General features: G+C 42.7%; 1 protein-coding gene across 2 annotated transcripts; it reads left to right on the top strand.

Annotated features, from left to right (window-relative positions):
- The first annotated feature begins 31,607 nt into the window (after window positions 1-31,607).
- On the top strand, window positions 31,608-104,103 carry LOC115094420 (Krueppel-like factor 5). 2 transcript variants are annotated; one of them, XM_029607455.1, is made up of 5 exons: window positions 31,609-31,966; window positions 65,699-65,743; window positions 70,352-71,240; window positions 71,600-71,659; window positions 97,937-104,103. In XM_029607455.1, the coding sequence occupies exons 1-5, from the start codon at window positions 31,802-31,804 to the stop codon at window positions 98,113-98,115; spliced, it is 1,338 nt and encodes a 445-aa protein (XP_029463315.1). In that variant the 5' UTR covers window positions 31,609-31,801; the 3' UTR covers window positions 98,116-104,103. The 2 variants fall into 2 exon arrangements, with proteins under 2 accessions (XP_029463316.1, XP_029463315.1); XM_029607456.1 differs by lacking the exon at window positions 65,699-65,743 and having other exon boundaries at window positions 31,608-31,966.
- Window positions 104,104-144,179: the final 40,076 nt, after the last annotated feature.

Raw genomic sequence — 144,179 nt, 5'->3', positions numbered from 1 at the left:
TCCCCAATTCCTACTGTTTACTTTATAAATGCATCTGTTTAATGCATCCCTTTACCATGTATTATAGCCTCTTGTAAATTGTTTTGCTATTTTGTGCATGATACCCTGCAATATATCTCCTCACATTAATATTTAGTTAGTTCTCTTGTAGCTGTTTTTGATACTCCATTATATAGTCCCTGTTATTTTATACATACTTATCCCATGTATCTATGTTTCATTTTTTGCTATTGTTCTATGTAAGGGCCATGCCCAACAGTTCTTAGTTGTATGTAAACCGATACGATGTGCAAACGGCTATCAGTATAGAAGAAACTCCAAATAAATACAATAAATAAATAAATAGGTAAGGAACATAGATCCTAAGAAAAGAAGATTACTATTCCTCCCACCCGTGGCATCTGATGTAAAAAAAAAAAAAAAGGACCCATCCGAACACCACCTCCCAATCCCCAAGTGAAATTCCATTGAGCCTTTGATTCTCCCTTCCAACCCCTCACTCAGTGTTATAAAGCAACCCTCTCAAGCCTTAATGCCTTTTTAAACCTTATGCAGTATCTTATGTAAAAGCGAATGCCATCTAAGCCTTCAGTTCCCCTAACTCCAACAGCAGTGATCCCCACCCTCCACTCCCCCTCACTCACATCCTAACTCCAACAGCAGTGATCCCCCACCCTCCACTCCCCCCCTCACTGACATCCTAACTCCAACAGCAGTGATCCCCACCCTCCACTCCCCCTCACTCACATCCTAACTCCAACAGCAGTGATCCCCACCCTCCACTCCCCCTCACTGACATCCTCTCCAACAGCAGTGATCCCCACCCTCCTCTCCCCCTCACTGACATCCTAACTCCAACAGCAGTGATCCCCACCCTCCACTCCCCCTCACTCACATCCTAACTCCAACAGCAGTGATCCCCACCCTCCTCTCCCCCTCACTGACATCCTAACTCCAACAGCAGTGATCTCCACCCTCCACTCCCCTCACTGACATCCTAACTCCAACAGCAGTGATCCCCACCCTCCACTCCCCTCACTCACATCCTAACTCCAACAGCAGTGATCCCCACCCTCCACTCCCCCTCACTCACATCCTAACTCCAACAGCAGTGATCCCCACCCTCCACTCCCCCCTCACTCACATCCTAACTCCAACAGCAGTGATCCCCACCCTCCACTCCCCTCACTCACATCCTAACTCCAACAGCAGTGATCCCCACCCTCCACTCCCCCTCACTGACATCCTAACTCCAACAGCAGTGATCCCCACCCTCCACTCCCCCTCACTCACATCCTAACTCCAACAGCAGTGATCCCCACCCTCCACTCCCCCTCACTGACATCCTAACTCCAACAGCAGTGATCCCCACCCTCCACTCCCCCTTACTGACATCCTAACTCCAACAGCAGTGATCCCCACCCTCCACTCCCCCTCACTGACATCCTAACTCCAACAGCAGTGATCCCCACCCTCCACTCCCCCTCACTCACATCCTAACTCCAACAGCAGTGATCCCCACCCTCCACTCCCCCCTCACTCACATCCTAACTCCAACAGCAGTGATCCCCACCCTCCACTCCCCCTCACTGACATCCTAACTCCAACAGCAGTGATCCCCACCCTCCACTCCCCCTCACTCACATCCTAACTCCAACAGCAGTGATCCCCACCCTCCACTCCCCCTCACTCACATCCTAACTCCAACAGCAGTGATCCCCACCCTCCACTCCCCCTTACTGACATCCTAACTCCAACAGCAGTGATCCCCACCCTCCACTCCCCCTCACTGACATCCTAACTCCAACAGCAGTGATCCCCACCCTCCACTCCCCCTCACTGACATCCTAACTCCAACAGCAGTGATCCCCACCCTCCACTCCCCCTCACTGACATCCTAACTCCAACAGCAGTGATCCCCACCCTCCACTCCCCCTCAATGACATCCTAACTCCAACAGCAGTGATCCCCACCCTCCACTCCCCCTCACTCACATCCTAACTCCAACAGCAGTGATCCCCACCCTCCACTCCCCCACTACCCCTGTAGAATCTGAACTTTCAGTTCCAGAGGATCTCTGTCTTCAGCGGTAGAAGGGACACCAAATCTCTCCTTTCAGCAGAAGATGAAAAGGTGTTTGAGTCGGGGAGTCAGGAGTGGGGATTGGAGGCTTGAGAGAGGGGCGTTCTTTTTTCTTATATTAGGTGCCATTTGGGCAGATGAGAAGGAGGGAATGGAGGCTCGGGGGCTTTCTATTTTACATCGGGTAACACTTGATGGATCAGCAGAGAGTACTGGAGCTTAGGGTTGTTCTTTTTTTACACACTGACTGCCACTGGTGGTGGTGGTGGTGGTGGTGATGGGGTGTGTGTGTTTGTCAGGGTTTGGGAGTGATTCGTTGTTTCTGGATGCACACATAACAACTAGATTTATACTAGCTATCCCTGCATCTAGACTTGACCCACTAACTTTCCTCTCTTAGCCTACACCCACCAGAATCTGAGCAGCTAAACTTTGCCACCTTGTGCCAGTACATTTTTTAAGACTTTAATCTAATCACCCAAGTCAAGCAGCTAAATGTCTTTGAAAATATACTCCATAAATATTAGGAAAAGACCAAAGATGTATGCATTCTGAAGAGAAAACAGAAGAGAACCTATGCAACTATCACACGGGCCGATACAGTAAAAATCGCGGGAGAGCGGGCGAGCGCCCGCTCTCCCGGCACGCGCACAGGACACTCACCTGTGTGCGCGACACAGTAAATTAATTTATTTAAATTAGGGTCCACGGCAAAAAGAGGCACTAGGGACACTAGCGCATCCCTAGCGCCTTTTTTTGGACAGGAGCGGCAGCTGTCAGCGGGTTTGACAGCCGACGCTCAATTTTTGCCGGCATCTGTTCTCAAACCCGCTGACAGCCACGGGTTCGGAAACCGGATGCCGGCAAAATTGAGCGTCCAGTATTCAACCCACGAGCCACGGGCCGATTTCAAATTTTTATTTTTTTTTTACTTTTTTTAACTTTTGGGGCCTCTGACTTAATATCGCCATGATATTAAGTCGGAGGGTGCACAGAAAAGCAGTTTTTACTGCTTTTCTGTGCTCCCCGGTGCTGGCAGAAATTAATGCCTACCTTTCGGAAGGCGCTAATTTAAAGTAAAATGTGCGGCTTGGCTGCACATTTTACTTACTGTATTGCGCGGGAATACCTAATAGGGCCATCAACATGCATTTCCATGTTGATGGCCCTATTAGGTTGGGGGGGGGGGGGGGGTTGGACGCGTGTTTTTACCCCTTAGTGCCATGCTCCTGATGTTTCAACTTGGGAGTTTTGCTACCACATTGCCTATCTGCCATGCCCTTTATATATCATCTTGGGGATCTTTCTGCCTTTCTGTCTTCTTGCTCCGCCGGAGCGCACTGTACTGTATTGGCCTGTTAGGTAAGGAGGCCAACAAGCCTTTTCTGTGTTATCGGCATAGTATATACATCTTTCACATGTGATTTGCCTGGTGACTGGCAGTGCCACTGCAGTGCTAATGGTTTGTTATCTCTGTAACTATATATATATATATATGTGTAACTCCGCAGTGGTGAACCACTGTTTTAATGGTTCCTCTGGGATACGTGGTAGTCTGAGGCTGGCAACCACCCACATGCACCTTCCCCACAGGTATTTCAACACAACACGCGTTTGTAATTACACAACCTGGAGCAACACAACCTCAGAGTATTCTTGGTTTTACTATATTTATTTTCTCTGCTAGACCTACTAGAGACAGCGACTCTTTTCTGTAATAGTATTTATGTTCTAGCCTGGTGTTCATCTCAGGGACCCGTGTCCAGTTCTTATAGCATATAATATATAGATCATAGCTGCTTCTCAGGATAGTTGTGAAACTGTACACAGGATGTTCAAAAGGTATGGCCAATGAGACTTAATTTGCCCTCTTTGCCCTTAATTTGCCCTCTTTGCAATCAAGGGGAAACCCTGAAAGCAGTTTCAGTAACAAGTAACTGATAAGGGCGTGCATGGAAAACATTTCTGTTTGTTTCATTCATTTGGTTTGTTTGGCTCAGTGATTCATTTCATTTGGTTCTGGGTCAAAATATATATTCGTTTTTTTGTGTCATTCAGTTATTTGTTTCCCATTAAAGTAAATAGGGGAAGCAGTGCATAATATTTTGAGCTCATAAATTGGGGTTTAGTGAAATTTGTAGGTAGATATCAACATTAGTTCAGTGCAAACCACAATTGTTACAGAGGAAGTAGAACTGTGTGTTTTTTGTTTTTTTTTTTAAGGAAAATGCAAACCTGTTATTGAACAATTAGGAACTGCGCTAATGAATTCTAAAAGACTGCACTATAGACTGCAACTGCTACAAATTAATTAGAACTGTGCTTTCTTTCGTGGGAACTCACGCTTGTAGAAATGAGCCTACTGACTTCTACATGACTGCATGGTTGCCAGTCCTTTTGTTCTTAACCACTGGAAGCTGTTACAAGGCAACCAGAACTAGGAGTTTCTTTTTTTTTTTTTTTTTGGCAGGGGTTAAAGAAGTAAAGGAATAAGCCTTAATGAGACTTGTGCACATACATATCAAGGAGGCTAAAGAATAGAGGAAAACTGGCAGGGATTAAATACCAGTAATGCACCATAACTCTAAAGAATTGAAGCTGTATGAAAGTTCACCTAAAGGAAGAATCTTGTCTATACAGAATTAAGATGAACCCAAACTAGTTAAAGCTCCGTATGCTTGAATTCTGTCAACATCTAAGTCTGAACTAAGCTCTTAGGTTTATAGACTGAAAACCTTGCTATGAGGAAAAAGCTGGGGTTGGTTTTTTTTTTTTTTTTGGTCTATTTTGCTTTGCAAATTGTTGTAATAATAGAAGAAACCAAGTTTGCTTCATCCAAAGTGTGACTGAAAGTATATAGGAGAGAATACTGGATGGACTGTGAATTCTGACTTTAAATAATAAAGGAAAGTTCATGTAAAGGATACTATGACTCTGCCTCAATGTTTTGTTATGCCAAGATATGAGTTCTAATCCTGCCCATGAGGAGGCTCAATCCCCATTGTTTAATTTGATCTAGATGAAAAATAGTTCTTAAAGCCTGTTGTGTCCGTCACTGCTCGACGCTCTCACTCCGCCCTCCTTACCACTGTGGCGACTCCCCCCGGGCCTGATGGACGGCTTGCTGCTGCGGCGCCTTCTTGCCGTCTTCCTCCGGCGTCCCCAGAGTGGCACGATGCTGTGGATTTGCCATGTTCCTGATGATGTAGGGTGCATGTGCTCCGAATGATGTACCAGCAAGGGCGCGAACCTCGGGGGCGTCCCCCTGAACTGACGTCATCCGCTTCCAATATAAAAGGTCTCAGAAATTGATAAGAGATTGAGTTAGCAAGGATTCGTCCATGCCTCCTCGCACTTACCAGGGGCACCCGCTCCTCGGGGGCCTCACTCTTTCTCTATTTCAGATTGCAGATAGGAACCTGTACTCGCTCCTTGAGGGCCCATGTTCCTGAATGAAGATTCTCTACTGCCTGGATGCTATCATAGATACAGACAATTGTGAGTTACCATCGCTCTCTCAGAGCTTTCCATGGAACCAGGTACTCGCTCCTCGAGGGCCTAACATTTTCCAGCTGCTGAGCCTTCTAAAGACCTTATGTGAGATCTGTCATCCAGCTCTGGCTATGAACACAGTATACCTGTCTACTCACTATCTATAGTTTCTCTACAGCTCAGCTACCCTGGGATTGTGGTTCCAGTACCTGAGGGACTTCAGCCCTGCCAGGCGTAGCAGCTCACTACTGCCACCTCTGGTGGTTCTACTACCTGTCTAATAAAATAATTCTGTGTCTGTCTCCGTACCCAAGCCTAGCCGGTGGCCCTCTCAGGATATCCTCCTGGAGGCGCAGTCATCTGCCATTGGCCCAAGGATTCACCTATCTACATTCCTCTACAGCTGAGTGTCCTCTCCAAGCACTCCGCTGGTAACAGATAGCTACTTCTTTCCTACCAGGGGTCTTCAGCAACAGATTCATACAGCTTGCTAACTCCACCTCCTTCTGGAGCTAGTACACAACAGATTGCTACTCTTAGCTCTAAAACAGAGCTTTCGTACAAGATTGCTAACTTCTCCCCTTCATAGGCGTTCAACCATAACAGAGTGCTAGCTCCCCCCTCCAGAGGAGCTCGCACATATCAAGAATGCTAACTCCCTAGCAGATCCTCAACAGATTGCTAACTCCTCCCTCTTGAGGTGTCATTCACTACCAGCTTGCTAGCTCCTCCCTCCAGAGGAGCTTGCTCCTAACAGATTGCTAACGCCTATCTGATGTCTAAGCCCATCCGGCATCAGATCTATAACAAAACCTTAAGCCTCAAGCCTCATGCACAAGAAAGAAGGCTACAGCAGCCATATGCCCTCCTGTACTGGTGATTGCGGGATCCATTGAAAAGTGCTGCAAGAGGCTACAGATGCCAGGGATAGGATGACTAGGGAAGTACCTTAATCCTGAGCACTGGAGGTACTGGAGGTATTCTGCCAGAAAGTTCTCCATGCAAGCCCAGGTGAGACTGGGTGTGCCCTGCAACATGAAAGATAGCCTTTATCTACCTGTTTGTACTTCTACAGGGTCAGGTTGACTTTAAATTGGTGAAAGTAATGCTATCAACAGACCCACACATGCACCCTTTGTCCTTGCGTATATCACAGGCAGCAAGACACCGAAGGTGTAAAGACTAGAGGATGGCAGCAAGGCTGAGTGGTGAGAAAGACCCCCAAGATAGAGTCTGAGGAATGGCAGCCATGCAGAGTGGCAGCAAGATCCCCCAAAGTGGTTCCTCAGGAGAATGGCAAGAAGACAGAAAGGCAGAAAGATCCCCAAGATGATATATAAAGGGCATGGCAGATAGGCAATGTGGTAGCAAAACTCCCAAGTTGAAACATCAGGAGCATGGCTGAAAGACAGTAGCAGCAAGAGCCCAAGTGTATAGTCTGAGATGTGGCAGCAATGCAGAGAGGCAGCAAGAACCCTAAGGTATAGAATGCAGGGAATCGCAAACAGCACAAAGGCGTGAAATCCTCCAAGGCATAGAGTACATTCAATTGCAAACAACACAAAGCTTTGAAACCCCCCAAGAGTTGAACCTGCTTCTTGCAAGGAGCCCACAAACTGCAACATCTCTGCTTGCATATCCTCTTGCTCATGACTTTTCCTTCAGAATATTTACTAAAGTGATGACCCTGCCCAGGGTGGTGCTTCTGGAACCCAGATCCTCTTTGTCCTCCTTGAAGAGATTCAGGATTTATATTAACTGCCTCATCACTACCCAATCATTATTCCCCAAGCCACAATCATTACCCATTTCTGTTTCTAGACATAGATCATGAAGGAGTTACGGATCCACTAAACTCTGAGGCATCCTAAAGGTTGAATTCCAGTGGGTGCCAACATCTTAAATCAGATGCTTATGAAGCATACCACATTCTTCCTGCTTCTCATGGAAATGTTGCCCCTCCATGCTTCATTGGAAATTGCCTTCTATTTTCCCACTCCACTCTATCAAGGCCTTAGCCCCCAATCCCAGGGCATTCCTTACTGCCAGGTGCAGCAAGTGTGCAAAGCAACAGATCCCATGGAAGCCTCCATCTTCCATTGCCTCTGTCATATTTGCCTTTAGAGTCCTGTTCTGCTGTCTAGCTGCCAATCCTCCAGCATCTTTCTTAGGGCAGCTGGCATATTGAATGTGGTATGATGGCTATCCATCATGTGGGTGTGCAGTACAGTCCACTTGTACCCTGATGCTCCATTTCCGCTAGAGCTGCTGTCTGTCCCTGTCATGGCTAGGTCCCACTAGTGTGCCATTAGGGAGATGAAATAGTGCGTAGCATTTGCAATGGTCCAGATATCACTGATGAAATGCATGCTAGTCCCCCCTCTGCCTTAACCAGTTGCACCTGCATGCGACTAGGGCACTGGTTGTACAGGGTGAGATAATCTACCTTCTAAATGTAGTCCTGGAGGACACGTTGTAATTTGGGGATAAAACATGCAGCAGCCCACATTTTCTACTATCTGCACTATCTGCAGGGTTTGATCATCCAGGGCAATCATTTCCCTGATGGAACTCATTACTACTTTTGATGCTGCCTGCCTCTTGGCCAGGAACGTGATACAGAGCACCACCCCATTCCCTCTATGGTGGGTTGCCACTGCAGATACATGGCAGGGGGGCTGCTGGCCTGCAACCTGACTGGTGGAGGAGGCCATGAGAACAGCTTGTGGAAAAATATTTTCCTTTTCAACCCCTTTCCTATGGCTTTTACTTGGAGTGGCAGAAGGGGGTCCCAGGTTTAGTTCTGGTACCCTCCCCTGATGCCACTGCTAGCGGGTGCTGCTTTCGCAGGTGATGCTGCATACCAGCATTTGTCAGATGCCCAACCTGCTTCCCGATGCAGCCCCTCCCTTCCCAGGTGGCATGCAGGAAACAAAATGGGGAGGAGTGTGTGCGTGTGAGTCTGAGCGCAGAGAGCAAAGGGAGATCATTTTGGTAAGATTGCAGGGGCTGAATGGGAATCATTGGGGGTGAGAAGAGAGTCTGAGGAATGAGAGGGGATCAGATTGGGGGAAGGGGGGGGGAGTGTTTGTGTGTGTGTGTAAGAGAGAGAGAAGAGGCTGATGCTGCAGTGTGTGTGTGTGTGCCAGCTTTAGAGGATAGAGAGGAGTGGAAAGGGGGAGCAGGCCAGAACACAAGAGGGATACCCCCCTCCCCCACCCACTGCAGTTCAGGTTCTCAGATTCTATCGCCTGGATCCTGAAACCTCCCTTCTTTCCACTCCCTGCTCTCCAGATCCTGGAACACAACCCCAACATCCCCTACACCCTTTCCCCATCCCAGAATCTCCCTCCTCCTCCCTCTTTTCCTCCCAGCCCAGATTCCTGATTTGTTTTCCCCTTTCCTCGATCTTCCCCATCTCACCTCCCCCCAACTCCAGTCCTTTCTACTTCTCCTCCCGCCCTCCTCAGTCCTCTTTCCTTCTCCCTCCTATCCCTAGTCCTTTCACCTTCTCCTCACCCCATTCCTAGTCCTCTTCCTTTCCTCTCCCCATCCCTGGTCCTCTCACCCTCCCCTCTTCTGCCCATCCCTGAGATCTCTTTCCTGTACTGATACTTAAGGTCCCTTTTCTTCACCCAATAAAAATATTAAATTATACAGACACAAGCAAGGTTGCAAAATAACTTAATTTTTAATAATGTGAAGGATGGAAATGTTTACAATGAGGATGTTGGGGAGATACCAGTTCCGGAGATGGTTTTCAGGGGTGATGAGTCAGACGAACTGAATGAAATCACTGTGAACCTGGAAGATGTAGTAGGCCAGATTGACAAACTAAAGAGTAGCAAATCACCTGGACCGGATGGTATGCATCCTAGGGTTCTGAAGGAACTCAAAAATGAAATTTCTGATCTATTAGTTAAAATTTGTAACCTATCATTAAAATTATCCATTGTACCTGAAGACTGGAGGGTGGCCAATGTAACCCCAATATTTAAAAAAGGCTCCAGGGGCGATCCAGGTAACTATAGACCAGTGAGCCTGACTTCAGTGCCAGGAAAAATAGTGGAAACTATTCTCAAGAACAAAATTGTAAAGTATATAGAAAGACATGATTTAATGGAACATAGTCAACATGGATTTACCCAAGGGAAGTCTGCTTCATTTTTTTGAAGGGGTTAATAAACATGTGGATAAAGGTGAACCGGTAGATGTAGTGTATTTGGATTTTCAGAAAGCGTTTGACAAAGTCCCTCATGAGAGGCTTCTACGAAAACTAAAAGGTCATGGGATAGGAGGCGATGTCCTTTCGTGGATTAGAAGCTGGTTAAAAAACAGGAAACAGAGTAGGATTAAATGGTCAATTTTCTCAGTGGAAAAGGGTAAACAGTGGAGTGCCTCAGGGATCTGTACTTGGACCGGTGCTTTTCAATATATATATAAATGATCTGGAAAGGAATACGACGAGTGAGGTTATCAAATTTGCAGATGATACAAAATTATTCAGAGTAGTTACATCACAAGCAGACTGTGATACATTGCAGGAGGACCTTGCAAGACTTGAAGATTGGACATCCAAATGGCAGATGAAATTTAATGTGGACAAGTGCAAGGTGTTGCATTTAGTGTTCTGCTTCGGGGTGTGAACCCTTGATCCAGCGAAGAACTTACGTCCGGTCGCTGGAAGGCGAGGCCACGTCTGGAACTCTCTTGAGATGGAAGAACCGGAAATCTGGATGCAGGCACCTCCTGCAGGTCATGGGGTCCAGATAGCTGACGCCTCCTGCCGGTCGTAGGATATGAGACGTCTCCTGACGGGTTGTGGAAGATAAAGCTGAGCTGGCGCCTCCAGCAGGTCGTGAGATCCGAAACGTCTTTAATGAGGCGTGGAAGGTAAAGGTGAGCTGGCGCCTCCAGCAGGTCGTGAAATCAGAAAAGAATAGTCCAGGCAAAACAGAGCCTGAAGAGCTCCAAAGCCGGTCCTGAGTTCGAAAGCCAAGAATCCTTCACAGCCGGTCCAGGGGTCGAGAGCCAGAGGATACATTGCAGCCGGTCCAGGGGTCAAGAGCCAGAGGGTATACCAGAGCCGGTCCAGGGGTCGAGAGCCAGAGAGTATACCAGAGCCGGTCCAGGAGTCGCGAGCCAAAGAACACACCGTAGCCAGTCAGGGATCGAAAACCAGAAGACACACAGCAGCCAGTCAGGAGTCAGCACTGAGGATCAGACACAGGAACCAAATCAGGAACAAATCAGGAGCCAAGAAGTCAAGGCAAGGTCTGAGGTGCAGGCCTTGCCTTTAAATAGTTCCCACCAGCTGGCACACCAGGGGAGAGCCAATCCCGGCGCGGGAAGGACTCCTGCAGCGAATCCACTGCTGCCACGTAAGCCCCTGGAGGGGGCGGAGCCAGCGACCCGGGAGGGAGATGACACCGCGGCCATGTTGTGCAGTGTGAACTGCGGCCCCGAGCCCTCGTCCCAGCACCCCATTATTGGGAACGCGGCGGTCTGCCGCGCAGGTAAGGAGCGGCTTCAGATCGCGGCTTGCCGCTACCGCGATTCATAACATATAGGGAAAAATAACCGTTGCTGTAGTTACACGATGTTAGGTTCCATATTAGGAGCTACCACCCAGGAAAAAGATCTAGGCATCATAGTGGATAATACTTTAAAATCGTCAGCTCAGTGTGCTGCAGCAGTCAAAAAAGCAAATAGAATGTTAGGAATTATTAGGAAGGGAATGGTTAATAGAACGGAAAATGTCATAATGCCTCTATATCGCTCCATGGTGAGACCACACCTTGAATACTGTGTACAATTCTGGTTGCCGCATCTCAAAAAAGATATAGTTGCAATGGAGAAGGTACAGAGAAGGGCAACCAAAATGATAAAGGGGATGGAACAGCTTCCCTATGAGGAAAGGCTGAAGAGATTAGGGCTGTTCAGCTTGGAGAAGAGACGGCTGAGAGGGGATATGATAGAGGTCTTTAAGATCATGAGAGGTCTTGAACGAGTAGATGTGACTCGGTTATTTTCACTTTCGAATAATAGAAGGACTAGGGGGCATTCCATGAAGTTAGCAAGTAGCACATTTAAGACTAATCGAAGAAAATTCTTTTTCACTCAACGCACAATAAAGCTCTGGAATTTGTTGCCAGAAGATGTGGTTAGTGCAGTTAGTGTAGCTGGGTTCAAAAAAGGTTTGGATAAGTTCTTGGAAAAGTCCATTAATGGCTATTAATCAATTTTACTTAGGGAATAGCCACTGCTATTAATTGCATCAGTAGCATGGGATCTTCTTAGTGTTTGGGTAATTGCCAGGTTCTTGTGGCCTGGTTTTGGCCTCTGTTGGAAACAGGATGCTGGGCTTGATGGACCCTTGGTCTGACCCAGCATGGCAATTTCTTATGTTCACCAAATCAAGCACTGCAGTAAGGTTCAGAAGAAGAAGCAGAGAAGGCTCTTTTTGGCCTAAACTTAAGAGAACCACAATGGCAATATACAAAACAGAAGGCAAAACAGGGACCGGAACCAATCAGATTCCGGTTCCGATTCACATCTCTATAATTGATTAATAGCCATTAATGGACTTCTCCTCCAAGAACTTATCCAAACCTTTTTTGAACCCAGCTACACTAACTGCACTAACCACCTCCTCTGGCAACAAATTCCAGAGCTTAATTGTGCATTGAGTGAAAAAGAATTTTCTCCGATTAGTCTTAAATGTGTTACTTGCTAACTTCATGTAATGCCCCCTAGTCCTTCTATTATTTGAAAGTGTAAATAACTGAGTCACATCTACTCGTTCAAGACCTCTCATGATCTTAAAGACCTCTATCATATCCCCCCTCAGCCGTGTTGATTATGTTCCATTATTTATTTATTTATTTATTTATTGTTTTTGTTATACCGAGTTTCATGATAGGCATCACATCAACCCGGTTTACAAATAACAAGGAGTGTAAAGCATAACGTAACGTAAAAAACAATATTTTCAATAAGAACCTTGAACTTTAAATACGGTGAATCAGAAAAAGGGAGAGGGAAAGTTACAAAAAACAAGGAAAATAAACTTGGGATGGAAGGGGAGAAATTGAACAGCACAATATTTACATTTCAGCCTATTGATACATTAGAATAGCAAGTGAAAAATGAAACGGTACATAGGTAATCAAATGAATAAATATGACAGTTGTGAATGGTAATAGTATGATAAATATTCAGCAGGAATTAGTGAGAGAGGGTTTGAGGTTGGTTGATTCGTGTTTACATTCCATTATTGCATACGAGTTAGTGCTAGTGAGAGGAGGTTTTATTCAAGGCTTGGAAATGCTTTTTTGAAAAGCCAAGTTTTTAGTCTTTTCCTAAATGTTAAAGAGCATGGCTCTTGTCTCAAATCAGGTGGGATCGAGTTCCAGAGAGCTGGACCTGCTGATGAGACATTAAATCATGTCTTTTTATATGCTCTATGATTTTGATCTTGAGAATAGTTTCCATTATTTTTCCCGGCACTGAAGTCAGGCTCACTGGTCTATAGTTACCCGGATCGCCCCTGGAGCCTTTTTTAAATATTGGGGTTACATTGGCCACCCTCCAGTCTTCAGGTACAATGGATGATTTTAATGATAGGTTACAAATTTTAACTAATAGATCAGAAATTTCATTTTTGAGTTCCTTCAGAACCGTAGGATGCATACCATCCGGTCCAGGTGATTTGCTACTCTTTTGTTTATCAATCTGCCCTACTACATCTTCCAGGTTCACAGTGATTTCGTTCAGTTTGTCTGACTCATCACCCCTGAAAACCATCTCCGGAACTGGTATTTCTCCAACATTCTCATTAGTAAACACGGAGGCAAAGAATTAATTTAGTCTTTCTGCAATGGCCTTATCTTCCCTAAGAGCCCCTTTAACCCCTCTGTCATCTAATGGTCCAACCGACTCCCTCACAGGTTTCTTGCTTTGGATATATTTAAAAATGTTTTTATTATGAGTTTTTGCCTTTGTGGCCAATTTCATTTCAAATTCTCTCTTCGCCTGTCTTATCAATGTTTTACACTTAGCTTGGCAATGCTTATGTTTTATCCTATTTTCTTCAGATGGATCCTTCTTCCAATTTTTGAAGGATGTGTTTTTGGCTAAAATAGCTTCTTTCACCTCACCTTTTAACCATGATGGTAATTGTTTTGCTTTCCTTCCACCTTTCTTAATGCGTGGAATACATATGGATTGCACCTCTAGGATTGTATTTTTAAACAATGTCCATGCCTGTTGAACACTTTTAACCTTTGCAGCTGCACCTTTCAGTTTTTTTCTAACTATTTTCCTCATTTTATCAAAGTTTCCCTTTTTAAAATTTAGTGTTAGAGCTGCAGATTTACTTATTGTCCCCCTTCCAGTTATTAGTTTAAATTTGATCACGTTATGATCATTGTTGCCAAGTGGCCCCACCACCGTTACTTCTCTCACCAAATCTTGCATTCCACTAAGAATTAAATCTAAAATAGCTCCCTCTCTTGTTGGTTCCTGAACCAATTGCTCCATGAAGCAATCATTTATTACATCCAGGAACTTTATGTGTCTAGCAAGTCCTGATGTTACATTTACCCAGTCAATATTGAGGTAATTGAAATCTTCTATTATTATTGCACTGCCCAATTGGTTTGCTTCCCTTATTTCTCTTAGAATTTCATCATCTGTCTGACCATTTTGTCCAGGTGGATGGTAGTATACTCCTATCACTATACTCTTACCCAACACACATGGGATTTCTACCCATATAGATTCTACTGAGCATTTAGTCTCTTGTATGATCTTTATCATGTTGGACTCTATACCCGCCCGGACATAAAGTGCCACACCTCCACCAAGTTGATCCTCCCTATCATTGCAATATAATTTGTACCCTGATATAGCACTGTCCCATTGGTTATCCTCCTTCCACCAAGTCTCTGTGATGCCAATTATGTCAATCTCATCATTTGCTGCTATACACTCTGACTCTCCCATCTTACTTCTTAGACTTCTGGCATTGGCATACAGACATTTCAAAGTGTGGTTTTTGCTTGTTTTGACAACCTGCTTTTCAGTTGTTTGGGATAATTCGGAACTCATTAGCTTTGGTGATTTTTTACATATATGCATATGAACTATGTTTGCATTTAATGGAACCTCTCTATTGGGATGCCCTAACTCTCCTGTTTCATTAGTATCCTTCAAAGATACATTTCTCCGAACCATGCACTGCTGAGTGACTGTCGGCTTTCCCCCTTGTTCTAGTTTAAAAGCTGTTCTATCTCCTTTTTGAAAGTTAGTGCCAGCAGCTTGGGTCCACTCTGGTTAAGGTGGAGCCCATCCTTTCAGAAAAGTCTCCCCTTTCCCCAAAAGTTTCCCCAGTTCCTTACAAAGCTGAATCCCTCTTCCCTGCACCATCGTCTCATCCACGCATTGAAACTCTGGAGCTTTGCCTGCCTCTGGGGACCTGCACGTAGAACAGGAAGCATTTCTGAGAATGCTACCCTGGAGGTTCTGGATTTCAGCTTCCTACCTAAAATCCTAAATTTGGCTTCCAGAACCTCTCTCCCACATTTTCCTATGTCGTTGGTACCCACATGTACCACGACAGCCGGCTCTTCCCCAGCACTGTCTATAATCCTGTCTAGGTGACGCGTGAGGTCTGCCACCTTTGCACCAGGCAGGCAAGTTACCAGGCGGTCTTCACGTCCACCAGCCACCCAGCTATCTACATTTCTAATAATCGAATCACCAACTATGATGGCCGGCCTAACCCTTCCCTCCTGGGCAGTAGCCCTGGGAGATTTGTCCTCAGTGCGAGAGGAAAATACATCACCTGGAGAGCAGGTCCTTGCTACAGGAACACTTCCTGCTACACCAGGGTGATATTCTCCTATTGGGAGACCTTTCTGATCCAAGGCAGAACTGGACCCGGCGATTTGTGCATTTTTAAATCTTTAATCACCATGGCAACTTCAAAATCTACAAAAGGTTTATTTAGACCATCTATTTGTTCTGGGGTCAGTTTGAGCAAATTCAGACTATAAAGAAAGGCATCCTGATTTGCCTTATTAGAATTTTCTGAACTGTATAGGGATTGTTAATAGCCTCTGAAAACTTCACCTACGTTGCGATTTAGTTAAATTTGCCAGTAACTGACCAGGCTTGTTTCCATATAAGAATAATTTATGATGAAACATGAAAATTGAATTTTTTGCCTTTTGGTGTAGTAGGTCATTCAGAATGCACTGTCGACAAAAATTTATCTCTCCATAAAACTGATTGAACAGAATTCCATTGTTCTTTATAGAACGTTAATTGATTCCCTAAAGTAAGAATAGCTTTAGCTCTAAGTCTGTTATGTTTTGTAGGGTTTGGGTGGACCCTTGGACACTATGGCAGCTGACCACGCCCACGGGAGGAAGTCCCATGAGGGGCCACAGGTCAGGCTCAGATCTGGACACACAAACACAGATTATATCTTTTATTAGACAGTTTGTGAAGCCACCAGAGGTGGCTGTAGTGAGTAGGGATGTGAATCGTTTTAGGACGATTAAAATTATCGTCCGATAATTTTAATATCGTCTTAAACCGTTATGGAACACAATACAATACAGATTCTAACGATTTATCGTTATAAATCGTTAGAATCGTGAGCCGGCACACTAAAACCCCCTAAAACCCACCCCGACCCTTTAAATTAAATCCCCCACCCTCCCGAACCCCCCCCAAATAACTTAAATAACCTGCGGGTCCAGCGGCGGTCCGGAACGGCAGCGGTCCGGAACGGGCTCCTGCTCCTGAATCTTGTCGTCTTCAGCCGGCGCCATTTTCCAAAATGGCGCCGAAAAATGGCGGCGGCCATAGACGAAAAAGATTGGACGGCAGGAGGTCCTTCCGGACCCCCGCTGGACTTTTGGCAAGTCTCGTGGGGGTCAGGAGGCCCCCCACAAGCTGGCCAAAAGTTCCTGGAGGTCCAGCGGGGGTCAGGGAGCGATTTCCCGCCGCGAATCGTTTTCGTACGGAAAATGGCGCCGGCAGGAGATCGACTGCAGGAGGTCGTTCAGCGAGGCGCCGGAACCCTCGCTGAACGACCTCCTGCAGTCGATCTCCTGCCGGCGCCATTTTCCGTACGAAAACGATTCGCGGCGGGAAATCGCTCCCTGACCCCCGCTGGACCTCCAGGAACTTTTGGCCAGCTTGTGGGGGGCCTCCTGACCCCCACGAGACTTGCCAAAAGTCCAGCGGGGGTCCGGAAGGACCTCCTGCCGTCCAATCTTTTTCGTCTATGGCCGCCGCCATTTTTCGGCGCCATTTTGGAAAATGGCGCCGGCTGAAGACGACAAGATTCAGGAGCAGGAGCCCGTTCCGGACCGCTGCCGTTCCGGACCGCCGCTGGACCCGCAGGTTATTTAAGTTATTTGGGTGGGGGATTTAATTTAAAGGGTCGGGGGTGGGTTTTAGGGGGTTTTAATGTGCCGGTTTTTCGATTTTTTGATTTTTAACGATTTTTAACGATTTTTCACGATATTTTACCCCCCCAAACGGCAACAATACGATTCCCTCCCCCTCCCAGCCGAAATCGATCGTTAAGACGATCGAGGACACGATTCACATCCCTAGTAGTGAGTAGAAGATGGAGCCCGGCTGGGCTAGTATTCCTCAGGGCGCTGGAACAGCGGCTTCTCCGGTAGCAGTGCTGTAGGAAGAAGAACTGAGAAAATGAGTACAATAGAACATTCACAGAGTCCCCAGTATGGAGAAGCCCCAAGATAGGGAGAGCTGGCCCTCGAGGAGCGAGTACCATATCCCTGGGCACAGAGATTCATTGGCAAGAATTTACGCAGCAGTTCTCCGTAGAAGATGGCATTGGTGCTGGAATGGAGGCAGGCCCTCGAGGAGCGAGTACCTGGTTCCAGGGATACAGCTCTGAGGAATAGATGGTAGTAATACTCACAGATGGTGTCTGTAGCAAAATCTTCCAAGTAGAAGAGGAGATGGACACAGGCAGCGAGTCAAGGAACATGGGCCCTCCAGGAGCGAGTACCGGTTCCTGATAGCAGGTACCTTGTTAACAGCAAAGAGTCCAAACAGAAGTTGGAGGCAGAGTAGCTGGGTACGGAGAGCGACTCCGATCCATAGGAAATCCCTTGCTAACTCAAAGGCTAGCAATAAACAACAGGCTTAAATATCCAGGCAGCGTGACGTCATCTCAGGGGGGACGCCCTTGAGGGTCGCACCATAGAGGAAATAAGAATGAGGGCCACGCAGCACGCGTGCCCTAAGGTACCTGAGGAGCATGGCGGGAGGCAGCGCTCAAGCCAGTCCGGGGACACCGGAGAGGATGGCGGGCAGACGTCGCGGCAGCCAGACGTCCACAGGGAGCAGGAGGAGTCGCAGAAAAAGAAAGGTAGGCGGAGAGAAGCCGTCGGGTTGTAACAAAGTCTCCGCTTGTGGGTGACATAACTTATCTCCCCCTCATTACAGCTTTTGCTGTTTCCCAATACAGGCTAAGATTTGTACAATGTATTTTGTTAAACTCTTCAGAATCTTGCTATTTCTTTTTCAGAAAATCATGGAATTCCTGATCTAGACTAAGCCACTCTGGCATATGCCATTGAGACAAGCCTGACGGGTCACCCATGACTATCAAGTTACACAATATTGGACAGTAGTCTGAGATGATCAGTTGTTCAATCTCAACAGAGGATATTTTTGAGAAAAGGGACTCTGAGGAAGGAAAGTAATCAATCCTTGATTTCATTGGGTGGACCTTTGCATAATGTTTATAGGCCAGTTCACCCAGGTGTAAAGCTCTCCAGGTGTGTACCACTGAAAGATTCTTACACAGAAATTGAATCCCTTTATCTTTTCCCAATTTAGAGATCTTGGTAGAGGAGTAACGGTCCAAATCAGGATCCACAACACAATTAAGATCTCCTCCCAAAAGCACCACTCCTCCTCCCAAGGAAACCCAACTCTTTACGATACTAGTGAAAAAAGAATGATCATATGGATTCGGGGCATAAGCGGATATTAGAATGACTTCCTGTCCAAACAGGGAGCCCTTAACCATAATTCTTCCGCTGGCATCTTTCCATGCCTTTAAATGCTGAAATGGGATCTGAAAGTGAATCAAAATTGCCACACCCTTATTCGTAGTAGATCCTGAAGAAAATACTACTTTGGAAAACCCACCCCTGCGCAACTTTTCATGTTCATGTTTCTTGGAGAAAAATGATATCCCTCTTAGACCTTTGCAAATGGTCATAAATCGGAGAGGCCTAGCCATTACCAAAGTATGGAAGATTATAATATGAAAAACCCACATAATAATATACTAGCCTAACAAAGAGAACTCCCCCTTTCCACCCGTTCCCTACCACCCCAACCTCAAATACCATATTTGGTATATTGCAGCTCTTCAATAGAAGAGCCCGGGTCATTCTTGTGTGTGTTTAGGTCTCTTGCCCCTAGAATAAAGAAAATCAACTTTGCTGACCATTGTTACCAGGAGGGCATACGCACTAACCATGCATTAAAGTAAGTCCATTTCACACATTTTTAACGTATAAACAAGAAAATACTTTGAGTGTGGTTACCACAAAAGCACAGCACAACTCTATACAGTTGAATGTGTACCCACAGCAAAAATCACCTTCATAACCCCATTTACTCAGGGGGACCGGTACAATGGCTTCACTGCTTAACAAATGTCCACGCAAAGCTAACAAAGCACTGACTGAAAGCTGGTTGTAATTTTCATCGCTGCTCGCTGCTTCAATGAGTTGACAAGGCCTCCACAAATTGCGATGCCGCGGCAGAAGAGTCAAATAGATGAACTTGATTCTCATGCCACATCCGAAGTTTGGCTGGAAATTGTAGAGAAAAACACAGTTGTTTGTTTGCTAACATGGAACAAACCAGCACAAATTATTTCCGTTTTGCTGCAGTGGTAGGTGAGAAATCTTGAAATATCTTGACAGGAGAATTGCCGTATACTAGCTGAGCTTGACGTCGTGAAGCAGCCCAAATGAGCTGCCTATGCTCAAAATTCAAAAAACGAGCAATGATAATTTTGGGTCGTTTCTTGGTACTGCTCTAGGCTCCCAGTCTGTGTGCTCATTCTACTGCCAAACTGGAGACAAGAGCAGATAAATTTAAGGCCCTCTGGCAGCCATGATGCCAAGATTTTGCCTAGTTCAGAGTCACTCACATCTTCAGGTATTCATACAAAGCGCAGATTGTTTCTACACGATCTATTCTCCAGATCGTCAAATTTCTCTGCGTGTGAAGACACTTGTTTCTTCAGTTGCTCGAGCTGCTGGGTATTCTCCAGTGCGTCAACCTCTATCGAAGATACTTGTCTTTTGAGTTGATCTATTTGGGGGCTGATCACACGCAAAGCAGTTTGGACTTCAGATAGTTGCCCCCAAATCACATCCAGCTTGCATGGAAGGCCCACTGCTACTGCCTGTGTCAATGCAGCGAGCACTGTCTCTTTGATCGAGTTTTGGGGGATGGTTCTGCAGCGGCAGCCATTTTGGCTGCACTAGGCTTCAGCTTCTCTGTTTCTCTCTTCATGGGTTTCGCTGGCATGCCCATCGGTGATTTAGGGGGTCATTTTCAAAAGCGATCGCACGCGAAAACCTTTTCACGTACGATCACTAAATGGGGACAGAGTCGGGGTGGAGTTGGCCCCAGAAGAGGAGGAGTCGGGGCGGCACTGGGGTCGACGCTGCGGACACATTGCTGGCGGCAAAAGGTAAGGACCCTTATCGCCGCCAGTTTCATACCTAATAACTACGCCTTTTATGGTGTAGTTATTCAGTGCGAAAGCCGGCAGCCAGCATACCACAGTGGTGTGATGGTTGCTGGCTTTCGCAGACCCGCCCCCCCTACTCCGCCCCCCCACCCTCCGTTACCGCAGAATTCTCTAAGGTCTGTGACCTTAGAGAATCCAGGCCTTAGTCATATATATGTTGATGCTCATGTGTTCAGAGGCTTACCAATGCTTTCAAGTTGAAACAATGTGGTGGTCAGCAGGATTAACCAAGATTAGGGCAAGAAGGCCCAGAACCGGCAAGAAACACATCCTCACTGGATCATCACAACATGTGACCCCTCACTTGTTAATATTTACTTACTACCTCTGAATGAGGCTGTTAAGATGTTAACATTTGTGCTAACATTTTGCAGTTGTTTTTTTCATCTAACTCAGGGGTGAACAACCTGTGGCTCAGGGGCCACATTTGGCTCTTTTACAAAATCTGGCTCTTGTCCTCCTTGCTACATGCTAACTGAGCAGCACTGTAGGGGACAGGAATGGTGGAACTGGAGTAGGAAGCACACGCAATAGAACAAACAGAGAAGAGTCATTCTGTTCCCTGCTCCAGCCCCTCCCCTCCTGACCACGCAGTACTGCTGGTTTCTTCAGAGAAAGAAGGGAGGGACAGTAGTAGGGATCATAAGCTTTTATCCCTGCTCTATTCCTCCTCCCCTGCCATTCTGCAACCAGCAGCAATGGAGAACAGTAGGAAAGGGGTGAGGCTGGAGCTGACAGGACAGCAATGAAGAGCCAATCAGCTCCCTGCTCAAACTCTCCCCATCTTGTCCAGCCCCCCCAGATCTCCTGCTGCTTGGATTAGAGGGCTCTTATCTGGTCTGCTATTTTATTTATTTATTTAATAATTTTTATATATCAATATTCGTTTTCACATCATATCGGTTTACATTACAACAATTGGAAATAGAAAGGAAGTTACATCTGAACTATATTCTCAAAAAAGCAAGTTGATCGGTATAACAAAGCCGATGAGAAGGAAGGGTGGAGGGGGGAGGAGGGAGGAGAATGCAGTAAGCGTGAACATAGTATAGATAATTCAAACAGGTATAGCATAAAATTATAATAAGAATTACGAGATAATTAATTAAGTTAAGGTAAAATTTAAAATTAATAAAGTATGTTTAAGATTGAAATTATACAATATACATGTATATACAAGGGAGATTGTAGAGGTGAGAGCAATATATACAATAATAGGCAAGTTAAATGACCATCGTGTAGAGGGGGTACAGGATAAACTTATAAGACAAGAACTGTGTACCGGAATGAGAGTGTAGAGAGGGTGTAGGGAAAGTTGATGTGGATTTGCTGAAGGAGAGAGGAGAGGAGTTAGTTGAAGGCCTGTTTGAAGAGCCAAGTTTTTAATTTTTTTTTTTGAATTTATGAGTGCATGATTCTGTGCGGAGGTCAGGGGGCATGGTGTTCCACATAGAGGGACCTGCATTGGAGAATGCTCTGTCCCTTGTGGAGGAGAGGTGTGTGAGTTTAGGAGATGGTATATGTAGGGTTCCTTGATTAGCTGATCTGGTGGGTCTGTTAGATGTATGAAGGCGGAGAGAATTGTATAGCTATTGTGTACTATCGTTGACTTATGTATGAGGGATAGGGTTTTGTATTGAATTCTCGAGGCAATTGGGAGCCAATGGAGATCTTTTAAGATTGGGGTAATGTGGTCTTTCTTGCATGTATTGGTGAGAATTCTGGCAGTGGCATTTTGTAATAGTTGTAGAGGTTTGATGGAAGAAGTAGGGAGTCCAAGCAGGAGTGAGCTACAATAGTCTATTTTAGAAAAAAATGACGGTTTGAAGTACAGTTCGAAAGTCAGAGGTATGAAGGAGTGGTCTCATTTTCTTTAAACCATGTAGTTTGAAATAGCATTCTTTTAGGGTGGATTTGATGAAAGGTTTTAAGTTTAATTGATTGTCAATAGTGACACCAAGGTTTCAAGTGTGTAAGGAGAAGGGTTTGAGGGGGGGGGGGGTTGAGGGGTTTGTAGTAGGTGTGGAGGTGTGATGAGGTGTGAGTAGGTGTGGAGGTGTGATGAGGTGTGGAGGTGTGAGTAGGTGTGGAGATGTGATGAGGAGTTCAATTTTGGCAGGGTTAAGCGCTAGGTTCATGTTTGTGAGAAGATGGTTAATGGAGGACAGGCAGTTGTCCCAAATCTTTAGTGCCTTTGGTAGTGAGTCAGTAAAGGGGATGAGAATTTGGACATCGTCCGCGTATATGTAGTGGGAGATATTTAGGTTGGTTATTTGAAGGGGAGGGGCTGGAGTGTACACTGTCCCAGGCACAGGAACTCACTGCTCCCAAAACTTGGAGTTTAATGACAGCAGATGGGCGTCATTCAGAACTCTAGTCAGGCCAGAATGATTTATAGCAAGGGAAAGAAGGTGAATGCTGCAAGAGGGTGAGGGGAGAAGGGGTGAATGTAGTTGTACAGTGCATGAAGTGAATGCACTGCCCTCCCGGAGGAGGAGGTGATGAGGGGTGTAAATGCTTGAAGGAGGAGCAGTGCAAGAGGGGGGCGAATGCTTCTGGGGGCAGTGATGTGAAAAGGTGAGAATGCTGTGAGAGTTGGGTAGGAGGGAACAGCTCAAGGAAGAGCTTATGCTGTGGGGGATATGAGGAAGGGATGGATATTGTTTCCCTCTCCATCACCCTGAAGATAGCAATGCAAATTAGACAGTCTAGCCCTTTATTCTTCCCAAAGTCAACTTATTCTGCCACAGTAGTGAGGGGACCAGAGCTTGGGTAACTAGACTTGATTATTGTAATGCTGTATATATGGGACTTACTGTAAAGTTTCTTCATAAAGCTGCAATTAGTGAAAGATTTGGCAGCCCATTTATTGGCATGCATAAACTTCCAAAATCATATTTCGCCAGTTTTAAAGAAGTTACACGAAGTTCCTACTGAGTTTTGTATTCAGTTCAAAGGTCTGTTATTGTCTTTTGAGGCATTGCAAGACTTGGCCCTTCTTACCTAATCAGGCTTTTTAGCTAATATTTGGGGAATTCTTTATTGAGTATTCTTATGCAGAATATTTTCATCTTGGTCAAGGGATGATTGGTGTTAATTCAATTTTAACTTAGTTTAACTCGCTTTCATCTGATGTTATATTTAGGGTATGTTAAATTTGGTTTAGCTTTTGGCCTTGTTTATACTGAGTTTTATTTGATTGTAATTATTATTATATGTTATGATGTATTGTTTTTATTTTGATTGTGTGTTTGTTTTATACTGGACTTCACATTGTTATTTTTTTTTTAAAAGAAAGGTAAATAAATATAATACATTTGATTTGATTTGATTTGAATGTGAAGAACCTTTAAAATAATGATGTTTCCATTAAAGCAACAGTGACAAAGAGTTGCTTGGATTCAACAAACTCTGAGGCTTGTTGTGACTAAGTAATGCAACCCAAAGCTTCATCCTTACATGCTTCAGTGAAATAAAAATAAGATAAACTGATTTACACTGTTGTCATTGTTGCCTAATTATGAGTAATACTCTTTATACATTTGATTGGTGAACCATGAGATTTGTGAAGCTTCTTTCACAACACTCTTACATAATACAGTATGCGACAATGCTGACAGCATATTTTCTTAATATAAATTGCTTTCAAATGTAATATTTGTACTTTTTAAAAAATAGCAAATTAGTTAGGGTTTTTTTTTTTAACAAAAAAGAATGTCATGGACAAAGTGATGTCATAAAAAGACCATTTGGCCTACCTAGCCTGCCCATTCACCCATCTAATTTAGCTTTATAATTTTCATCACTTCCTCAGAGATCCCCCTGTGTTTATCCCATGATTTATTGAATTCATATACGTAACGTTATGTCTTCACCACCTCCACTGGGAGACTGTTCCATGCAACCAGTATCCTTTCTGTAAAGAAATATTTCCTTAGACTACTACTTAGTCTACCCCCTTTTCACCTTCATTCCATGACCCCCTCATTCTAGAACCTCCTTTCCATTGAAAGGGCTCACCTCCTGTGTAAGGCCTTTCCTGAGCCTTTATCCTTGGTTGGAAAAGAATACCACCTGCATCTATTTGTTTTACCCTCTCTTGCAGAGCTTTGAAGTCACTTTTGATATGATCTTTTTGGTACCTAGCAGTATCATTCATGCCAGAATGGATGACAAGCATCAGATAATAGTCAATAGGCTTGAAGATTTTTGGCAATCTCTCTGTAATCTGTTAGATTTTGGCTCACAGCAGACAGCACACATCCCGGGACAACATGTCTGGTTGGCAGATGGGTGCCTCCATTCCCCACAGAAGTGAGTCACCAACCACCACTAGCTTCTGTCTGCTAGGTGCACTGGTTGTTGGCCTTTGGGGTTTTCATGTTTCAGTTCCTCCTCATCCTGAGATGGATTCACCTCCTCCGCTTCCAGAGTTGCAGATCAGTTCTTCAGCTCGAGCTAAATCTGAATTATTATGTAGGGTCTTGTAGCTGTAGTAATCTGGGTCTAGCCATCATCTCATGGTTCAGTTTCACCTTCCCCTCTGCTTGAGTTCTCTATCTTTGTTGCCTCCAGGTATTTCATCAATGTAGTCCTCGTTCTCCCAAATGCATCTCAATCTTGCCATCTCCTCTTTGAGTTCTGCCACCTATGTCTTGAGGGAGTCGATCTGAAGATATCTTTTACAATGAACCTGTCCCTCACTGTTGCCACTTTTACCTCATCTACTGCTGTTTGGGTAGCAGTAGAAGTGCTAAGAGCAGCAACACCTTTGGTGATTTGATGTTCCCTGGCCATCCTTTTCTCTACCTCCACAATTTTCCCAGCACCATTATCCCCCAAATGTCATCTCTCTTTACCCTCAGCCTACATAATGTGGAAGGGTGTGAGGGGAAAGGGGTGCCAGCATGACGGCACCTCTTATGCATGGTGCCTAGTGCCACTTCATAGGTTGCACACCCCAAACCTTGGCTCTAAACCCCTTGGAGTGCCTCTTTTTAACCCAGCTAAACTTGTGTATGCTGTGAAATAGTTTTCATTGTTCTGAGGGAAGCAATTTTCAAACATAGTAATCAACTAAGTGATTTCCATTGAAAATTGTCATTTACAGTTTTGGAGATAGGCTATATGACAGCTGCCAAAGGGTGGGGACGGGGTCATTCCATCTTGAGTAAAGTATTGTAACTTTCATGTTAATCCTACTGGATGTGTAGAAGCAAAGGCCAAAAAACAAGCTTTAGATCAGTGGTTCTCAACCTTTTTTAGGCTGGGACACACCCAACAGATGGTTCTCACATGCGTGAAACACTGAACATGTGACCATTAGGGGAATACATATTAATATACACTCTGTATCCATAGGAACCCCCTCGACCCCAAACAATGCAGAACTAGGGCATTACCCCGTACAACTCACCATACAAAAAAGATATTCTGGTTCTAGTGACATCTCTGTAAAGCAAAACACACTCCCTTTAATACCAGGCACAATAGCCCTAATTATGAAAAGCCAGTAATTTACCACTAATGCATATCATATTGAGAAAACACAACAAATAAGATTGAACAAATACCTACATGCTAGTAAAATACCTCACCTTGGTCACAGACACAGAACAGACCATCACTAAGGATACAATGATCACAAATTATAAATATGGTGACAAACTGAAAAGGAAACCCAAAAAAAGCAATTGTGCATGTGGTACAAACATGGAGAAATGGAAAGAGAAATATAATATCAAACATAGTCCCAGGATCTGCAATAATGCACACAAACTAATCCGTACAATTACACCTGCATTATGGAACACTCTCAAACAGTAACAACCCTATCTATGAAAAGGCAACACTACAAATATTAAACCAGGCCCTAAACCAGGGGTCGGGAACCCATGGCTCGCGAGCCAGATATGGCTCTTTTGAGGGCTGCATCTGGCTCGCAGACAAGTGTCGCCATACTTCGCGGTTCCCCGCTGACCCAGCTGCTCCCCGGTCCTCCGCCGCCCGGGCTTAAAATGCTGTCAGCCCGGGCGGAACGCGGCAGGACAGCTGGAGTCAGCGGCACCGGCGTGCTCTCTTCTCCTCCCCCCCCCCCCCCCCGCGGCCCGGAAGAGGAAGTGGAGAGCATCGGGTGCCTGCGCGGGAAGAAGAGACCACACTAGCGTGGTCTCTTCTTCCGCGCAGGCACCCGATGCTCACCACTTCCTCTTCCGGGCCGCAGGGGGGAGGAGAAGAGAGCATGCCGACTGGAGTCATCCGGGTGCCTGCACGGGAGTCATCGGGTGTCAGCCGGGTGCCAGCGCTGGAGTCATCGGGTGCCTGCGCGGGAAGACCCGCGCAGGCACGCTAGTGTCCGACGGGAAGAAGACTGCAGCGCGGCTCGGAGGAAAATGAAAATCTTCAACCACGGCCGATGGGACTCCGCCTTCGCGAGGGCTGAAAATGAAGGAGGTTAGCGTTGGGAGGTGGCTGCTGCTGCCGCGAGTTCCCGGGGGGGGGGGGGGGGGAGAGAGAGAGTGAATGAGCGAGCAAGCATGTGTGTTTGAGATCCTGTGTGTGTGAGTGAGAGATTGCATGTATGTGAATGATTGAGAGCCTGTATATGTGAAAGAGAGTATGTCTGTGATTGAGATCCTGCCTGTGAGAGAGAGAGCATGAATGTAAGTTTACCATTGGGAACCTGTATGTGTAAGTTTGTAATTGAAAACCTGTTTGTTTGAAAGAGTATGTGTGTATGATTGAGATCCTTTGTGTGTGAGAGAGATCATGTGTATGTATGATTAAGAGCCTGTGTGTATAAGTAAGAGAGAGATCATGTGTGTCTGTGTCTGATTGACAGCTGGTTTAGGTGATGGAGCATGTGAGTATGTGATTGAGAGCCTGTGTTTAAATGAGAGAGAGAGACCATGTGTATCTGTGTGTGATTGAGAGCTGATTTAGGTGAGGGAGCATGTGAGTATGTGATTGAGAGCCTGTGTGTAAATGAGAGAAAGAGAGGACATGTTTGTAAGCATGTGAATGAGAGTCTGTGTGTGAGAGAAAAAGACAGCATGTATTTATGTGATTGAAAGCCTGTGTGTGTGTAAGCGTGAAAAGATAGACAGCATGTGTGTAAATGTGTAATTAAGAGCCTATATAAGTGAGAGAGAAAAAACATTTGTATATGTGAGTGACTGAGAGCATGTGTGTATAGGTGTGTCATTGAGAGCCAGTGTGAGAGAGAGCGCTGGTATGTGACTGAGAGAGGAGAAAGTTCCAAGCAAACCACCCCACCTCCTGCTAATTCAGAACAATCTCAGGACACCTGGATATCAAACGTTCCCAGGTATGCAGAGCAAAAAATTTTTGTATCCTTATTATTTTTCATTACTGGATCTTTGTGTCTGCTATTTTGAAATATTTTGTTGGTATCTGGAAATGTTTTATATGAGTTTTTAATTATTGGATATTCCACTCATCAGCTGTTTCGAAATATGTTCTTTTTGTTAGTACAGTTTTACTGCTGATGATTTTATATTTCTTGATTTGTTTTATAAGGATGTGTGATGTTTCTTTTTTCCTTTGTTACACTGCATACAGAGACTCTGGCTTGTTGCAGTTTCCAATTCAGTTTTTGTCTGCATGCTTCTTGTTATGCGTTTTGGTCTCTTTATTCTATGTTAGGTGAGGGACAGCACGTGATTCAGGTGAGGTTTTCTGCTGGCGTGTAGTTTCTGTGTAGGACTCTATAGCAGCCTGACTTGGTCCGTTTTCCTAATAGGAGATGTATTGGTGTCTTAAGGCCTGGTGTAATATTTTCAGAGACTTATTGTACTTTAAAAGTGTGATCTTACATAAAATGCACACATTTACTTGTATTTAGTTTTAAACATATTGTATGGCTCTCATGGAATTACATTTTAAAATATGTGGCGTTTATGGCTCTCTCAGCCAAAAAGGTTCCTGACCCCTGCCCTAAACACTAATACGCATCCTATTAGGAGAACAGAACAAACCAAGCTGCTATAGATCCCCACTGAAAAATAACTATAAAGCTATAGTAATAAATAGAATAAATGTTTCAAAACAGCTATGAACAGAATAATATCCAACAATTAAAAACTCATAAAAATTATTAAAAATTTTCCAAACACCAATAAAATATTTCAAAACAGCAGACACATCATATAATACCCAATAATTAAAATGACAGTCAATCAAGAAAATGAACTTAAAAAGCCACCTTTACTTACACTCTCCAGCAACTCTCCTATTCCTTTCTCTTGCAGGCCAAAAACACACACCAGAAGCAGCAATCACTGCTGAAGCTCTGTCCTCGTGGTCTTCTTCCTTAGGGCCCACAACCAGTTACTCACCCACATATATATACACAGACACAGACACATACACAGACCCCAATTAGACCTCATGACCAGTCTCTGACTCACACACACCAGTAACCTCCCTGACCAGTCTCTCTTCCTCACACATTCCAGTCACCTCCCTGACCAATCTGTCTCTCACACACACAGACACCAGTCACCTCCCTGACCAATCTCTCTCACACATACCAGTCATTTCCATGACTGTCTCTAACACACACACACACACACACACACACACCAGTCACCTCCCTGACCAGTCTCTCACACATACCAGTCACCTACCTGACCCATCTCTGTCTCTCACTCACACACCAGTTGTTTCCCTGACAGTCTCTCTCTCGCACAGAAACACATCACTTCCCTGACCAGTCCCTGTCTCTCACACATACTAGTCATCTTCCTGACCAGTCTCTCTCTCACAGAAACCATCACTTCCCTGACTAGTGTCTCTCTCTCTCACAAAACACATCACCTCCCTGATCAGTCTCTCTCTGTCTCTCACAGAAACACATTACCTCCAACCAGTCTCTCTCGCACACATGCTCTCAATCACAAACATACTCACTTACATACAAGCTCTCAGTCACACACACAAATGCTCTCACTCCCATTCTACCACACATCAGCTCTCACTCATGCACCCAGGGACCCATTCTACCACACACACAAACTCTTGCTCACACACCCAGGCACCCATTCTGCCCCCCCCCCCCCACACACACATACACACACAAGCTCTCACTCACCCAGGCACCCATTCTACCACACAAACACATAAGCTCTCACTCATACACTCAGGCACCCATTCTACCACACATACTAGCTCTCACACATGCACCTACGCACCCATTCTACCACACATGCAATCTGTCACTCACTGACCCAGGAACCCATTCATACATATACAAACAACCACACCCAGGTTCCTATTCACACACATACACAGATACCCACACCCAGGCTCCCATTCTCACACACACAAACACACTCAGGGTCCCATTCTTACTTATAAATAAACACCCAGGCTCCCATTCTCATGCACAAACACCTACACTCAGGCTCCCATTCTCACATGCATGCACCGGGCCTCACCACCAAACATCTTCTTCCTTCGCCGCAGGGATAGGCTCCAGTTCTGCTGTGGCTTTATTCTGGCAAGCCTTCTTTTTCACCAGCATGGGGATGGCCTCCTGTGGTGGCCTTGCTTCAGAGGGGTCAGGTTTCCTCTTTGCTGCCAAGGGATGAACTCCAGTGGTAGCCTTGCTTCGGTGGGGTCAGGCTTTTTAATTGCTGCCACGGGGATGAGCTCCCATGATGGCCTTGCTTCGCTGAGGTCAGGCTTCCTCTTTGCCACCATGGGGATGAGCTCCCATGACAGCCTTGCTTCGGTGGGGTCAGACTTCTTGTTTTATTTATTTATTTATTTATTAAGTTTTCTATACCGTCACTAAGAAATATCATCGTAACGGTTTACAATACATAAAATTTGAGTAACAATAGATATAATCAGACACAATTTTTAAATAAATAACAACATATTAAAAAAGCTAAAATTTAAAACAAACAGTTCCTAATATATCTCAGTATATTCAGGTAAAATTGGAAAAAACCGGTAACTTAAATACAAAATAGAGACTAATGCTGCACTTGTGCGTGTACTGGGGTTTATGTGCGAGGGTGGGCCCGTTATATAAGGCACGCTGTGCGCGCAAGGCCCAGCCACGCACATAAATCACGGTTTTTACACGCATAGACCTTTCAAAATTTGGCCTTAAATATATTAAATTATGTCAATGAAATGTAGGGATGTGCTATCATTTTAAAATGATATTAAAACATCAATGGTATTTCTTACCTTGGTTTTGTTGTTTCTGTAATTAGAAAATGTGTGCTAAAGTGTTTTAACATGCACCAAAATATTTTAGAGCGTGTTCTATGGAAAACAACACGTTATAATATATTGTGTGTCTTGCCAAAAACAATTCAAATATAACCAGATCACTAGTATGGGTTCAACTTGAAACTTTCAATAATACACACTGTAAACCTAAAATACATCTTTTTTTTTTTTTTTTTTAATTTCACTGCCGTGATCACTTATAATGTTTCTGTATTAAATATTCTAACAAATATTTGAAAAAACAATGGCACACGCTTAAAATGAAACAAATGAAACAAACAAACCAAATGAAATAGATGGAAAAACATAACAAAAGAATAGAAATTCAAATTAAAAACAAAATTACATTTTTCCCATGCATACTGTCTAATAAAAAAGGCATCACTTATAACTTATTTGTTTACCTTTTGTTTCTACAAAGAAGAGAGAAGGAACTGTGTTACTAATATCATTCCTTCACTGCCCATTATAGCTGAGACACATAACAGCATGCAAAAGAAAATACATAACACATAAAAACTGGAGCTTCTGTCCTGGCCTCTTAAAGCAGTTTGCCCTATGCCCCTGTAATATGGAAAGGGCTATACTACCCTAGCAGCAGTCCTGTAACTTCCTGCTATGAAGCGCAGGATAGCAAGTATCAGAATGCACTGCAGTGTGCAGTTCGCAATGTAGATTCAGAGAAAAGCTCTGTTATAGAGCCAGAAGCTTTTCATTCTGTTTCTCTCTGTTTTCACAGACAGACCTGCCTCAGGTACTGTAACATGGCTGATGATGGGTACAAACACAGCAGTAGCAGCCCTCCTCTGCCTTCACTTATCTCTTTCAAGGGCTCAGACAAGATGTGCATTGGCTGATTAGCCAGAGATATTCTACCCTGGCTCTGATTGGCCGTGAACATCTGTCAAAGAAGCTTGTTAGGTTAGTGTGCCGCCTACTTCAGGACAGGTACGGCTTTCCTCCAGCAGATCAGACTTCCTAAGGCTACAGTGCACCTGGATTCCTAAGGATTAGCAACTGGATACTTATGGACCTTGCATTACTTGCAACTTTGTAGAAACTTTTCCTGTTCCCCATTTCTTGAAGAGAAGGTGGGGACGGGGGGAGGGGGGGTCTGGTAAAGTGATGAGCAGCAGTCTAGCTTTGTGTACCCCGACAACAGAAAGCAGTGCTGTTCTCGCACAGTTAAAGCCTGTCACAATGTCAGGGGAGTCCGCCGAAGACACCTTGGTGTTTGAGGACATCAAGCCAACTATAAGGATCCTGGAAAATCAAGAGGACCTCACCCAGGTAAGAAAGAGATCAAAAACCCCCACCCCTATAAACAATGTAGACCATATAACAGTACAGCTATATTTTTGTTCAGTTGATTCAAAGCCAGTGACCTATTTTATTAAATCATATCTAAACAATATTGATATTAAGTTCCTAAAATGTTAAACTTCAAAATAGATTTAGCTGATTGAATTTCTTTGCAATAGAAATAAAGAATGCTAAAGTTCGTATCCAATAATGGGTATCTGCTTACTGTATCTCATCAGAGAGTATTAAAGTTTCAAGGCAGATCTTGGTATTAAAAGCACATTGTTGATCATTACAGGTTTTTTAAGTCTTTAGAACAGTCTGGTTTTTTTTTTTTCCCAGGAGAGCTGAAGGTGTTAGACCAAAACATTTACCTGTAAAGTTGTGTTAACTGTGAGAGGCTCAGAAATGTTCCTTAAAAAAAAAGCTGAAAATGCTGCTGTCTGTGGAAGAATAGCGCGCTTCCTCAGCATGTGTGTGCCTGTGAGCATGCACCACGCTTCAGAAACATGCCAGGAATGTGCGGGGTGCTATCGCTCCAACTTTTAATGCACTTGAGGTCTGTAATGCGAGCGAACAGAGAATGGAATTCTCCTTCAAGCAGTCAGACCTTTCCCTTCGTTTCAGGAGCTGAGGGAAGGTGAGATAAAGAGAGCAACCATGGTAGAAAGGTGGGGGGGGGGGGGGGGGGGGGGGGGGGGGAAGGCTAAACTGTGCGATTGCTGAACCTCTACACCTTCTGGTACTGAGCTGAACTATTTGTGCAATTGCATATCACTCCAAGAGCTCGACTGCATTCTCTGGGGCTGGCCGAGTAGGTCAAATTGGAAGGAACGGTTCATCCATTTCCAGCAAAGGTGCCGAGAAGTGTGGCCAGTATGCTGCTACACAAATTGCACAACTGGTCTCCATGGGGCTCCTTTTTTTTAAAGAAGAAACAGTAATTCCTATTTTAAGGCATTTAAAAAGAAAAAAAAACAACAACATTGTTTGACAAAAGGCACCCCTCCCCCACGCAAATCTCTAGTAAAGACTGTTTCTTCTTCTTAACTCCCTTGTGTGGAGAGGATTAGACCACTTAGCGCCAGGTAAAATGCTTGATGCAGAGGCCTGTAGTTAGAATACCTGAGGGGACCTCACAACAGGAAGGCTTTCTCATGCAGTGTCTGGGAACTATGAAGCAGGAGTTACGATAAGTAGACTACCCTTGCATCGGAGGACTTTTAGAAGAATAACATTGGTAAGAATAATGTTTTTAGAACAGGCACTCATAAGCAGAATGATATTTAATCATGAGTTCCTACAGGCAGAATGTTCTTATTACAGGAGTTGTGATAAGCAGCTCAGAGAATTAGGCCTCACTTTACGGCACAGACAGAGCAGGGAAAAGGTTCTGTAGTGGCACAAGGTGCTGGGTTTTTGATGATGCATCCTACTCTTTAAGCATTGGTCAGAATTCTACTTCCTTAATAATCTCACTTTCTCCCCCCGAGCAGATTTTATTGTATGTTCCTGTAGGCAAAATATCTGGTTTAGATATTTTGCAGGTCATTATAATTTGGTCAAATGTTTTTGTCCACAGAGCACACAAACAACAAACAAGTTCTGAAATTTTAAAACGTTCAAGCGAATGTTTCTAATGAAGACAGAAAAAATGGGATTAAGGTGTGACGGGTGCAAAGTTTAGTATCTCTCCATGATTGGGTGAAATGCAGCCAAGGCCTATAGTGCGCTAAGCAAACGTTTCCACGAGACACAGCCCATATTAGCAAGAATCCCCATCACACCTGCCAATCCCGACCTATCACTCTACTGGAAATCCTCAAGTAGAGAGTCCAAGGATTGGATGGGGAGGGAAAAAGGAACACTTTGTGATGGGTAGACTTGTACCTTCCAAAACAGCAGAAGATAAGGCGCTGTTACGGCCCACACAATATTGTCTATTTGCTCTTTGAATAGATGGAGTTCTTTCTTTTCCAAGTATTGTTAACCTGGCAGCAGGAAGGACATGGAATAGGGACACATAAAAGCAACAGCAGTACAAAAGAATTGTCCTCACAAATAATGGAGTACACGCATGACAGTTTGTTACCATTGAACCAGTAGAGTTAAGGCAAAAAGACCCAGTATCAGAATTCAAGAAAGCATGAGATGAACAGAGAGGATTAGTAGGGAAGTGAGAGTACAGGCAGACATTGGGTGCGGTCTGCAGAGCTGTTTGTAGTAGGAGGCTAAATCAAGCAGACCAGAGATGTGTGGTCATTACTTGCTGTCATATTTTTTGGGTCTAGGGGCTTTATTCAATAAAGAATTTCTGATATGTACAGAAAGGGAGCATGTGCTTTTGGAATAAGGCCCTTGCCTATGTTTTTTTGTTTGGCTGGACACTACCTGGTGGAATTTGGACTTTAAATTGCAGTTTTAAAGTTGATAAGTTTTGTTCCAACCTCCTTTTTGTTCTTCTATCTATTCACTCAATTACCGAACCCACATATTGTCCCTATGCACGAAGTAAGCCTTCAAGGGCTAACTCTTTAAGCCATCTATTATCAATCAGCTAATGATTAAACCCATCTGCCTTGTAAAACTGTTTCTATACAGTCCATAAACAGGAATATGCCTTTATGTACACAACGTGCTAAACTTACAGGTGAAAGGGATGGAAACTGATAGCCATCCATGGCTTTGGTGTTTTCATTTTTTTGCGTTGTGTAAAATACAGTAGACTTCTTCCTCATCAACCTGATCTTTTTGACATGCTGCTAGGATAGGTAGGGGAGAAATTAAAATGACTTAGTTGTTAATCAGTTGTGAAATGTCATATTTGCCGAACTGGACCCATAAGTGCAGGGGAAGTTTGCCAGGCTGCTGTCTTCCCCTGCGCCTGAAGCTCTATGCTGGAGCAGAGTGTGAAGGATGCTTGAGCTGCCTCTGCAGTGGTGGGACTGCGTGTGCCTAGCTGTGGGGAGAAGCCTGCACTGTTTCTGCTTCTGTTGTAGCTTTGTGGTGGAGGGGGGTACGTGTGTGAGTGAGTGAATGAGTGAGTGAAGCTTATACTGCTGCCGACTATGCTGTACCTGTTCTCTGATCAAGGGAAAGACGTTAGTTTTCAAAACCATCAGTCTGAAAACGTTGCTCCACATTTAGTTGCCCAGTGACTAGTTATAAAAGCAGGGGAGGGGAAATTCTAGCAATGTTTTGGGCTCGGCGGGCCCTTAACATGGCTCATGGAAACTACGTGAGGATTCAAGGCCGATCAAGGGACTACTGGAACAGTTAATAAAGATGGGAGGGAAGGAGACTGAGAGAAGAGGAATGGAGAGAATTGACAGAGAGAGAGAGAGGAAAGGAGGAGAATAAGAAACATTGGAGAGTGATAGAAGAGAAGGGAGAAGTAAACAGAGAAGTGGGCCGTGGCAGACGAGCGAGAGCGTTGGCAAACTGAGGAAAACAGGTCAGGAAAGAAAAGAATGAAATGAGCAGAAGGGAGAGGTAGGGGAGTAGTGAGCCATGAGAAGAAGAGGGGGGATGAAAATGGAAACTGAGAGGGGAATGGAAATTGATAATGAATGGTGGAAAGATTGGTGGGAGGGAGGAGCAAATTAGTCGCAAAAGAAACAAAGACTAAAAAATGTAAGTACATTGTCAGACTCCAGTGTGTTTCAATTGAGTGTCATTAAAAAGTTACAGTTTTGTACAGAAATATAATACAGATATATTTGATCCTAAAAGAAGGAATAAAGAATCATTTAAGGAATAAAGGAATAAAGAATCATTTAAGGAATAAAGAATCATTTAAATAAAATTTATGTTGGGTATCATAATGGGATCTTGTCATTCAAATCAATCAAAATCATGCAGATGGTATTATTGTGCAAACCTAGAATTTCTGCTTGAAATAATGTCTACATTTTGATGCTATTTTAAAATTTGTAAAAAAAAAAAAATGGCATCCAAGATTTGGTGATTTGTTTATTTTGAAAGGATTTAGATTCTTTTTTTCTGCTGGGTTAACCCCGATATGCCTGCTTTATAAAATGCTTGCTTGCACACCTCAGGGGTGAAAAAAAAAAGCACAAATATTCTCTGCAATGAATGAAGGCAGCAGTAAAGCAAGAGGTAGAACATGCCTGGCATTGGAAATAGCCACAGAAAAAGGTTTTGGGGCATTCGAGATGGTCATGATTATTTCAGTTAATCCGATCTTTTTTAAACTGAGGTTCTTATTGGATTAATATGAAATAGACTTGATCTGGAGCTGCAAACACAAGTCACAGGCAGGTTCAATTTACATTCCCTGGAGTCGGAAGGGAAACCTATTGCTGCCCAGCAGGAGAGAGCAGGCCTCGTTCCATGCAGGCTGGGGGAAGGATTACTTGGGATCATGGATTCTCCAATCTCCCCCCCAGGGAATCCCTTTCAGAGACCTCCTGCCCACAAGGGCAGGTAGGAGCTGATGAAGAGCAGCCCTGGCAATACAATTCATATCCTTCTATCCCAACTCAAAGTCATAGGAGCAGGATCTGAATGCAGAACAGCTGCTTGGCAATACAAAGTGTTGCCGCTGAAGCACTGGCGATATTTATCTTTGCCAAGTTACAGTTAGGTAAACAGCCACGGGACAGAGAGGGGCACAGTCAATGGCAAAACAAGGAGTAGAATTCAACAGTCCCTTCTGCACTCTTTTTGTTACGTGAACTTTACAACCAAACTTTATTGTCTTTCAGCTCTTCCCTTCCCCCAAGCTCTGCTAATGCACCACAGTCCATACCTGCAGCGCCTGTTTTTCCAGTACTGCTTTTTCAGACCCCACACAGTTCTGCTAAATGCCCTTCAGTCTTGAGCTGCAGCATTTCGATTGCCTTAGCCCTATCGTCCGGGCCTCACCATAATACACTGCCTTGTGGGGTGGTCCCGTAGTACTGACAAAGGCCTACTAAAGATGCGGTTGGTTGTAATGACTGTAGTAAGACTACGAAATTCATTTCACGTGATTTGAACTCAAGTGCCTATAGAATTCTAGCGATTAAAATGAAGTTAGTTTGACAATTAGACCTGTTATTTTCAGAGTAATTAAATGTTCCATAGCTTAAAATTACTGGTCTATTCATATAGTATCTCTCAGTCATGTTGTCCCGCTAAATTATATTTTTGTGGTATGTATAGATCACAATAAAGCTAAGGCCATCTAACGCATTTCATTTGTAGTGCAATGGTCCTAACCCAGCAATAAATGGGTGCCCCCCCATCCCCCCCAGCATGGATGTGCAGGTGCCACAAATAACCGGGCACCCAAAGCACCCATGTGGGTGACTGCCCCCACCCTGTCGCAGCTCACTTAGCTAGGGCATGGTGGGTCTGTCTCCATGATGGCACCAGCATCATGCGGGTCGTGCACTCCAGGGGGTGGGGGTGGGAAGTAATTTCCGACGTGGTCATTGGTGAACACTGATGCCTTCATCCTGGCTGGTCCTGTGTCGGGCGTAGTGACATCATCATAACGCGCCCCGGCACTGGACCACCTGATTGGACCGGAGGAGCGGCACGCTGATGTGGTCAGAAGGGTAGGCCGGCGGGGAATTTAAACTTGCCGGCTTTGGTTGTTCATCCTCTTCCTCCTTGGCCCGATGCAGTGCAATTCCCACCCAACCCACTCTTTCATTAGCTAGAATAAAGTGTTAGTCAGCATGTTATTGTTCATTTATTATTCTGCCATGGCAGGGGCGACTGAGTCCAGGAGAGGCGATTGAAAAAACAGGAGGAAATAAAAGGGATTGGGGAGGTGCCAGTAAAAGAAGAGAGGGGGCCTGGGGCCAGCTCATACCTGTTGGCTGGCGAATGCCAGGCCCGGGGATTGGGGTTTATGGGTCGACGGCCGGATGTGTTTGGAAGGGGCTCTGGTGGGGCCTGCTGCATGGCGGCCTGCCCGGGAGCCCTCCGGGGATGGCAGGCATGATGCCTGATGGGGCTCCCGGGAACGAGACCCCCTTAGTTTCTGCTTGGGCGGAGGAAAATTGGGTTATCGGCACCTGCTCGGTTGTTGAAAGCAGGGAGTGGTGACAAGACTCGGCGCCTAAATTAGACTCCCCTGTTAAGGTCCTCTAATAATAAATGACTGCAGCCATTTCATCCAAAGTTATAGTATCATGTTTTCCTTGTGTGTGTAATGTTTGGTGCATCTAGCCGGGATGGTGGGAGTGGGAGAAGAACCATGGTGTCCGGGCTGCCCCAGTTATGCAAGCAGTTCTAGAATGGCTAGGCCTTAATTATTCTCATGGGAGATAAAAACACTCAACAATTCTGCTGTTTTACAGAAGGGAGAAGTTGATTTTTGTCAGCATTCTTCTTCGCACTCCTATAGTTGCCTAGTTGCTCTTAAGTTTTCATGGTTTGCTTGTTTAGCTGTTTTAGAAGAAAGAAAAACTAAAGCCAGTCTTTTTGTTGAGCTTCTTCTGTGATGTAAATAGAGCGGTTTAATGTTACAGAAGGCTCTGCTTATGGACTGATGTACAGAGTTGCAGTATGCCAGGGCTGGGGCTTGAACTAGTATCGAAGTTTGCCAGTGCTGTGTTGGAACCAGTGACATGATGCAAGAGGAAGTCGAGGGAGGTGAAAGTCTGCTAGTATAGGGAGCTCATTACAGTTTTACTAACAGATGATACCATTTTTCTGTGGAGTCCTTTTACTGCTAATGCAACATTCCCATGGATGGAACACTTCTTGGGAGCTCATTCTACCCAACACCCTGAATTTAAAGAGTGAATAAGTCCTTCTAAGCTTAGTTTCTGACAAAGGCTTTTCTCTTTTATCCATCTCCTTCCTTTAATCAGATAAAACTTTTATAGATATCATTTCATTGCTTCATAGTCCTTTGTAAATCCAGATAACTGAAGTTCATGCACCTGGGACACTTACTAGAGCACGTTTCTCGCCTATGTTGGCATTAATCTTTGTGCTCCAGTACTCGAAGAAGAGAGTTTAATTCTGCAGAACAATGTTGCATCAGAGAAGTAGTCAAAGTGCTCAAAGGGATTTCTTAAATTCCTGTTTTGCAGAGCAAAGCTCACAGAAATAAAGTTCCACACAGTAAATACAGTAGATGACAGGTACTATCAATCCATAGAAAGACAGGTTTGACTTGAATGAAACCCTATGGGTATGTTAAACTACTCTGACAGTGGGGTAGTTACCAAATGTCTTAGGGATGGGCTGACTGCTTTAGATTTAGTTTTCAGTGCTTACAAACTTGAAGTGTAGGGTATGATGTGGTTCAGATTATCTAACTTGCACAAAAATTGGCTAACACATTAACCGCCATGTACTATTTTATCTAAAAAGGAGTGAAGTGCCAATCATTTTTATCAAGTAATCCAAATCAATTCAAATCAATAATCTGATGTAACATAAATACAAATTAATTATTTACACTTTATCTCCTGTTATCCAAGACATAGCTCCTTTTACCCTGCTGCACTTCAGATTAAACTGATGTTGGCTTTTTCTAAGATAGAAATAGTTCTTGCCAGCATTAACAATGAACTCCCTGAACTAACACACTTTTGGGCACTCCAGCATATTTTTCCCAGCTGTTTGTTTTATGAATATGTTGAACTAGCTGTGTTTGCAAACTGCAATTCAAATACTGGCATATATTGAAAGCTATCAAGCTACCAGGACTTCGGTCTTGGATATGCATAACAACAAGAATGGAGGGTCAATTTTAAAAGGAGCATGCATGTGTCCGTGTGCGATTTTATAACATGCGTGTTGCAGGGGGGCAGATTTTAAAAAGCAACACGTGGTGATGCGAGTAGGGCTTCCCCAGTTCCCTCCCAGTACACTCCAATTAAGGAGCAGACCAGGAGGGAACTTCCCTATACCCCTGCCTAACCTTCCCTAAACCCCTACCTAACCGGCTAATGGCTCTGTCCTGGCCCGCCCCAACCCCACCTCTTCCCACCCAGACACCGCTCCCTGGCCCGCCCCTTTGTACAGGTCCGGCACTTTTGCACGTATTGGGGGATACGCGCGTAGCCAGGCCCTTTAGAAAATGTGCGCGGTGGGCTCAGGGCCCAGCCACACGCATAACCCCTGACTTTTACATGTGCAGGGCTTTTAGAATTGGCCCGTGAGTGTTTAGAATCTATGTTGAAGAGTCCTGAAAATCCAACCTTGTGCATATTTATTACTGTGGGAAATAAATTAGCATTACAACTAAATCAAGTAAGCAAGTAGTTTCATGTTGTCAGTGAAATGTCGTTTTGAAATTCGCTGACAATGGTGGATTGGCGGAATATAAATTGTTGAAATAAATAACTCACAAGGACATGCCATCCCTGGAAATTTGATCATGTGAGTGTTATCTGTTTTGACTTATAATGTGCTGCACCTGGAGATAAATCCATGGAGATCGATATTCAAAAGCCATTTAGACGGTTAACTGAAAAGTCATCCATCTAAATAGCTACCCAACTATATTGAAAGCCATATGTGGCTAAATTCTAACCCCATAATGGCTAGAATTTAGCCACATAAGTCGGGGACGTTCCGGGAGTGGGCAGGAGGCGTTTCTAGGTGGAGCAGAATTAGCCGCACAATTTATATGGCTAACTCCGATATTTGCTTAACTTATGCAGCGAACTCCGATCACTCGGTAGGGCTTTCCTACAGTTGGCTGGATGTACTTATCCGGCTAACTTTAAGATGGCAGGGGATATTCAGCAGTGCAGCCGGATAGCAATATCTAGCTAACTTCTCTAGCCGCTCCGCCGTGCTATTTCTAAGGCTCAGTTTGGAGGTTTGCATGTAAGAGAAAGATGGCATGCAGTTAACAACAAAAGTGCCCCCTATTTGCCCTATCTTCTGCACTCTCTTTCTATCTCAGCTCCCCCTTTACACATCTCCTTCCTTCCTTCTCTCTTTCTTTTATCTAGAATCTTACCTTGTCCCCTTTCCCTGGTACCATCTCCTCCCTTTCCCCACCAGGCACTCCTCCTTAGCCACTGGGTCACTGACGACTTCTCTTTCTTCTTGTAATTGATAGAATGAGTCACAAACTGTGATGTCATGTATCAGTAATGTTAGCTTTAGCCATTAAAAAGTAAGCCCAAGAATTTCTCTTTGAAAAGCACAAAAGGGAGTAGTGGGCTAGCCTGCCAAAAATAAAATTAGTTAAAAGAAATCCAACAAAGTAGCTGGCTAGAGATAATACATTTATGAGGCTAGAAAAAGTTTGGAATTGTAAGCTTCTTGAGGCAGCCAAAAGCTTGCATCTTAGAACATTTGTTAACTTTATATAGGTGTTATCTCTATCCACTTGCTTTGATGGTTTTCTTTCTAACAGCATTAAAAAAGGACAGTAACGTTTGTTTCTGGTTTTATTTCACTGAAACTCGGTGAAGATTAACAAAAAGAACTGCTGCCATCTCCTAGTGCTATGGTGTGTGTCACAGAAAAATAATTTGGTAATAGGAAATCATTTCCATTTCGTTGTTCTACTTTTCTAAAACTCTGAAGTACTACTTAGGAACGAACCATTTTGCTTGACAGTGATGTCAAATGGCATATCTTCTTCATTAGCGTAAGCCTGTCAAAACAGTAGTATTTTATTAGCTTGTGTTATGTTATTCATATCTGTAATGGATTTATTTACATTTCAAAGAAAGCAACGAGCAAGAATAAAAATGGATGTTTGCAGGACTGAAATATATTGCTTGTCATTGATGATATCGCTGTTAAACACAATCTGACTTTTCATATAAGCAGAGTTATATACTAATAGGTTAGATGCAATCTCACAGACAAATGTGAGGTTGCATAGCAATGTGGCTGTTGCCGTCTACAACCCGAATGATTATGATCCGTACTGAAGACGTCCCTTCTTTAAGGGTTTTCTTTCTTGTAATAAATCACTGTTTTCTAGATGCAACAAAACAGTCTTGGACATTCTGGGAGTGGGGGAACTGCTTTTCCAATTGTCTGCACTGGGACAAGATCCTCACATAGATTTTACCTGGGGGCTTTGCATTAATTCACAAAACAAAAGTGTGCGCATACTTCTGCATTCAGACTTGCTGTGAGTACAGAGGTGCATGGCCCCTTGCAACTGCTTGTTCTATGTGTAGAAATTTGCTGGAAAAGTGTGTACAAAGATTTTAAAATGCAATCTGCATGGGCCAGTTTTCCTTCCCTGAAGGAAACACGTCCCCCTGGAATGCTTCCTTTCAATATGGCTAACAGTTCAGAGGCAAACTTTTAACCATGCAGAGGAACGGTAATTCTACCTTATCATGCTGTAATAGAGAGGAAAGTTACCCCCACCTGTATTGCTGGTATGCAAATGAGCGTCCCTGATCTCCGCCCCCCTGAGAAGTTCTCCGCACCTGGATCACTGTCATTAGTGAATGAGCTCCTCTGCTCTCTGCTTACTGAAACATGCCCCACCCCTGAATTGCTATGATTGACAGCAGGAGAGAGAAGAACAATCCTGGGAGCTGGGATTGAAAAGAGGCCACAGTGCTGGCAGGGACACCACCCATTGCCGACAGAAGAAAGACAGACATCCATGACGGTGGTTGGTGATGGAGAGGCCGGAGTGCCGGCGAAGTCACCACCCCTGGCAGTGAAGATGTGAAAGAAACCTGCAGAGGCACTGGAGAGGATGGTATGATGGTGGGATTCCCCCCACCACTTCAGTGGCAGAGGAAAGCGAGAAACCCCTGATGTGGGGGCTCCCACCCCCTGCCTGCGGAGGATGGAGAGACACCAGCAGTGGTGCTGCAGAGGCCAGAGCGATGATGGGCCACCCTCTCCGCCGGCAGAGGATGGAGATACACTCATGGCAACAATGGGGAAACCAGAGTGTTGGTAGGGCCTCCCCGCAGCTGCTGGAGAGAGAACCACCAGGTATGGGGAGGGAAGAAGAGGAAGGTGACAGGAAATTGTAGGGAAGTGGAGGTGACAGAAAAAAAAAGGAGGGTAAGATAGCCCAGACTGCCCTGCTCTTGGATGAGCTTTAATATTAGTAAAGCATAAGTTACTACAGTAAGGTCTTACTGTACATTCTGTCAAATGAGTTTTTTACTGTTGATCAGAGGCTTCAGTAAAGTACAGGAGGGTTACATTTTCTATAGAAGAATCATCTTGGAGTCATGGGGCCTTTTGAATGAGTTAGGCTGGGAGGAAGTGTGAGTAAATTCTACTTTATTCAAATGGAAGACCTGGAATAGCCTAACAGTAAAGGCGCTGGCAATCAAAACAGTAACATAATTCAAGAATGCTTGGGGCAGGTTAAGACGGCCTTGATAAGGGCAAGGGAGGGAGATGACCAGATCCAATGGGTCTTGTGGTGTCATGCTAGGAATGGTCATACAAGAGAGTGTACAGAGTCTTCTGGTTGAGGATTATATGGGAAGTGACAATTACTGTCTATTCCACTCATGCAAAAATAGGTTTTGCTTTTGTCTAATTTTGACTGCTTCACATTCTAGCAGTCCTTTCATAATAAGAGTAAACGAAATACCACCTTGTGAATTTACTGGCATTATTGCAGATCCTCACTGCTTGAAGGCACGCGAGGCCGTGTAGCAGAAGCATGCACTAATCCCCAAATATATGTACTGTCACAAAGCATTTTTTGGAGATGTGAGCCTCTGATCTTAAGAAAAAGTAATCTAACGCTTTCCTTTGATGTTAGAGCTGCAAGGCAAAACTGACCGGTTTTGATATCAAAAGAGGGTGAACGATCCCACTTTCATTGAAATAATGCGAATCTGTGAGATCCTTTGAGATTTTTGACTGAAGGGATAAAATGGTAAAAGCTGGTCAAGCACAGGACTCTAAATCACAGGGTTATGTGTATGACAGTTGTGTGTCTAATTAGTCACACACACAGAGCTTGTTTTCAGGGGTACCTGAGTACCAGCACCTTTTTCTTCCACCTGCTAGATTTTGCCCTGTGGGTCCCTCAAAAAAAACCCCCAAAAACCCCCAAAACCATGCAACCTGCATATGAGTACCAGAATTTTTTTCCCCCTGAAAGTAAGCACCATACACATTTATTTATTTATTTATTTATTTATTTAACATTTTTCTATACCGAACTTCATGACAAGCTTCATATCAGGCCGGTTTACATCAAACTTGGGGGTTAACTTAACAAGTTAACATGATCTACTGAAATTAACATGACTTAACATGTTAACAAGTTAACATGATCTACTGAAATAAATAGCAGTAGTTGCACAATAACAATACCCTACACTCTTGTATGATGTGAATGCCCTTAGGAGTACCAAGTAAGTGCTCTTGTAAGTCCTTAGGAGTGATCTGAACACATCAGGCACTCTACCATTAGCCACTGAATAGAGGGCCAGAGCTGTTGACTGATTAAGCTATCAGTTTGTACAGACATGCCAGACATTGTGCTAAATGCACTCAGACGAGTTTCTGCTTTTTAATAGGTATTCTTATAGCACCACCAGTGCACCAGACATGGCATTGTAGATGACAGCTCATGCTGTTTCAGGGGTCTTGCTGTGCAAAACTTACAGTCCTAAGTCTGAGTACAGGGGACATCAGCACCTTGCCTAAGGTCACACAGTGGGCAGTAGAACCAGGGGCTACTCATTCTCAGCTGCCTGCTCTAACCTAACCACTGTGCCCCATTTGCACACTGCTGGTCCAGCAATTGCACTGTTCTCTTTGGATGAGAGCATTTCTAGGTATTCTGACCAGGAGGAAGAGAGGAGAGGAGCTGGAGGTGAATTCTAGCCCCAATCAGTGCCTGGCCAGGAGTGCTCTTCCTCCAGTGAAGTACCGCCTGGAGCAATTCCTGCACAATTATAAGGTGTTAAAAGTCCATGCTAGCTTGTGAGACAAGGCTAGGTAAACACTGTAATTTGTACATTTGTTTACCCAGATGAGTAGAGAACCATTTGTGTGGCTGCGTATTAAGAAAGCTAGAGGTTCTGAAACACATAAGCTGCAGAAAAGATGAAAACAGGCTTTTGAAAGGATGTGTGCCACCCAATAGCAGCAAAGCTTTAACAGTGTTAAACTGAAGTGGGGGAGGACGCAGGATTCGCTGAGCAACATTACAATTTTTATGTGCTCTTCTCCTTAAGCCAAACTGTGTGATAGATAAAACAGCTGCATTTGTGTGCCTCCCGTGGCGTGCCCAGATTTCTGCAGTAACGCCTGGTTTTTTCCCCCACCTGCACTTTGGTGAAAGTAGCCTGCATTGCGTTGAATTTCTTGGGAATGCAGTTGAGTAGAGGTGGAGTCTTGGACTTCTTTTTTTCTAACTGAGTCGACTGCGATGGGGGCGGTCGCAGGAAAGAGGTTGGGGGAGCAGGAAGCCTAGACCCTCAGCCCATTAGACCACCAAGGTTATTTTTAAATCAGGCCTCGGGGGGGGAATGGGGGAACGAGGACTGCTCAGCCCCTTTGAAGGCTGAACCCTAGGAGCATCAGTACACATGTTTTAACAGACAGCGTTATTTGATTTGCATAAGTCCTCCTAGTTATGAGCTGATTTGCATGCAAATGAGCTCATTTTAATACCCACTTTGTGCCATGTATTTTGGCAGTAGATAACATATGTTTACTGTGCAGAAAAACCCTAACAGAGCTCAGTAAATGGCTCCATATATTTGTACATTGGGGTATTGCAGAGGTTAGCACAAAGTGCCGCAGACTGACCATTGTTATATATTTTTTTCATAAACTTTGGTCATATTGCTAGGGAAAATGATTATGCAGCTGTGAAGCACTATTGAATTGTTTTGGTCTGTGCTGCTTTACAAGCTGGTCTCTGTGATAGATAATTTTGATTTCTAGATCACAGTTTATTTGTCTGTAAGAGGGTCCCAAAACAGCCTCTTACTAGAGTACATCAGTTTCTCAGCAGATGGTACATAATAGATGCATGTTGAATAGAAAAGGAGCGTTAGAAGAAGTTTGACACTCCGCAGTGGGAGGTGCCAGGCGTCTAACAAAACTTCTCAGCCCTCACATTTCAGGGCACTCGGAGGTAGCTCTCTGGCTGAGAGTTACTGGAGCGTGTTGAGAGATCCTGGAGCCCAAGATCAGGGTGGCCAGGTCTTCAGGACCTAGGAAGTTGCGTCTCCAGTGGGCTACGAACCAGGAGACCAGGGCTCATGTCCCACTGTCGCTGTTTGTGACCTTGGGCAAGTCACTTTACTCTCCATTGCCTCAGGTACAAACTTAGACTCTAAGCCCTCTGGGGATAGGGAAATGCCTACAGTTCCTGAATGTAATCCGCTTTGAAGCGCTGAAAAAAAAGTGTGAAAAGAGGAATAAAAAAATAAAATAAAAAAATAAAAGCAAGAGTGAATTCCTGAGAGATTCTGACTATTCAATAAGGAGGATTGTAATAAGAGAAGAGTTAAGCTCCAAGCTCCCTTTCCTGTCAAATAGAGATTTCAAAGAGACTGGAGAAAAAGGATCGTCCTTTTGTGGAAGTCAAAAAGAAAGCTGTAGAGGAAGCTCTCAAGAGTTGCTAACTGAGAAAAGAAAGCAGCGAGGGAGTGGCTCATCTTCTTTGGAGCATAGGAAGAGAATGAGAAACGTACAGAGAGAAGGAGAGCTGTGTCCAGAGGAGCAGTTACCAATGGAAGTGCCCAGGGAGATTGTGCCTGACCCAGAGCGCCTAAGCCAGGATGCGCCAGGATTCGCTGTTCCTGTGTATTTGTGTTAACGGACTTTATTTTTTCAGTACTTATTGGAGCACAAAGACTTAAGGGGGGGATTTTCAAAGCCCGGTGCACGCCAATAACGGCAGATCCGCGTGTGGTCGGGCTGCGAGCTCATTTTCATAGCGGCCCGGCCATGCGCGCATCCGCCGGTACACGCAGCAGTGCCGGGTTGTGGAAAAGGGGCGGGGCGGGGCGGGGGGTGGGGTTTGAGCAGGGGCCAGCTGGGACAGCGCCATTTTGCTCAAAGGAGCAGGTAATTTTGAAACAAATAAAATAGGCGAGGTAGGGTGGGTTTAGGGGTCGGGGTGGAGAGGGGTGGAGAGAGGAAAAGGGAGGAAGGTGAGTTGAGGGGGGGGATAGGGAACTGGGCAAAGGCCCGATCGCGTCACCGTGTGCTTGAGTTTAAAAATTCCGCCCCACCCCCCCCCCCCCCCCCCGTGCGTGCCAATACAAAATCTGGTGTGCAGGTGCGTGCGGGTATCGTATTTTATAACATGCGCGTGGCAACGCACACATGTTATAAAATCAATGCGACTATGTGCGCGTGCCGGGAACTGCCTTTAAAATTTTACCCCTTTATAATTTTCCATCTCTGCTGTTGGAGTCTCCTTTTGCGGATGTTTTTAAGAACAGGAAAAGTAACCTTTTATCCAGGACATCTCTAATGTGGAATCGCTTAGCATTTCTGCAGCTTGCATTATTTCTTCGTGGGGGAGGAAGAGAAGGAATGCAGACATCAGAGTACATGGAAGGTTTCTGTTTTCTTTATGTTCTGACTGTCAACTCTTTTATGACCCAGGCGGACTCCACTAATTATCCCTGCAAGGGTTATTTTTACATTTGCCAGGATAGATGTACCATTTCTACATTTTCTGTTTCTCTAAAACCCTTACTACTTCTGCACAAATGTGTTTACTAAACAAATTAGTGATATCGATTTCTGAAAACCTGCACAGTCTTCGGTAAATAAATATGTTTTGGGTAGAGAAGAAAAACCACATTCCTGAGGGATCACCATTTCACTGGAGGGCTAGAAACAAGTTCACTTCTCTGTGGGCTCCATGGAGGAAGTGGGGATATACAGCAGATGCGTTTTGTAAGCCCGTTTTGGTAAGGGGGCAACAGCAGGTGTTGATGTATAGGAGGGATACCTACACTAGCAAGATGCCATTGTTGCAAAATAGAATACAGTAAAGTATATCATCAACTTCTTTTTCAGATGCCCTTAGCTTTTATTTAAAGAACTACTCTGTCTACCCATTTTCATATTTTTCATTTCTTCCTCAGAGGTCTTGGGTTTAATTTCTTTCTAAAAAAAAGCCAAATGTACTACAGGAGTTGTTCCATTTTATGTCTTTGGGAGAAATGTGTAGTCTATAGGCCCCTAAATACAAGTCCAGAAGTTTGGGCTGACAAATATTACATGCAAATTAAGGTTTTTAAAATGTAATTTTAATTTATGAAGTGTAAACCTCAGGCTGAATGAGGCACACATTGAGACTCGTGACCCTCTGTCAAGGGGTGCAGCAAGAGATGAGGTGGCTCCCAATTTCAGGTTGATTTGAAAAGATTTACATTCAGGTTTTAATAGGCTTAACAACACCAGCTCTAAAATGTTTCTTTGGTGCGCGCAGGTTATAAAATCTGGGGTCAGCCCATGCAAGGGGGGTGCACATTAGTGCAACTTGCGTGCACCAACGCCCGCGGCCTTCCCCTATTCCCTTCCAGTCTGCACCAATTTAGGAGCGGCCTGGGAGAGAACTTCCCTATCACCTAGCCTGACCTTCCTACCCCTTCCCCTAACCTTCCCACCCCCTAGCCCTATCCTAACCCTCCCCCCAAACCCTTGTTCTAACTTTTGCACCTGCCTCGCGGCAAGCGCAAGTAGCACGCTCCGGCACCCTGCCAGCACACAAGATCCCCCGGCACAGCAGCAAATGGCCGCTGTGCTGGGGCCTCTAGCCCCACCCATTTTCTTCGGCCCTGGGACTTACGCGCGTCCCGGGGATTTACATGCGTGACCGGACCTTTGAAAATTGGCCCGGCGCGCATACGGACCGGTCACGCGCGTAAACCTTTTAAAATCTGGGCCGTAATCCCTGGGTAACACCATCATCTTCAGTGGAATGGCAGTTGGACCATTCCATTGCAGGCTAGAGGGGAATATTTACTTATTGCATTATTAATAAATTAATAAAATCAGCTTGTTTTAAAATACCTGTGAATTTGAATGAAAAAATATGACATGCTCAGGGCGGTGCTGCTTTTTTTTTTTTTTTCTTTCAATACCTTGCACTTTAAACTGCCGACAATCTGAGGCAACCCAAAGTATATTCCAGCAAACCACAACCGGTGCCCATGAAGATAAGGGTGCCACAGCATGTCTACAGAAAAACTGTAGGATTGCCAGTATCTTCCGGCGTCAGGCACTGTACATGGGAATGCCTATAAGAGTCTTGAAATCCTCTCAGCCAATAGAAACTCTGAACAAGAGTGTGTAATCTTCCCCTGTGACATTTCTTTTAAAGAGTATGATCACGTCTTCTATGCCGCTCATGATCTCCTCACATTCTTGTTATCATTGGCTATGACATAACGCGGTCTGTCCAGCTGAAAAATCAAAACAGCAGCCCTGGCCAAGGGTACAAGAGACAATGACATCAGAAGAAGAACAGAGAACAAAAACAGAACATCTTTTGTAACAGAAAAAAAAAAAGAGAAATATCTTTTTTTAGCTGGCAAGTTACCAACTAAAGAAGAAACAGTGGTTCACTGCTATTTTTTTTTTTTAATTTTTAAAAATGTCATTGTGAAATAAAATGATATGTCTAGGCTGACTGTCCCCTTCTTGTGTTCAGAGACATTTTACAACAATTTCTGGGACACCTTCCAGCTTTCCTCCTTACACTGTTTCTCCTCTGGTTCTAAGAACAGAGAGGCCGATGCAATGAAGTGCACCCAGCCTAGCACTCAGGTTTTGGGTGCACTAGACCAGCACCCGACGCAATAAGGAGATTAGAGCATCCCAAACACGTGCCCAAACAAATGCGTAGCGATAGCGCTCCTCACATGTAAATTCCATGTAGATGAGGCTATTACGCCCCCAATGCAGAAAATCACTGGGCACCCAATGCACACTTTTTAACGCGGCAAATTTAACTCCAGCCTCAGAGGTGGCATAAGGTCAATCCGTGAGTCAAGGAGTCATGACAAATTAAAAAATAGAGTCCTCTGTGGTTCCTCCTACTTAGTATCTTTGTGACACTTAAATGTATAGCTTGTAGTGTTGAAAAAAAATGTGTGTATTGGCTTGATCTAAAAAAAAATAATTCTTCTGGATGCACAATTTAGACACCCGTAGCAAGGGGTGCTTAGCTCTGGGCGTTTTCAGCAACCTTAACAAAATCGGCCAGAAGCAGGATGATACAAATGAATGCTCCTATTGAGCGCCTATTGCAATTGTGGGCATCCGATGCATTTGAGCGCCAGGGGCACACAATTCTCTTCTAGTGCGTCCTTTTTTACACAGCCCCTCATTTAAATACTGCATTGGGCGCCCAGGGGATGTGGCTGCATGCGCATTAGGAAAGCAGGCGCTCAATCCGAGCGTCCGTTTTAACATGCGTCTTATTGCATCAGCCTGAGAGTTTGCATACAGTAGCTGGGATTCCCATTCCCTGTCCGCCATGCTGTCTACAATTTCCAGATTTCACTGTCCATCAAACTACACTTAGCAACATCAGAAGAGATTTATTTTCTGAAGTATATCTGGTGATAATATAAACAACTTTGATCTTACAAAAGGAATGTATCAAGATTCAAGAAAAAAAAAATAGAGGACACAAAACTGGAATGGCTTTGTCTCCATTTTATTGCTGACCAATAGGTAAACATACAGGGGGAAGTAAACAAAAGCATATTTCATAAGCAGCCCCCAGACCTCTCTGTCTGATACCTCTTTGCAAAAGGAGAAGTCAAAGCACCATTTTCAGCAGAAGTTCTCCAAGTATTGTACTCTGTTGCGGTCCTTTTTGGCCGGAGCTGGTGTTGTTAGAGTCAGACATTTGTGAGATTGAAGAAGGCTAGAAAGCACCTGCATGCCCTCAGGACAGGACCAAATGCCAGTCTGATAAGCAGACAGCTACAAAAGCTTCTTGACTGGTTGTCCGCCAAGTATTTTTATGTTTCGCTCTGTTACAGCGCTGTAAACTAAAAGAACCTGTGAAGAATAGAGGAACTTACTACAATAATATCTCAATACAAAGGAGTCTTCAACTTTACAAGGGACTTTGAAATGTGTTCCAGTGGAGTTTGTGCATCTGAGTAAATACATTGGAGACTGAAAAGGAGGGGTGAATTTTCAAAGGAGTTACGCACGTAAAATTAGCGTACGTGCACATTAGCAGCTTGTACATAGGTACATGCTATTTTAGAAACATCATGAGTAGGCAACATATTTTCAGTTTTGCGTGCTTATCTACTTGTGCAAAAAAAGGAGCAGACAAGGGGTGTTTTGAGGTGGGGCCATGAGGAACATCTGTAGGTTGCTGTTTTATAAGAGATTTTTACAAATGCATTAGGGAACTTCTCCTGCTAATTAGCGCAATTGACAAGACTCATCTGCTATTGTTCTTAGGTAGTTGTTCTGGGTGAACTTGGGGGGGGTGGGGTAGTGGGGGGAGTTCATGGTGAAGAACTAGGAAGGTCTCGAAGCCTTTACCTGCACAAACTGGGAATGAATTGGGGAAACTGGTAATTGTTTTGGCGCGAGTATTGAATAAAATCCCCCCACTTACATGGTAGAGCCTTCATTTGCGTGCACAGGCACACATACATACATGCGTGAATACAGCCAATTTTATAATCATATAGCACGCATATGCTATAAAATGGCCGCTGCCATGCGCGCAAGCCGCCATATGCGAGTACATGTGTGCCCATGCGTAACTGAAGTATAGTTAACTGAGGATTGTTCTGGTTGTGTACAAGAGAACCATAAATAAAACAAAATATGATTTTAGAGGCTACTCATATGAGTTGAGTCAGAAAAATAAATTATTATCAAAGCATGACTGGGACCATTCTATTGTTCTCAACCTAAGGTTAGCATACAGCTTCATGTGTATAGATTCCGACTCAAACTGTTTTTTTTACCCATTGCATGCATGGACTTGTAGTTCCTATTTCTTAAGACATGCAGATCCATACTCAAGGGAGCAGGGAGGGGGGAAGGAACACATGATGTCATCCAATGCCATTTTTACCACTTGAGTAAATGGGCCAGGAATTGGTAGGGATTTCTCCTGCTCTCATCTATTCTATATTCTCGGATGGGGTATTCAGGGTTGGAGGAGACCCTTCAGGTGCTCCATTTTGGTGAGGTGGGAAACAACACACTGGGATGTTGAAGTCACTGTAATAATCATGTTGGGAGTAGAGGTTGGGAGGGGGTCATTGCAGCACTTTTAACATTCATATGGGGTTGGGGGTGTGTGAAATAACACTTTAGCATTGATGTCAGGATCTGCTCTGGTACTTTGCGGGGATGTTTGCCATGTGTATATGGTGGGGAGGAGGTGTCAAAGCCCCCATTGAAGCTAGCTTAATTACTGCCAGTAATATATACACATTACTGGCTGCCAAAAAATCAACTATCAATACCAGAATTACTGAAGGCTTTACACTCTTTAGTAAACTGGGTGTTAAATCAGCAAATATTGCCCACATTAAAATCAGTCGTTAATACGTGATAATGAACAATTTTAACACCCTTTGGTAAATAGGCCCCCCCCGTGATTTTCACTTGAGAGAAAACCAAGCAAAATAAAGCATCAGAAAGCACTCTACTCAGATAAGGGAAGCTGCAAGTAGCAGGCATTACTGTCTTTACGAAATGTTTTATTAGGGATGGCAAAAATAACCTTTTTCCAGTAAATTTATTATGCAAGATCAAAATGAGAGGAAATTTGCCCCTTCTCATGGAAATGATGAGTCAGGCTTCAATAAGAATGAAAAGCTGCATGCACCCTCAGCCTCTAGCACAGCTGAGTTTCTGGAAAGCACTGCCAAGACTCCGAAAAACTGGGGGGGGAAAAAGGCAGCAAATGCTGCAATGCTCACAGCCTGCAGACTCACAGAACATTGTATGTTTTCAAAGAATAGTCAATGGAGACATTCACTCTGTTTTCCCGTGATGCTGATCTTCTATTTAGTGACATATACGATAGCATTCTCCACGCAACTGACAAACGTTTTCCAAGGACTTTGCACACTCTTTATTAAGTTTCATATTATACTCTCTGGAAAATACAGTATTTGCTGAATTTTCCAATTTATCCTCAGCTGTTCTAATGAATAGTTCATTGCCAGACAAAAACTGAAAACGTCCCAAAGAGCATATCTGTGGGCATGGAGAGTGGACCCTTGGCCTGTTGCAGGATTGGTAGGCCCTCCGGTCGGGCCCTGAGGGCGCAACAATCTGTAGTTGATGGCTTTTGTCTTTTATCCTGAGTGAGATTTCTCTATTTTTCTCAGATCTATATTTCTCAAAACATGGGTTTTGATGATCTATACCAGGGTGCCGTAAATTCCTGAGCAATTTTCAAAGATATCTCCCTGGCTACAATGTTCCAATTACTAACTGCTCTCCTGAAATGCAGGTAAAAGTATATGCAGGCTCCATATCCGTTGGGAAAAGAGATGTCCCCGTGGCTCTGTTTAGATTGGGAGAGGTAAACAGCAGGTGTACGTTCAACTTTCAAATGTACACACACCCTTTTGGCCCCTCTCCATCACTCATGCAATTGCAGGTGCAAAGCCCCTGGATGCTTTCAGCACAGGCGCTTTCTCTTTGAAAGCTTTTCCTGAAGCACGAATGTTAAAAGCATGACAACTACCAGAGCTATTTAAAAATTGCACCCCCCCGACCCGAATGAACTTATTTGCAAAGCAATGAAAAAGGGCATTATTGGGGAAGAAGGAAGGTTCTCTTAACCTGCGAGTGTAAAAGTAAGGCAAGAGAAGGGAAAGAAAGGACAAGTCGCAACAGAACAGTATTGGGGGAGTCAGCTGTTACAGACCCCCTAATGTCCATCAGGACTTCAAAGGCGTCTCTTCCAATGTTAATGATTAAAGATGTCTGAAAGGTCTGAAGCATGTGTGTATGTACTAGTATGGAAGAGTCCTAGCTAGCTGAGCAGGTACAGTATTGTACTGTCACCAACTGATATCGTAATACTAGAGAGCCATGTTTATTCAGGAAGTGACGGATTTCATACAATAAGCTTCAACGTTTGACCCAGATTCCAACAATAACATGGCAGGGAATCTCTTGAGGGCACAGCTGTAAGGATGTCAATGGACAACTGCAGTGCAGTCAAATCTTTGATAGTACGTGCAGAGCTGACTTCCCCAATCATCAAGAGATGCTCTATGCATGAGGAAAGAATTTCTCATAAAGCCGGCGTCTATGTACAATCTTTTTAATAACATTACTCCCTTCAGTTTATAACTTTGGAACATAAGCACCCCTATGGTTTAATTTTTATCTTGTTCATATTCTACTGTATATTCCCAAATCCTTATCCTTGATGTTATGTACTGAATTGGTTGCTAGTCTTGTATGCCTATATCTGGTATCCATAAGTATGAGACAAAACTAGTAGCAAGTGTATTCATTCATCAGGAAAACTATTAGTAGCATGTGATACTGTTTCAAATCAGTAGCTTTGCATCCATAACTAATGCCACGCTACCGTTTAAAGTCACTCATGCGTAAAATCTCACACCCCTACAACAGCGAAGCTGTTAGACAGTTCCGGTTCCACTACACAGCCTGCCTGCAGATCCGTGAAGCATTAAAGTTTAAACATGTTGCGATCATGCATGGGTATGAGCTGTACAAATTATTATTATTAATATGATATAAAGAAGCTTATCATGTCTGCAGTATTTAATATTTCATACCATTCTTCATAGACTGTCTTTAGCAGAACATCTTTGTCATGAGTATTGTAAGGACTTGCTGGAATGATTTCATAAAAAATGTTTCCAAGATTTTGTTCTTAACCAACAAAATGATTCTTTAAATTCTAGAATGCAAAGTCAAATTTCCTTCCTGATTAACATGTCTAAAAGTCATGGTCTCAGGTGTATTTTGAACCTAGCTGTCTGGTAAATTCAAACAACTAGGGCTCTAGCCTGCAGCTATAAACTTGTTCTATGACAGGTGCTATTGTTTGCAACATACCTTAATTTGTAATTAACAAAATTCCTCATCTCTCTACTTCCCATCTCTTCCGTACATTGAATTCCATTAGAGATATTCCGTTAAAATCTAGTACTGGTGCAATACAATGCCCTACTTTGCATCTTAGAAAACTCTCTAAGGTTTTGAATTTTCAAATTTCTTGACAACAGCTAAAAAAAAAAAAAAAACAATAGAAATAATAAAGAAAAAATCCCATTTGCTCCAGATACATATATTTCTAAAAGCCTGCTGCATAAAGTATGATGGCCTACAAAGACTGAAAGACCATATAGGTTGCCTATTGTAATACTGCTGACCCTTCTTGATTTCTGATATTTCCTCCTTTCCTCTCAACTAAGGGTCCTCTGTGTTTGTCCCGTGCTTCCCTGAATGTTGATACTGTTTTGCCTCTATCACCTGCATTAGGAGGCTGCTCCATGTACCTACCATGCTATGTGTGAAGAAATATTTCCTTATATTACTCCTGAATCTACCTCTCTCAGTCTCATATCATGACCCCCTTGCTCTAGAATCCTCTTTCCACTGAAAATAATATTTGCTACTTCAGCATTATTTAGACCTTTGAGGTAACTGAATGCTAGAGTTCGACAGTTCATAGGATTTAGGAGCTGCTCATTTGATTAGAGTACATGCTGCAGGATCACCTAAAAGGTTGTTAAGAACCATTCTTGGGGTAATCCTGGGTCTTTAGAGAACTGTTTTGTCTAAAGCACTTTAGTGGATTTTAGTAGCAGTGTACTGTGGGCCAGGAATTACCATGCTCCATTGTTTTGATTCTAAAGAATTCAGTCTTGAGAATGGATCAGGGTAGTTCAACACTCTCAAATTTTTGCACTGATCAGAAGAGACAAAACGGTTGATTGCTGTGATACAGCAAGAAGAGCTTCTAAAAGAAGTTATTTTACCATGGAAATTAAACAGGTTTTTGAAAGGTAATGTTTCCCAACCCTCTCCTGGAGGTATCCCTAACTAGTTGGTTTTTCAGGATATCCATAATGAATATGCATGAGATGATTTGCATATGTTGGACACTTGGGGGGGGGGGGGGGGAATATTCAGCAGCTGAGAAGCTTGGATTGTTGGCTGGATAAACCCGGCTTTCTTAATTAGCCAGATATATTTATCTGGCTAACTTTAGGGCAGGTCAGTGGCACGACTAGAGTTAGCTACATAAGTTAACTGACTAACTCCGAGTATTAGAGTTAAATGGTTAACTTATGCAGCTAACTCTGCTCTTCCCCGGAATGCCCCCGACATAGCTGGCTAAATTCTAGCCCGATAACTGCTATCCGGTTAGGCCGTTTAGAATTTAGCCGGATAAGTCTTAAAGGCCTAATTCATTATTCTGCTATATTTATAACAGAATAATAGCCCGTGAACAAAAAAGGGGTGGGCGGGTGGTGGTGATAGTTATCAGTCGGCCGCATCATGGCAGTTCGGCAGCGCCGCACACTATTGCCACCATAGCACCACGGGAAAAGATGTAGTTATTTCCCGTGGTGCTGCTGGCGATAATGTGAAAAACATTATCTCCCACAGCTCTGCCAGGACAAAACACCCAAACCCTGCCCACACTCCTCCCCTTCCCTTAATTTGAATCGCACCGCTACAATGCAGCCGGTATCGCGTGCCTGATGAATGACCTGGGAAATTTGCTGATTTAGCCATTTAGACGGATAACCTTTCACTTATCCTTCTATATGGCTTCTGAATATTGACCTCTTGGTGTATACAAATCTATCTCAGGCACATTCATTGTAGTAATCCTGAAAGACCAAATAGTTAGGTGTGCCTCCAGGAGAGGGTTGGGGAAACACTGGTTTAGGAGCAGGGTAATGTCTTTCTTCAGCTATTTATGAAAGATTTAGGAACAAATTATTGCTCTAAGGGCTCAAATGATCTATACTTTACCTGAAGTAGTAGAAGAGTGCAACAGCTTAGCTTAGAAAAAGAGTTTGTTGCCTGATTTAAACTAGTGGCAAAAAGAAGAGGCGGAAGAAGCAAGCTGCTGTAGTGTGACATAGTGAGCCTTTCAGTTGGAAGAAAAATAAGTAGGGTGTCCTCCCCCATTATTTCCAGTATGGCCAAATGGATTCATCCATGTATGGGGACATGTCCCGCATGGTGACGACTTAGGGGAATTACAAGGCTGCTGCTTAAAGAAATTCAAAATGAATAGCATTGCAAAATGTTCTCTTTTTTTTTTTTTATGTGGCGTGTGTGTTAGCAGTTACCTTGCAAAATCTTGAATACCTGCCCAAAATTGCATCTCGTCTTAAAGAAGACCAGAACAGGCTGTGATGAAGCAATCCCTGATTGCCCTCAGGGAGGCTTAAAGCACGTAAGAACTTAAGCCAGAGTTATGCAAAGGAAAATAACCTTTGCAGGCAGCTTGTAAAACTGGTTAGGGTATCCCTGTTCTTGTACTAAAGAACAACAAAATAAATACATGACTGCTTGTGGAAAAGGTCAGCGTAAAACCTTTTTTTTTCGTTTGAATTCCTGACACGATTGTGCCTTGAAATGAGCTTCTAATTTGATTTGTGAATAATAATGAAGGAAGTACTAATTATCCCATGGAGATATGAAGAATTCATCACAGTTCGACTGGGGAGCCTAAATTCTAATGTTCCTGATGAAATTAGACAGAGGGCTGGGAGAGCAGTAAGGTGTCTGGGGTTTAATGAAACCTACAACAGTTTTGAAAATGTTTAGCTGATTTAGGGAACATTTTGGGTTTCATAAAATGGCGTTTTAAAGATTTTCTGTCTCCTTGGAATGACCATCTTGGCTTGTATACTCTGAACAGATCTCAAGAGCAGTGTCAGACAAAGAGTGGACCACAGGTCACCCAAGTTAGACATTGTGCTAGAGGCTGGTAACCTGTTCACATAAAACTCATAAACTTCAAAATGGAAGCTGGAATGGGCATTGTTGCCTAATCTGTGGCAGAAGAAGATGATGATGATGTGGAGTGTATACACACGCTCATAAAAATGGTTGCATTGCCCATTTACATCCAACAGAACATGGAGGCACTGTAGAGATAAAATGCATAGCACCAGAAATGGAAGATTAGAGCTCCTTGCTGGCAGTTAATTGAGGATACTACAAATACCGAGGAGGCTGTACTTTCACTGTCAGCACCCATCTCAAAGAAGAACTTGTGGGATGAATCCAATAATTGTCACGTGGGCCTTCTTACATTCCCTCGTTCTATCTATGCCTGTAACTGATGTTGCGCTTACTAGGGATATCGTCAGCCAACCAAAAGATATGACAGACAGCAAAAGCAACTAGGAAAGTACATGGTAGCTGAGGCACCTTTTCTTTTTAGTAGAGCTGATGACAGAATTGGGCATAGAGCAAACAGAAAAGCTCACCTTTTGGTGCTCTGACAGACAACATGGTGAATTAGACTGCTTTTCTCTTGGTCAGAAGTGATAGTAGGTGGCAGATAGCAGCTGAAAGTGCTATCTGCCACCTTGTTTTGCCCATCGGCCTGCAATATTTACATAGAAGACAATGGAACACAAGCATGTTTTGTTTTGCTAAATAGAAATAAAAATGTCTAGTCTAGTCTAATTTTACATTTGACAAAATGAATTCACCCATTCCTAATCTGTAACCCCTGAACACTGAGTTATTTGTTACTACCAGAGTGCAGTAAATGATAATTAAGTAATAGTACTTTATGACTCTCCATGAATGGTTGATGAGGTTGACGTTAAGAGGGCAACTCCCATTCCTACAGATTCCCCTGAACGAGGAGGAGGATATTGTTATTGATAATACATAAGCATATCATGCAAGTAATACAGCTGGTATCTACTAAGAAATACATGGTATAAATTCCTTCCTGAATGATGTGCAAGATGCCAAGCGATAATGAGGAAATGAAGAGAGTTCTCGTGAAAAATACTGCATGCATTTGATTCCCATTTCTTGCAGAATCTCTCTACAGTTTCTTTGGGCAGGGGCCTGCAGAGATGGGACTTAGCCTGTTCCATTAACTACTTATCATAAGGGAGAAGAAAAAGCCTGCAGCCCACACAAGTACGAATGGTATTGCACAGACCTGCCAAAGACAATAAAATTACAGTAAAAAGTCTGCAAATGAGCACAGTTCATAAAAAAAAAAAAAAACAGTAGAAAATTTCAGAAAAGCTTAGCCATTGCAGAATTTGCAAATTATTGCAGCTGCAACATTACAGCTGCCCTTCCCTCCTCCCCCCTACCTGGTGATAATACAGCATTGCCACAGAAAGAAGACACTAATGATCCCAAAACTAAAATGTTATAAAGACTCTCCAAGCTGTTGTAAACAAAATAAGCCCAAACATATTTTGACGAGGATGTCATGCATATCACAAAGAACTTAACTGAAAACGGCTGTGCATGCAAGCTAATAATTATGTAGCGCCAGCCAGTTCTTTGGTGCAAGCTGCTACAGTATAGTAAAAAAAAAAAAAAAAAACCACCTTGAAAGTGCTTTCAAAAAGTCTCCAGTTCTTAAAAAGCGTTTCTGACACAGACTGGTTTTATCATATAGTGGGCTTTTTTTTTTTCTTAGGGGTTTATTGAGATGTTTATTTCCAACTAATTAGGAGCTCTTTTAGAATCCAAAAAAATCAGTGTTTATCAGTTTTTCGTGGCTTAGGTGCTATTGCTGGGTGCTTTTTCGAATTGAATTAAATACAACTGAAACATCAGCAGCAGGAAATGGCACAAAACAGAGTGGAAGATTGAAAGCAGGCAAGGGGAGGAGTAAGAAAATACTAGAGAAGCTGGTACTTTTTGGGAGGTTTATCCACTAAAAACCTGCTTTATTTTTTTTTTTTTGTCTTGAGAGTTTTTTGTCGGTGTTTATCAATTAAAAGACCTAAAATCATATCCAATGGCTGTCTCAAGGGATACTCTGCACCATTGCAAATGCCATTCAAGTCCCAACCAGGAGGAATCTTTGCTTCAAATACAGTGGTCTCTAAAAACACTTCTAATTTATTATGTCTGTGATAATATAACGTTCTCATAAAGGGGTTGATTTTAAAACCCACGTGCACATGGATGCGCCGGTTTTATAACATGCGCGCGTGTTATAAAATCCGATGCCCGTGCACACTTGAGAGCCCAATTTTGTATCAACGTTTACATGTGTGAGCGGGTGCCCCGTTCATGTGCGCAGGGGGGGATTTTTTCAATTACGCGTGGCGATGCGATTGGACCCCGCCCTGCCCAGACCCTGTCCCCAGTCCGTCCCTTTTTGATCTGTTGGCACTTCTGCCCATATCAGGAGATACGCCTGTGGCTGGGCCATTTTTTTTAAACTGCGTTTGACGCGAGTTCGGCCCGGCCACAAGCGTATCTGCCGGGATTTGCACGCACCGATGTTTGAAAATTCGGGCGTATGTTTAATAAAATGACTTAAGAAAAGAAGCAGCTCAGAAGAGTGAACTGTAGAAAGTTTGTATGATATGACCACCATATCATTCCAATTAAATAAACATTCTTCAACGACAACCTTGGTTATGGTTTTGCCCATTTTTTTTTATTAGATTGGCAGACAAATTGGAACTAATTCTATAACAGTATTCATTTGGGCTAATGACAGGCATCGCTGATGATCTCTGAATCAGTGGTGTGGTAAATAATGCCATAAAAATTATAGCCAAGGTCTAGCCCAGTGGCTCACTGGCAGCATTCATAGAACTTATGGGGAAAGAGTCCTAGCTGAAATTCAATAATACTTACTGGCTACAATGGGGGTAAATGCATGCCAGATTCCAAAAGGGACTATGGTTTGTAACCCCTGGCTGACGATAGTTACGGTGATAGCTGACCTAAAATAGGAGCTAAAAAAAGGAGAAAATGAACCGATAATTGTACATGAAGGCTCCTAACATCATACGCTCAATGGGCCGGATTTTAAAAGGGTTACGCCCATAAGGTACGCGTGTAACCATTTTAAAACGCCCTTGCGCACGTTGAGCCTATATTGCATAGGCTTCCGGCACGCGCAAAGCCCCGGGATGCACGTAAGTCCCGGGGATTTCTTGGGGTGGGCGTGTCGGGGGCATGATGCGGTCGACGCGTCATCGGGGGGCGTGTTGGGGGCGTGACGTGGTCGGCGCATCATCTGGGGGTGGTGCTGCGGGCGTGGTTTCAGCCCGGGGGTGTTCCAGGGTGTGGCCGCGTCCTCCGGACCAGTCCCCGGACCGGAACATGGCACGCGGCAGCCGGCCTGGCGCGCGCAAAGGCGTAACTTGTGCGACAGAGGTAGGGGGGATTTAGATAGGGCCGGGGGGATGGGTTAGGTAGGGGAAGGGAGGGGAAGGTGGGGGGAGGCGGAAGGAAAGTTCCCTCCGAGGCCGCTCCGATTTCAGAGCGGCCTCGGAGGGAACGGGCAGCGCGCGCAGGGCTCGGCGCGTGCAAGTTGCACAAATGTGCACTCCCTTGCGCGCGCCGACCCCAGATTTTATAAGATACGCTCGGCTATGCACGTATCTTATAAAATCCGGCATACTTTTGTTCGCACCTGGTGAGCGAACAAAAGTACGTATGTGCACTATGTTTTAAAATGTACCCCAGTGTGTACCAGTTCTGAGTTAACTGGTGGTAAAAGGAGCCAGGAAGAAACTGCTGGATCCCACCACATAATACATGTATCTGTTTCTAATTTTGGCACAGATAACTGAATTCATATCTATCTGGAGATTTGGAAATCAACTATAATCTGAATTCACCCTGGCACCTGTCTGGCTATAAACTAATAGAAAATTGATGTCCAATCAGCTTTCTGCTTTGATTTAAAACTCCTCTTGCTTTCTGGGCACACCGAGACACATGTGACTCATATTGCAATGCTCATTTGCAAGCGTTATATTCTAATTAAAAACTTAGGCCACATGTAATAGAAGTTTTTCTCATTTTGTGTTTATGGAAAACTGCTTTGTAAATCTAGCCCCCAAAAACCAGATATGATCAGATGTTATCTCTTGAATGCTAAAATTGTATTTTCTAAAGATTCTAAAATATACTGTACAACTCGCCCATGGTTCACACTCCTAAATGCTCCAGAATATGAAGTACCAACTCTAACATGAACAAAGATACCTCAGCTGACCATAAAAATCTACAGGGAAGGAAAATGACTTGGCACTAGGTTATTCAAAAGCTAAAAGTTGGCATCAGGTACTAGCCTAGGCCTAGAATAAAAAGTAAATAAATAAAAAGAAGCAAAAAAAAAATCAAAAGAAAACCAATCCAATAACACAAAAAAAGCAAAACCTAAAAGATAAAAACTTAAACAACAAAAATGAAAAAATAAAAAATCATTGAAATAATGAAATCCCTAAGTATAAGGCAAAAACCTAACCCCTAAACATAAAAATTAGCAAATAAAAATGGCAAAGAAAATAATTTTACTCTAGTTCCTAAAAATGTGCCTTTCATACTCATTTTAAATATTTTTCCACTACTTTAAATCTATATTTTAAATGTTGTAAAGTAGCACTATGCATGCTAGCTCAAGGAATGCCACCTTGGGTGAGCCAGAATCTGTCAGATCTTGGAAGCTAAGCAGACCAGACCAGACCTGCTTATTATTTGGATGGCAGACCACCTGGGAAGGCCAGGCACTTTGGGCTGCAGAAAGCAATGGAAAACCAGTGCAGTATCTTGACAAGAAAATTAAGGTCAAGTGGTGGTGGTGATCATCAAGGTCTCTGAAAACAGGCAAGGTATATACTACTGACACCACATATATCTTGCTCCATTTTGGGATTGTGGCTTATTTCAAGCTTTAAATTTAACTTCCTAAAGAGACTTGTAATTGAATTTGTTTGATTTAGACATGCTACTAATATTTAGCATAATTAAGCCATATAAATAAGAATCTAAAAATATCTAACTTGTATTAAAGAAGTCAAACCTAATGTAGTTGGGGATTATACAGTCAGATGGGTAATGACCATGGCTGAATTTCATACCCAGGCCTATAGCAAAGATGTATATGCCTCCTAACCTTTAGGAAAAGACTCAAGACATGGCTGTTTAAGCAAGCCTTCCCGAACTCCAATTAACACGCCTCGCCAGCAAATATCCTACACAGCAGCTATATATATTGTTTAATGTATATATTGTATAATTGTATATAATTAACTTCTTCTATCTCTCTTTAATTCCTCCACCCCAGTTCAATAGTCCTTGTTAATTGTAACTGCTTCTCTTCATCACGTTTAATCTATGTTCGTTGTTATTTCCATTGCACCCCTGTTCTATGTAAACCGACATGATGTGAGCTCTTCATGAATGCCGGTATAAAAAACCCCATAAATAAATAAATAAAATGTAATATGTTGCCAAGGTTCTTTTTACCAGCAATTCATGTTTGCTCATGCAGGACTCGATTGCAATCATACAGTTGTCTGGTGTGAGTATGTGTTTTAAATTTCCATATGACAGATTTATTTAAGGAATTAGACAAAAGCGGGTGTAGCATTGATGGAAGGTTACTTCACATCTGGGAGGTAGCTGACTTAGTACCGTAACTGACCTCGCCACTTCTCAGTATAAACATAATAACATCACTTATCCCATCACACCTCCATGAGCCTAACTCATTGTTTCCCAGCCTTCTCCTGGAGACACACCTAACCAGTAGGATTTTCAGGATTGCCACAATGAATATGCATGAGATAGATTTGCATACACCAAGGGCCTGATTTAAAAAAACAAAAAAAAAAACATTTACTCAAGTAAGTGGGCTTTTGAAAATTGCTACTATATATGCCATTGAATTGTCCAATTACTCACGTAAGTGCACTTTAATAAATTGCTTTTGAAAATTGCTATGATAATATGTTATATTTATGTGCATAACTCCTTTGAAAATTACCACCCATCTGTCCATTATATGGAGATCATCTCATGCATATTCGTGTGGATATCCTGAAGACCCGACTGGTTAGATTTTCCTCCAGGACAGAGTTGGGAAACACTGGTTTACCTGATTAATATAATTGCTAATTTATCATGATTTTTTAAAAATTACAATTAAATTAAGATAAAAACAAACGTTTTTTCAAACACAGTGGGGAATGGGGTTTTAATTTGTTGCTGTTATTAAGTATTGTCAGATGAGTTTTCAAAGGAGTTGCGTACGTAAGCAGAGCATACTACCGTAGCAAATTTCAAAAGCCTTTTATGTGCGTATAGTGCACTTACGAGAGTAAATCGTATGGACAATTCAATGGCATTTATTGTAGCAATTTTCAAAAGCTCACAAACACAGGTAAAGAACATTTGCACTTGTAAATCCCAGTTTTTGAAAATCAGGCCCATAGCTTTCTTGCATGGTATAATATGTTATTAAATATTAAAATAATTGGAGCAAAGGGTCCATTTTTTCCTTTTTAAATCAGCATGTGAAAAATCCGAGAGCTAATTGACTTGTCATAGTACAGTATATTGTAATCCAATTTTATACTATGCAAATTGTCAACTTCTGAAAAGTATATGGAATCAAATAGCAGCAGGTCGCATCGTATTCAGAAAGCAATAAAAGGTTATCAGTGTACAGCAAGAATCATTTTGCTAATTCATTTTTTATTTTATTTTGGGTCTTGTCAACAACTCTGTAGCTTTAGGGAATAATTAAAGAGGCTCTTCTGCACCTGCCATCAACAATTCAATGGTTGGAAGCTTTTAGATGCTATTATTGTGCATTTGTGACCAGATTTGAGAGCCTGCTTCACTAAGGCATTGCTCCCATGCTGAGGTAGATCTTAAATAAGAACGCCAGATTTTATAAGATACGCGCATAGCCGTGCGTATCTTATAAAATCCGGGGTCGGCGCGCGCAAGGCTGTGCAAAATCGGCAGCCTGCGCGCGCCGAGCCACGCAGCCTGCTTCCGTTCCCTCCGAGGCCGCTCCGAAATCGGAGCGGCCACGGAGGGAACTTTCCTTCCGCGTCCCCCCACCTTCCCCTCCCTTCCCCTATCTATGCCACCCCCCAGCCCTACCTAAATCCCCCCCTACTTTTGTTGTGCAAGTTACGCCTGCTTGAAGCAGGCGTAACTTGCGCGCGCCGCCTCAGCATCCCCCGGCACAGGCCGCAGTGCCGGGGGACTCGGGACCGCCCTGCCGACCTGCCCCCGAACCGTCTCCAGGCCCCCGGACCTGCCCCGGACCGCCCCCTGACCCCGGACACGCCCCCTCCCGCCCCTTTTACGAAGCCCCGGGACTTACGCGCGTCCCAGTATTTGCACGCGCCGGCGGCCTATGCAAAATAGGTGTGCCGGCGCGCGAGTGCCCTGCGCGCGTAAATCCGGCAGGATTTACGCGTGCGGGGCTTTTAAAATCTAGCCCTTTGTGTCTATGGGAAAATGCCTTGATGAAGAAGCAGGCCCTTAGTTTGATGTATCCTATTAAGGAAACAGAATGCTGACTTAGCACTTCAACTCAGGGTCAGTGGAATCTGTTCTTGACAGCTGGCCTGACCCACAAAACTTTGACATGCTGTGTGCAGGCTTTTTATAAAACAAATTTTCAGTAGATTTTGTAAGCTATTACTGTGCAGCAGTACTAAGAGAAATCTGGACTAGATGAGGAAAAGCCCTAAATTGGAGGCAGATTCTTTATTGGTATATGTAGAACATATTATATATGTAGCTCTCATTAGCATATGAAATAATGAATGACTAGACCAGTAATAAGATGTATTTATTCCACAGTTGAACCCAGTGAGGATGGATCACCGATTACAGCTTGCAATGGAGGTGAATGTCATTTTAAATCTTTTTCTTATTGTAAACACAGAGTTTTTGTAACTGCATGCAATGATAAAACATTAAAGGCTAACACTTGTCCTCAGAAATTCCATTTCCTTTTTCTTGGCAGATCTTCTTTCAGTTTTCTTTCCATCCTGGCATGTTTTATCTCTTTTTTTAACTAATCTGCTTGCATTGATCTATGCTTATTAATGGTGTTGGGGCTTTTTTAATAAGAATAGGTAAGAAGCAGGGGTGTGCAGATAAAAGATTGTTTACTTTCTCGTTTCATTTCATGAGAATGCATTCATGATTTTTTTTTGTTTCATTTATTTTGTGTTTTGTTTCAGAAAATAATGTGTGCTATTTGCAAACACTGTGCACCATTTTCTGAAACAAGAACAAAACCTGTGTCAGACTTCAAGGGTATCTGGAGATCCTTGTCCCATCCCCCGCTGCTCCTGGAGATGGTGAAAGTTCCCTCAAGAAGATAGTATTAGCGGAAAAAAAACAACCCCAAAACCATTCCCAGGTCCCACCCCAAGCCCCTTCCTTTTGTTTAAAAAATAGCCCCCCTCTGGCTGCCAGCCCCCATATCACCCACCCTAGCCCACTCTCCTGACTGCTCCAGACTTATCAAACATTTCTTGTGGTCTAGTGGGGGCCACGGAGCTACCTGGTGTCCGCCATTTTAAAAAAATGGTGCCAGCTGCCCTTTGCCCTATCACAGGGGCTTTTTAATGATGGAGGGAGGGGGAGGAGGCTGAGTGATGTGGAGCCTGGCAGCCAGTGGGGCTATTTTATAAACAAAAAGGAGGGTTTGGGTATTGGGGAGGTCATGGGAATGTTTTTTTTTTCATTACTACTTCCTTTCTGGGGGAACTTTGGCTACCTCCAGGAGTGGCAGGGAAAGGGGTAGGATGGGGTCTGCAGAGACTCCTAGAGTTCTATGTTTGTCCAGACAACTAGCATACACTATATACAAATAGTGCACACAAAAAAATGCTAGAAAATAAAACAAAATTTGGTGTTTTATTTCTATCGTTTTAGAGAATAGCTTGAAATCGCACAGAGAATGATGTTGACATTGTCTATGTCATTTCAAACAACAGCACATCCCTCTTAAGAAGAGGTCTGGCTATTGCAGAATCAAGATATTTAAACATTCAGAATGCATAAGAACAAAGAGAATCAGATCAGAACCTTCAGACTCCAAAGGGTTAAACATTACAACAAGGGAGCATGATGTGCAGTGTTACCTTAAGAAAACTATAATTTATCCACTGCTATTACATCTTATGAAATTGTGTGCTTGATGTCATCATGGGAAGCCATCTTTTCCTTGGGGCTATATTTCGGGCAGGCTTATCTTTGTTTAAACATGCTGGTTTTTCCTTTAGTCTGCATATCTTCTGTGCACAAAATCTTAACCAAAATTGTTAGCAGTTAAAATCTTTACAGAATGTGACATGCTGTTGCTGTGCCATTACCCCAGGCTTCATGTATGAAAGGCTTTTCTGGGATCAAGGTGGTAGAATTCTCTGACCTTTAAGTTACCTGTGCTTCATATGAAAGGAAAATTCACCTCTTACCTCTGTCCTTTTTTCCATTAATTAACCTGCTTCCACAACCACATGCTTTCCTACTAATACTTCAGCAAACTCCGGCACTACATCAACATGTCCTTTAGTTGATTCAAGGATTGGGAGAGGCCTATTTTTCGCTATAAAATATTAAAGAGGTGGCTTTGTGCCTGGGAAAGGGGAATTCAAAATCTGAGTTCCAGAAGTGCCTTTTTGGTTAAAGAAGATCTGCAGATTTCATGCAATAAGAGTGTGTCCCAGTAAATCTCGTCTTGTTAAAATGTTTGCAGTCTCCCTGCATATTGATTAATTACCGGAAAAAGAAACAACAACTTGACTTGTACTTCTTCCTTTGGGGGAGTTCTGAGGGAATACCTGCTGGGTGCAGGTTCCTCTCTAAGCTCATAAGCTGCACTAGAGAGGACCAGGAGATGGAAGAAGGCCCAATTTTCCAGTTCCTTCTCTAATGCTACTGGTTCTTGAAAATAGAATCATTAGGTGTAGGCTGGAATATAAACTCTGCAGTTGAGTAATATGGACCATTACAACAAGAAACCTGGAGAACCATAGACATGCTTGTAAAAGTTGTCAAGCAATAAATAATACAGTTCTGAACCTAGTCAGGCAATTGGAGCCTGGGATTCAGATGATTGCAGTAACATATAAATATAGACCATTAGGGCTGATAGAGACCGTAGAGCCCATCCAGTCTGCGCATCCAGACCTCCTGCTCCGCTGTATGTCAGATGAGGCCAGTGTCAAGTTGCATGCCAGGATGAGCAGTTAAAAAAAAAAAAAATTAGTTTGCAAGTGTGGATTCTTATTGAAGTGAATGAAATCCCTGTTTGTTTTTGAATATTCTTGCTAGCTAGAAATCTAGCTGATTCTCTTTTTTAACAAAGTCCATTCACATTCACCACAATTTAGTAATACTTTGTTAATTTTTGATTAGCAAGGGAGAAAGGTGGTGAGAAAGGGCAAGGGAGGAAGGGAAAGAGAGAGAGAGAGAGAAATAAAAATTGAAAGATGAATCAAAAAACAGAACCGCAAAATAAATAACCATGGGCTGCAGGTAGTTTAAGGAACAAATGCTTTCTATGATTTATCTCCATAACCGCAAAAATACTTTTGTAAAGAAATCACATATGTATGTTAATCTCTACAGAAAACAAATGACTTCCCTATGCCTACAGGTAGGCCCTTTTCCCACCGTTAAATTGCACACATCCTGCTGCTGTGAGTTACCTACATAGCATAGAAGAACTAATATGGGTGACATTGGGAAATTTCCGGTCATGGTATGAAAATGGAATGAATTCTTGGATAAACGAAAAGCTGAGTGTAATTTCAGGCAGCCTGCTTAGGACAAAAGCCATGTAGCCTCTTAGAAATGTTATGTTTCCATGATTTAACTGTTTGACATGCTCCTTTCTGAAAATCATCATAGACAAAAGTCCCATGACAACACTGTTTAATCTATGATACTTATTTGGAATTCACGCTGAGATAAACGGTATTTCTCTACTGTAAATTAAATAAAACCTAATTGGACAAAATTGTATTAAGAAAAGCATGTCTTCCTCCAGTGATTGGGTCATGTTATTGCTGAGGCATTGTAGCTATCAAAAGGCTGTGTGTGTGTGCAGTGGTACAGCCTAGTAGTGGTCTAACTCCCACGTCTAAAAATGACAGCTTTAACGAGAGCAATGAGAAACCTCCAAATAGCTGAATGAGCGCCAAGATATTTTTCCAGGTTAAAAGTGAAATTGTTGGAAAATTCTTACTTAAAAAACCCCCCAAAACAAAACAAAATCACTTTGAGCAAAACCATTGGTCATGCCCATGACCCTAGGCTCAAGAGAAGGCATTTTATATCTACCATTCATTGGGCATGGTGTCAAAAGTTGAATAGTGGGCTGGATTTTGGATCACAGAAACAAGATAAGTTTTTGTGGCTGTTAGCTCTGCTTTTCACTTTCAAATTATAAAGCTGTGTCTTCTTAGTAAGGGAGGACGAAGCAGGCGAGGTAATCGTTTTATGCGTTCGCCTTGAGAATATTTCTGCAGCATTGTCCTAGTGCTACCATAGAAGTATCACAGGAATATAAGAATAGAAAATATATGCAATAATCTGCCATATGCTCAACATAATCATATAAATATGAGCAGTAATACCAGATTATAGTGTGCCAAATTCACGTCATGCCATTAAAAAATAGCAAAGTATTCCCAGAGCATATCATGACATACTAGTGGTATTACCACAGAAATGGTCCAGTGATCTCATCTTTTTTTTTTTTTTATCACATTTACTAATTACTATGATTTGTTATTTTGGCTTCACATTCTTCAGTTTCTTGCACTAAAGTACTGAACTAAGAGTCTTCTTAAGCCAAATTCCTTGCTCAGACATTTATTTCTTGAGCTGGGAGTGCTGCTCACACAGCATTCACTTTATAGAACTGAGGGGAGGATATGTTCCTGCAACAATTGCTCTTATAGTTACAGCTGATAGGTTGGTCAACATTCACCTTAAATGTAGTTCTGTTCTGCTCTCGGTCATATAAGGTCATTCAGATTCAGATAATTATATTGGCATGACAATTTTACTTGAGTTGCCAAAGTAACACCCAGCATGATTAAAATAAAACATCGAAGAAAAAAAGGGAAAAAATTACATAATAGTAATAATAGTAAAGTAAAGTTACAGATTATGGAAAGTATATTCTAGTACTTGATCTTATATGTGGGGTGACGTGTAAATAAAATCTACCAGAATGCATCAAAATCAGTCTAGAAACTGTTATGTACATGTGCAACTAACATTTTCAGACTTCTGGAAATTTTCAAGCATTTTGAAGGTATATAAGTTTTTAGGAGATGTGAGAACATCACATAGATTTCAGGATTTTGAAAATATTATTATTTCTAAAAAATGAATGGTTGACAGTTGACTCCATGATGCAAGTGTAAACAGATGGAAGATAAGTCATATTGGTCTTGATCTACTTACTGTGTTTTTGTTCATTCCTAGGCACGATCTGAAATGGATAAATATCTTCTTCACCAAATACCCCCAGTGCAGATGATGACAGACAAAAAATACCGGAGAGAGAGTGCCTCAGTGGTGGATGAATTTTTTGAGGCAGAGAAGCCACCTTCTGCACCATACAGTGTAAATATCAACGTGATACTACCAGATACCACACACCTACGCACAGGACTCTACCGGCCAGCCAAGCCCATCACACTCTACCCACAGATCAAAACGGAACCTGGCACCAGCTTTTCTCAGTCGTGTTCATCCTCCCTGACACAAACCTTGCCAGATTTCACAAGTGTGTTCAGCATGCCTCAGTCGGTGGCAGTCAACAATATCTTTATTAAGCAGGAGATGCCCAGTGAGATCCCACTGTCTGCTCCTGGCCCACAGCAGTCTCAGCTTTATCAGTTACCAGTAAGTAATGATGCCATCAGCATGGCACAATCCACTGGCAGCACTACAGTCATTAACACACTCAGCGGAACGACCATGACGGCAGGAAGCACTGACTCCAATTCCCTCCTCCGGCATTCCAGGCCTGATCAAGTGAAGCAGTTCCAGAATATTGCCCAAGGACAAGGCAACTTCAACATTTCTGGGCAATTTTACCCTGTCCCAGGGGTTTCCTTGCCCCCTTCACCTCCAAATTCACAACCTGGCAGCCCAGAGAATCAGCCTGAATTGATCAACACTATCTCACCTCCACCACCATATGAAGCTACTTTTGGACTGAAGCTGATGCCATCGCATCAGATTCACAGTCTTCCCAATGCCCTGGGAACCCTACCTCAAGGGCAAATTATCATGCAAGGAGCAAAATTCAACAGAAGGAACAACCCAGAACTGGAAAAAAGGAGAATTCACCACTGTGATTACCCAGGTACTGAGCAACAACAGGGAAGAACAGCATTCTAACTGGTGGAATTTTGTGATGTAAAAAGGGGAGAGAGAAATATAACTAAATGGATGCAGATAGGGTTCTCTTCACTAAAGTAGCTCAGCTATAGAGTTCAGCATGGAGTTCTTGATTTGGAACCAGAGGGATTTAAAATTTGTGGCAGAGACCCACTTTTTCTTTAGCTTCTTATATGGGAAGCTTGCTGGGCAGACCGGATGGACCATTGGTCCTTTTCTGCCATCATTTCTGTGTTTCTGTTCCTCACAAATGGGGGGGGGGGGGGGGGCAACCAATCTATACCAACACATGGCGACGGTCTCTCCTTTGTCGTTTTCTTGTAGGATGCACAAAGGTTTACACCAAGAGTTCCCACTTGAAGGCACATCAGAGAACCCACACAGGTCAGTGCCGCCCTTGCATTTAGTGATTTACCATTGAGTTAAAAGAACCGGGGAATCTTTCTGTCAGCCAGGATGCCCTGGGGTCTGCAAGCACATACATGATGTTATTGTATTAACATGCATTACAATATACCATAAGGAGATCACCTATGGAGTAATATGGCATTTTGTGTTTTCTGTTGCAAGGGTGGGGTTCATAGGTAGGTGGGGAATTTGCTGGGATTGCTAACTAAGGTCTGAAAGGGTTCAGGTAGGATGTCTGTGAATAAATTGAGGTTTTGATCAGTAATGGGATGAATAACTCTGAGTTAGTGTTTATTTTAATTTTGATAGGATAAATATTTGTATTTGTTGTGCTATTTAAGATCTATATTATATGGGGCGGATTTTAAAAGGCCCGCGCGCGTAAATCCTTCCGGATTTACGAACGCAGGGCCCTCATGCGCCGGCGCGCCTATTTTGCATAGGCCGCCGGCGCGCGTAAAGCCCCGGGACGCGTGTAAGTCCCGGGGCTTTCGAAAAGGAGAGGGAGGGGGCGTGTCCGGGGGCGTTCCCGAAACGACGCGGCGTTTCAGGGGCGTGCTTCAGCGTTTCGGGGGCGGGCCCGGGGGCATGGTCGAGGCCTCCGGACCAGCCCCCGGAGGACGGAGCAGGGCTGCCGGCGACGCGCGCAAAGTTACGCCTGCTTTCAGCAGGCGTAACTTTGCCGACAAAGGTAAGGGGGGGGGTTTAGATAGGGCCGGGGGGGTGGGTTAGGTAGGGGAAGGGAGGGGAAGGTGTGGGGAGGGCGAAGAAAAGTTCCCTCCGAGGCCGCTCCAAAATCGGAGCGGCCTCGGAGGGAACATGCAGCTCGTGCTGGGCTCGGCGTGCGCAGGTTGCACAAATGTACACCCCCTTGCGCACGCCGACCCTGGATTTTATAAGATACGCGCGTAGCCACGCGTATCTTATAAAATCCAGCGTACTTTTGTTCGCGCCTGGTGCGCGAACAAAAGTACGCGCTCGCGTATTTTTTAAAAATCTGCCCCTATATGTACTATGTTGTGATCCACCTTCACTGGTTTGGGGGTTAAAAAGGCAAAATACAAAATATGAAATGATATAAAAATTAAAATTAAATGGAATTAAATTAATGTAAATGGAGATACCTTTTGTGTTCCTCTCCAAGGTATCTTCTATCACCTAAATGGTGACAGATCAGAGTACTTTTTATCCTTGAATATTGCAGTAATGGAGAATACTATTATGCCAATAATGTGCATGATAGCAACATTTCAGGTTTTTATATGGTATTGACCATGGTAAAACACTTCATTGTGAACTGTATGGTATTGGTAATATATCTGGAATCTTCAAAACTAAAGCCTTCATGAGTTTGTGGCTAGTTAGACAAATTATAAACCTCGGGTTCTGTCCTGTTAATATGTGTTTTAAAAGGTGATGACTGAATTAGCCTTAACACACTTTTACAATAATCTGCATTCATGCTAATTTGAACATTTTGTGGTAAAAAAAAATAATAAAATGAACTGCATCACATGCAAATGCATGCAAAGCTCATTAATATCTAAATAGGGTTATCACAAATTGTGCTAAGCAAAATGATTTGAGTTCACCCACAGATAACAAAAAATTAAACACTCCTGCCCAAGGTACAGTTGGGTTAATTCCTGGAGATTACTGCAATATTTTGTGATGTCTCTGCCCCCTTCCCCCAGACAAGGGGGAAGGGGGCAGAGACATCAGATGGCTCCTTCTAGGAGACATCAGATGGCTCCTTCTGACCCAATTCCTCCATCCCTCCCCCATGCAGGGATCCCCTGCCTATACCTTTGCACTGTGAGGAGGAGGGCCTTATTTCAACAACTAGAGAGATACTGGGTGAGGAGTCAGGCAATCCGGAAGGATTGCCTGACTCCTCACCCAGTTCTATGTCAGGGAGTAGGAGGTAACATTGCAACCCCAGTAGATGGTAATGCATCAGCATTATCTCCTGCAAAATACCAGATCCATCCATTCATTCATGATATATTTATAATCCATGCTTCTAGAGCTCAGAGCAGAGTTCAATAAACACAGATTTAATACAGATAAAGTAAAATGTAATAGAAATCAAACTATAGTTGTGATACTGTAAACCGGAGAGAAGGCAGACTGCTATTCTTCGGTATATAAAAGACTTTAAATAAATAAATAAATAAAAATATACATTGACCATACAAAAGTACAAAAAGAGCTAAAAACATATTAGGGTAAATAACCTAATAAATGGAAAGGCAGACACCTGCTATAATTAGGAGCCGAATGACCCAGATCCCCATACCAGAAAGTAAAAATCATGTGACAGGTGGGCCCCAATCAGGTCCTGGTCAATGGCATTTGTCCTTGGAGAAATGTAAAGGATGTCACTTACCCTCTACTGTAGGGGCTTATTGATGATGTGCCTTAGGGCAGAATATTCCTAAGGGGATAGTATATCCCTTTAAGACAGTGTTATGAAAGAGAACCTCTACAGGTGGCTTCCTTACTTTAATATAAGATGGTGCTTAGAGCAGGAATGTGACTCACTTCCTTTGAGTTGAGGAAGAAGCTGAGGTGAAATCAGGATGGAGAATCTCTCTCTCCTTCCCTTTGACCAACTAGCCAGTGTCCAGCAAGGCCATGGCTTAAGGGCATCAATATTAGGCTCCTGGGAAGTGCTATTGAGCTCCAGGGAGGAATCCATTCCTGGACCAGGTGGAAAGATGTATAAGGACTGTGCGTACTAAGATATTATCATTCCATGAAGAAGAAGGAATAATTCCTCTGTTGTACTACGCTAGAATAGAGGAAGGAAGAAAAGGTTGTGATACCTGAGAATAATTCTTTTTAGAGGAAGAGTGTTTTGTTGTTGTTGCTACTACGTCAAGTCTGAAAGATCCTATGACCTCTGATCTAATCAATGAAATTTTAAAATGTTGTTTCTCTCTGACTGCTCGAAACCTCAGACTGGAAAATAAACGTTTTTTGGTTGACGATACCTTTGAGGGAGATCCTTCTTAAACCCAAGGTGTGGGTTCATGAGAGGCATCTGTCAATCCATGGAGAAGCAGGGGTGCAGTCAGAGGGGGTCACAGCAGGGAAAGAAGACATTTGTGGTTCTTTCCCTTCTCAGATTGAAGGCTATATCTTTTGTATCTCTATCAGGTCCAGTACACTATCTAATTTACCGTTTTGGTTTTTTTTTTTTTTTGTACTTTGAATCCACAAAGGCTGGTGTGAGGCTCCAAAATCAGCATCAGACACTCATTCATTTTATGTGCCCTGAAAGGTGGTTACACACAATTAGCAAAAGAAAAATGTAAAGCACCGGAGATCCATATGGAATGCTACTGAGTATAGATAACCAGCAGCAAGACCACAAAAATGCACCCATGAGCATAGGCTACAGCAAAAAGCCAGTTTTCAAATATTTCCCAAAACCAATACGGTTCGGAGCCAAGTGAATATTCCTTGGAAGCAGATTCCAATAACGAGGTGCAGCACAAGAAAAGGTTTTATTTCTGGTACCTGCCCACCTCCTGGACTTAACTCCCATTAGTACATCAGCTGTTTAAATGTGGTGTTTTGCGGGAGATAATACTTGTGTCAAACTGGTTGTTAGTGCATATTAATAGTCGGTTGTAGCTCAGTTTAATATTTTGGTCTCCAAGTTATTATTTTTTCAATATAATTTTGTCTGAAATGGATACATAAATTAAACTATATTTATGCTAGCTGTGTATAAAATGAGGGATTTTTTTTTGATTCTCTGACATCTTGGGTAGTCATACTTATCTGGTTCCCACTGACTCTCTTGTAGAGCGGTTTTATGTCAGCATTGATCTATATGTGCTGCAATTATTGTGTTGCTGGAATTTGTTTCTTTCTTTTATGAACAAAAAGCATAGCAAGCTGTAGAAGTACAGGAATGCTTTTTAACAATTGATTTTGATCTTATCTCAGCTTATCAACCTGTTTAAATATGGGCCAGTGTCACCGGAGTTTTCTTTATCCACTGTAAAAGGTACAAAGCATAAGCTGGAAATAGGATACACTTACAAACACAGGTGTATGTTGTTCAGAACATTCTATTCTGCATAGGTGGTGCTTTTTTTCTGTATAGCACGAAGAGGTGCAGCCAATCAGATTGGTCAACATCAGTAACTTCAAAGGAGAATGTCTTGTGCAATAGAACTAAGTTAAATACATGCCATAGAACAAGTGTTTTCCAATGTAGCTTTATTTAGTCATAAGTTAGAGAAAATGTTTCACCATTGGTACCATTATGTAATAGAAAGAGAGAAAAAAAATATTCTATTGTAGAAACATGATGGCAGAAAAAGACACGTATGGCCCATTTAGTCTGCCCATCCATCTAATTAATTTAGCATTATAATTCTCATCACTTCCTTAGAGATCCCCAGTATTTATTCCATGCTTTCTTGAATTCAGATACTGTTTTTGTCTCCACCATTTCCACTGGAAGGCTGTTCCACACATCCACCAACCTCTCTGTAAGAAACATTTCCTCCTTTTAACCTCCTCTCATGACCCTTCATTCTAGAGCCTCCTTTCCATTGAAAAATGCTCCCCTCCTGTGGATGGAAACCTTTCAGATATTTGAATGTCTCTATCATATCTGCCCTAACTCGCCTTTCCTTTAGGGTATACATGTTTAGATCTTTAAGTATCCCCATATGCTTTAGAATGAAGTCCACTCACCATTTTAGTAGCCGCCTTCTGGACCAACTCCATCCTGTTTATACCCTTTTGAGGGTTCGGTCTCCAGAATTGTACACAGAATCCAAAGTAAGGTCTCATCAGGAACCTTTACAGGGGCAATATCACCTCCCTTTTTCTGCTGACAATTGCTTTCCTTATGCAGCTAAGCATCTTTCCGGCTTTTACCATTGCTTTATCCACCTGTTGTCCACCTTAAGATCATCAGATGCAATTATCCCAGATCCCGCTGTTCCTTTGTGCTTAGAAGAATTTCACCTCTAATACTGCACCTTTCCCTTGTGTTTTTGCATTCTAAATGCATTATTCTGCATTTTTTATCATCAAATCTTAACTGCCAGACCTTAGACCATTCCTCAAGCTTTGCTAGATCCCTCCTCATGTTTTCTACTACTTCCTGGCTGTCCACCCTGTTACAGATTTTGGTATCATCAGCAAAAAGACAAACCTTTCCTGACAATTCTTCCATTTGTCTCTCACAAAAATATTTAAAGAACCGGTCCAAGGATCGATCTCTGAGGCACACTGCTAGTAACAGCCCCCTCCTTGGAGAAAACTCCATTTACCACCACCTTTTGTTGCCTCCCACTCAGCCAGTTTCTAACCCAGTCAGTCGCTCTAGGATCCTTACCAAGAATGCAAGATGGAACTGATGAAGCGTCTCCTTGTCCAGGATATAGGCCTGAGGCTCCCAAGAATCTTCTTTGGGGCCGAAACCTTCCACTTCAGAAGGTAATCAAAAGTATTGTCTCTTTACAAACATCCAGAACCTCTAAGTTGTCTTCTGCATTGATGACAAGTGGATCTTGAATGTGGAAGAAAATTCGCTGAAAAGCGTATAGATATCAGCAGCGGTGGAATACGCTGCTGGGACATCACTGAACTTCAGTGGAAGTGGTGATGTTGGGGAACATCCATAGCCCACTTCAAAAGACACAATAGTTGATCATTCAACTTGATGAGAGGACTGCTCGTCTTCCACTAGTCATTGGAGAATGAAGTTACCTCCTGCCCCTGAGTCCACCAGGGCAGGGGTCTGAACCATGATTGGTCCATAGGTCAAGGAGACTGGAAGAGAAAGCAGGGGATAAGTCGCAGTAGGGCCTAAGAACAGTCCTTCTGTAGGACTTAGGCCCTGTCCGATTTCCGGACGAATGGGACATGTAGAGACATCATGGCCAGGCTGACCACAGTACATGCATAGGCCTCACTTCTTCCGAAGTCTTCTCTCTTAGGAAGTAAAATGTCCATGACCAAGTTGCATCAGTTCATCTTTATCAACAGCAGGAATTACTGGAACCATCCGTGGTGCGGATATAGCACTAGCCTGTTTCAACCCAGGTAACACCTTGGGCCGGAGTTCCTTCACCTTGTCCCGGAGCCGGTGATCAATCCAAGTGGCCATGGCTACTAATTCGTCCAGCGAGTCAGGTGTTTCACGAGCAGCCAGCTCGTCCTTTAAAGAGGTATCCAGGCCTCTGCAAAAGAGTGTCTTGAGACATTTGGGGTCCCAGCGAAGTTCTTCCGCAAGAGTTTTGAACTCGATGGCAAATTCAGGCAATGATCTGCCGCCTTGCTTCAATTCTGCCAAAGCAGAACCGGCTACAGCAGTTTGAGCAGGGTCATTGAACATGGATTTTAAAAAGTCTATAAATCCTTCTATGTCCTGCAAAATGGGGTCCTTATTTTCCCACAAAGTGGATGCCCAAGATAAGGCTCTACCATCCAGATAGGAAAGGATGTAGGTAGTCTTGGAGAGACCCGTAGGAAATAAAGATGGCTGTAAGGCAAAATGCATACAGCACTGGTTTAAGAAGCCCCGGGCCTTCTGAATTTCCTCACAGAAGCGGATAGGAGCCGCCAGTGGTACAGCAGTCTTTAAAGTTATCTCCTGTAACTGATCTTCTTGGTTGGAAGCTGTGCCTTGAACCTTCTGAGTGTGTAGCTGATTAAACACTGAAGTAAGTTTCTCCAAGGTGTCTTGCTGCTCCATAATGCGCTGGGCCAGGCCTGGTATGGCCTGCAAGGCATTAAGTTGTGCCGGATCCATGGAGTTAGCAATCTGTTATTCTTTGTGGGTGGATCCTTGGGCCGGTGGCAGATGACCATGCCCCTGGGGGAAGATCCCGAGAGGGACCACCGGTCAGGTTCAGAGGTTGGAGACAGACACACACACTAGTTCTTCTATTAAACAGTATAATGAACCACCAGAGGTGGCAGTAGTGAGCTGGAAGCGCCCGGCTGGGCTGTAGTCCCTCAGATACTGGAGCAGTGATCCCAGGATGGCTGGGCTATAGAGAAACTAAATATAGTGAGTAGGCAGGGTATGCAGAGTTCCAGTACCGAACTTTGATAGTAACACTCACACACTAGTCTCATAGAAATAGTCCAGGTGTTGGAATGAGTTAGGCCCTCGAGGAGCGAGTACCTGGTTCCAGGGAAAGCTCTGAGAGAGAGATGGTGACTCACTGGTATAGTAGACAGCGATGACTTCCAGGTAGAAGAGGTATTCAGCAACCAGTCTGGGAACATGGGCCCCTAGAGGAATGAGTACCGGTTCCAGACTGTGACCTGAAAAACAAAGAGAGAGCGAGGCCCCCGAGGAGCAGGTACGCCTGGTAAGTCCGAGGAGGCAGAGTAGCTTAGGTAGAGTAACCCTTGCTAACTCGATAAGTTAACGTTTTTAGAGACCTTATATATCCGGAATGGATGACATCATCTCAGGGGGACGCCCCTGAGGTTCACGCCACTGCTGGTACATCAGTCGGCGCCCTTAGGCCCTTGTGAATCATAGCAGATTGCAGCATCGAGCCACTCTGGGGACGCCGGAGGAAGACTGCAGAAAGACGCCGCGGCAGCCAACCTTTCACTTGAGCAAGAGGCAGTCGCCAAGGAGGTAAGGAGGGCAGAGTGGAGACGTCGGGCAGCGACGGTCACAACTCTGTCCCCTGCCCCGCCCAAAACACGCCTTCCAGCCCCCCCTTCCAAGAAGCCCAGTACTTGAGTGTGACCCGGTCTTTATGCGTGTGGCCAGGCCTCTTGTAAGATTTGCCTGGCGCATGTAAGGCTTAGCCATGCACGTAAAGGCCGGGATTTTCATGCAGGGCTTTAAAAATCTGCCCTTTAATGTTGTACCTGAGGCAATGGAGGGTGATGTGACTTGTCCAAGATCACAATGATTACCCGTAGCAGAAATGGGATTTGAACCCTAGCTTTCCTGGTTCTCAGCCCACTGTGCTGACCAGTAGGCTACTTTTAAAAGGGTACATTTTGCCTTGATAACCCTTCCAGGTACCCTTCCATTAATTGTAATATATATATTTGTAACCCCTGGGCTAACAGACCAGGATAAAAACCCCAGGAACCACATGTCAAACACAGTCTCATAAGATCTAACTCTTCCCATGCTATTAATTCATCTGAGTGTCCATGATTCTCTGAACAGGGGGAAGACTGATCTTATAGGCCTTGAGCATTGCATTTAGTAGCATACTGATGATCAATCAAATGTAAACAGCAGCAATGATCACAATGGAAACAATGGATGGTCTCCAACATAACTTTTTACTGATGAATGATGACATTGACGTTCATTGCTCTTTACAGTTCTAATTATCCATGTCACTGTTACATTTTCAGTTCTTAATAAATTTGTGAATTTAGCTTCCATTAAATTAATTTGGGTAATGAAGCCAATTACAATTGTATTTATCAATTCTTCCCTTCCTTATGGTTTAGGGCAAGTGGAGAACTTTCCTCCCATATGGTTAAAAGCATGGTCTCTTTCTCCAATTTAGAAGTTATTTAAAGCATAGGCCCAATTCTCATACCTCTCTTGTAGCCTTCTTCCTTCTTCTCCTTACTCCTCAAGTGTTACTAGATGGGTACCTGATTTACTTCTCTTCTCTCTTTATCTCCTTGAGATACTAGTGAATCTAAGGATGGGTCCAGACAATCTCCTCCTCTCTCCTTTACTCCTTCCTCCAGAAATTAAGACCCTATTTCTCTCTGGAACTACATATAGTTCACCACTCCTCTAGCTGGCATACACTGAGCACTTATGTGAGTGCTCAGGTATGTTAGTGCAACCCCTGGGTAGGATAAAATCCCAAAGGCACATAGAAATAATATAGACCCTATCCGCAATCAGTTATCCACAGAGAGCTGTTTACTTCTCAGGTCCAGGGCTCCTTGTGGAGGGAGGCATAGCTTTAAGGACCTTTTGCATTTACTAATGAAATCACAGCCCTATTACAGTCCCTTTAAACTGCACTGATAATCTCCACAGTCTATAGCAGCAAATATTGCATTGAGATTTTTGTGTGTGTGTGTGTGTGTGTGTGTGTGTGAGAGATGTATTCAGATGGGGGAAAAGATGGTATCCTTCCTCTGGCTTCCACCATGCTGCCCCTCGTAGCCCTACCCTCTCTTCCTTTCTCATCCATGGGTCACTCTGTCTCCCTTCAGTTCCCATGCCATCCCTTTGGACCACTCTGTCACCTCACCCCACATGTTGATTCCCTTTGTTTTGTCTCTCTCTCTCTCTTACACACACAGAGCAGATCTCCCCTCTCACTCCCCCACCCAATTTGACCCTCTTGCACCTCTTCCCTCTTTCACCCTCCCCCATCAGATTCCCCAGCCAAGCCCTTTATACCTTTTGAGCTAATCCCCTCCCCCCCCCCCTCCAGCTGAGACTCCCAGGCACTCATTCATTCCTTCAACAGCTGGCCCTCCAGCCCCTCTCTCACACTACTGATCCTTCTTCGGTCTCACTCCCCCTGCTCTGATCCAGACCAGCAGCATGAGGAGGAGAGAAAACGTCCTCCCTCCCTCTGCAGCCCAGAGCCAGGGTGTCATGTTTTAACAGTCAGGCCCGGACCAGCAGAGAAAAAGGAAGCAGCCCAGATCTCAGAGTGAGCAAAGCACAAACATTACAGGTATTTTGTCTTTTTGTAATCCAGTAAGTGCCTGTATATGAACTACACTACAGTACACAAAGGTCAGGGAAAGGAAGTGACCTGGGAACATGATCTAAACTGTCTGAAATGGCTCAATGCGTTTGCTGTTGCTATCAAGCTCACGTGTTAGGCAGTGTTAGCCTCAGGGAGAGCCTCACCCTCCCTCCCTCCCCGCCTTCATCGCATGGCACCATTGTAAGATTAAATATATAACTGGAGGCTCTACTGACCCATCTCTTTGGAGAGTGGATTTGCCAGCTCCAGTGATTGTTTGAGGCTGCCCTGCCGTGGTGTCCCGGGAAAAGGAGCCAGCAATCAGGACAATGGAGAACATTTTTCTACTCATTGACGTGCCATTGTTCTAAACCAGAGAGCCTTGGTGGGACTGACCCAGGAGGCACCTCATGACCTTGGAGAAACAATGGCTAGGCTTACAGGGTAAAGCTGGTTTCTCTTCACTTTGCGGTGGTTTGTACCAGTGTGGCATGCCACTTGATGGATAGACAGTTACTAAAAATGAAATGGTGCCTGCTGCAGTAAGCAACACATAGCTGCTCGGGGAGTTTGCTAAGAGACTAATTTTTGGAAACAGTTAAGTGGGACAGTCTTTGAGAGTAATTTATTCACATGATTACCTGAAGTGAAATCTATTGAGCTAGATGAAATTTTCAGATCATCTGTAGTGTATGTAGTTAGCCAGAATTCTGTTAAACATTAATGCATTGATGCTAGAGATTGAGTGGCATCTATGAGCGAATATTTGAAGCAGTGGGTGGATCTAAACAAGTAAAGATCATCAACTTAATTTAATAGGTGTGTGTGTGTGTGTGTGTGTGTGCGTGCGTGTGTGCGTGCGTGCCTGCATGTAATGTACTTTGCTTAGTGGATGTAACATTTAGTAACAGAGGGATATGAACTTTGGTGATGCTTTCCTAAGTTTCTTTTCTCCTTTTATTTGTCTCTGGTCAAAGATACCCTGGCATTTGATTTTCTGCTGTCTATCCTAGCTCCTGTACCATTATTTACAGCTTCGGCAAGCCCACCCTTGAAAAACAGGGTCAACAAGTGGAAGCAGGTATGGGGCTATGGACAAGGGAAGGAAAAGTAATTGAAGAATATGAGCCAAAGCCTGATTGGATGGGCATTTTATTATTGTATTAAATAAATAAATGTTCATAGCGTAGGCAATAAAATTCCAGTTCTGCAAGCTCTAATGGTGGATGGTAGATATTGTGGCTCTCATGGATACATTTTTCAGTGATTCCCATAAACAGGATATGACTATAGAAACATAGAAATGTTATGGCAGAAAAAGACCATATGCCCATCCTCAACAGAATCTAATCTGTTCAGAAAGGATAAGAATCACAGAAATGGGAGCAGAGTATCTCTTTATACAAAAGCGAATATCAAAGCATCTGAAATGCAGAGGCATAGGGAAAGATAGAAAGGAGAGATAATATTTCCATCTACACCAGTATGATATACTGGTCTATGAAGCAGGCAGATCTGGAAAGAGATGTGAATGTGAATTGGAGTATTCTGTCTGTGGAATTAAAGAGGTCCTGGACTCCTTTCAAGGTATTTTCCTCAGACAAATACTAGGAAAGGGAGGGGACAGGGATCCTGGGGGTATAGAAAATTTGGTCACCTCACTCATCGATTCTTTCTCCAGATCATTTATAGATATGCTTAAATAGTAGGCATGTGCATTTGTTTGCAATGAAATAGGGAATAAAGATGATATTTCCTATTCCGTTGCAATTCGGGGGGGCTGACAAAACAAAAGGAAAACCCAAGAAATTTTGTGTGGTTTTTCCTATTGTTTTTTTGGGAGGGGAGAAAGGGTACATTAAAAAAAAAGCAACCCCAAACCCACCCCAACCCTTCAAATTTAATTAACTACAACCCTCCCGACCTCCCCCCAAGACTTGCCGAAAGTCTCTGGTGGTTCAGCGGGGGTCCCGGGAAAGATCTCCCCCTCTCAGGCCATCAGCTACCAGTAATCAAAAATGGCGCCAGTGGCCCTTTGCCTTTACCATGTGACAGGGGCTACCGGTGCCAGCCTCTGTCACATGGTAGGAGCAATGGATGGCCCATGCCATTTTTTAAGATGTGACAGCTGAGAGGTAGGTCCTGTAGCAAAAATTAAAAAATTCTGAAGCAAGTTGGCAAACATTTCCATCTTTTATATTACGTTAGGAAACTAGAATACTTTTACATAATATTTATTAGTATAATTTACATTATTTTTGGAAGGCAGCAAATCTTCAGCTAGCTTATTGCCTCCCCCAGATTTCTGCTGCCCTAGACACAGGTCTAGTCTGCCTATTGACAAATCCAGGCTTGCTTACACCCCACCCTCCCCGCTCCCCTCTCTCATTCCCTCATCTCCCTTCTCACCCTCCCTGCTCCTCTCACCCCTTCCTCTCACCCTCCCCTCATCCCCTGACTCATCTCCTGAATTACTGTTGCCACAGAACAGAAAAGAGATCTTAGGGGCAATGATATCCTATTATTTCAAATAGGGAAACAGTGGAACAAGGTGGTAGCCAGAGTCAAAGTGACACTAGTGTGCATGGGAAAACACATAACCAGTAGAAAAAAAGAAGTGATCATGCTTTTGTACAGATCATTGGTGAGACCTCACTTGGAGTAATGTGTTTAGTTCTGGAGGTTGTACTTATTGAATGATGTAGAGAGAATGGAAGTAGTCTAGAGAAGGGTTACCAAAATGGTGTGGGATTTGCAACAGAAGTCCTATGAAATGACACTCTGGGGTCTAAATATGCATACTCAAAAGGAGAGGTAAGAAACGGGAGAAATGATAGAGATATTTAAATACTTGAAAGAATTATTGATACATATTTTTGATTGGAAAGGACATTCTAGAACAAGGGGTTATAATATGAGACTTCAATTAGGTAGACTCAGAAGCAATGTCAAGAAATATTTTTTCATAGTAAGATCGGTGGATGAGTGGAATGTCCTGGAGTGGGTTGGATATTTGGGTAACAGCTGTTCTGGTGTTAGAGACTGGATTTTTGTTGGACCTTGTGGTTGAATATAGAATAGGAGGGATGCTGGATGTGAACTAAAAAGTTAATTTTGCATATTCAGCTATCCATAATGGTGGAGTACAATGGAAGGAGATGACAAAAACTGTCTTTGATTAGGAGTGATATCCTTTAAGCAGTCATGCTCTATAACTGGTAGCTGGAATATATCCTTAGCATTGTAGACAGGACTAACTGGACAGACTGGATAGCCCTTTTCTGCCATCATCTGCTATATTACTTTGCTACTGCTAGAGATGCAATCCATGAAGTTACCTACAATAACTTTTAACTTACTCTCTTCATCTTTTATTTCATCTCCATCTCTGTGTAATTGCACTGCCGATAGCAAAATAACATAGTAAAATCAAAGGTGAAAAGGTTTCTGATTCATTGTGGTCATACCCAACTGTAACTGGCTGAAAATAAAAAATAACACTGTTGTGCTTTATCCTTCATCCTTTATGGAAGCTGATGTGTCATGTTCTTGTAGGCCAGAGGGTGGCAACTTTCTTTTTGGCCCAGTATAAAAAACAGTAATTGTAGTATTACCATAAATGTTAACCGAGAGGTGAGAAGGAAGGAGTGGATGACCAAAATCATCAGGATTTTGTTAAAATCCTGATGATGGGAAGTGGACCCACCTCTGACTTACTGCCACAGTGAGGGATTCACTCTGATCGTGGTTGTGGAGGGAGGGAGGTTATTACCCTACAATCTTGACTACCGATCTTGCTGTCCCATTGCCCAGTAGTAGTACTGTTCATTGCAAAATGATGGCACTGCAAGCATTTTTAAAACTTGCAGGTCAAGTGTCCTTGCCTTGTAAGATCTTCAGTGCTGGCTGGCAAGTTCTGAAAATTAATTGCAGTGCTGGCCTTTTGTAGCTAGTGGCATGCCAACTAGGAAAGCTTCATAGCACATGAACTGGGGTTGCCAACCACTTTTCTACAACCTCTACACATTATCTGGCTATATGCATATTTTTGAAGAACTATAACTGTAACACACACTGGGATTGTATTTGAATGAAAAGCACCATACAAATCCAAATAATTACTATTATTGTAATGATAAATAGGCTTAGGAAAATCGTTGATTATTGATGAGTATGGGGTTTTGATTGTCGCACTTGTGTACATTAGCATGCCAGGGTTTACCATCACTCAAATGAAACAAATGAACCTCTGACAAGATGTGTATGCACTTGCCACACTGCTGATGCAGTTTGCTCTGGCGCCTTTGTGAAGCGGGCTCACTGTTAATCTTGCTGGGGTTGTCCAAGCATGGGCATGTCAAGTAACAAAGCGTCTGAATGACTAGCTGTGTCAACAGAGTTGCAGAAGAAATACCTTTCTCAGTTTCTATTTGTTGTTTTATTGTATACTAGATCACACTTGAGAACTCAATTACCACACTCAAGCATGATGGCGTTAGAAATGTTGAGGCTGAAATCTAATTTTTACTGGAGGTTTTTGAACAAAGAGGAGAAAATAAGCAAGATAGAAGATGAGGGGAGAGCATGAGCAATAAGCTTCTTATTCTCTCTCTCAGCTCTCATTGACCCTTTCCACCTTCTGTATTGTATTGCATCTATGGTCTTGTAGTCCTACCTTTCAAAAAAGAACTGGATCTGTAAATCCATTGATGCAACAAGGCAGAACCAAAACTGGATCAGCATCTCAGAATTGATCTGGGTGAGGTGGCAACCCTATCCACCTGTACTCATTTTCTCATTCTCCTCTCACCTACCCTTTTCTTGTCTTCCTTTACTTTCTCCCCCTTCCTCTCATCCCCTTGTTTCATGAGTTCCCACCACTATCTTTATAGAGTCGTCAAAAGATTTAGTAGTTATATCATGGGGGTGAACATCAAGAGGACTCCAGGGTTCATACACTCTTTTCTTGGCTCTATTGCTAACTTTTTATACAACCATAGAAAAGTTGCTTTAGTTCTCTGGGTCTAAATACACTGTAATCAGATAACTGTGGTTCAATAAAGATAAAAATAGCTATGTTGTGCCTTGCCCCATTCTCTTTTACAGCTGTTGTGCAATTCAAGGTGCTGCGATAGTTTTAAAGAGACTAAGTTCTCAGAATACTGTGCAGTTAAAGCCATCAGAAAAGTACATATAGCAATGTTACAGGATGTGTTCTGCCATCTGTATTAAGTGGCACCTTTCAGTGAGGAAAAGAGGGAATCAGCAACGCTATCACACCTATTATCTAATTACAGTTCATTTAGACACAAAGAGAGAGAGTGATGTCTCCATGGTTATATAAGTTAGTGGCAAAGCCAGGACTAGAGCCCAGGAATCGTAGAGTTCTGACTTTCACCCTGTGACCTAATTACTAAATCTATGACTTTCCCACAAAAAATAGTGTGGTGGCACATGAGACCAAAGGCAGCAGCTGTTCAGCCGTCTGTTGACCTCTCGGTAATCTTCAGGATTCACAATGTAATGTTTGCAAACTGATTTGGCTGCCCTAAGTTAGTACAGCACATAATAAATGGAGCTGGAATCAACCCACTAAGTCAATTCAGATTTTCTTTTATTCAAAGACATTTTTCTTTATTGGATATTCCCTTTATGTCTGGATAACACATTCAGACACCACCCAAACTGATAATGGAAGCTGGAAGGGGCCAGTAAAATGAAGAGGTATTATGCAAACAGTACTTGCCACGTGAGCAGACCTAAAATACCTGTTCAACATGGACATACAAAAACAAAATAATTCCTAAAGCACTGCACTATTTATTGCCTCAAAATGCCAGTAGTTTCCTTCTATTTTATACTTCCAGTTCAAAAGGAACAAGGGCTGGGATCTAGTGTCAAAACCCTTTATTTGCATCTACCATTTGCGTCTACCAAGGTCATTGTATCACTATTTTTATATCATCCTCACTTAGGTCAGCCATTGCAATGACAGTCCTCAGCCAGAGGTCACGCAGCCATGTTCCCTTTAGAATGTGTAACTACTTTCCTTCAGAGTGTGTAACAGTTAAGTCTGGCCACTATGTGTCACTGTTGAGGGATGACCAAGGCTTCCCTTCCTATGAGGCCCTCTGAGTATTGCGCCATGGAATTCCCAGCCCTTGCTGGCCCAGATCAGAGCCCAGGCCTGAGAATCAAACCTGGGTACCCAGCAAGGCAATGCATGGTGCTGCTGTTGAGTTATTGGGCCAGTCCCAAAGTTCAAACTTGTTTCTTCTCTTTTCTCTCTGTGTTAATAATACATGTTTTCCCCCATATATTCATTCATTCTCCATTAATAATTAGCTTCTCCTCTCCCTTTATTGCACAGTCATTTGCTGCCATCTCTGATTCTGAGTGGGTCCTTATCAGCCGATTGGAAATGGACAAAGCTGAGAGAAACTGCAATATAATTTGCTCATCTATTTAAAATATAGAAACATATTGCTTGGCCTGTGAAACTGTCCCTTTTTCAGTGTAGTTTTATGAAAAGAGAATGCTGCTTATAACATAAAAAAGGTATATATGGGGGGTAGCTTGATGGAGGAACACAGTTCCCCTTTAAGTTGTTCCTCTAAGTCAGGGATGGCCCACTCAGGTCTTCGAGAGCCATGAATAGACCTGATTTTCAGGAAATCCATAATGAATACAATGGAGGCAGCGAATGCAAATCGGTTTCATGTATATTCATTGTGGATATCCTGTTTGTGGATCTTTTGGACTGGAGCTGGCAACCTCTATTCTAAGCTATCATTCAGCTGACAGACAAAGATCAGTTTCCCCAAAATAGCTCAAATGCCCAATTTAATTCTTTTTGCCTTTTTTCTTCCTCCCTGCTGGTCTTTGTCGTTGTTCCTTCCCAAGTTGGCATAGCCTGGAAGCTTGGGGGCTTCCTTGCTAGCTCAAATGCAGGAAGAGTGCCACTTCTGAGGTTCATTCTCAGCACCATTTGTTAGTCAGCAGGGCCCACCATAGTAGTTGTCCTCTCTTCCTCACTGGATCTGAATGTACCACCTCTGTGCTCCAGCCAGGCCCTACTGCCCCCAGTGGATGGGTACCTAAAGCCAGCTAGCTCCATAGGGTAGGGACTGTTTCTATTTTATGGATTTGCACAGTGTTGCATACATCTAATAGCACTATAGAAAGTAGTAGTAGCTGGTGGTTTGTGCCATGGGACTGGCCCAACCATGTTATTTCTTAAGGACATATCTTCTGTTTCCTAGACAATCTGAGCTCAAATTTCAGTGAACTACTGAGTGGCAAAGATAAGTGGGTAATATTACCTGGTTATCTTTTGCTGAATTTTCAGCCTCACCGAAATGGTGAGATTTCTCCTAGATTTAATCAGATAACATTTGATAGTACTAAAAATAGCGCATACTGGTTAAATCTCAAACCTGCCCCAGTAACACCTCCGGAGTCAACCCTTTTCTGACCGGTTAAGTTTGTGCAAGCTGTGAATTTGGGAGGACAAACTTAGCTGATCAGCTGGGGGAAATGATCAAGCTCAGAGATTTACTCAGCTAACTTCCAAAGTTCAATGTTTGTTTAGTTGTATACAGTCTAAAGGATATGAGCATTTTAGCAGACTTCTTTTGCCCCATTGTATTACTGTATGATTACAAATTTGTTGAGAAACTGCCTTATAAAACAGTGGAGACATGTTTATTAACATTGCTGCAGCTAGAAATGTAGAGCTAAGAAGTTAATACCCTGATTTATGCATCATAAAAGCAGCTATAGTTTCAGCTAAATGTACCTCCATTAGCATTCAAATATGTCATCCTGCTTTGCCAATGCAAAACTCAGGACTACAAGAAAGAGAATACTTGCTAGGGATTGAAAATCCATGGCAAACTTGAGGCAGTCCTGATGAAGAGTTAATTGAAGAGGTCTATACCTCTCTAAATCATCTTTATCTAATTTGCAGTACTCTATGCACGACAAAGATGATTGGCCAAAAGAAGCTCATGCATGAGAAGCAAATAAGTGAGCAAAGCTAGTGACATTTAGAGATTTCACACTTCTTTATGTATCCCAAACTTGCCTGAGAAGTATGTATATAATCACTAAATTTTCTCATATATTTCATGATATGCAACACTATTTATTTTACTTGATGTTTTTTGTTTATTTAAAACAAATGATACGCTGAAATAACTTGATGCAGAATTATTTTCATTAAAACAATTAGTTAAATAACACTTTCAAAATCCTATTATTAGCATTATACTTAGGCTCGCAGTGCACAAATTTGAATTCAGTTTATAAAAAGTTGCTCAAAAGAACATTTTTTGCACACATAGCCTGTCAAAAGTAGAGGTAACATTAATGTCTCATACATTATCAATGACAGTGTGATACTGCAATTCATTGATAAATGTCTATCCTGGGTTTTGCATTGTGGAATGTTTTATTATTTGCAGCCCAGTACAGCAGGTTGACAGTAATACAAATACTAGCCCCATGTATCCATACAATTCTGTGATCAGAAGCAAGAGAGGAAAAATTAATTTGTAATTAATCATTTATTATCAATTACAATTAATCATTTATTATTAATCATGTATTTGAATTTATTCTTGTGCAAACAACACTCTCAAAACCAGAAAAACAACACCCAATGTCAATTTACAATTTATAATTAGAGAGCATGTAACCTCTCACCTTTAGTTTCTCAGAAAATAGAGGCTGACTTTTTGTTTGCTAGCACATAAGTCAATTGCTTTATCAGGGACTTTGTTGTGCAAATTGTGATAAGCATTTTGAAGTACTCTGACCCTTTCTCAGTTCAGCCAACATACCTGTGTCTGGGGATGAAAAGAGTATATGATGAACCAATACTCTGCTTCTGGGTTCTCAGAGAAAACTAGTGGCCAGGGCAAAGCTTCCAACACTGTGGCCAGACAAGTTACAGGACAGTGTAGATGGGATAGGTCCTCACCACTACCACTGAGATTATGGGTCATTTTTCAGGCCCCCGAGTCTGGCTTTCAAGGCGTTGAGAGGTATCAGTCTAGAATATTCCCTTCGTTGATTAGCCTGGCACAAACCAATAAGACTAAGATCTAGCCAGGAAGCCCTTCTAAAAGATCCACCACACAGAGAAATGATACTGGTGAGAATAAGAGAAACAATTCACAGGTGCATCTCCCAACTCTGGAACTCGATCCCAATAGAACTGAGTCAGAAAGTGAACTATGAGATCTTCCTCAAAGGCCTAAAAACCTATCATGGTTCATTGACATAGCTTAACAGGAACAATAATTAGTCTGAAATCCTCCTACAGTAGCCATAAGAAATAAAAACAAGTTTACAGAATTGATCCTCCAGTACAGAAACCCTACAATATTCTGCTAAGATCATTTCTAGACTCCATTGGCCCACCATTATTTGCAAAGACCTATAAATTCCATCTATGTAGCACTATTTCCCATCAAACTGCTTTATACACATTGCTGATATCAATCATTACCTATAAGCAGTCCATGCATTTATTGCTGACCATATTGCAATTTGTACAATAATCATTGACTGTAAGTTGAAGGCATTTCAACTGTAATGTATCATATATTTTTATGTAATCCCTAATGTTATTTGCCTTGAATGGGTTCTCAACCCTTAGAAAGGCTATAAATCTTGAAATTAAATTAAGTTAAACATGCTCCTTCACTAATAAGAAGTGTTTATCAGTGTTGCAGACAAAGATGAAATGTCATGGTTGTAACAGACTAATTTAGTATTCATATTAGAAGATGACACTAAAGTCTAGCAAAGAGGTAAATAATGAGGGTAGAGTGTGACCAGCATTTAAATAAGAGCATCATTCTTGAGCTGAGGACCTCTAGTGACTTTATGGGTCCTGGACAAACTTGGAGTCTTTATAGGCTCGATGAGCGAAAAGATGTTGTCATAGATGAGCTTTCAGAACCACAAGAAAGGGAGGATCTTTGTGGACTCAAAAGCTCACGCACTAGATCAGCTTTTGCGTTGGGCTGATAAAAGTATCATAACTTGCAAAGTTTCCTTGAGGTGAGAGAGTAATTTAGATGATTTCTCGGGCATAAATAGTTTTGCAGCTAGGGATAACTATCAGTCCTACATTCATTCATCCTACTCTACATAATGCTCTCCCATTTCACTTCCCTTTTTTAAAATTTGGCCTTACAACTTCCTCCTGTCCCTTTGTGCTTCCTGCTCAATCAGAAAAAGCTCCTACTGGGATTAAAGCACCATGAACCTATATGAGGGAGGGGGAAGGAAGAAGGGTTTCTTTCCCCCGATTTTTACTCCCTCCCTTAATGTCCAGCCTAATCATTATAATGACACTCCTCTAGCTAACAGTCATGAGCTATAATTCTGTCCAGACTAAAGACAAATGCACCTTTGAGCCATCTGGTAGATATCATGATGCATGATGCCGGGATTTCCTCCTATTGGAGATTATGAATGCTGCTTTCACAGAGTCCTCAGTCCCAAATTTGCCTGGGGAGCAGAAACTGGGCTCAGGAATTGATACTGGGATATACTGCACAGCACTGCTACTTCAGCCATTGGGTCTTTCCCCCTTAACATTTCCTTGACATTGATGGGTGTCTCTGACAGTCGAGGCACCCACGAGTAGCCATGATTCATCTTCTTTAAGGTGAATGTTTGCTGTGGCTTTAGACATTTAGAAACTGCTAAATCCAATCCTGTTTCTTCAACTCCCCACAAATAGCATTCTGGGATTTCTAATCCCTGGTCTTAATCTGGGGGGGGGGGGGAGCATGCTTGGCTAACAATTTCCTGTAGACATTCATCCTGTTTAACTTTGCTCCTCTTACTAATGTTTCAGGATAGTGACTCAAAGAAGGTGATTTTCCTTCCTCGGAAAAACAATTTGCGTTTTCTTCATCATGTACCTTGAGTGAAAAAAAAGGTTCTTTCCTAATTCGTAATCCTTTGTGTCTAACGTGGTAGTGTGCCAGAAGCAATTACAGTATGCTTCCTGCATGAAAATAACTATATTAATCATATTTCATTTAAAAAAGTGATGATTGCTAGCATTATTTTTTTTTCTTTTTTCTAGTCTTGCCAAAGCCCTGCGGTTTGCAGGGCCATTCTACTGAGTCTCTCGCTATGTCTCTCACACCATGCAAAGATTCGTACCATAATTCCATCTGTCCATGCTGCTTAGTAACCAGAGCAACACAGATTAGTAGGGGATACCACATTGTTGCATGCAGAAAATAACAACTAATAGTATCATCACAAGGGCCTTGTCTAAAGGCATTGTCAGGGCTAACTGAGAAGTGGGACAAAACCCCTAAAATGGTGAGCAGCAGTGGTAGATTGCTCCTATTCTTCCCCTGCCAGTATTGCATTATGATAATATGATGCTGTGTGTGAAAATTCATTCTTTTTTTTTAAACAATACTTGCCCAAGCTGTCTATGTTTCGAAATTAACTTTTGGCACCAAAATTAATATTTTGACCCTTTCATTAGAAAGGTGAACTAGTAACTCAGCGGTAGTGTTTCACACTGCCACATAGAGGACCTAGATTTGAATCCTGGGTCTGGCTTCAGCTCTCCAAACAGGCTGGGAAAGGGAGTACTGCAGAAGGAGCATTCAGAGATCCTGGAGGAAAGGAGTCCCAGTCATAACTCATTGGCAACATCTAATGGCAAGGCTTAGAGGCCATGTTAGCCAGGTTCACAAGGGAGGCATGGTTTGTGGTCTCTGGCTGAGAACTGTCTGGGCAATGGTCGAGTAGAGTTCTATTTATTTATTTATTTTATTTTATTTGTATACCGTTGTGCTGTTACACAATCATGGCAGTTTACACTGAACTGGGAGATGAATATAAAACAGGAGGAAAAAAACTCCCCCGTAGTAACTAAAGAAAGTTTACGGCCTTGGCAGTTTTTCCACTGGGAACTGAAATGAAGCCACTAGCTCATTTCACAGAGGTCACCAAGGAATCCATTGATTACAAATTGGGGAGTACATGGAAACTCTGGCTCTCTAGGAAACTACTTAATGGATGTTGCCTATGGTAGTCAACCTAATGTGCAACACTATGATACTGAAATCAATAGCACTATAATACTGAAAACAATAGCACTATAATACTGAAAACAATAGCACATCAATAGCAATGCTCTCCTGCTGTTAAATCCACTTAGCTGTGCTAGCAAATATGTATATACTATATGTGTAATGGAAATATAGCATTATACCCAATGAGCGGAATGTGTGATAGTAATGAGGGCCAGATTTCAAATGTGGACACTCAAAGGTAAAAGGTAAGGGGGAGAGTGGCCTCCCTGTTCTCCAGAAATAATTGAAGCTTAGCTTACTGTGGAGATGTCTCACCCAGAAATGATCTACGTGTCTGGGGAAAGGGGGATGTGTTTTCCCTATGAAATAATCAGAGGGTGTGGGGTGGTGGGTTATTCTCAGTCTGGATCATCCCTGCTTACATAATCTCCCAGAGTCCGTCCCCATCCCCCCCCCCCTCTGCTTGTCCTGTATGGTGGTATCTATATGGTATCCTGTATGGTATCTATATGTATCTATATGGTATCTATATCTATATGTATCTATCTATATATATATGTATGGTGGTATCTATATGGTATCCTGTATGGTATCTATATGTATCTATATGGTATATATATCTATATGTATCTATATGGTATCCTGTATGGTGGTATATGCAAGGATCCTTACCAATGCCAAAAAAAAGGACCATATCACCTCGATCCTCCAACAACTCCATTGGCTTCCCATAAAATACAGGATTCAGTTCAAAACCTGTATGGTGATTCATAAGGCCCTACATAATATCTCTCTACTCAACTTAACCTTCAAGCTTCAACTACACTCCTCTAACAAACCAACCAGAAGGGCATACCAGAACAGAATGAACACCCAACCTGCAAAATCTACCCTGAGGAAACGCGCTCTATCCACAGCGGGCCCGTCTCTCTGGAACTCCCTACCACCGGACCTCCGCCTTGAGTCGTGCCATACCACTTTTAAAGTGAAACTCAAGACTTGGTTATTCCATCAAGCTTTCCCAGAGAGCTAAGAGCAATAAGATCAACAACCATCATTTTTTTACAGCAATTTTATGTTTATATTACTTCAGTTTTATGTTCCATGTCGTTTTCTTTCTAAGTTGTTCTTGTTTTCACAATAGCTTGTAGTTTATTATAGATTACCCGTTCATTATTCACAATATGTTCCATGTAAACCGCCTCCCCGGCGATAGTTATCCATGTTAAATGTGAACCGGAGTGATATGTATTGTATACAGGAACTTCCGGTATATAAAAACCAAAAATAAATAAATAAATAAATCTTCCGTGCAATAGCAACAACTCTGTCCTTGGGAAGAAAACTCTGGGCAGGGCTTCTAAGCTGTTGCAATGCTCACAGACCCCTTTGGTGATTCTGCCTTCTCTTTCTACGGGCCTTCTACCATGGAAACCCATGTGAGGGGTGGGCCAGCCACAGGTCCTGTGCATCTGTGATGGCTCGCAGGCCCTGCACTGAATTTTCTTCCCAAACGCAGAATTGTTGCTGCCAGAGGTGGCATGACAGCAGCAGCAGCAGTGGCACTCTGGTGCCTATGGAAATGTGGTGCCAGATGCAGTTACCTACGTTGCCTCTGCCTACATTTGAGCCTGATAGTAACCAGAGCTCAAGGAAAATCCTTGTGGTGCATTTGCTAACTATGCAAGGCCATGTGTGTACTTGTTTTCAGCAAGACTAGCCAACATGAAACCACAAATATGTAAGGTCAAAAGGTTGATCCATTTCCTGAACTCTACCTGTCTTATCCATGCTGTTAAATACTAGTGCTAATATTTGAGGGCGGCACACCCAGCGTTCTAAGGAAGGCTTTCCAACATTTCGTCCATAGTTCAATTCCATTCTATGCAAAAGGTTTTGTGTGCGCCTGCTTATATGAATAGTGGACTTGCTGTTTGCTTGTGTGCAACTGTGATGGTTACAAATTGTTGGTAACTGTGATTCCAAAGCAACTATTCTAGCTGCACTGTACCAAGTAACTAAGGAACTCTGCTGTTTAGTTTGCTCATGAAACAGTTGGCTTACCCAGTTTGAAGCTGGAGAGGAGACTGGGGGTGAAAGGTTAGTCAAATATTTTAAACGCTATCCTGTGTCTGAACAATCCATCCTCAGGAGCCTGAACAGAGGGAAGTAGGCCATTAAGGAGTATGGGGCACAGGAGGCCAGTCCAGCACTGAGCTGAGGAATGCTTTATTGGCCTCATTGAAATATGCATAAGCTTTGTTATCACGTTTTGGACAGGAAAGGTTGTCCAGTGATGTCAGCAAGATCTGGAATTGCACAGGGGAAAGACCCAGCACATCCTTCACATATGCAATCAGTAAAAACTAACATGTCGATTTTAAAACGAGCGTGTGCGCGCCCATACCTGCGAGTATCGGCGTGCGAGTGAGGCTACGCTAGAATTTTTAATCGTGTGCGCACTTACATTGTAAAATGCATATGTTTTAAAATGCACTCGCCGTGCGTAAGTTTGCTCCTAATTTTAAGACGTTACTCAAGCACAGCTAGCACGTGTGTGAATTCAATAGGTCCACGACGGTTTATGCGGCCGCATGTCAGCAAGTTTTAGAACACGCTCGCATGAGGCACATTCCCAGTTTTCCAATTAGTCTACCAGTTTGTCCAGTTAATAGTGAGGTCTTTCAGAACCCTCTGGTTCTTCATCCTGCACGCTGCCCAGTTGACCCGGACTCCCCCCACCCCCCACTCTGTCCTGTAAGCCCTAAAACCTAAGATCTAAAGATTTGATCCTCATCAGGAGCAGTAGTAATATTGTGTATGCGCGCTGCGGGTTTCGTTGTCAAAATTTGGAGTTACATGCAAAAGTCTGGACTCTGCTCTGGAATGCCTGTGCCCATCCCCCACCCTGCCCCTCTTCCGTCCCCTTATTCCTCATGCGTGCACGGGTACATATGTGCAATATTTTGCGGCTTTTTAAAAGGGGCATTGCTTGCACGTGGCTCACATACGCACATGTGTGGGCATTTTTATGTGAGCGATGCTTTTAAAATCGACCTGTAAGAATCTAAATACTCTTGCCTATTCCTCAAACACAAAACAGCCACGTATAAATAATCTCAGGCCTGTTCCTTAAGATGTACTTGGAAAAGAAATGGCAGCAAAACCCAACAATGGGTTTACAAGCTGTTAAAAATGATGATATGTTGCTGGTCATTTTCAAAGCCATTTATGCACATAAAACATGGATTTATGTGCATAAATGGCATAAATGGCATAAATGTGCATGCTTTTGTGCGCCTAAGAGAGAGGCATTACAGGGTGGGGGCAGAATTGGGGTGGAGTTTGGATTTGCACACATACTTTTGATTTTTAAAAGTATGCATATAAATTAACAGGCATAAGTTATTCCCTGCAAAGAGCAGGAGTAAGCGTGTGTGGGTGAGTCTGTGCTCATTGTTTCAGAAAAGTTTCTAAGCGAACATGTTTGAAAATAAGTTTGCTTTGAAAATTGGCGTAACTTACACATTTTTGAAAAGCTTGTTGTTACATGGGTTGTTATAAATTACCTTCCCTCTGCATTTATCAAGTTAAGAGTTACATATTAACTTCTTCCCAGGCACACTTCTAAACTAAAATTTTGATTATAAGGAAGTATGTGGGTAAATGAGTGTGCATAATATATAAGGAACTTTAAAATAAGATGACGGTTCTACTTTGGAGCACAGAGAGTAGGGACGTGAATCGAGTGCCTGATCGTTCCCGCTTTCGGGATCGTCTGGCCGCGTGAAAAAATCGTTTTCCCGCGTTTCCCCATTATTTTTTTAGTGAAAAATTGTTTTTCGGGTTAGTGCGCGCTAACTCATGTTAGCGCGCGCTAACAAAAATAGCAAAAAATAACAAAAATTAATGTTTTTTTGTTAGCGCGCTAACTCATGTTAGTGCGCCCTAACAAAAATAGCAAAAAATAACAAAAATTAATGTTTTTTTGTTAGCGCGCTAACTCATGTTAGTGCGCCCTAACAAAAATAGCAAAAAATAACAAAAATGAATGTTTTTTTGTTAGCGCGCTAACTCATGTTAGTGCGCCCTAACAAAAATAGCAAAAAATAACAAAAAGTAACAAAAATAAACGTTTTTTTGTTAGGGCGCACTAACCCAAAAACCAAAAAATCGGGGGTAAAATTGATCGTTTCTTTCTTTTAAACCGATTTCTAACGAATTTAGAAATATCCTACAATATTTCAGTTCGTTAGAAAAATGATTCACATCCCTAACAGAGAGCATCATTCCCCATTGACCTCTCTCCAATGATTTACTATGATGACGCTTGAATCCTAAACTAATAATTATTGTTATTGTTTTAGCATATGCAAAATGGTTATCAATTCTGTCAGGGCGGTAAGGGCTCAGAGTATGGACTTGGAGAAGACATATGTAAAGAATAACTCCCCTTTCTTGTTCCTGCCCTCTTCCAGGTGAGAAACCTTACAAGTGCACATGGGAGGCCTGCGACTGGCGCTTTGCACGCTCTGACGAACTTACCCGGCACTACAGGAAGCACACGGGCGCGAAACCCTTCAAATGTGCTGCTTGTGGGCGCTGCTTCTCTCGCTCAGATCACCTGGCTCTCCACATGAAGAGGCATCAGAACTAAGGGTGAAAGGGCGTTCCCTCATCCCTCATGGACTGACAATGCCTTTTTGTATATAGGAAGAAATGTACTGCCATTAAACCACAGCCTATTCACCAGCCCTCAGGTGTACATGTACATACCCTTCCTCTCCTGCTGTGACATTGTGTTTAGTATCCTATCAGTACATGCAGATTTGGAATACATATTTGCTCTTTATTTGATAGAAAAAAGATATTTTAAATACTGGCCGAGATCAAAGAAGCTTAGAACGGAGACTCTGGAAAAGTCACCACCTGGAACATTTGATCATTGCTGTTTGTCACTGGAATTATTCCCATAAGTTTGATTTGCTAACAAATCACAAATGCATACTGATGGTATAGATAGATTTGCTTGTAAATCATAAATGCATGCAGTTTGCATACAAATGGTCAGCAGATGATAAGTATTCTGAAGAAAACGCTTGAGGAGATTCATCTTTGTGATGTCCAAGACAAAATGTCTCTCTGGAACTGGAATCCAGATTCTTAAAGAAAACAACCGAGACTTAACATTTCAATAATTTGGAGTGAAAAGAAGAATCAGTGCATATCATCAGATGTATTTGGAGATGACTGAGAAACAATCACATTGCCATAAGGTTGCAACTGGCCATTCCGATGGTGCAGAGAAATAAAATGCAGTGGTTCAAGGAAAGGGAAAGGAAGACTGGGAAAAAGCCTGATGTGACCAGTTTCATCTGACATATTGCTGTCAAACTCCATCTCTCCAACATTCAAAACTTATTTATCCCATTTTCTTCTTGATCTGGGATGCCACGAGATCTCAACTATTCATAGATATCAAGCTCTCCAAAAAAGCCATTTTTTCAGGTATATAAAGTCTGTTATAGCTAACCGCTATGTGAGAAAAAAAAAGACAATGGATAAGGAACAAATTTTGTATAGAATGTTAAAATATTAAAAAAATGCAGCTCAAGCAAGAGCTGAAATGTGATCAAGAGCTTCCAAAACAGCAAGAATAAAACCTGAGCCAAGCTTAATCCAGCCCTTCTCTCTCTTCATTGGCTTCTGGTGAGAATGCCGAACTGTGGACTAAGAGAAGATAGCACACAGGCCAGCATTGCACATTGATTCCGATATATATATGCAATAAAGTGGCTTTATGTCATAAGTAAGACATATGAATAATGCTGGAAAGCAATAATGATTCATTTTATAGTGTATAGTGCCTTCCATCCAGTTAGTGCCTCAAATGAATGTCATTTTTTGTGCACTGCTTGACATTTCTGAAGTTTTTAAATAGGTTTATACTTATCCTGTTTGTCTTATGATAGTTTCACTGTATATTCAAACTCTGTAAAGATTAATGTGCAGTATCTTTAAAAAAAACATTTGTATATTAGATATTTTTAAAGTAGCTCTCCCTATGTATCTATCTATATAGATAGATAATAGAAAGATAGATATACACCTATATATTATTATAATATGCAATGAAGGTGCAGTTGTTTGTTTTACTATCAGTTACTTGATACTTGACACAATTTTAAAAAAGCTGCCCTTCTTCAGTGTCCCCTTTGAATGGAAACCTATTATGTGCTGTATGGGTCAGCAGCCCTATGGTCGACTGCGCATTACTCTGACGTTTGGACTTCTGGTTGCTGTTGTTTGTAACTTTAAGTTTGGCTGTGCTATTTTTATACTATTCTGATGTGTAGCTTTGTAACTAAGTTTGGTTTACATTCACCATATTTTTTGGATGTGAAATCATTTTATTAAATCAGAACAAATCAGGTTCAAAGAGCTGGTGATTTGGTGTGCCACTGTGGGTAAGGAAGCAGTCTGCAGTACCATGTTGAAATATTTGGTATATATGCTGTATCCAGTAATATTATGTGTAATGCTCTGCCAGGGTTCCTATTACCCACACTTAAGAATTCAGTCTTTACTAATAAACACACACACATACACATCTATCATCTATCTATAAATATACAGTACATATACATATATATACATTATATACATATATATATATATGTACTGTATTGTAACCCAAACTAAGCCATTTCATTAAGCATTGCAGAATGAGGAGTAGATCTTTTATGTGAATTTATTTCAGATTGACTTATCCAGGAGTCCACAGAAGATTCAGGGAACAGAGAGCTTGAATTTGATGCAGTCTGAAGGGTATACATTTGGTGAAAACTCCTGTATACCTGTGTAGAATAATTCTAATTGTAAGCCCAGTGCTTGCCATTGAACACTGGTGAGCTGGACACTGGTACTAAGTGCCACAGATTTTTGTGTGATTTTACATGCTTCTGTTGCTGGCTGTGGGGAAAACACTTGCTTCTCTGCATCAAAGCAAAGTTCTTCACTTTCTAGTGGGAAGTGATGTGCAGTGTAAACAATGTGCAACACACAGTATAAATATAAGACTGTAGTGCACATGCTATAACTTATAGAATACATATTATACAATGCATACATTACATAGTATATAATCTTAGATATATATTATGAACAGTGCAGCATAGGACAGGACACACATAATATATAAATATATATATATATATATGTATATAAATTGCCATGCATGCATTATATATATTGTAAATACATTTATGTCATAACATATATGACAGTACATACCTATATAGCAGTGCACATAATGGCCATGTCACATCCTGTATATAATACACTCTTTACATACTATTCAGTGCACTATATAATACGACAGTATACTAAATATGGTATAATATAAACATAACATACTTGTACAATGCATGCATTATATACATAAAAGCACATTGCTATACAAATTGTAGAATTCACACAGAAAGATGTTGGTGAGTAAGAATTAGATTCAAATTAGTCAACGGTAGTATTGTAGGAATAGATTATACAAAGTGTTGCATAAGCAGGGGGTGCTGCATTATACTAATTCTGGAGTGGCAAACGTCCTCAAGAGCCACAAAATCAAGCCTATTTTTCAGGATAATCTCAATTAATATGAATAAAATAGATGTGCATGCTCTTCATTGTGTGCAAATATTTTTCATGCATACAATCTCAAATGGGTCCAACTCTTACAAAGTACAGCGGCTAGAATCCTGGCAGAGGCCAAAGCAACTGACCACATAAAGGCAATTTTAATTCAATTGCACTGGCTCCGGTTTGAATACAGGATACCATTCAAACTCTTTGTTTTGTCTTCAGATGTGTAAACATGCATAGAGTTTGTCTCCCAGCTTCTGCTCGCCTACACTCCCACAAGATGACTTTGTTCCTCCCAAATGGCCCTCCATTCCTTTCCCTCCTATGCTGCCATCAGATTGACTTGCACTTGTGCAATCCGCTGCTATGCCACACAATTATGGAACAAAATGACACTATCCCAATGCCTTGCGATATCTTACCTTATCTTCAAAAACAGAACTGGCTATTCAGTTACAAGATAATTTTCAAAGGGCCGCACGCGTAAAAAACAGGGGTTACGCATGTGTCTGAGCCTTGTGCACACCGGGCACATTTTAGAACGGGCCCGGCCAAGCATGTAAATCCCGTTATGCACAGAAGTGCTGGGCCCTAAGATACTCTGTGCATGTTTACACATCTGAAGACAAAACAAAGAGTTTGAATGGTATCCTGCATTCAAACCGGAGTCAGTGCAATTGAATTAAAATGGCCTTTTTGTGGTCAGTTGCTTTGGCCTCTGCCAGGATTCTCCGGAGGAGCAGTAAGTAGTGTAATAAAAAAATTTGGAGTGGACTGGGAGCGAACTGGAGAAAAGGCAGATCGTGTCGCGGTCCGCCTGCACATGTGCACGCGGATGTTAAAAATCAGCACGTCAATGTGCGCGGGCCGGGAATTGCGCGTTCATGAATGTGAACATCGACCACCTTAGGCCTTTCCCTAAATTCTACTCAAAAACTGTGAAAACTCTGACAAGAACAGCCGCAGAGATTTCCTTCTATCACTTGACTAATCATTCATTATATGACTTCCTTAAAATGCCTCCCTTTTGTATTTCTCTGTGCTTATTGTAAACTGACATATCTAACCAGAATGCAACCATAAATTTGATTGCATTCTACCTTGAGACCAGTTTGGTAGAGGGAGAATATCTAATATTTATAAATAAATAAATAAATATCCTGAAAACTAGGCCTGTTTGTGGCTCTTGAGGACTGGAGTTGACCACCCTACACTAATTCAATGATACCAGGTATAGCTTCCCAAAAGTATGAAATATATGACAGCTATTGCAAATGGTACTGCTAGTAAAAGTATTGCTTCAATTGCAGTAAAGATTTATGTAGTACAAAAAGTTCCCCTTTCTTAGTCCATTATGTCCATCATTTCTTGTGGCAGAGCACCAGAAACATGAATTCCTTAGACTAAGGTATATCAAGGTAACTATTGTCACAGTATTCAACTGGAAGTACGAGAGTAGTGGCTAATAAAAACCATAGCATTCTCATAACAGAAATTGGTATTGGGCTTGATTTAAGCTAATTCCTGACCAGGTCCTGTTGGAAAGAGTCAACTGGGTCAATCTGCCTGGCTGCTTGGGAAGGATGAGCAAGATGTGCAGCTTTCACCATGTCCAGCCCCAGTGAAAAATAGCATTATGATAACAGGAGTACCTGTAACTACTTTGGGTTGAACACTGTACATGAATTCACATGGCTGTAAGGTGGTAGTTCCCAAGCCTGCCTCGGGGGACTCCCAGCAAAGTCAGGTTTTCAGGATATCCAAAATGAATATGCACGAGAGAAGATTTGAATGCATTACCTCCAATGCATGCAATTCAATTGAATCTGATTGACTGTCATTCAGTACAATTTTATCAAAGCGGATTTCAAAAAAAGATATTAAGCCATAGAAAAAGCCACATCAATTTTGAAGACAGGACACATATGAATATAAAAAACAAATAATTTACAAAAACATTAATTTTCAAAATTATTAATGAAATATAAGTAATGAATCATAAAGCTATTCTTCATATACAAATTTATCACAGGCATATTCATTGCAGATATCCTGAAAACCTAGAAGTTCCAAAGGACAGGATTGGGAACCATTGCTGTAAGGAATGCCAGCTCTCTAACGTGGCATATTTAAATATAATAAGAAATTCAACTATAATTTTTTTATGCTTAAATGCTGTCGTCAATTTATAATATTCATTCCATCCCCATTCTGCATAAAACACAGTCAAAAGCTTCACAGAAAATAATCACTCAGCCACCCAAAAATTTATAAAAGGGGTTTTCTATTCTCTTAAAGGGGAAAAATGAACAGAATACAGCTATTTTATTATAAATCTGCTCCAGGGAACTAAAGCAACTAAGTGTTATGTCATATTGTAGGATATTAAAACAGCTAAGAATTTTTTTGTGGCTAGGATCCTGTATTACATAACACACGTATAGTAAAAATGCCGTATTGGCACCTGGTGTACTATAGCAGGGGGTTTTCCCATCTTTTCTGGTTGCTGCAGCTTTTGGGAAGGGACAGGGGGCCTGATTATCAATTTTCATTCAGCTTGCTTATTAACTGTATATGATATTTTGACTTGGTGCCAAAGCCTCTAGTTGTTATCTCAAAGATACCTTGAGGGGATGATTGGGATGAGGTTGCAAAGCCCCAATCTCTTTTGTCCCTTTGTTTGCAAAGCTTTTAGACAATAGGTTTACATTTTGTTCATAGAATGTTTCTCGTCTTCATCTGTTCCTTGCTTTGTTTTTTTTTTCTAATTTTGGAGATGTTTGTAGCCTATGGGGAACACATGGACACACCAGCCTGTAAATAGAGTCATAATGTCTGTACATAACTTTTTTATATGAGGGTTTTAAATAATGCTTCTGTAAATGATGAACAAAAATGGGATGGCATAAATGGTGGTAGTTTATTTTCTGGCTTTGTTTCTCTGTATTTGTTTTTATTTTAATTATTATTATGACATCTGTTTTGTAATAAAATAGATCAGAAGGAAGGAATGTTCATCCTTTTATTGAAGATTGAAATTGGACGTTCTGTGTATATATTGCCTTAGCTTAAGCTCTGTGTCCTACCTCAGCCTGTTCGGCAGCCTGTTTCCATGAAGGTAAACAAGTCAGGACGCAATATTCTGTCCTGTAACTATTCATTGAAACAGTACTATATGTCTTCACTGTATCCTTTGTCATAGTGGCTAGAAAAATCAGCTTCTTCTCATACCCTCTCATAGAGTCCTGCTGAATTTACTGGACTGCTAGGACTAGGAGACGTTTTTCTAGAAATATTTGTTTCTATCCACTTATATGACTTTAAAATCCAGCTTCAGTTTTGCAAATCATAAAACTGCACAAGGAAAGTCCAGTCCTCCAGAAATGATCATCATATTATAGTGATGACCTGCTTGCTCAGTGGTCCAAAAATGAATGCACCAAAAACGAGCACGAGGTTGCCACATATGCAACAATTGGTCCCATTCACTTGGTATGAACGTTCAGCTTTGAAGTGAATGACTAATGAGTGCTATGTTCTGGTATGGTTGTGGATCCTAGATCGTAGTGAGAGCTGACTCCACCCACAAGGAGGAGCCCTGTGGGGACTCACCACGACAGGCGTGGCCTCTGCTGAGACGGACACAGTAACGAGACTGTAACTAACATAGATGAAGTACTGTAACGAACATAGATGAAGTACCCACCGAATGGGTAGAAAGACACAGTCCAGAGTAGTAATGAGGCTCAGTGATGATATCCCCGGTAGTGGCCCGCAGAGCGGGGTACGCCAGGGAACTCCTCCTCCAATGAACACTTCTCAGGGGTAGATACGGTAGTGGCCCACAGCGCGGGATACGTCGAGAATCAGCACTGATGTTTGGTAAGAGAAGTGCAGGAGGTCAGCAGAGCAGAATAGATGAGGTTACTCACTCCGAAGTGTAGAAGCAGGTATGCTGAGGTGAGCACAGTAGTGGCCCGAGGCACGGGGTACACCGGAGGTTCCGTCAGCAAGATAGAAGCAAACGAGTAGCGTACTCACAAGGCTAAACAAGGCTGGCTCCCAATATGAGTAGATGGATTCTCCAGGCAGGAAGGCCCTCCGAGGAGCGGATAGCCAGAACACAACAAGGCCTCCGAGGAGCAGGTACCTAAAGCGTTCAAGGCCCGGAGTGCAGGAACGAATTCAGAGTAGCGACTAGCAAAGCGTCTCCAAGTGGAGTGGAATTCAGCAGGAAGGAAGTCCTTGCTAACTCATAGGAAGCAAAGTCCGAATAGCTTAAATACACTGGCGGGTAATGTCATGCAGAGGGAACGCCCCAGAGATTTCCGCCATGACGGGTTTAAGAGTGGGCCTGGCGAGTGCACACATGCCCTAGATAATCCTTGATTCAAGATGGTGGACAGGATCGCCCACGCCATCCCGGGGATGCTGGGGAAGGCAGCGTTTCCAGGCAGAGACTGACAATCTTCCATCACTGGTGCAGGGGAAAAAAGAGGTGAGCATTAGAGGTCACAGCTGTCTGCGACCAATGGGAGCAACAATGAGAAGGTACATATTGGATACAGAGATAATGAGGCGTACTATAACATTTAAGACCTTAGCACTTTTAGCAGTTTTCACATTTTGCAGTGGGAGGTGCTGTGAGTGGACCCATGTAATGCAAGATAATAGGCAGTGGGTAAACTGCTAACCCTCTACAAATAAAATGTTCCACGTTATCTGTTAGTGGCATGAGGGGTTTCAAGCTTGAGCCTTATCCAAGACTTCAGGTTACTATGGATTAAATCTTCAAAGGTAAGTATGGTGGTTAGATGTCTAAAATCAAGAATCAGAGACCTAATAATTTTTCAAAGACATAAGCATCTAACCACAATCAGGATCCTAATGTTAGATGTCCATAAAAGAGGTCAGGGTACCTAGTATTACCTTCTGTGAGGTTATTTTCAATATGTTAGCTATCAAAATGTAATATATGCACCAAGTACGTAAGCGTCTAACTAGGTGCCCCACTTTGATGACAACTCTGATATTTACATGGGATTTTGGATGACTGATATTGATGCTAAATCCATTCCTATTTCTGTGCAACTAATTTTATGCACCAAACATCCCACTTACTCCCACAATTCTAATCTTTGGAAATGTGGACCTATGTTTTGAAGTGGAACGCTCATACATCATAAAAATGGTGCAGCTCCTAAGATTTCCAGAGAAACTATGAGTACTTACTTACCTTATGCATCATGCCACGTCATGAAATTTCCAAAATTGGCAGGGCATGCTTTTCCCCATTTGAGTCTTCTTTGAAGGCTGCTAAAACACAAATTCTCTACTCTGCACACTCCCACCCCCTACAAAATATATTTCTAGTGGGTCCTCTAGATACTAGTGACCTATATTGCTTCATTCATAAACTATCCCAGGCAATGAAGTCATCAGCGTATCAAGCTGTGTTAGGGCTCCAATGCATGTTACATTGTGTATATCACGTGATATACGCAATATTTTGCATCTCCTCACCCAGATTCCCTCCCTTACCTTCTTTGCATGTGATTTTCATGCAAGAATAATGCAATGTATGAAAAGAAGGTCATTAATATGCAATTTGATGCAAACATTTTTTCGAGGCAGACCGCGATAAAATAACACCACCTAAGGAAGCGTTAGATGTGCGACGCAAGGCCCAGGACCCTAATGTGGGTCCCGAAGCTCCCGACATGCATTTAAAATGGCAATTAAAAAAAAAAAATGCAGCCAAATGGGGAGATTGAGCAGGGATCAGTGCTGACTCCTGTTTCATTGCAGGGCCACCAGTCAAAGTGGCCCCCAACTCCCCCAAAATTTAAAAATAAGTTCCAATAATATGTGTGGTGGCAGCAATCCCCCAAGTCTAAAATCCCACCCCCACCCCCTAAAGTGTATGCAGCTCAATACCCCCACCCGCTGGCCTCCCCAAAGCTTCAACACTCTCACCCCTGGGCCCCCCCCCAAAAAAAAAGGGGTCAGCACCTCCCACCTCTAGCACCCTTCTGGTTTCCACCGCCCCCTCCAGAATCTACCTTACCTTAACCTGAATCTCACATCAGGGGTGGGTACATGACCGCACCCATCCTGGTCATTGCCATTAGGGTGAGAAACACCTACTTTAATTAATTTACACAGTTTAAAAGAAAAAAAGAAATGTCTCTCTGTTCTATCTAGATGATTTTAATTTCTCAAGAAAGAAGCAAAACGTTTACATTCCTTCAGACTTAGTCACAGATAATAAACAGATCAGACGGGAAGCAAGAAAGAAGCTTATAACAAGACAGATTACGTCCCATCTCTCATTTCTACATCAGACCTTAGTATAAAACAGCTATAAAAATAGGTCTACGGTTTGAGACTTCTTTGCTGACTTACACATACATACTACAACTACACAATTAACTATATTGGTCTGTTAGCACATAAAAAAAATAACACAAACATCTGCTTTGTTCAAGGCACTCAGCAACTACCGTAACTGTGCTGCAATTTCATGTTATCAGCTGAGGCCAGACACCACACTGTTTAAGCAAGTACTGGGTTTACGACAAAGTGTAGAAGGAAAGGGGTCTTCCAACTCCATCTTCTGTCTTGGAATAATCCCCAAGCTAGCTGGGAGGGGGAATTAGAAACTTTCACCTGAAATCTGGGGGTCTGTACTGTAGAAATTCCTGGCTACATGGCCCTTCCTTTTACATCAAAAGCAAATACCGTGAAACTTCACTAACTGAGTTTTAGGGGCTGGCTGAGGCTCCTGATTAAGTGCAGGGCTACAGTTTATAATCATGTCAGGGATGCATACAGTGCTGGCATCCTCATACCCCATCTCTGCTGAATTTCTTTCTCCACTCTCCCCAGGGGTTTCTATAGTCCTGTCATCAGAGGGGAATTTAGGGGTACAATGGTCCCTTAGGATTGCTATCTCATGTTCTTTAGCAAACGAGAAATTTCAGAGGGCAAAACCTTATTCTTGGTAAGAAACTGTTCATTTAAAGGGGCAATGTTTCACTGTAATGTCTTATTCAGGGCACTAGTTATTTTTAACCTCTGAAGTAAATCAACCTCATGCTCTTCATTCCACTTTCTATTGTCTGCTGATGGGGCAGAAGATAAAGCACTATGGACCAAGCTTTTATACTTTCTAGCAGCAGCCACATTAAGGCTGAGATCTATTGTTTTTTTTATTTCTACTGACAAATGCAGAGTTGAGAAACATATTCTCCAAATCAGAAAAAGAATTTGTCTGCTGTGACTTTAGGATCCCATGGGTTTTTCCCGTATGCTGTTGCAATTTCCAAAAGGTACTGTCCCTCACTTTCTGCTGTTATACCTTACTGGGTTTTTTTTTCACTCTTAACAAATGACACTTTTTGAGACCACATGAATCTGAATTTATAAACCACCCTCATTGCTAAATGTAGAGAATTCTGGATCACACAAACTAAGGCCTGGATTTATCAAAATGCACTAAATATCACATGAGATAGGAAAAGGGGTATGTTTTATGGTAATAGGTTGTTTATCTCAAAGTGTGCTATCTTAGAACTTCACATAAGTATTACTGCAAACTGCGATAACTTTTTTGCACTTTGTGGTAAGTACCACCATTGTTGCAATTCCTACCTACAACCACGAGAGAGAGAGAGAGAGAGAGAGAGAGAGAGAGAGAGAGAGAGACTATCTACAAGGCCCTCATGCCCTCATACTAGGTAGGTATTTATACCTCTATAGGAGGCCCACCTAGCTACATGAGGTGAGGTTTAGGTATTAGTGTAGGGGTTAGGGGCCACTTTGACATGCAGAGTGCGACATATGAACAGAAGAGAATATAAGAACATAAGAACATGCCATACTGGTCAGACCAAGAGTCCATCAAGCCCAGCATCCTGTTTCCAACAGTGGCCAATCCAGGCCATAAGAACCTGGCAAGTACCCAAAAACTAAGTCTATTCCATGTTACCGTTGCTAGTAATAGCGGTGGCTATTATCTAAGTCAACTTAATTAATAGCAGGTAATGGACTTCTCTTCCAAGAACTTATCCAATCCTTTTTTAAACACAGCTATACTAACTGTACTAACCACATCCTCTGGCAACAAATTCCAGAGTTTAATTGTGCGTTGAGTGAAAAAGAACTTTCTCTGATTAGTTTTAAATGTGCCACATGCTAACTTTATGGAGTGCCCCCTAGTCTTTCTATTATCCGAAAGAGTAAAAAACCGATTCACATCTACCCGTTCTAGACCTCTCATGATTTTAAACACCTCTATCATATCCCCCCTCAGCCATCTCTTCTCCAAGCTGAAAAGTCCTAACCTCTTTAGTCTTTCCTCATAGGGGAGCTGTTCCATTTCCTTTATCATTTTGGTCGCCCTTCTCTGTACCTTCTCCATCGCAATTATATCTTTTTTGAGATGTGGCGACCAGAATTATACACAGTATTCAAGGTGCGGTCTCACCATGGAGCGATACAGAGGCATTATGACATTTTCCGTTTTATTCACCATTCCCTTTCTAATAATTCCCAACATTCTGTTTGCTTTTTTGACTGCCGCAGCACACTGAACCGACGATTTCAATGTGTTATCCACTATGACGCCTAGATCTCTTTCTTGGGTAGTAGCACCTAATATGGAACCTAACATTGTGTAACTATAGCATGGGTTATTTTTCCCTATATGCATCACCTTGCACTTATCCACATTAAATTTCATCTGCCATTTGGATGCCCAATTTTCCAGCCTCACAAGTTCTTCCTGCAATTTATCAAAATCTGCTTGTGATTTAACTACTCTGAACAATTTTGTATCATCTGCAAATTTGATTACCTCACTTGTCGTATTTCTTTCCAGATCATTTATAAATATATTGAAAAGTAAGGGTCCCAATACAGATCCCTGAGGCACTCCACTGTCCACTCCCTTCCACTGAGAAAATTGTCCATTTAATCCTACTCTCTGTTTCCTGTCTTTTAGCCAGTTTGCAATCCATGAAAGGACATCGCCACCTATCCCATGACTTTTTATTTTTCCTAGAAGCCTCTCATGAGGAACTTTGTCAAATGACTTCTGAAAATCCAAGTACACTACATCTACCGGTTCACCTTTATCCACATGTTTATTAACTCCTTCAAAAAAGTGAAGCAGATTTGTGAGGCAAGACTTGCCTTGGTTAAAGCCATGCTGACTTTCTTCCATTAAACCATGTCTTTCTATATGTTCTGTGATTTTGATGTTTAAAATACTTTCCACTATTTTTCCTGGCACTGAAGTCAGGCTAACCGGTCTGTAGTTTCCTGGATCGCCCCTGGAGCCATTTTTAAATATGGGGGTTACATTAGCTATCCTCCAGTCTTCAGGTACAATGGATGATTTTAATGACTGGTTACAAATTTTTACTAATGGGTCTGAAATTTCATTTTTGAGTTCCTTCAGAACCCTAGGGTGTATACCAACTGATCCAGGTGATTTACTACTTTTCAGTTTACCAATCAGGCCTACCACATCATCTAGGTTCACCATAATTTGTAGGGGTGTGAATCGTGTGATCGATCATCTTAATGATCGATTTTGGCTGGGGGGGGAGGGAAATCTGATCATCGTAATTTTTTTTTTTAAATCGTTAAAAATCGTAAATCGGGGGAGGGCGGGAAAACCGGCACACCAAAACAACCCTAAAACCCACCCCGAACCTTTAAAACAAACCCCCACCCTCCCGAACCCCCCCAAAATGTTTTAAATTACCTGGGGTTCAGTGGGGGGGGGGTCCCGACGTGATCTCCAGCTCTCTGGCCACGGCTGCGTTAAGAGAAATGGCGCCGGTGGCCCTTTGCCCTTATCATGTGACAGGGCAAAAGTAGAGCCGGCGCCATTTTGGTTCCTGGCTCCCGACGTCACGCGTGCAGGAGATCACTCCCGGACCCCCGCTGGACCCCCAGGAACTTTTGGCCAGCTTGGGGGAGCCTCCTGACCCCCACAAGACTTGCCAAAAGTCCAGCGGGGGTCCAGGAGCGACCTCCTGCATGCGGGCCGTATTGCCAATATTCAAAATGGCGCCGGCGCTACCTTTGCCCTCACTATGTCATACGGGCGACAGTCGCCCGTATGACATAGTGAGGTTTTAGGGATGTTTTGGTGTGCCGGTTTTCCCGCGCCCTAATTAACGATACAATACAAATGCCCCTGACGATATATCGGGGGTATTTGTATTGTATCTGTAACGATTTTGGACGATTTTAAAATTATCTGATGATAATTTTAATCGTTCAAAAATGATTCACATCCCTAATAATTTGGTTCAGTCCATCTGAATCATTACCCATGAAAACCTTCTCCAGTATCTCCCCAACATACTCTTTAGTAAACACCGAAGCAAAGAAATCATTTAATCTTTCCGGGATGGCCTTATCTTCTCTAAGTGCCCCTTTAACCCCTCGAACATCTAAGAGTCCAACTGACTCCCTCAAAGGCTTTCTGCTTCGGATATATTTAAAAACGTTTTTACTGTGAGTTTTTGCCTCTACGGCCAACTTCTTTTCAAATTCTCTCTTAGCCTGTCTTATCAATGTCTTATATTTAACTTGCCAACATTTATGCATTATCCTATTTTCTTCTGTTGGATCCTTCTTCCAATTTTTGAATGAAGATCTTTTGGCTAAAATAGCTTCTTTCAACTCCCCTTTCAACCATGCCGGTGATCGTTTTGCCTTCTTTTCACCTTTCTTAATGTGTAGAATGCATCTGGATTGTGCTTCTAGGATGGTATTTTTTAACAATGACCACGCCTCGCATACTTTTTTCCTTTTGTAGCTGCTCCTTTCAGTTCTTTTCTAACTATTTTTCTCATTTTATCAAAGTTTCCCTTTTTAAAGTTTAGCACGAGAGCCGTGGATTTACTTACTGTCCCCCTTCCAGTCATTAAATAAAATTTGATCATGCTGGGGTAGATTTTATAATTTTGTGCGAGCTCGTACTTTTGTTCGCGCACCAGACGCGATCAAGAGTATGCGGGATTTCAATAGATATGCGTGTAGCCGCGCGTATCCATTAAAATCCGGGATCGGCGCGCGCAAGGCTGCCTCAGAGGGAAGTCGGAGGGAACTTTCTTTCGCCCTCCCCTCGCCTTCCCCTCCCTTCCCCTCCCTTCCCTTACCTACCCCCCCCCCCGGCCCTATCTAAACCCCCCCTACCTTTATCGCCGGATTTACGCCTGCTGGAGGCAGACGTAAATCTGCGCGCGCCAGCGGGCTACTGGCGCACCATCATCTGACCCAGGGGCTGTTCTGGAGGGTGCAGCCACGCCCCCGGAACACCTCCGGGCTGAAACCATGCCCGTGGTGCCACCCCCGAAACGTCGCGTCACCCGCACCATGCCCCCGAAACGCCGCATCACGACCGCCACGCCCCTGACACGCCCCCGGCACGCCTCTCCATGCAAGCCCTGGGACTTACGCGCGTCCCGGGGCTTGTGCACGCCGCCGAGCCTATGCAAAATAGGCTTGGCACACGCAGGGGGGGTTTGGGTAGGTTTTCGGGGGGTACGAGCGTATCCCTTTGAAAATCTACCCCATTATGATCACTATTGCCAAGCAGCCCCACCACTGTTACCTCTCTCACCAAATCCTGTTCTCCACTGAGAATTAGATCTAAAATTGCTCCCTCTCTCGTCAGTTCCTGAACCAATTGCTCCATAAAGCTATCATTTATTCCATCCAGGAACTTTATCTCTCTAGCGTGTCCCGATGATACATTTACCCAGTCAATATTGGGGTAATTGAAGTCTCCCATTGTTACCGCACTAACAATTTGGTTAGCTTCCCTAATTTCCCTTAGCATTTCACTGTCAGTCTCACCATCTTGACCAGGTGGACGGTAGTATACTCCTATCACTATAAGATTTGATAACCTTTGGAGTGAGGAAACTCACCCAACAATGAGATTTGTGCAATGTTCTCTCAACCTAGTATGAGGGCCTTATAGCTAGTCTATCTCTCTCTCTTTCTCTCTCTCTCAGCTTAAAATCCCAAAAACATTATTTGCGAAAACATCGCAAAGTGCAAAAAGCCATATTACATGGCTTGTCACAAATGAAAAAGGTGTAGTTAAAGTTGTGCGATATGGCTTCACAAATTGCAAAGCTGGCCCACTTGGCCAGAAATCCTGCCCCAAACTCTTCCCATTTTTCTAATTTGCATCGCAGCATGCGTTAAAGGTGCTTTTCGCATGCGAAAACGCCATATAGCTGATAAATGACCCCCTAAGAAAATAATAACCCTGTCTATGTTTAATGTGAAACAATGTAAAACTATATTTTCTATATAATATATGTACAAAACAGGTGCTTATGAGAACACCTGAGACAAATAACAAGCAAAGGTAATAGAGAATAATTATATACAAAAACCTAGCAAAAGTTGCTACTTTCTTGAAAAAGCACCCTCCAAGAAGATCTCTTTGGAAAGGCTGGGATTTCTGGGTCTCTGTCAAGTTTGTCATGATAATTTCTGTAGCTCTCAGCAGGGATTCATTGGTTCTGCAATGTTCTGGGGTTATATACTTTTTGGATTGTATATGCTCAGAAGGAATTTCTTTGTCTAGCTTTCCTAAAATATTGCCAAGCTATTGCTAAGAAATCACTACTGCGTATCAAAATGGTAGACTTCTTGTCTGTGTCCCCCACTTTTAATCACCATATTGTGACCACTAGCTTTGCACTCTCTCTAAACCTAGCACATTCTGCAAAACACCTCAGAATAACCATTAACCATCATACTTATCCTGTCTCAGATAATCACTACTGTCAAAAGAATATGTGTGTCCTGAAAGCTAAAAGTGTATCCATAAAGTATAAAACTTATGTCAAATCTATACTAATCCTGGGGAATTGCTAGCTATTTGCTCTGCTTGAATAATGCAGCCAGTCAAGTTTATGATTTAATTCTTAATATTCTAGCTGGCTTTAAGTAGTGGTCTTATGCTTTTAATTAGGTCATATTTACATTTTGTGCTCGGTATCCATCTATTCATGACTTTGAAGCTTGAAGACTTCAAGTTAGGAAAAAGGGAGGGCTGTGCAGTTTGTAGCAAAGGAGAAGGAGGAGAACTACAAAGTATTCCAAACTACTTCTAATAAAGGGGGGGGGGGGGAGTTGTGGGCTATGAATGTTGCGAGCGTGAAGATGCGATTGCTTGCTCTAGAGGGATTGGGAGCCCTTGGACCATGACGTGGCTCAGGGAGGAGTACCAAGACACACACCGTGGGAGGTGAGAGTATTCAGGCACGGGCTAGAGCTGGAATAAGGCTGGACCAGGATCAATGCATGGAACAACAAGGAACTGGAACAAAGCAGGCTGAGCCCTCCACTGGACCTGCATGCACCGGTGAGACCCAGCAACACAATGCTGGTTCAAGAGTAGCTCTTCGGCCACTTGGTAGCCCTTCCAGACCCTCTGCTTGGGAACGATGAGTGCGTGAGACCAGATGGCAGAGGCTGAGGGCATAAACAAGAAGAACTTAGGAACTTGGGAACTTAGGAACTTAGGAACTTGGAAGACTCAGATGAGGACTCGAGGAACTTGGAAGACTCAGACGAGGATACGTGGAACTTAGAAGACTCAGATGAGGTTTCAGGATACTTGGAAGACTTGGACAAGGACTAAAAGAACTTGGAAGATTCAGATGAGGTTTCAGGATACCTGGAAGACTAAGACAAGGTTTTGTGGAACTTGGAAGACTCGGACAAGGATCCAAGATATTTGGAAGATTCAGGTGAGGATTCAGGATTCAGGAACTAGTACTGGGTGAGTACTGCACCGCAGCACGCCCTACATAGCCGCCCATGGCTGGTCGCGGGCCATGCCAAAAGCGAAGCAGACTCCAGGTGAGAAAGTGAAGACTTGGAACCGGAAACATGTCGAAGATTCAGGAGAGGCCTGCACCGAGACACGCCCTACACAGCTGCCCATGGCTGGTCGCGGACCAAGCTGAAGCAGAGCAGGTTCTGGCTTGAGTCTGGCTTGAGTTTTGGGCATGGACAGAAACAGGAACAAAGTACTCTGAAGACTGGGAGCAGGATTCAAGACTCAGGATTCAAGACTCAGGATTTCAGACTCAGAGCTCAGATTCAGGAACAGACCTCAAAATTAAAAACAAGGGGCCTTCTGGAGACTTGTGCTGCAGACATGAAGACAGGCCTTGTACCATGAAGCATCCTATGCAGCCCCCCATGAGCTAGTCAAGGACCACGATGGTGGCACACCAGGAAAAGTGGACAAGCAGGAAACCTGGAAGCAGGGCGAAGAGCCGGAGACGAGGACATCAGGACTGGGACTGGAACACGGAACATCAGGAACTTCAGGACATGGAATATCATGTCCTGAAGAGACAACGAAGGCACTCCAATGAAGAATAGGACCAGGAACATCAGAAATATCTAACAAGGAGCCATCAAGAGACGAGAAGACCACGGAGGATGTTGACCGGATAGAGAAGCATGGATGACCATGGTTTCGGTTCAAAGGTAATGAGGAGAACAAGCTGAGCCCTTTTATAGGGCCGGTGAAGGAGTAGGCTGATGACTTCATCATTGGGTTCACGGGGCCTTTCCCACAGTTGGCCCTTTAAATGTTGAGCAGAGGCATGCACGCATGCCTAGAGGCCCAGTGACAGGCAGGAGCAGGCATCGGCGGCATTCCTGCTGCGAAGATGATGAAGACGGCAGCGGCACTCCTGCCGCATGAAGTGGAGAGACAGCATTGTCATGGTGGTGGCTCCATGCCACGAAGAGAAGGAAGCAGCGGCGTCGGGCCGCACAAGAATGGCAGCAGCAGTCTTGGGCATCCAGGCCACGTAGGAATGGCTGACAGCAGCAGCTCTCAGCTGCGAAGATGCAGGAGCCCGCAGCAGGGCAAGCCCACTGAGGAACGCAGCAGCAGCGGTTCAAGGCAGCCTAGGCTACAAGAAGGCGTTGGGCCAGTACGGTGCAGAGGTAAGAGGCTGCTTGCGGGATGGGCTCTGTGAGCTGCATCGTAACAATGAAGGGAGGGGGAAACTGCGAAGGGGCCATGGCCTATGGGCTAGTGGGAAGGGAGGGCAAGGGAGAATAACATCCCAGAAGCCTGTAATTTCTTTTAGCAGTGTCTGTTATCTTTTCTTAGCAAAAATATTCAGTACTCGCTAAGAAGCTATGTACTGACCTTGTACACAATAATGTCTATTTCTCATATCTTTATTCACCATTTTAAGAACATACTTTTACCATTATATCTTTTCAGTACTAACCTCTGATCATACTTTCACATATACATGGGGCCTTTCCTGTACATGTCACCTCACACTAATACAAAAGCCCAATGTGTTCCAAAATTAGGGGATATGCGAATATGTCTAGCTCATGCACACCGAGCAGATTTTAAAAGCATCCCAGATACGCATGTAAATGTCACTGCACACACATCTCGGAAATTCTCAAAAAGGGTGGGGCGTGGGTGTGGTCTGGATGAGGCAATGGCAGGACAGGGGCATTTTGAGACTTGAACCAGAAATTTGCTTGTAAATACTTACGCGATCCAACGCGTGCTGAGATTCCCTGCCGTGTAACTTTACTTCTGCTATGGATGGAGCGTAAGTAAAAGTAAACAAATAAATAAATAACAAGCCATTTTGAAGGGGTGTAAAGGGTCTGGAGTAACTGGGTGGTGTACAGGTTATCAAACAAGGGGGTTTGGAGGACCGAGCTGGTAACTGGGTGAAATGGGGAGGAACTGGTGCACGCCCCTTTTAACATTTCTTCAGTTACGTGGTAGAAGTGGCATTTGCGCGCACAGGCGCGTGTCTCCTCAAAATTGAGCACACGTGTACATGCGGCCATGCTGTTTAATAACATGCGTGCACATATGCGCACGTGTTATAAATTAGCCACGTGCCTGGGCATGGGCCGACGAACGCACGCACATGTGTGCCTGCATGCCGGTTTGAAAAGTCACCTTTAAGAATTTAGTTTTGGAACGGATTAGAAAGTCCACTGTTGAAAGCCACTTTCCATGGCTGATTGACTGCCTCAATTTTCCAGAAGCCATGCTCCGACACAAAAGGCGATGAATATCTCTTCCTAAGGTATAAATAAATAAATAAAAACAAGAGAGAAAAAAAAAATGTGCGTGCATGTGTAACTTATGCTGCTGTGAGAACATGTGAATCATTTCTGGATTTTTAAACTAAATAGTGCATATTTGTTTAAATATAAAAAACAATGAAATAAACTGATCTTTATGAATATTTATGTTCTTTCTTGTTCTGAACTTCACACAACTCAGTATTTTAGCATATAATTTAGGAAGAGCTGGTCACATGGATACAACTGATGAAAATTCTTGGTGACAAGACCTTTATATTTTTTAAAGCAGCTGATCTAGAGACTTCCTTCAACATATTTTCACTGCTTCCCAGTTCTGTTTCACTCTCTGACAGTCTCGGTCCTATTTTTCCTTTCTTTCATCCAGAAGGATTTTTCTTCAGGTATTCTGCAAAACCTATGCTATGCAAGAACCTTGGATATCCCTTGAGCTGGCCTAAGTATTGTTACTTTGTGTGGGTAGTTTTTATAGGATAATTTTCAAAGCAAACTGATGTGCCTATGTTTGCTTTGAACACTAGTGTAATTTAAGAGTGTAAGAGCCCGCAAATTCATGCAGGCTGTTATAAAATTAGCCCGGAACACCTCTCCACGCTGAGATTAAAATTCCATGCATACAATGTGAATGCGTGCAATTTTATGAGCATAGCAGCTGGGCAATTTTCAAAAGGGCCATTTCTAAGGTGGAGGCACTGTTTTCAAAATTACCCTCCCTATGGTAAAGGCACATAGTATAAAGTGCAAATTTTGGGTTATGTAAACATGAAGCCTCTTTTCTTCATTCTATTATCTTTTCCATTCCTTTTCCTTATTGATCATCATGTCAAACAGGGGGAGCAGGTGCAAAATCAAAACAATGGGCATAGCAGGATCACAGGATACTTCAAAACAAGAGCAAAAGCCCTTACCACAAGAAACAGACATTTTTTCTCTTCCCCATTTTCACCCTTCCACTTTCTTTAATTGTATTAACATAATTCCTAGCCCTTTGTTGGATGAGAAAAATAACTCTTCCATAAGTGACTTTCAGTATTGCTTGTCTAATTCCTAGTTATTCGCTGACCATACCACTGGACCAGTTGGTAACATGACCACTGCGCCTAAGCACTGCAATAAGAAAGTGGTCAGTTGACATTTGGTGTTCTTTTTAAGGGTAAGTCATACAGAAAATAACACAACGTGTCTAGAATTGCTACCTTTAAACTACTGCAAGCCATTATAAAGACTTGCAAAGAGACAAGTTTGGCTAAAGGTTCTCCATCTCAGAAGATAAGCAGTGACATTAAAATGCACAAAGATTCGAGCTCAGATATGTGCAGAAAGTGACTTTGGTTCTTCAGGTAACTCAATGTGGCAGAACATTAATTACGAAAAAAGTACACAAGGAAGAACACACCCTCCATTCCAGTTATGAAAAATTCTATCATGTTGGTAAATACATCCAAATACTTGGACAAATTGAAAAACATATTTTGTGATAAAGTTGAAGTAGAGTGAATTTCTCTTGCATGTTCATCTGTGGGACTTAGGTAGAAGAATTATGGCAGCACAGATAACTGAGCTTCAAGTACAATCTGTGGTATTGCAATGGAAAGGAAAATGAACTGACTGGATGAACCATGTGGACTTTATTTGCCATCATATTCTCAGTTCCTATGTTTTATATTATTTTTATCCAAAATGTAAAAGTGTAGTGCTAAAGTCAGGATTCTTTCTTGTAAGGAAGACCAACTCAATAGCTGAGGATCAGCTGAGGATCAGTGAAAATTCATCTTTAACATAAATCCATTTGTGATAACCATCTTTAATATACATCTAAACAGTGTGACGAGAAACAAACAGTGGGGTAGTACCAATCCTCCACTTGTTACACTAGCGGAGGGGTATATATCATCATGTGTCCCTGCCCACTTCTTTATGTGAGTAAGACCACACGGATGTTAAGAACCTGCATTTTCGAGCAACTTAGCGGCATTTGCAACTCCCGAGAAGGTCTCACTAGTTTCCCGTTGGCTCTTATCAAAATAGTGCATTGATGATCTCCGCTTTATGGCCATTGAAACCCCATCAACGTCTCCATGGCGGCAATTTTGGAAAATAGCTAGTATGCTGGGAACAATGGTGGATTTACACATGAAATTCACTATTCACTGTTTCAATCTGGCTTGAATTGTGACATTGAGTGGCTCATCTTTTTCTGATTTTTTTCTGATGTTTGCCCCTTACCTAATTCTTTGTCTGCTCTGGAAAACCTTTGATGTGATTTTTGGTGCCGATTTTGAAATTTCCTCACCCTTTTACAGAATTCGTATCTTGCTCCTCGGCAAATCACTAAACACAATTGTTGAACCTTTGATCTAAGTTGTCGTAACCTTACCGGTACATATATTTGCTACTGTTATGGTTTAATTTCCAGTTTTTCTGTTTCGATACATTCATTTAAGTTAGCCTTTCTCTCATAAATGTTTGAATTGAAGCGTCTGGATAGTTGTTGCCGGTTTCTGCCTGCTATATACTATGGATCTTCTACTATGTAATTCTAATTGGACTTGGCAGCCACTGTGTTTCCTTTGGTTCCCTGCCCTTACCCTGTCTTCATTGTTCCTTTTGCGGCTGTTGTGAACTTCTCCCTCCTCACACAGCCGACATGGTGAAACATGGTCTGTGTTGGGGGACCATTTGGACTTATATTAAAAGGAAAATAATGCCATCAAGGGAATGAAATTTGAAATACCAAAAAACTAAAAACAATGGGGAAAAAGTATCAGAATACAGTGCTCAGTAATTATAATTCACAGGCTTTTGCCCACAATGGGCTACAACCAGTATCTCATATATATATATATATATATATATATATATATATTTGAGCACAAGATTTTACCCCATATACTTTTCCTCTTATTAATAAAAAACTTTATTTAGAAAAAACTTTTAGAAAAAAATCTTTATATCTAGTCCAACCTTTTTACCTCTCAATATTAATTCAAAATCAAGAAAAAAATGTATTTGTTAAATTTCACTGTGTTGGTTCCTCCTGTTTATTTTCCACTTCAATTCAGCTTAATCCCACTCCACATGACCAGACGGTCAAAATGCTCAAATGCAACCCGATAATCCCGACATTGACAATGTTTCAGCACTTTGCTGTGCCTGTCTCAGGGGAGTAGCAACGATCTGAAAAAGAGCACAAAAACACAATATCAACAAACTTAAACCCACACCAAACATTAACATAAGAAGAATAAAAGGTCTACCCAGTGATTCTCTCCCTACCTCCAAAGGTTTAAATACACCACTCAAACATGGCGGAAATGCCTAAACTATGGCCAAAAATGCTCAAACAAATTCTTGGGCATTTTTGGCCATAGTTTAGGCATTTCTGCCATGTTTGAGCAGTGTATTTAAACCTTTGGAGGTTGGGAGAGAACCACTGGGTAGACCATTTTATTAATAAGAGGAAAAGTATATGAGGTAAAATCTTGTGCTCAAATATATATATATGATACTGGTTGTAGGCCATTGCGGGCAAAAGCCTGTGGATTATAATTACTGAGCACTGCATTCTGATACTTTTTCCCCTGTTTTAAGTTTTTTGGTATTTTGAATTTCATTCCCTTGATTGCATTATTTTCCTTTGTGAGTATTGGGATTGTGTAGCTTATTTGTTGTTCTGGACTTTATTTATTTATTTGTTTTTATATACCGACATTAAACATGGGTATCACATTGGTTTACATGATAACTTTTGTGATAATGCGACGACGGTCATATTATCTTTACATTGTAACATTGTAAAATACATAACTACGTATTGATTTAACAGTTATAACATTATAAACATTGATTAACAAATGTTAATAAGTTTCTTAACATTGTTGTTAACATAGCTAAATGTTATTGTTGATTTATGTTGTTTGTTTGAGATGTTATGAGATCTCTTGGTGGGTTATGAGATCTTATATTAAAGACAGACTATCACAGATGGATTTATAATAAAGATGAATTTTTACTGCTCTTGAGTGATTGAGTTTGGACTTCCTTATAAGAAAGAATCCTGATCTTTAGCGCTACACTTTTACATTTTGGATATTACCGCTATGTGTACCGCTTATACTCTCCACTTTGCATATGATATTAATTTTAATCATATTAGAATTTAGGTTATCATGACACATACCATCTTACCATGGCAAAAAGACATTAAGACTGGACATTTAGTGTCCAGTCTCAAACACCAAAAGTGCCATGTGCGACCTGAAAGAAAAAACAAGACAAATCACATAACAAATATCATAGTCTGGAACTGCATCACCTTGATTAGATTGTGAACGTTGCCATATTTGACTTGCCAAATGCCCATTATAGTCCTGTTTTGAGAATAATGATCTCAAACTCAATGTATCAAGTTAAATATAGTGGCCTCATCAAGCCCCAGCATACATGCACAGTAGATTACATTGAACTGTTCTCACGTGCCTGAATCAGTTTAAAACTGAATAATTTTTGGCACCTGAAGTTAGAATTCCAGGATTGTGAAATGGACTTAAACTACAGTACAGTGCAGGCATTAATTTAACTTTTCCCACAAATGCATTTGCAACCAATTTCAGATTTCTTCTAGCATAATTGAGGATGTTTAATTTTTCCATTTTAAACAGGTTTAAACTCGGTTTCCAAATTATTCAGTCTGGGCTCTTATGTTTCACAAATGACCTGTTCTTGCTGAATTCATTAGTTTGAGAGGTAGAGGAGGGAGAAGAAAGAAACTGATAAAGCAGAAGTTTTTTTGCCCAGCTGTTTACTCCTTCTCCTCTGGGATTCTAGCTTTGTCAAGTCCAATATCTACTATCTAGTAGCATCTAGTAGGGCTGTGATGCCCTTCCCTCATTTTAAAACGCATCCCCTTCTAATCTAGCCCAGCATTTGCAGTGCTCATTCAAGGGCAACAGACTGCAGTTCTTTCTGGAAACTGACATGCACGTGCCCTGAGTCTGGCCATCAGCACCAGGGCTGTGAACACCACCTCCAGAGCCTCCCTGATCCTGGCCAGCCAAGAAGCAGAAGCTGGACTCGTGAACCTCTGCATCCGTGCGCTGCCACGTGAAGGTCCCCAGTCTGATCCCCTTGCTGGGTTTTTTACTTCCCGAGTTGGCTAGGGCTGGGGATTCTGCAGAGGCAGTGTTCACAGCCTCTGGGGGGAGGGGGTTGTGGTCATCAGGCAAGGCCCGTGATTGGAAGGTTTAGAAGGAGGCCCTGTTCATAGTCCTCAGCAAGGGGCCATCGTCAAAATAACTGAGGTGTGTTGGAAAGGGGGGGGGGGGGGGAGATGACATATAAATTAGGATTAAAAAATAATCCCTAGGTATTTTCAAATGAAGGATTATGGTGCCAGGATTCCATAATCCTGATTCTGCTTGAGCTAGAAGCCCAATGGAGCAGAAGGGAACTGTCAATTAAAAACCAAACAAAAAACCCCCCAAACAAAGCAAAAACGTTTCTGCATAGAAGGACACAACACTGCCACTGAGCCACTGGATCAGCCCTGAAGAAGTATTTCAGAGACTGCAGCATGTTTTGGCATTGTGAACCATTCTCCAGTATCCTCCTGGACTTTAACATAGATTAGTATCAGCTTTTTTTTTTCTACTTTTCTCTTGATCTGGCCAATTCCTTGTATGTACTGGAAAAAGATTTCTTCTTTTTTTTTGTGTGTGATTTCAGAAGGTAGCTGCTGAGACTAAAATTGTATGACATGTGACACTTAAAGGATTAAGCTCATACCTTTGCAGTGAAACGACTCACTTGGCAGTTTTCCCACTGTAATGCCCCAGTGGCTATTGTCATCTCATTTCTGTAAGAACATACAGTGGTACTGAGCAGCATGAATAGCTGATATAACTGCAGGGGGAAAAAGGGCCATGGAACAAAATACCATTGTGAGACTAGTTTTTGTCACCATTGTGCTGTTGTTGCTTCCTTTTTGGTAGGAGATATATTTTCCTAATGTACCACACACGTCTCCGGTTCCATGGGCAATTTTTTTTGGGAGGGAGGTGTACAACAGATTCTGAGAGCTAACAGGGTATGAAATAACATGAGAAACGCCCCCCATAAAAATGAGGTAAGACAGGAAAAAAACGTTCGGGACAGCAAAGGCGAAACTCTACAGGGCAGAGATAACTCGTGTATCATCGTTTCATACAAGGCCTTCTTCCGGTATCACTACGTTAAAATATTTTCTCTTTTGTTGATTGTCCCTCATGATGGAAGACAGGTAGTTTTACCCTGGGCTATACCACTTAATAGGATAGGTGATTGCGTGATAGATGATTGCGTGATAGAGCTCATTCTCTGTTTTTTTTTTGTTAATATTTTATGCAGTTTAAATATGAAAAGACAAGAAAAACATCTTGCACTAGAAAACAAAGAATAATAAAAATAAGCAATTACAGTTTCAAAGGAAATTAAACAGAAAAGGACGAGCATATATTAGATACAGGATGGCAGACACAAAAAGGGGCCAAATAAGCAGAAGTTTGAAACTTGCCAGTCATCATGACTACTGCACACATTCATGCATCTTTCAAATACATTCATAATTCAATTATCTTAACATTTTTATCTCAAGTGGAGAGAATTTTTGACATTTTTTAACCTCACGCTTGGATCTAAAAATGACTGAACAGCTTTTAGACTATAACTCTTAAGGAATTGTCTTGCCTTGGAAAATGTAAATATCAATAGGCGAGCAGTTTGTAGGTAGATGGGATTGCCCAGGGAAGTAGTGGGGGTGGGGTGGTGGGAGGGGAGAGAAGGGGAGAAGGAGAATAGGAGAGAAGTGGGAGTGGAGCTAAAATCCCCCAAAATCTAGCAAGAATCCTACATTCCACTGATCCTGCTACCATCTTCATCCTTACTAAATATAAATACATTTCAAAACTTGTTTCATTTGTTTTAGACTTTTAGGTTGTCCAATTTAATTCAAGGCACTCCCAGTACACTCACAGTCATGTGCTGATCTCAGTTACACTGTGGATCAATTTCCTTGGATCTGTAATGAGAGTATCCTTGGTATATACAAATTCTGCCTAACTGTAAGTACAGAGAAAAAAATACATATGCACATATTGGACACATGGTGACAGACATAAAAAAGGGCTGAATTAGCACAAGTTTGAAACTTGTGAAGTAATGCAATTGTCAAGGCTTCAAGTGGTTAGTGTCCAAATTAAAATATCCTAAACAAGATATGTTATAGATTCTTTTACAACTCCTTAAAACTGAGAAATCTGGTGTATTATACACAATGAAAAAAGGGAAAGAAACATTATTGTGGGAAATGGAGCAAGTCTGCAAAAGGTTGATGTGATGTTTGCCTCTGTTCTTTTTTTTTTTTTATGGCCACAGTTTTCCTCCTCCTCTTTTTGGCTCCCTGCTTAATGGAGACCAGCTTCTATCGGGCTATGGCACCTTGAGCCTTTCTTCACAGCTGCCTCTTTTATGACTTTTCACCTAACCCAGGCTCAGCCGGGTGCCATAGACTGTGCCTCCCTCCAGAACGCAGCTCACGTGTACTCTCAGCTTGGCCTATCACAACTCTGCAATGGCTGAGATTCCATCTCCCCCCCACGCACACACACACAGGAGCTGTGAATGTTGCCTGTGCTTCATCCCCAGCCCCAGAATGAGAAGCAAAGCCCAGCAAAAAGCATCACTTCTGACATACTGGGCTGCTCCTTCTTTCTTTGCGCTCTAAATCTCACAATGCGAGACTTTGTTTATGGGCAAATTTTAAGTGCATTATATAACATGGGAAGACAGCAGGAACCTTGAAGTGTCAGGCGTGTATTTCCTGACATGCATTTGGGCTAATAATGACTACCGCGCTACTAACAACATGAAGGACTATTCCAGATGTTTTCCCGGCGAGTCCTCAGGTTAAGAACATAAGAAATTGCCATGCTGGGACAGACCAAGGGTCCATCAAACCCAGCATCCTGTTTCCAACAGAGGCCAAACCAGGCCACAAGAACCCAATTACCCAAACACTAAGAAGATCCCATGCCACTGATGCAATTAATAGCAGTGGCTATTCCCTAAGTAAACTTGATTAATAGCAGTTAATGGACTTCTCCTCCAAGAACTTATCCAAACCTTTTTTGAACCCAGCTACACTAACTGCACTAACCACATCCTCTGGCAACAAATTCCAGAGCCTTATTGTGCGTTGAGTGAAAAAGAATTTGATTAGTCTTAAATGTGCTACTTGCTAACTTCATATAATGCCCCCTAGTCCTTCTATTATTCAAAAGTGTAAATAACCGATTCACATCTACTTTGGTTTGATTATAACATCTTTACCTGGTCTAGCTCAAGCAGCACTGACCCACGTTTCCTGAGGTTTCTTTGGGGCAATATTCAGCACTGCCCACATAGTTGCAAAGTCTGTGGGTACTTTTACGTTTCAACTTTGTATCAGCTTTCAAAGGGAAAATAGAAGCATACTTTCCATTTGAAAATTGTTTAATGAAAAAGTACCCACACAGATATGCACTTGCTTTTTTTGTGTGGATACTATTTCCCTAGTTAACTGTGTGTAGTTTGGTAAATGCCAAGCTTTGCACTTTGTTGACACTTCTGACCTAACCTGCTCCCGAGCTTGTGTACCTTTTTGCCCAGGTGTAAGTATACATATGCCAATTTACCCAGATAAATGGCTTTTTAAAATAGGCCTACCATGGCTAGCTCAATGTTTATTTACTTATTTATTTTAACATTTTTATATACCGACAGCCATTTGCACATCGTATCAATTTACATGTAACTTGAAAACTCAAAACAGGACAGTTGCCACACAGGCAACAGCCTTTTCAAGGAACAAAAACTACATAGGGGGTCAATTAACTAGGTGAACGGATAACTGGTCTAGAATTGGTAAGAAACATATAACTGGCAAAAAGAAGTATACAGAGAATGACTAGTTAGGAACAGCAATTATTCTAGGTATAATATGTACAGGGAGATCCAACCGGGCACAGCGAGGAGATCTATATGTTAGTTCGTAATGGAGATGTTATGTGAAGGGAGGCCTTGAGAGGCCTTCACAATCTGTTACAGAAGGGGGGCCTTAGGAGGTCTTAGCCCTCTGTTATGCGCACACAGGCTTTGGCTAGATGTAGCAAGAGATGCCATGAGCAGCTGCTGCGTGAGAATAGGAGATGTGTGCCCTTAGACCTCAGTGAACCCAGAGAGGAGCTCTGGGGAAATGTCTGGTGTCTGGTGAGACAAATCCGTGTCTGGGTCGAGACCAAGCCCAGGCCCCTGCCGACCTGCATACCTCAGTGAGACCAACCATCCTTGGTTGGTCTCTGAGTGGTCCTCCGACTACTGCAAGCCCTTTCGGACCTGTCGCTGGGAACGGCAATGGCAGCAGGCCGACAGGAGACGAGGGCAGGCGAAGGCTCTGGAACATGACGACTGAGACAGGAGACTTGGGGCATGAAGACTCAGACAAGAAGCTTGAGCACGAAGACTCAGGATCAAGGTTTTAGGAACAAGTACTGGTTTGAGGCTGCAACACAGCGTGCCCTACACAGCCCACAGCCCATGGACTGGTCATGGACCATGCTTGAGTGTGGAGCAGACTCCAGACGAATACATGGTAGTTGAAGCCGAAACATGACGAAGATTCAGTAGAAGCCTGTACCAAGGTGCGCCCTACACAGCCGCCCGTGGCTGGTTGCGGACCATGCTGGAAAGGCACAGGTTCAGTTAGTGTCTTAGGCATAGATAGTGTAGCCACCAGAACATCCAAGGGCCGAGATGAATTCCAGGGTAAGGGACCAAGATGAGACTTGGCTTCAAGCAAAGGAAAGGGGGCCAAGGCGAGACTTGGCTTAAGGCATGAAACATTAGACAAAGACGAGACTTGGCTTCGAAGTGAAGATGACCTTCTGGAGACTAGTGCTGTGAGGCAAGGAGGCAGGCCCATGCCACGAGGTGACAAGACACGACGTGACACACCAGAAAAGGTAGCGTTGAGGAACCAAGGGTCCAGGAAACAGAAGCGGAGATGAAGCATCAGGAAGGAACATCAGGAAAACCACAAGACATCAGGAAAACCATGAAACATCAGAAAGAGACCAGGAATATGAAGAATGATGAGGGATCCCACGAAGAACAGGAAATACCAGCAGAAGCGAAGACGAGAAGACCTGGAAAGGAACTAACTCCTTGCGAAGGCAACTAAGGACGAAGCTAGGCCCTTATATAGGGCTGAAGATCAGGAGACGTCCTGGGAGGAGTCCAGGTGGGGCCAGGAGGCTGGCCCTTTAAATCTCTGAAGGAGGCATGGCCCGCTCCCTAGGAGACAGGAAGCAGGAAGTATGCAGAACTATGGCCAGCATGGCTGCTGCAGGAGCAGTGCAGGGAGAAGCCAGGCCTCTGCACAGGCCCCAATTTCAGCAGCAGCTCCTGCTGCTGCTGGAGGCACCAAGGGCGGCTCCAGCCACCAGGAAAGCCTGGGGACTGTGGCCTCCAGGCCGTGAAGCTGAAGAGAGCATCGGTGGCACTCCCTGTCGCAAGAGGGTCCCGATAGGCTTGGCTCCAAGTCACGTTGAAGATTAAAGTCCACGGCTCCTGCGCTGCGGAGGTACGTGCAGAATCATAACACTCAATACTCATCCTAGAAGAGGTCTGTATCATTTTACAATAAGGCTCTCTTAGCAATATTCCAATGGTTTTCAACAAATTAATTGTTACAAAATAACTAAAGAAGTACTTTTGGATGCTCCCCTCTTATCCAATGTGCCTCATTTGGAGAAATAGTGTTTTAAAGTTATTTTTCTTTGCATTTTCAGGCCTGCAATGCCAGAAAACATTAGGTGCTCTCTACCTCCTTCTGGACTTCTTTTGGATGCCCATGTACCTTTACCAATGGTGATAAAGCCCAGTCAGTTTGAGGGTTTGTTGGAAGAAAATAAAATAAAAACCAGAAAAGATAAAATAACTGTTCATTAAAAGTTTTGTTGTTGTTGTTGTTTTTTTTTACCATTGGATGGAGTATGGCACTTTAGTCATAAGACAATTTAATTAGATGTGATGCTTTTTCTTAATATTGAGTTAAACAACTCACAGTTTTTAACGATGTCTGACTATAGTAAAATGCACTATATAAGTATATAGCAGCAACTCAGTTATAAAATATGACAAATTTGCAGTTACATTTTAGCATTGCGTATATACTGAAACAATGCTTCATAAATCCATCTACAGTCACAACTCCAACTGGCTTGATGAACCGTTCTGCCTCATACTTTCTAACCGTCCCACCAGAGCAACCTATAAAGGAACCCTCTACGTTCCATCCCTCAAGAAGGCACACCTCACCTCCACAAGGGATTGAGCCATCTCCATAGCTAGTCCTACCCATTGGAACTCACTACCCACTTGTCTAATAGCTGGATACGTTTATCTGACTAAATTTAGACCAGCTCAATTGCAAGTCTAACCTATCTAGCTAACTTGGGGGTCGATTTTAAAAGGTCCTCGCGTGCGTCCATATGTGTGCGGTTCCCTGCGTGAGCACATGGATGTGGCTATTTTATAACATGCGCGCATTGGCCTTTTCCACGTGTGTGGGGGGGGGGGGGTGGATTTTAGAAAAATACGTGAGGGGACGCAATAGGGTCTAAACCAGTTCCCTAACCCCAACTCTATCCTTCCTCCCCCCTTTCCCTCTCCTCCCCGACCCCTAAACCTATCCTAGCTTTCCCCAATTTTTTTATTTCAAAAGTTACTGCTCCTCTGGAGCAGAAATAAACTCCTGGCGCGTGCTTCCTCGCAACAACGACTAATGGCGCTGCCCCAGCTCGCCTTCTGCCTGCCCCTCTCTGTCCAGATCCTGCCCCCCGGCTCACCCCTTTCTTGAGGCCCAGCACTTCTGCACATATTGGGAGTTAAGTACATGGCCGGTCTCTTTGGAAAATGTGCACAGAGCATGCAGGGCCCGGTCATGCACGCAACCCCCCGATTTTATGTGCGCGGACAATCAAAAATTCGGGCTTAAGCTGCATAAGGCTGAATGTCAACACTTAATTGGCTAAGTTAGCCATATAAGTAGTTCTGTCCCAGAACACCCCCATCCCACTTCCCACTTAGCCAGTTAGCTTTTTAGCTGCAAAAATAGTTATCTGGCTAAGTTGTTGCCGCTGAATGAGGCAGAATATTCAAACAGTACTACTTAGCTGGATAAGTTCCAACTTTTCTCAGGAAAATCCAGCAGTAACGGGGGGGTGGGGGCAAAGCGGGGAGCAGGCCTGCAAAAGTCAGGATCCATCGCACCACTGCGGTGAGCTGGCTACCGGCTTTCGCACCGAATAACTACACCCTAAAAAGTGCAGTTATTTGGTGCGAAACTTTCGCCGCCAGCATTGTCTGCGTAGCGTCGGCCACGGTGCTGCCCTGACTCCTCCTCTTCTGGGGCCGACTCCGCCCCGATTTAGTGATCGCTTTTGAAAATGACCCCCAAGTGATGCTGAATATGGACCTCTTAAAGTCTAAGTACACCTTGCCCCTCTTCCCTGTACCCGGGTGGATGCATTAACTCTTGATTTCTTCCCATTATTTACAGTAAGTTTTCCAGGTTTCTTCCTCTGTAAAAATATATGTTTTCAAAATTAAGACGCTTGTTCATCTGCATAACTGGTCAAAATTCAGTTATTTGATAAAGAATACAGCATACATAGCATGGGGAGAAGATAAAGGTCAACAGAGTACTGACCGCTCATATTAGTTCTCCCTGGGAGGCTACTACCATTAGATTTATATATTTGCAAAAATAACCATTTAAATGTGCCACCAATCTGATTAAGGATATCTTCCTTGTGCCTTTCCTATCAGAGTCTGCAATGCTCTTAGCAATACTATCAAATTAAGCCCTGGTGTGACCCAGTTTGTCTACGGAATGCTTTTGTGCTATGAATTACGGGCTTTGTTATGACTGTGTAACTGTATCTGGCAAGATCTGAACCTTAGGAGGCATCAGCTGAGAGGCTACAGTTGTGAAGGAAGAACTGCTCACACATTTTCTTCAGTGCTCACATCACCTGAACAATGAAGCCTTTGACAGGGCAATGGCAGAACCTTTATTCCCTCAGTTGTAACTTCGTTTAGTTCTCTGACCTTGGAAAGCAGGGTGTGGGTAACGATAGTGACACTTGCCTCTTTTTTTATGGCATTTCAGACTAGCATATGGCAGGAGGAAACCAAAAACACGCTTAGATCTGGGAGCTGGGCCCATATCACCATTCAAAACTGTACTTCCAGATGCAGCATAGTGTGTATTTTTAAATAATCCAGTACTACTTGGCATGGATGAAAAAAAAAAAGTCCTTTTTCCTCTTGTTTTTTAAATTTTCAGCATCACAGAGGCTGCCAAGTTACACTGCTTTTGGAGGGAGATTTTTAAATCTGGCATTTGAACTAATATCCTGGTGTATTATGGTTATGTGTAGCCCTGTTTCTTCAATTTGTAACAATGTAAGTTACCCTGACTCCCAAAAGTGCTTTAGCTGATAAAAGGATTCACCATAATAATAAATACTAAAGAGTTCAAAATTAAAGCAACCAGTGAGGGGGAAAGTTACCTGGGCAACTTTACCCTGATATTCAGCGGAACATATCTGAATACATTTTCCACTGAATACACCCAGGTAAAGTTATCTGGATAACTTTAGGACAGGTATTTTCACAGATCATTACTGATTGTTTATTATTTATGTATGATCCTCTAATATCATTTTAATTTTATTTGTTATGCACTTTGTATTGTTAATTTCATTTAGCATTATGTAGAAACATAGGAACATAGTAATGATGGCAGACAATGACCAAACGATCCATCTAGTCTGCCCAGCATGCTTATGCTAGTATCTGCCGCGGTTTGCAGGTTATCACCATCCCTATCATTTTCCCAGCCCATAAAAGTCAGGGCCCCCATCGATTGCTATTTGAATCCAATTTCCCTTTACTCTTGCCGTGGAAACAGAGCAATGTTGGAGTTGCATTGAAAATATCAGGCTTATTGGTTAAGGGTAGAAAAAGCCACATCAGCAAGTTACCCCATGTTTATTGTTCATTAATGACTTTTATTTTTAAGTACTCTTATGAGTTTTACTTATTAATTCCAGTTTTATTTCTCATTTTATTAATATATTCATTTACTAGCAGATTTTATTATTTGTCTATAATCCTGTGATATTATTTCATTTTTATTAGCTCTATATTTCTTTATTATATTTTATTATTTGCTGTCCATTATTCATTTATTGGCTGTTGCTTGTTAGTCACTTCTTTCCCTGTTTATTAATTAATTTATTTAGTATTGCCTCTGAGTTTTATTTAACAACTGTTTTATTCTTTGTCTTCCTTAGGGTACACACTATTAGTTTTACTGTTTATTATTTATTTATGAGCCTTTGATGTCATCCTATTGGCTTTTCAACCACATCAATTCCTTCCCTATTCATTTCTGTTGTCACAGTATGTGCAAAATTGTCTCTCACACACTATGGTGGAAATTTCAAACAGTACAAAGGCATCAAACCCCTAATACATTCAATGCAGAGAATTACATGCAGCACACAGGCAGCAAAACCCACAAAGCATAGAGTGTGAGGAATCACAAATATAGTATCAAAATCCCCCAAGGTACACAGTTCAGGGGATCATAAACAGTACAAAGACATCAAATCCTCAAGTAGAAAGTGAGTGATCAGAAAAAGCACAAAGGCATCAAAATCACCATGGAAACATGAGGGGGCAAAGGAAATTAACAATAGTTATATGAACAGGCCGAGGCAGTAAAGGAAATATCAATAATACATGAATATCCCCAAAGAAACCATAGAGCAGAAAAATAATACAGAAAGTGGCAGGTTTGTTTTCCAAGTAATCATGAGAGAGCAAGGAGTAGATGGGGCAGTAATAGTGGCAGGCTTATAGAGCAAGGTATAAAACCAGAAAAGAGTAGAGATGTGATTCGGCCAAATCTTTTGGTTCAGCCTTCGTTATCGGTGAGCCGCTGGAAATTTTGTTTTTTCCTGCGGTTTGGACCGATTTTATTTTGGCTGCCCTGAAATGAAATCCAAAACCCACCCCTAACCCTTCAAATTTAATTAATTACAAACCCCACACCCTCCCGATCCCCAAAAACTTGCTGAAAGTCCCTGGTGGTCCAGTGGGGGTCCCGGGAGTGGGCCATCTATTGCTACTACCATGTGACACGGGCCAACCAATGGCACCGATAGCCCCTGTCACATGGTAAGAGCAAAGGGCCATTGGCACCATTTTGATTAGTGGCAGCCGATGGCCCGAGAGGGGGAGATCACTCCCGGGACCATGCTGGACCACCAGGGACTTTCAGTAAGTCTTGGGGGGCGGGGGGGGGGGGGGGGGTCAGGCAAGTCTGGGGGGGTCAGGAGGGTGGGGGTTGAAATTAATTAAATGTTAAGGTTTGGGCTGGGTTTGGTTTTTTTTTAATGTGCCCTTTCTCCCCCCAAAAAATGATAAGAAAACCACATGAAATTTCATGGGTTTTCTTATCATTTCGGTGGCCCCCCCCGAATGCAATGAAATAGGAAATATCGTCTCTATTTCCTATTTTGTTGCAAATGAATGCACATCCCTAGAAAAGAGGTGGAGTGGGAGGAGAAACTTGTAGTTAACATTTTTATTTTGGGGACAAATTACCCCCAACATAACCAAGAAAGAAGCAGTGTGGTCTAGGTCTGGATTTTAGAGGGGTACAACAAAACAGTAAGGTAGATAACTGGATAAGAGGTAGAATGGAGGAGAAATTTATAATTGTTTTCTTTTTTTATATTTATGTTTTGGAAACATAATGCCTTAGCATAACAAAGAAGTACAGTAGGAGAACTAGGCCGAGATCGAAGCAGCAAACAACATGGAAGCATCAGGGGCATAGCAGATAGGCAGCAAGATTCCCAAGGAGTATATTTGAGGAATAACAACTAGGCAGATTGGCAGCAAGACTTCCAATGTGGTACATTGGGGCATGGCAGCTAGGCAGAGTATCAGAAACACTCTCAAAGTGGTACATCTGGGGCATGGCAGCTGGACAGAGAAGAAGCAAGACCCCCAATATGGTGTATCTGGTACATGGCAGCTATTAAAGTGTCTGAAAAAAAAAAAAACCAAGTTGGTATATCAGGGGCATTGCAGATAGGCAGAGTGTCAGAAAGACCCCCAAGATACTTTTAATCAACTTACTACTCACATAGAAATTCTGGAAAGCCCAGCAAAGGCAGACAGATTTTCAAAAGATCAACTTTTCCTTCAAATCTCATGCCAGCCTTAAGTGCTGAGGTCTGATGATGTCCTATGCCATTGAGAAGACACATTCACTGGACATGCTGGTTATTGGGAAGGAAAGATAATGCTGAGCCACCTTGGCCAAATCTGGCCAGACCATGGACTTGTATGTCCAATATGCCAGTGTATCTGTGTTCATGTCCTTGATAGGCTCTCTTAGAGTCTTCTGGGGTCTCCTTTTCTGGGCTGGGGATAGGATCTCTTGCTATGGCTTGTGTCAGGAAAGATGATTATGTGAGGGCAACTTGGCTTCAGCATACTGAGATGGGGAGAAAGTAGTAGCTGAAAAAGTGCTACTGTACCTACACTGGGGTGGCCAATATTTCCTGCAATACATCCCCATTGTTCCTCTGCCTCTGGTGCTCCTGTTCACACCCTAGCTGCCAGTTACTCCTTCATATGTGTGTGATACTAGGATTGATATCAGGGCTTGTGTACCAGTAAAGGGGTAACCCCCAGGATAGGAGTGGCAGGCAGGCTGGACCCAGGGATGAAACAGACTGAAGCAGGGATGCAACATGAAGGAGGTGGGTGCCCTTCATTAATTTTGGTGGTCCAAAAATGAAATGAAAATTGACTCATTCATTGCATTTTTCCCATTCATTTCAAATGAATGCACATCCCTACTTCAAGTTCTTGAATTAGAAGAGGAATATGTTAACACAACAGGTATACTTGACAAACCTGGGCTGACACTCTAATGAGCACTCACAGAAGAGACTGGAGGCAGTTTAGTTAATCAGGATTTTTTACAATCCTCAGAACAACATGAACGGATTTTTCTGTAAAGATCTTCTTTTCTTGCAGCATCCTCTACTGGCACATCATATCTATTTATTTAATACAATTTATAAATTGCTTTCAGATTTTACAAGAAAATCACCCAATGCGATATACATAAAATAACATAAAACAATACATATAATCAAAAACACATACAAATGAAATAAAAATAAAAAATAAATAAAACAAAACAGAATAAAAAAAACCATCTAATATAAACTGTGCCACCATACCATATTATACAAGACATAAGTTCTCTTCAGTTACCAGTGTTAGGTCTATCAACATACAATTTTACTCTCATAACATCTTTCTTTTTTGAGACCTCCATAACACTAGTCAAACAATAAACCTTACAACAATGATTAACATGGGATTACTCTTTAGAAACTGTTTGAATAAATGGGAAGAAGATTGAAAAAGAACTCCCTGATGCAGGCACATTGGATTACCAAAAACATGCCAGGTGATGTGAACAAATATGAGTAGCAGGAATGAGTCATAGGAGGTGATTACACAGTCAAATTTTTATGCGATAATACACTTTTGTGTGAATAACAGTGAGTGGGCTGTACAGCAAAGTTTGCAAGCAGTAGTAGCCTGACAAAAGTCAAGTAGTGAAAGCCCAACAAGTAACAGTGAAGCTGCCATCCAGCAAGAGGAACTATAAGTATTTCTTAAATTGTTCATTTTTAATGCCTTATAGCCTGATAAACTTTAAGGAATAGTGGTTTGTTGCTGATGATAATTTAACAATTGTGGCTGATTGTTATATTTCGACTTCCTGTCGCTGTTGTCACTTTAATCTTGTGGTTGCTTGCTCAGTAGTATAAAACAACATGGCATCTGCTCACTAGCAGCTTTCAACTGTCAGAAATATCTGAACCTGCATTACTTCCATACATCTGAAGTAGAGAGTTTCCAGAATGCACTGGGAACTGTGAGCAGAAGGCAGGAACGTGCAGTGATATTGTTTGGCTTAGGATTGCATGTGTCTTCCTATGGACACTTATGCACAACGGTGTTTCTATATCATGGCAGCTGCTAACACCACTACCACCACCACAAAGGCATGAAAGTTAGTAGTGACTTACGTAGGAACTGGGAAAATTTCAGGGCAGGATTTGAAGACTACTTTCTAACCACAGGCTTAACTGAGAAGTCAGTCGAAGTGTAGGCACTAGGCAGCTACTTTGAGGAAGATGGATACTGAATGCTGCCATGTATATAAGCACAATTTGAGCCTTACAGAGAAACAGAAATGATTCAAAAGCCATCCTTGATGCATTGGAAACCTTTTTCAGGCTTGCAAAAAAAAAAAAAAAATATATATATATATATAATAATATATATAATATATGAAAGATAGTAAGATAATGTTTGGCTGCTGCAAACTAGGGGAGGGTAAATCCACAAACACTATTATATGTTTGAGAGAGAAATCAATTGCATAATGAGGATGGCTCACTGAATAATGAACTAATTTGAGATAAACTAGTCCTTCTTATAACCCAGTGGTGCCCAAACCGGTCCTGGAGGGCCACCAGCCAGTTGGGTTTTTGGGATATCCACAATGAATATGCATGAGAGAAAATTTGCATGTTATGGAGACAGTGCTGGCCAAAAGTTCCGGTTAGGTCCAACGGGGGTCCCGGAGCGGAGGCGCCGAGGAGCACGTGACGTCCGCGTCACTCCGACGTGACGCCGACGTCACGTGCTCCTCGCAAAGCAATACAGGGATGGCTTCCTGACTCCCCGCTGGACCACCAGGGAGTTTTGGTAAGTCTTGGGGGGGTCAGGAGGGTGGGGGGTTTAAGTGTTTATTTAGGTTCAACGTATTCAACATAGCTATGTTGAATAAGTTGAAAATCGCGATGCGTTGCGCATCATCACTTTATTAAGTTAAAAAAAAAAAAGTTGCGTTTTACATATGCTTTCAAAACGAATGCACACCCCTAATAGGTGGACCAAATTGAAGCTAATGGTCAACTTTTATGTGTAACCTAATCAACTAATTGGACAAGCAAAGTTGTAATAAGAAGCTGGAGAAGCTGATAATTTGCATTGATCCAAAGTTTCTAAACCTAGAAGTGAGATCTAATTACGTCATACCTATGCTTGAAAATGTCTTATACAAGCTGCTTAAGGCTTGAGTGTTTATGCTTGTTGATATACAGGATGCATTCCTGCAATGCAAGTTAGATGAGGAAAGTAGTCTCATGACAATATTCTTGACCCCCCAAGGGCAGAAAAAGATGGCTCAAATTGCCATTTGGAGTTTCAGTAGCACCAGAAGCGTATCAGTGGAAGCAGCACAAATCTCTAGCAGAAGTAGTCATATCGAACCAATGGCGGATGACGTTCTCATCATGGGCTGCAGTGACTGATGAGGAAGCAGAGAATGACCATGATGACAGGCTCTTGGTCCTAATGGATCAATGCAGGCAGGTGAAGTCAAGGCTTAGTATGAAGAAATAGCAATTCAGGGTGAAGGTGCTTCCAGTCCAGGGGCACATTCTTTCCTCACAGGACTGAAATTGGACCCAGTTAAGATTAGAGGCATATAGGATATGCCACAGCCTAAGGATGTAAAAGCAATGCAGTGCTTCACTGGGTTCGTGATCTACCTAGCAAAATTCATACCATGCATGTCAGAGATATGAGAGCCCTTAAGAAGACTTCTGGATAAATATGCCATTTGGCACTGGCTCCCAAAGCATGACCAAGCTCTGCACAAAGTAAAGCATTTGGTCACAGATGTACCTGTGCTGAAGTACTATGATGTTCCCAAGTCTGTTCTGATACAGAGTGATGCTAATAAAAATGGGCTTGGATATTGCTTGATGCAAAAGGGTCAGCTGATGCTTTTTGCTTCTAGAGCAAAGCTTATCTCAGCACAGCAGAATTATGCACAAATTGAAAAGGAATATTTGAGCATTGTGTTTGCCTACCAAAGTATTCATCATTATATCTATGGCTGCAATATAATTACAGCAGAAACTCACCATAAGCCGCTGATAGCAATCTTCAAGAAGCTCCTATTTTGTGCTACCAAGTGTCTTCCAAGCATGCTGCTTACATTGCAGCAATACAACCTCAATGTTGTTTATGAGCCAGACACTAAGCAGAGCTACATCAGAACAAGATCAGCAGTCCAGTACGGGGTCTGGAAATTTCAGGGTTTGCTAAATGCAACAGGAACAAATGGACATTGCACAGATCAATCAGGCAGATTATCTGAATGTCATGGACCAGAGACTGCATCAAATCATGCAGCACACTTCAGGAGATGAGATCTTGCAGGCATTGAAATGTGTGGTCCTGAATGGTTGGCCAGAGAAGAAAGAGGAAGTACCAGCTATCATAAGGGAATACTGGTCATTCAGGGGTGAAATCAGCATACAAAATGGCATCCTATACAAAGGACTAAGAGTCATTATACATTATGCAACCCAGAGATGCTAACATGTATACATTCCAGCCACATCAATGGCAGGCACATGATACCCTATACTGGTTTAACATGTAAAGTGTGATCAAAGACTGTGTCAGCAACTGTTCTATCTGCAACTAATATATACACAAAGCAAAAAGAAACTATGATGTTGCATGACATGACAGAAAGAACTTATTCAGCTTTGCTCTAAAGAGTTCCTGTTGTTAGCTGATCACTATTCAGACTTCTGGGAAATTGAACTGCTCCCAGACATGTCTGCAGAAACTACAATCAAGTGTTGCAAGATATAATTTGCTTTGTAACCCTGCCTAGGGTTGCTAGAAAGGAGCTTGAGTTCTGGAGAGTTCAATAAGAGTATAGAACTGGGGTTGTCAGTGCTCTGCACACGTTGCAAGGTGTGTTCTCCTTCCTTCCCTTCGAAGGATGAGTGGAAGTGGGAGTGTATATATGGTGCTTCTAGCACAAGGCAGAAGCTAGTGCTGAGCTGAGCCAGGTTGAGAGTGGAGTTTAAAGTGAAGGGTAGAGAAAAGAGAGGGGATTCCTCACCAAGGAGTCCAAGTAGTTAGAAAAAGTTAACAAGTAAGCTTGGTTAGTGAGAGAGTGTAACTGTTGACACCCTCCCAGGAGTAAAGAAGTGGTATGGGAAAGAGGTCTGCAAAGAGCAAAGGGAGCCCTTCCAAAAGGAGAATATCCTCGAGAGGAGTAGGACTGGAGCCAGGGAAAATTCCCAGAGGAATGGACATGAGGAGACTATCCCAAAGACCCTGGGGATAAAGTGAGACCCTAGAGGAACAACTGAGGGAAAATCTGCTATGGAGTAATTGACTGTCCTGCATAAGAACATAAGAATATGCCATACTGGGCCAGATCAAGGGTCCATCAAGCCCAGCATCCTGTTTCCAACAGAGGCCAATCCAGGCCATAAGAACCTGGCAAGTACCCAAAAACTAAGTCTATTCCATGTTACCATTGCTAATAATAGCGGTGGCTCTTTTCTAAGTCAACTTAATTAATAGCAGGTTATGGACTTCTCGTCCAAGAACTTACCCAATCCTTTTTTAAACACAGCTATACTAACTGTGGCAACAAATTCCAGAGTTTAATTGTGCGTTGAGTGAAAAAGAACCAGAGTAATGTTAATTTGACTCTACTTGCTTGACTTCAAGAGTTGTTTTTTCCTGCACTGTATCCTGATCGATTTTCTCACTTTTGAATCTGGACACTATTGTAGGCTGTAGAATAAATTATTTTTATTTTGGAACTACAACAGAGCTGTGGACCCTCTGTTTAGGTAAGTCTCCCCTTGGGCCTCCCAGGTATTCCAGGATCCTCTGGGAAGATCAGAGATACTTGGGCTGTTTGCTGTAGTTTCATATGAAAATAAAATAGGTAGGTACCTCCTACACAACTAACTGCAGCTCTGAACATAACCATATCCCACATCAGAGAGAGCGAGACAACCAGATGCATCTTTTGGAATGAGCCTGGAAATCTTAACCTAAGGACTGCCCTGCTGTGTGCTTGCAATGAGAATACAAGTATGTTGTGGCAGCAAACATTTGCTGAAGTCATACAAGTCAGGCCAGGTAACCTAAGAAATGTACTATTGTAAGCACCTTTTGTTGTGGCTTAAAATAGTCATAGATGGGAGTTGTGCCAAGGTGCACAGCAGAGAGCAACCTTCCCTTTCTCCCTGAGAGAGCTGTGACATTTGAAAAGAAGGCCTAAAATCATTCTGCAGCACTTGTACTCAAGTACTCCTTAAAGGAATTCCAGCCATTCTTCATGCAACCTGTAAAAGGCAAAGCATTATAACGTTGCACCAGCAAAGATCAATGCGCTTGGCAGCTTTCTAAGCAAATCTACCAGAAATCTGAACTTTACCCATTAAAACACCATAAATAAGGAAGCATTTGCAACTTTCTTAATTCTAAGCATCTGATTATGACATTTAAAATATGTGTAAGATGCTGAGCTGTTACAGGTCATATGCACGTCCTCACCACATTGGTGGGGAGGAGACTGTGTGGCTGGCTAACTTATTTGAGCAGATCCATTAATTGATTGTATTCAAGGACCTTGCAAATCAGCCAGTGATCTGCAGCAGGGGTTAAGGACAAGATGCAAAACTGAAGAATGGTTAATTAAATGAACATGAAAAATGGGGTGTAAACCCCACAGCCTTTCAGGGAGATCACACTTCCAAGCCCTGCTGAGCACTGATCCACCCCTTGCAGGGTTGCGGACATGGATTCTGTGTTTGGGACAGGCTTAACCAGCAGGGTCTTAAAGAGGACTTCTCTCAAAAATAAACAGTGCTTACACCAAAAGCTGTGTTCCAAACAAAATGAAAATAAAAAGTTCAGGAGGTACAAAAACACAAAAGTCTTTTTCTAAAGATTATTTCAGCGCAGTACCAAAAACACAAACGAGTCTTCAAAACACAGAGTACTGCGGTAGGACTTATGGGATCCCTCTTAGTTCTCCTTTTGATACACATAGACATGGAACACACTGTTAGCCCAGGTTTGGACGCGCGTTTTCGACGCGCTAGCTTTTCCCCTTATACAGTAAGGGGTAATAGCGCGTCGAAAACGCGTTGAAAACGCGCATCCAACCCCCCCCCCCCCCCCCGAAAATAACAGCGCCCGCAACATGCAAATGAATGTTGATGGCCCTATTAGCTATTCCCATGCGATACAGAAAGTAAAATGTGCAGCCAAGCCGCACGTTTTACTTTCAGAAATTAACGCCTGCCCAAAGGCTGGCGTTAATTTCTGCCGGCGCCGGGGAAGTGTACAGAAAAGCAGAAAAAAATGCTTTTCTGTACACCCTCCGACTTAATATCATAGCGATATTAAGTCGGAGGCCCCAAAAGTAAAAAAAAAAAGTAAAAATTTAAAAAAAAAAAATTTAAAATCGGCCCGCGGGTCGGAAGACAGACGCTCAATTATGCCAGCATCCATTTTCCGAACCCGTGGCTGTCAGCGGGTTTGAGAACCAATGCCGGCAAAATTGAGCGTCGGCTGTCAAACCTGCTGACAGCTGCCGCTCCTTTTACCGCAGGCCCTAATTTGCATAGGCCACCCTCCTGAATTGCTCGCCCAAGAGAGAGGCCTGTGCGCGTGCCGGGAGAGCGGGTGCTCGCCAGCTCTCCCGCGCGTTTTTCTGTATCGGCCTGATACAAAGAAAGCTAGAACCTTACCTGATGGCCGCATCAAGTCCTAGCTAGACCTTCCTTTCTCCCTTTATCCTTGGAATCTTGGTTCTAAATACCTTGCACTGCCACAGAATCCTTTGTCACACTGGAAAATGGAAGAGAGACAACCAAAATATTCTCCTCTATGAGCCCAGTAAGAGCCACAGTCCCTCACTAGCATCTTGGACAATGCTTGTCCACAACTCACAGAGCTCTGGAAGGCTACTCCCCTAGGGACTTATGGAGTCACCATTTAAACTCCCAAACACTGACTTTCCTTGTAACTCCTAAGTGACCTCTACTCCTTGCAACCTCCAATTGTTGGAAAATTCTTAACATTAAAGTACAGTGGCACCTAGGTAGCCCTACATGTGCAATAAAATGCACACTAAAAAAGATTTTAGATGGCCTTGCAAAATAATGTAATATTCACATAAAACCTTTACATAACGTGTTATGCAGATGCTGGTAAACAGGCCAATTAGCAGCAGTGGGAATTTCCTTGCTCTCTCTCCCTCAGCAAGCATAAGCCCTGTCTAGGGCATCCCCATCCCTCTCTTTCTCTCTCCCACAACAAGAAAAAACTGTCAGGCACATCCCCATCCCTCCCTCCCTCCACTTCATTAGTGCAGGCCATCTAATGCAGTATTTACTAAAGGACATTAAGCCTTTAGTAAATATCATGTTAACTTGGTTTTATTGCAGCTAGTAATGCGAATTCTCACCCCTGGCAAGAGCACTTCCCCACAGGAGTACACCCACCTGCCTCAGAAGGTGCAATACACCGCTGCTTCCAAGCTGGAAGACCTCTCAAAAGTTTCAAGAGTCTCTAAATCCCAATGTTCGCTCTCTTTCCCAAGAGCTTTCAGGGGAGCTTTGAGCCCTCCAAAGCCCCCTTTTACCCCTTGGACCCCGCTTCACCTACCACATCTGAAGTGGTAAAAGGGAAAAGTGGCTGACAGCAGTGATCTCCATTCACTCCTGCCCCACTCACTTCAAGGCGTCAAATGATGGCTAACCTGATGCTGTCCATGTGCAGGTCAGCCGGCACCATTTAATGCTGCACAGCAAGTGGGGCAAAAGTGAGCAACTCATGAATATTTTTCCATATTAAGGAGATTATTTTATAATAAAGGCAAAGCAAGCGCATGTGTTAATGCTGTTTTAACAAAAGTTAGATGCCAAAATACATGTTTAATGCATGCTAAAGTGTTACTGCACTTAGGCCCCTCAGTAAGCAACAATGAATTTCTATACGTGGAGAGTGACTGCTGATGAATCACCATAATACAAGGTTACTTGGTAAAAGCTGTGCCAAAGATTATCAGATTTAAAAGACTGACCCTCTTCTACCTCCCCTTCTTGACAGTTAGATTAGCAGTGACGCAGGCTAGCAGCATGGGGACACAACATGCACACATGTCCATTCTTTGTGGCTGCACCTCCTACCCCTCCTATTCTTACTGATTAGAAAGGTAATGCACACTTTGGGGGGAGAGCACCCGAGCGGACAGGGAACACATACTCATTGCGTTATCACTTTACTCACCTGCCACTACTTTGCTCATAGTACTATATCCCAAGAAACTGTGGGGGAGCCTGAAGGAGAAGAGGGGGAGATAGAAATGAATCTGAAGAGGAACAGGGAAATTGAAAGGAACCTGGAGAGATGAGGGAGGAGAGAGATGGAAGAATCCAATGGCAGGAGGAGATTGACCCTGACAAGGGAGGAGGAGATGTAAAGGGACTTTTGGTCAGGGCATGTGAGGAAGAGATGGAGATGAATTTTGGAGAGAGGAGGAGACAAAAAGGAACATAAGTGGGGAGATCAAGATTACTTTAAAAAGCTGGAGAGATACCTGAAAGAGAGAAGGAGAGATAGAGAAAAAACTGGATGGGTGTGGATGGAGAAAGGAAGACAGAGAGAAATGTGCGGGGTTGGGTGGAGAGGGGCATGTGAGAAGGGGAGCTCAGAAAGTAAGTTGGATGAAGCAGAAGGGAAGGGGAAATGAGCAGAAGGGAAGATGAGAAAGAGGAGAAAAAGGAATAGGGATGATGTACTGCACCAAAAATATCCGTCTTTTCAAAATTCAACATTTATCCATGTATAATCATGTATGAAGTTTCTTTTTCTGAGTATGGCCAGCTTGTAAAGCAATACAATTGAGCAACCTTTTCTTGGTTAAGCAGAACATAAAATATATTTTTTAAAGGGCTGTCTCATATGTAATGGACCCTCTGGTCATTACCATTAAACCCTATGTGAACCCTTAGCTTAGTTAGAGCAGTATAGGTTAGTGAAAGTTGAAGGTTACCATTCAAATGCAGCCCCTCCCTTTGAGGGTGTTGGAACGGCCATTCCCCTAGAAAGGGTTCTTAAGTTTCTCTCTCCAGTCCCCTGAGAGACTGTGGAGCAGTCCCTTATGGTTTGCTTGAAGTGAGGCTGCAGTAAGGAGCTTTTTTCTGAGTTGTTTTTTCAGGCCCAATCAGAGGAGTCAGGCATACTCTGCCCGGGGATCCTGATCAGGGTCCGGAGGGCATTTCTTTGGGTTGTGACACTTTTTCGTGGTAGGACCCTTGTGATACCCTGGGTAACACCTGGATTCGGGGCACAGGGAACCCTGTATCTGGGGTTACCCAGGTTAGGGAAGACCTGCTCCTCCATACCCTCAGCGAGGACAGAGGAATGGCGGTGACCTGCTGCAGTTAAATTCTGTTGAAGGGGAAAAGATTTCATTTTTGAGATACAGCAGAAAGATTTTTTTTTTTGCTGCCCCTTCCTTCCTGTATTGGAGCAGGGTGAGCTGCCCATTTCCAGGGGATCCCTTCCATCTGGGATCCAATGAAAGAGAGAGAAAAACAAGAGAATAAATGAAGATCACCAAACTGTGAGTAAGAGCAAAACTGAGACCATCGAGGATCCCCATCAGGAGCCTTCACACCCTGGGGACAGAGAGAGAAATTGGACTGTGCGGAGATTATTTAACCATTTTACCAGTTGCAAGGGGTTGTTCCTGCCCAACCAAAAGGCTCCCCTGCCCACCTGGTTGCTCCATGTAGCCAAGACCTGAAGGTGGATATTTCCCTT

Source organism: Rhinatrema bivittatum, chromosome 6 (assembly GCF_901001135.1).
Source record: "Rhinatrema bivittatum chromosome 6, aRhiBiv1.1, whole genome shotgun sequence".
In the NCBI taxonomy this organism is placed as follows: domain Eukaryota; kingdom Metazoa; phylum Chordata; class Amphibia; order Gymnophiona; family Rhinatrematidae; genus Rhinatrema; species Rhinatrema bivittatum.
The sequence above is the reverse complement of the archived record's forward strand: the minus strand, read 5'-3'. Positions and strand labels throughout refer to the sequence as shown.

Bases quoted from the DNA above. Each gene is read 5' to 3' on its own strand.
- LOC115094420 (XM_029607455.1), top strand. From the start codon at position 31,802: ATGAGCAGCAGTCTAGCTTTGTGTACCCCGACAACAGAAAGCAGTGCT. The intron at 31,967-65,698 runs GTAAGAAAGAGA...TTTATTCCACAG, and splicing joins ATCAAGAGGACCTCACCCAG to TTGAACCCAGTGAGGATGGA. The intron at 71,660-97,936 runs GTCAGTGCCGCC...GCCCTCTTCCAG, and splicing joins ACATCAGAGAACCCACACAG to GTGAGAAACCTTACAAGTGC.